Source organism: Macrotis lagotis, chromosome X, assembly GCF_037893015.1.
Source record: "Macrotis lagotis isolate mMagLag1 chromosome X, bilby.v1.9.chrom.fasta, whole genome shotgun sequence".
Lineage (NCBI taxonomy): Eukaryota > Metazoa > Chordata > Mammalia > Peramelemorphia > Peramelidae > Macrotis > Macrotis lagotis.
This window is the reverse complement of record NC_133666.1, coordinates 145,025,489-145,158,290: the sequence shown is the minus strand read 5'-3', so window position 1 is coordinate 145,158,290 and position 132,802 is coordinate 145,025,489. Positions and strand designations below refer to the sequence as shown.

Sequence of the window (132,802 nt, the reverse complement as noted above, 5' to 3'; positions counted from 1 at the left end):
TTGATAAACCGGCCTTCTGAAGTTTATATATTCTGTATTGTAAAATCAGTAAAAGTTTATGGCTGTGGGGTACAAATTTTTCATTATAAAAAAATTAAGCATATTCACACCAACAAAAATGTTTAACAAACTTGGAAAAACTTGAGAAAATAAGCCTCTACACAAAGTAGTCATGGGAATAATTAGATACAAGTGCCCTTTTTTGACAACTAATCTTGTCTGACATTAGATGATCCCTACACCACACACACTCATACACAAATACACACATCCCACATTCAAGGTCCCTGTTTCATATGAAGATTACTTCATAGTTAAAAAACAACTCCTTTGCACAATCCCAGAACCTTGACTCAAATGAACTTTCTTGTCCTGGAGCTGATCTGGTTGTATGAGTTAAAGATTGTCTTATCTTTTACTTAAATTATATAGAGAGAGGTATATACCTGTATGAGATTTCCATCGGACCTGTGATTTCATAATATAGGGGACTTTTTCAAGAAATTCCTAAAGATTGTGATCAACTCCAAAATTTGCAGTCTTTAAGAGAGTTACGGGAGACATGGAGGCAAAGTGACTTTCCTTAGGGTCACATAGCTAGGCCTGGCAAAGGTAGGACTAGGATCCAGGTATCTCTGGCTGTTGCCCCCTCCTTCCTGTGCTATTCCCCAATCTTGCACTTTTTGTTCAAGAGATGGGTCTCCAAAGGAGTCAGCTACACTCAGTTCAAGTAATAACCCTGTGGGATTTATAATACTGTAGCTCCTGAATCCCTCTCAGTATATTTCATATTAACAATCTCAACCAACAGACTCAACATACTTTTAGTCAAGTTGCTTATTAAGATGATAGTCAAGACAGCCAGGTGGTGCTGTGGATAGAGCACTGGTCCTGGAGACAGGAGGACCTGAGTTCAAATCCAGCCTCAGACAATAATTCCCTAGCTGGATGACCTCGGGCAAGTCACTGAACCCCATTGCTTTAAATAAAATATTTTTTAAAAGCTGCTGGTATCATTCAAATTACAAAGCTGATTGACAAAAGAAAAAAAAAGCTGTTAGTCAAAATAGTTGGTACTATGCATTTCCCCTATAAAATGGGCTCAATTTCTGATATATGCAGTATATTTGCCACAGTCAAACTAACCCGGGAAAGACAGCTTTAAAAAGCCAAGGTCTCTCACTGCATCCAGGGCTATAGCCTCTGGACCTAGAGGGCTCTGGAGGAGAAAGTGAGGTTGGGACCTAGCACAGCATCCTCTCACTCAAATCCAATTCAAGTGCTTGTCAGAGCATCACCTCTCTGATGTTGTGTTCTTCCTTGAGAATGAACAACAAACAACACATGCAGCATATGTGCGTGAGGGGTTGGGGGTGGGAAAAGGGGCTGATAATGGGCTCAAACCCAGGCATACAAAGCAAGTAAGGCAAAGGAGCTACTCAAAACCCCTCAGGTCAGTTCTTTCTAGCTTTGTAGTTATCTTGTAGCTTCCCTAGGGTGAGCTGTTCACCTTAGTTCCAGCAAGCTTTCTTTAGTCTGTTGTTTGTGCTTCTTTCTGAAAAGAGGAGTCACACTCTAAAGCTACCTTCCCTAGAGCAACCATCTCTGCTCTCCCCTTTTGATGGAGATGCTTCCTTCTCTACCTGACAAAGCCTCTCCAGGAACACTGAAACAACCGTCTTTTCAGGCCTCCCAGGATCTTCTCTGTCCTTTCAGAACTCCAGTCCCTTGAACACTTCAGACTCAGGACACTGACACATCTATGATCAGGAAAAAACAAACACAAGAAGAGAGAGACAGCCATATATGTATATATATATATATATATTTGTATATACATATGTATGTGTATATATATTTAGATATTATACAGTGCTGCTCTGGCTGGTTGGTGGAAGGGACCAACTGCCCCTCCCTTACCTTCCTTCCAGGAAGCGATTCAAAACAGTCTTGTTTTACTTGCTGCCAGGAAATAAAAAGTAACAGAGGGCTATGTTACCCTTTTGTATATTTTCGGAGTTTCAGTCCAGTAGCCAATTAAGTATCTCTTCATTTCCCATTGCAAAATCCTGAGTCATAGGTTTTTCTGGCTCAACAACTGATCTGAGGACTCTCCATCAGTGAATGCATGTATGCCCTTTGGACATTATTATCTTAAAGTAGGCTCCCCCAAGTTTTATATGACCAATTGGAACCAGGCAGAGAATATCTGTAGATGCTGTAAGAAAGGCCCCTCTAGACAAGTTCATACACATTACTTAAGGGTGTAGAAAAGACACTTAGGAAGATGAAGCCAGGAAGAGCCTCACCAAAATCATTTAGAGAAGATCCAGGCGGAAGCCAAGAAAAATTTAAAGGCTTCTTGGGGATCAGTTTTTAAAATCCAGAAGGGGAAAATTCCAAAATGGGAAGAAAAGATGGTAACTAACAATTCGCATGCCTATTAAAAATATATATATATCTATAAGACTGCTTCATGTATGCATTGAGGATAAATATGAAATGGAAACAGGTTTTCATAGATCCTTCTCTATTGAAGACAATATCTTGACAAGATACAGGATTGACTGAAAGCATTCAACTCAGCCTCTATAATCAGGTTATCTACCATGCATATTTTAAGATTATAACAAATTCGGGGGCGGCTAGGTCGTGCAATGGATAGAGCATGGAACCAACCTGGAGTCAGGAGTACCTGAGTTCAAATGTGAACTCAGACAATAATTACCTAGCTGTGTGGCCTTGGGCAAGCCACTTAACCCCATTTGCCTTGCAAAAACCTTAAAAAAAAAAGATTATAACAAATTCATTGATGTGTATATAATGATTGTCACTATTATTGGACCCTGGAGATTCTAATCCCCTCTCTAATAAAGGGACCATCTCAGCTTAGAACCAGGTTAGGAAAACTGAATTCAACCAAAAGAAATGTCAGAATCTTTTTTTCTCATACTCTTTGGGGTTTTACATCTTCACCCCCAGAATCCTAGGTGAGGAAGGGTCCTCCAAAGATGAAGAGGGATCTTCATTACTTTTTGGCCCTAAAAAATAGATAATTTTTTAAAATATGTGTTAATAAGCCATCACCCAATTGATAAATGATCAAATGATATGAATAATTAGTTTTCAAATGAAAAAAATTTAAACTATATAGGAAAAATGCTCCAAATCATTTTTGAATAGAGAAATACAAATTAAAACAACTATGACATAACACCTCACACCTATCAGATTGGCTAAAATGAGATAAAGAAAAATGATCAATGTTGGAGAGATTGTGGAAGGACTGGGATCTTAATGTGGAGTGGTGGAGTTGTGAAGTGACCCAACCGTTCTGTAGAGCAATATGGAACTATGCCCAAAATACAATAAGACAGTTCATACCCTTTAACCCAGCAATTCCAATTCTAGGCCTACATCCAAAGAAATCATAAAAAAATGGGAAATGTTCTACATGTTCCAAAATGTTCTTAGCAGTTCTTTTTGCAATGGCAAAGACTTGGAAATCAAGGGGATGCCACTCAGTTGGGGAATGGCTGAACAAGTTATGATATATGAATATTATGGAATATTATTGTTCTGTAAGAAACCATAAGTGATATGATCAGACTCTAGAGAAGCATGGAATGAATTACAGAAACTGATGTTGGGAGAAGGGAGCAGAACCAAGAGAACATTGTACACATTAACATCAACATTGTGAGATGATCAAACCCTGATGGAAGCAGCTCCTCTCAGCGGTTCAGAGAGCTAGGAGAACCCTTTTAGACTGGCTATAGACAATGTTATCGCCATCCCGAGGAAGAAAAACCAAACCAAACCAAAGAAAAAAACCAAACACCTTCAGAATCTGATGAACACTACATAAACTTTGTAAAAAATTTCTGTTATGTATTTTTCCCCTTAACCCTAATTCTTCATTCTGAAAATGACTAATCTGTAAACATGTTTAACACAAAATATTAACTTGACTGAGGGGAGGGGGCGAAGGGAGGGTAGAAGGATATTTTGTAATTTAAAAATATATATGTGCATAGGGATGAAAATAAATAAACAAATAAATATGTATTAACCCTGAGAGTTGTTTTAGTAAGTCTCTATGATGAATGAAAGGAATAAAATATTTCAAACAACCTACAACCAAGCATAATTTACCCTTCCTAAAAGGAAAAAAATTGATTTTTTTTTTTTTGGTTTTTGCAAGGCAATGGGGTTGAGTGGCTTTCCCAAGGCCACACAGCTAGGTAATTATTAAGTGTCTGAGGTCAGATTTGAACTCAGGTACTCCTGACTCCAGGGCCGGTGTTTTATCTACTATGCCACCTAGCTGCCCCCACTGTGCCACCTAGCCGCCCCAAAAATTGAATTTTTAATGAATGCTGGGGTAAGCTAGGTGGTTCAGTGGATAGAGCATCAGTTCTGGATTTTGAAGGACTTCTCTTCCTGAATTCAAATCTGACCTAAGACACTTACTAGTTGTGTGACCCTGGGCAAGTCACTTAAACTTGTTTACCTCATTTTCTTCATTTGTAAAATGAGTTATGGTCAAACCATTCTAGTATCCTTGGTAAGAAAATCCCACTAAGATCCCAGATGTGGTCAGGAGAAATCAATCATGACTAAACAAAGCATTTCTTTTAAGCATTTCTCATGAAAAGATCAGAGCTAAGTAGGAACTTTGAAATAGAAACACCAGTTTAAAGAAATATAAGAAAGATTAATTTATTTGATCACTGTATGCTGTATGATGTAGTGCTAACATTTTAGTAAGGAGAGAAGATACAAGTGTCCTTTCAGAATCTTATCTCCTTTGAATGGAATTTAAGGAGTTAAAAACAAAGAAAATTCATTTTCTTCTCAGGGCTGGGGGAGGTAAAAGGAAGAATATACTAATGTAGAAAGGAAGGAAGGAGTGGAACTTGCTATTTCTAGTCATAGGGATACATAAGAAGAAGAAAATACAAATGCCAAGTAAGGGGTGATTGGTGTGGCATCAGACAAACCTCACTCTTAACCGCCAAAGGAAGATTGAACCTTTTAAAATACTATTGCAATAATTAGCTCCCTCCCAGTTGCGTAGGGCGGGGCTCCCTGGACAGCGGTCTCCATAGGAACCACAGATTCAGTTCTATCTCTATCAATTCCGCTCTAGCCTCCAACCCTTGTCGTCATAGCAACGGAGATTCTCGCGTCAACTGGGGCGCCAGAAGTGTGTGAATTCTAGCAAAAGTAAGGGCGAACCGAGAAAACGGACAGAGATGAGGAGAGATGGATAGAGAGGGGAGCACAATTTCTTAGAGACGCGAGCTGGTGAAAGGGGCAAAGAAGGTGAAGAAAGTCCACCAAAACACTGAATTTTTGTAACTTGGGAACTTGATAGACTTTATAATGAATATGCAGCAATTGAGGTTTTTTCGCAAATACATGTTATGAAAGTTTTTTAAACATTCATATATGTATATTAAGTTAGAAAATTTCCTTCCATCCTCCCTTCCCACCCCCCTCCCCTCAGCTGTAAACAGTCAGGTTAACATTTTACATACATATTTTTGATAAACATGTTTACAGATTGGTCACTTTTGGTATGAGGAATTAGGATTAAGGAGAAAAGATATATAAGAGATAATTTTTAAAAAGTGAATGTGGGGGCAGTTAGGTGGCAGAAGTGGATAAAGCACCGGCCCTGGATAAAGCACTAGCCCTGGAGTCAGGAGTACCTGGGTTCAAATCTGGTCTCAGACACTTAATAATTACCTAGGTGTGTGGCCTTGGGCAAGCCATTTAACTCCATTTGTCTTGCAAAAAAAAAAAACTAAAAAAAATGAATTTAATGTTCATCAGGTTCTGAAAGGACTTTTTCATTTTGTTTTTTTTTTGTTTTTCTTCCTCTGGATGAGGGTTAGCATTTTCCATAGCTGGTCCAATAGGGTTGTCCTAGCTCTCTGAACTGAGAGGACCTGCTTCCATCAATCTTACAATGATCATCTTACAATGTTGATGCTAATGTGTACATTGTTCTCTTGGTTCTCTCAGAATCAGATCCTGTAACTCATTCCATGCTTCTCTAGAGTCCGATCATTTATGGTTTCTTATAAAACAATAGTACTCCATAACATTCATATCCTATAATTTGTTTAGCCCTTGTACAATTGATGGACATCCCCATTGATTCTCAATTCTTTGCCATTACAAAAAGAGCTGCTATGAATATTTTGTAATATTTCTTTTCCTTTTTTTATGATTTCTTCTGGGTGTAGCCCTAGAATTAGAATAGTTGGGTCAAAGGGCATGAACAGTTTTACTGCTCTTTGGGCATAGTTCCATATTGCTCTCCAGAATGATTGACAACTCTACCAGCACTATATCAACCTCTCCAACACTGATCATTTTCCCTTTTTCTTGTCTTAGTCACTCTGATAGGTATGAGGTGATACCTCATAGTTGTTTTAATTTGCATTTCTCTAATCAGTGATAATTTGGAGCATTTTTTCATTTGGTTATATATAGCTTTAATTACTTCATTTGAAAACTGTATATTCATAATTTTTGACTATTTATCAAATGGGGAATGACTTTCAACTTTATAAATTTGATGCAATTCTCTATATATTTTAGAAATGAGACCTTTATCAGAATTCCTAGTTGTGAAGATCATTTCCCATCTTTCTGCTTTCCTCCTAACTTTGGCAGGATTGATTTCATTAGTGCAAAACTTTTTTAATTTGATATAGTCAAAATCATTCATTTTGTGGTTTATTATCTACTCTGATTCTTCTTTGATCATAAATTTGTCCCTTTTCCTGCAATTGAATTTGTAGGGGACAAATCTAAGGACAAAAACCCTTGAGCAGGCAGCATACCACATTAAAAGCATTTAGGAATATGACAGAGCTAAAGTTCATTGATAATCCAGTCTGGGGTGGTGAAAAAGGAAATATGAATATGATAAATATGATGATCTCCATTCTGCTAGATTTATATATGAAAGCCTGGAGATGAATGGTTGGCACAGGTTTGTTCTTGGGCCACTGTGATTGTGTATTTTGCTTAAATTTTATTAATTTTTTCCAATTATTTGTAAAGACAATATTTAATATTCATTTTTGTAAAGTTTTCTCTCTTACATATTTCCATATTAGTCACATTGTGAAAGAAGAATCAGAACAAAAGGGAAAAGCCAAAAGGAAAGGAGAAAAACAAATATAAAAAAGTGAAAATAGTATACTTTGATCTGTATTCAGATTTCATGACTTTTTTTTCCTGGATGTGGATGATATTTTTCATCACACATGGATGTCTTTGATCACTCTTTTGCTAAAAAGAGCTATCATTATACAATATTTCTGTTAACATGTATAATGTTCTTCTGGTTCTGCTTACTTCACTCAACATCAATTCATGTAAATCTTTCCAGGTTTTTCTGAAATCTGTCAGGTTATCAGGTTTCTTACAGAACAATAATATTTCATTATATTAATATACCACAACTTGTTCATCCATTCCCCAATGATGAGTATCCCCTCAATTTCCAATTCTTTACCACTACAAAAAGAGCTGTCATGAATATTCTTCTATATGTGAATCTACCCCCCCCCCTTTTCTGCGATTTCTTTGGGATATAGACCTAGTGAAATTGCTGGAGCAAGTTGTGTATTTTCTGAAACAAACCTTGAAAAAAAGCTGATGTTTGTCACAGGAGTGGAGTCCTTTTTCTCTTTTTTTGTTTGTTTTTGCAAGGCAATGGGGTTAAGTGACTTGTCCAAGGTCACACAGCTAGGTAATCATTAAGTGTCTGAGGCTGCATTTGAACTCAGATCCTCCTGACTCTGGTCAGTGTTCTATCCACTGCACCACCTGGTTGCCCCTGGTGTCCTTTTTCTTTCCCATAGTTTTTTATCCTTTAGTTCTGATTTTTCTTTCACAACATAACTAATATGGTAATAAGTTAAACATGATTGTACATATGTAGGGGAGAGAAAGGAGGGTGACAGAAAAATATGGAATTCAAAAGCTTTCAAAAAGATCAAGACTGAAAATTGTCTTCACATGTAACTGAAAAATAACAATAAAAAAGTGAAAAAGGAAAAAAATACTTTTATTTTGAAGTCACTATTGGTAAAAACAATTTAGATTATAATAATAATTCAATTAATAGTTAAAATTAATAATTTAAAAAAGCAGATGTCATTTTGCTGAATGGTAATAAAAAGGATGTGGATGTGTTAAACCAGTAGGAAAGACTTATATTCACAATTTTTTTTTATTTTTTTTGCAAGGCAAATGGTTTAAGTGGCTTGCCCAAAGCCACACAGCTAGGTAATTATTAAGTATCTGAGACCGGATTTGAGCTCAGGTACTCCTGACTCCAAGGTCGGTGCTTTATCCACTGCGCCACCTAGCTGCCCCTATATTTAAATTTAATTATTAGACACTGTGTGACTGTGGGCAAGTCACTTAGCCCTGTTTGCTTCAGTTTACTCATCTGTAAAATGAGCTGGAGAAGGAAATGGCAAACCACTCTCTTTCCTTGCCAAGAAAACACCAAATGCAGTCACAAAGAGTTGAATAGAGCTCAATAACAATAACAACAGTGTCTTTTAAAAGAGAGAAAGAGGGGCAGCTAGGTGGCACAGTGGATAAAGCACCGACCTTGGAGTCAGGAGTACCTGGGTTCAAATCCGGTCTCAGACACTTAATAATTACCTAGCTGTGTGGCTTTGGGCAAGCCACTTAACCCCATTTGCCTTGCAAAAAACCTAAAAAAAGAGAGAGAGAAAGAAAAACATGACTCAATGAAACTGGAAAAATAAATCGAAGGAGTAAAATCAACTTCTAAGCCAGATGTTACTTGAAGAATCCCCAGAGCCATCAAAGGTTAAGGGAGGGAAAAAGGAAAAGAAAAAGGAAAGAAACAAGCCTTAATTCTAAAGAGAGAAAATTCTACTTCCATTGATTAGCAATAACACTACTAGGTTGTATCCCAAAGAGGTAGCAAAAAAGGGGAAAAGACCCACATGTACAAAAATATTCATAGCACCTTTTTAGAAAGGAATGGTAAAGAAATGGAAATTGAGGAGATGCTCATCAACTGAGGAAATGATTGAACAAATTCTGTTATATGGTTGTGAGAGAATGCTATTGTGCTATATGAGCAGGATGCTGTCTGATTAAGGGTTTTAGTTCAGATTCCCATCTACAGTAAGACACACTCCAGAAGGGGAAAAATATGAGGTAGTTTATTATTATTGTTATTATTATTATTGTTGTTGTTGTTGTTAATAAAGGCAGTCACAGAAAACTTACAACAATAACTAATGATTCCTCCTAAGAAGATTGTAAGTATAGCAATTACAATTAAGATAATTAAAAGACATAGAAAACAATACCAGAAATAATCAAGGTAGAAAGTATTACCAAAGATAATCAATCGATCAGGGGAGCATGTAATCTCAAGCTGGGAAACCCAGCTGGGAATTCAGCCTTTCACAATATTGTACTGATGAGAAGGGTACGAAGCAGAGCATTCTCTCCATGGGTGAGATTCCAAAGGGGTCCAAGCAAGGCTTGTGTAATTATAAGATTCTGAACAAAAAAGATATGGTACCAAGTATCTATTTGATTCTGGATCCAGAAGATCCATCTTGAAATTGGCCAAGTTTCAGGAAGAATGTTCGTGCTCCACGTAATTGAGGAAAAGGGCTGTGCTTTACAGGAATGGCCAAGTTCCCAGTAAACACTTCCCTTCTCACTGGGGACTGGCTAGGTTCCCAGTTATGCAAGTGTTTTATTACAAGGTCACCATGACCATTACTTGTTCTACTATTTTTGTTCAGGTCATTCTAGAGACATGGAAGAGTTTCATTGATTAATCATTCAGATGCTCTCAGAAAAACCAGGAAAGATTTACATGAGCTGATGCAAAATGAAAAATGTAGTGTACAAAGTAAGAGTACTATTGTAGGAGATCAACTGTGAATGACTTTATTTTTCTCAACAATAAAACGATCCAAGACCACTCTGTAGGAATTAGGATGAAGAAAAAAATACAACCCTGGAAAAAGAACAGATAGATTCTGAATACAGATTGAAGTATACTTTTTTGGTGGGGGAGGGGCCTATTTTTTTTTGTTTTTTTTCACAACATCTCTACCATGGAAATGTTTTGTATGACTACATATTTATAATCTACATAAAATTGCTTGCTTTTTCAATGGGGGGTAGGGGGGGTGGGAAGAAGGGAGCGAATTTGATACTCAAAGTTTTAAAAACATGTTAAAAATTATTTTTAAGGGGCAGCTAGAGCACCAATCCTGGAGTCAGGAGTAGCTGAGTTCAAATCTGGCCTCAGACACTTAATAATTTCCTAGCTGTGTGACCTTGGGCAAGCCACTCAACCCCATTGCCTAGCAAAAACTAAAAAAGAAAAATTTAAAACTGATGCTGAGGGAGATGAGCAGAACCAGAAGAACACTGTACACCCTAACAGCAACATGGGGGTGATGATCAACCTTGATGGACTTGCTCATTCCATCAGTGCAAAAATCAGGCACAATATTGGGATATCTGTGATGGAGAATACCATCTATATCCAGAGAAAGAACTGTAGAATTTGAACAAAGGCCAAAGACCATAATAAAAAAAAAATCAACCCTTATCGTTATCTTATGTAATTTTGCTCTCTTAGACTTTATGTTTTTTTCCTTAAGGATATGATTTCTCTAGGGGCCGCTAGGTGGAGTAGTGGATAAAGCACCGGCCCTGGAGTCAGGAGGACCTGAGTTCAAATCTGATCTCAGACATTTAGTAATTACCTAGCTGTGTGGCCTTGGGCAAGTCACTTAACCCTATTTGCCTTGCAAAAACCTAAAAAAAAAAAAGATAGGATTTCTCTCTCATCACATCATCACATCCAACTTAGATCAATGCATACCATGGAAAAAATGTAAAGACTAACAGACTACCTTCTCTGGGGGGTGGGAGGAGGAAAGCAAGATTAGGGAGAAAATTGTAAATTCAAAATAAATAAAATCTTTCTTTTAAAAAGTTATTTTTACATGTAACTGGGGGGGGGGAATGAAATACTAAATAAATTTTTAAAAAAATGAAACTGGAAGGAGGCAGCTAGATGACACAGTGGATAGATCACTGACCCTAGAGTGAGGAAGACCTGATTTAAATCCACCCTCAGACACTTAATATTTAGTAGCTGTGTGAGCTTGGGCAAGTCACTTAACCTTATTGCCTGAACAACAACAAAAAATGAAACTGGAAAAGAAATCCAAGGCTAAAGAATCAGTTTCTAAGTCAAATGTCATTTGAAGAATCTCCAAGGTTAAGGGTAGAAAATGGGACAAAAACAAGCCTTTAATTAAAGAAGAAGTTGTACTTAGAAAAGTGCAAGAACAAATGAAAGTTCTTCAAGGAAAATCAGTAAGGCTTCTTTTGGAACCATCAAGAAATCCATAACAGCCAGTGAAGAATCAGAGGCCTATGAATCTATTTTTTACCACACAGCTCAGTCAAATGCTCTGAGGAGTTCTCCAACTGGATTATTCATATCACATTGTTTCTAAAGTGTTCTTCTGTATAAATTGTAACTTGTCTTAAGGAAGAATAGTTTTTATGTACATAGTTTTCATTACATGCAATATTATCTAATTTGCTTTATTTTGAAGTTTTTATAAACTTATCCTTGCCCGTATGAAGTATAATAGTTATATCTATTGAATGGATAGGAAAGATAGCAGATACTCAGATAATTGCAAAATTCAGAATTTCTAAGACTCTGTCCTGGAGAATATTAAACTGTTAAGACATCAGATGCTTAAACTTGTATTTCCTCTTGACTTTAGAAATTTTTATTACTTTAACCATGAAATAATTAAAATCTGACAATAGCCTTTTTCATCTTAACTGTTAGATACAGTTTAAGGAATGCATATTCTAAGAACAAAAAAAATCCATAAATAGTTTATTTTAAACCTAAGAGGTAAGCAGCATAATGGCCCCTTAGGTTCTATCAATTTTCTTCAACATTTGGGATTTATTTTAGATGAAAAGGTCTCAGTTCAACCAAATTTCCTAATAATTCTCCAAATTCTTAACACCTGGACAAAGGTTGAGTTCTTTGTCTAACTTTACATTTATATCTATTTCTAGTAAAATGTTGGTCTCTGCAGTTCAAACAAAGTTCATTTTACTGGAAATATCTGGGTAATAGAACAGCAGATTATAGTATAGTGTAAATAGATAAATAAGCATCAGGAGGGTTGAGAAAGAATTTTTTTTTTTGGAACTTCCCTTATCTTAGATGTGCCTCTCATTTGTCTATCAGTTTAGAGAGGACCTTTGCTCCTTGCTTGCTCCAGCCTCTCACATCCAGAAGCTTAGAATCTCTTCTCCCAATTCTAAAGTAGTTTCTTTTACATAAAATATTAGGCTGTGATACTCCCTATATGCCATCAAATTGTTGCAGAAATACTTCAAATGCAACATGTATACAAGCATGGATAGGGAGAGTAAAAAAAAAGGATAATATTGGAGAAAGAATAATCACAATCAAAATAAATTTCTTTAACCTGAAAGGAAAATTAAAAGGGGAAGGGGAAAAAGCCCTATAATTTAAGAATTAATTTAGATTGTAATCTTAGGCAATTGGAGAATGGCTAAAAAGTTATGTTAATGTATTGGAATATTATTATGCTGATAGAGATTATGAAAGCAATAGTGATGTGGGGGTTAAGGCTATTGAAATATATTTTTTTAATGCATGGAAGAGAGTAGAAAGAAATCAGAAGCACAGACAAGTTGGAAAATCTTCAATCTGTAAAAAATTTTAAGTAAGCAATAGAAAATAGAGATTCACAGTTCAGAATAGAATTATTTTTGCATGTGTTCTGCTAAGTACATTGAAATACTACCTTTTGGGGTGTTTAAATTCAAAATAAATAAATGTTAAAAATTTTAAAATAGGTACTAAGGAAAAAGAAAAATCTAACAAGTAAGGAAAAGAACAAGAACAAAGGTCTGGAGAGGTTAGTGTTGATGAAGGTTAGATGAAATCAGTTAGAGGACAGATCTAAGCTAAAGTATTTTTCTATCATCCTAGCTAAATTAGAAAATTCTTTCCACTTGGATTTGAAGACTGTATGCTTTTATCAAAAACTTTGTCTTTTTTGTAATGGAAAATATCATTCACATCCAGAGAACTATAGTCTGAATGTAGATCAAATGAAACTATTTTCATATTTATAAAGATTTTTTTATTTTTTCTTTCTTGTGGTTTTCCCCTTTTTTCTGATTCTTCTTTCACAATATGAATAATATGGAAATGTATTTAACATGATTGTGCTTATGTAACTAATTTCAGTTTACTTGCTTGGGGAGCAGGGAGGAAAGGGATGGAGGGAGAAAATTTTACAAAAAGACTGCTTAAAACTATCTCTACATGTAGGGGAAATATGCTATTAAGATTTAAAAAAAAATAAAATCTTTGCTTCTTGATTCCTAGATTTTATCAGCTTTCTAAACACAAAAGTTCAGCCCCTCTCAGCAACAGGTCTGTAGACATATGAAAGAGCCAAGCCTAATCTCTTTCTCTATTCTTTGTATATGCAAATATTTGTTTGTTGACACTTGTGAAGTTAAGAATCACACAATAAATTTAAATAAAAAAGGAATTCTAAATTTTCCCGGGAGGCAATCCAGTTATTTTCTTCTCTTTAATTCTGGGCCCAAGTTAATTTTCCCTTTATGCTATCAAGTCCCAGATAGATTTTGATGATTAGTTCTTTGCCTTGTTTATCTAATGAAACTCTTTAAATTAGTAAAAAATCTTAGGTTAATATAACTTATATTTGGGATTTGTTTGGCCTGACTATACATTTTGTTTCATCTTGGAGGAAAAGTGTGGAAGGATAGTGGAGACAAAAGGAAGAAAGGAAAAGAAAAGAATTAAAAGTTATTGAACAATTTTACATAAATACACAAAAAGGATCAGAATACCTGAAAGAATCACAAACAGGATAGCTTGAAAGTTACATGCTGATTAATGTTTGATTATGAACATAATATAAATATTTTATAATATATCTTAACAGAAATGCTGTACATAATAGAAATTTATGGTTTTATGTTATACTTTTTCTTTTGTACCATGTTCATAGGGTGCCCATTTGGCTTTCATTCAGAATACCTTTTTAAAAATATAACTTACATTTGCCTCCTGTATTTTTTAAGCAATGCATCAGAGTAGGAATTTTATACCAGAAAACAAGCATAAAAATGCTAAAGACTCTGGAGCCCACAAATAAAAACAAGTCACACCCAAAAGCACCTAAACAGATATTGAATCATTTAAAATACACAGATAGCTAGTCATCCCCTCCCCTCTCCCATTGTGTGAGTTAGGTTTAGATTTCTTCCCAGAAGGCAAATACATTTTAGGACTCCCAACAAACAATTCCATTCCCATCAGACCTGCTTTATGTAAACAATTTAGTGGTTTTTCTCTCTAAGGAGTCAGCTTCTCTGGAAATTGGTGGTCAATCCTGTCCTTTAAGGAACAAACCTCATAAGACTTCTGTCCAATAATTTCATCTTGTTTTTGAAGAATACTTCAAACTAAATGAGACTCCAAGCCCCCCCCACCCACACCCAATACGCCCATACACACTCACCCCATTGCCCTTTAGGATGATAAGCAAACTTCTTAGGATCCTAATTAAATTTATTTTCAAATTTACTCTTAAGATAGTGTAGAAGAAAGATCTATTGGCTAAGTCTTAAGGATTTGGGTTCTGCCTCAGAACCTTTAAACAAATTGCTGGATTTCAGTTTCTACATAAGTCCTAACTCACTAATAAAAATGTGAAGCTGCTTTGGTTTTTTATTGTCTATAGTTTATATCTCATGCATCCAGTAGAAGACATGACAGGTGCTTAATAAAAACTTTTTGGACATAGTGAATTTTAAAATAACTTTAAAGTTATATTCAAAATGCTATGTAGTTACAAACTATCATTTTATGCTTTCAAAGGAGAAAGAAGTTTTGAGATGGAGGAATGTGAAAAGAATAGAGAATGGTATCATTAAAGGAGAAGAAAAAATATATCTAATGCTATAGAGTAGCAACCAGAATCAGCCCCTCAAAATTGATATCTTTCCCATCTATCTCAGACCCTGGTAGGCTGAGGCCACAAGGGGCTGTTGACCCTCACCTACCTCAGTCCTTTATCCTTGAGGTTTGCTCCGGGCTTGTCTGTCTCCCAGATAGGAGACCTAACATTTCTCCCTGCTTTTATTCTAATCTTACCTCAGATTCCTGAGGAACAATTCTGCCTTTTGTCTATAGTCTAGAGAGAGGTAACAAAGTTACCCACTCTACAAATATGTACGAGATGTGAAAGTTTTATTTCTACATAGGAAGGGCAATGTAAGCAATACTAGTGAAATGATTGGAACTAGTTGAGAGGCTAATATTTAAGCCTCATAGGGACACTTGCAACATTGGCTAGTTTACATTTCACCTCAAATGAATGCAAATCTTAGCCAAATAAGGCTTTTTTTTTCTCTCCACTCCTACCAGCTTTCTCTGGGTGACTCTCTCTCTTCCTGACAGTCTGCCACTGCCAGTTTTTCCACTGCAACTGCTCCAATGGCTGATAGTCCACTGCTCTGGTGCCCAGAAGGAAGATGCCAGTTGCTATTTGAGATCTCACAAGGGCTTGTAGTAAAAGCATACCTAAACAGGAGGTGACCCCATCCCAAACACACTCAACCAGAATATGTGCTTAAAGGACAGGGTCTGGTAGTAGGGAAATGCCACCCTCACCAGTAATCCTCCTGAGCTCAGAGAATTCTTATGGTCAGGAAATCATGAGCATGAAGGGAAAACAAAGGTGTAAAAAAAGAAAAAGAAAGAGGACAAAAAGTGTGAATTAGAAGAGAAAAAGAGGTGAATTTGAAAAAAAAAAGATATGAATGGTAAAAAAAAAAAAGGGACTGGAGAGGAGAGAGGTCACCAACCAGTGCAGACTGGACAATCCTCCCCTAACAGGGGCTGGGTACCTAAACCTCTAGACCTATTGCTCAACCTTCTTGCCTTTGATATTCTATCCCAGCTATCTCTATTCTTTGTAATCTGTACTCTCTGACATAGAAGGGCTTTAGCTTCCAGATATAAGGGTGTGGTGGATCTTTAGTATGTATCAAAGTAATTATGGGAAGCGTGCTTTTGAGTGGAGGGGGGAAGAGAAGGACAGAACAGATTAGAGAAAACTTAGTAAGGGTGGTCATTAAGGAAGAGAAGAGTTAACAATCAACAAACCTTCCATTATTCCATCAACATCAAGAATTTATTAAGTATTATTAAGTATATTATTAAGTATTATGTGGCAAATACCAGTGATGGGGCTCCAAAGAAAAGTAAAACACATGGTCCCTACTTTTAATGAACTCCCATTCTATTGGGGATGACAAACATGCAAATTACTATATGAGGAGTATAATTTTGAATCTACTATATAATGTATATAAAAGATTTAATAAAGTAAAAATGCACTAAGACTTTTATATACCACAGAGGACTACCAAAATAAAAAATGGGGGTTAGCTTGGGGGGGAGTAGAGAAGTGAGAAGACAAAGCAAGGAAGGAGAATGAAGGGAAAGAAAAAAGGGGGAAAAATGGAAAGAAAAAGTATTCAGGGAAGAGAAGGAAGAGGGAGAGGAAGCTTACTAGACACAATAGTAATAAAAAAAGTGTAAGTAAATATATACAAATTAAATAAATATACACTAGCGCAATCTTCATATTTAAAGGAAACTTGGAAGGGATCAAATTATTTTGTAAAGTGAAGGGATTTCTCCTCCCACTTTGCTCTGATTTTTTTCTTTTCCTTTTTGTTTTTGCAAAGCAATTGGGTAACTTACCCAAGGTTTGCATTGATTTTTAAAAGATTATATAGTTAGTCTAAAGCTGGGGTTGGGAGTTGTGGAGAGGAAAGGGATCTATGGGAAACAGAGGCCCAAAGTAGGGGGGTATGTGTGCCTGATCAGTTGTGTAAGCCAAGGAACTTCAATGTCAAAAAAAGGTTCAAGCAGCCTCCATGCTTCTTTGCTTACACTGAAAATTTGGAGGTGCCTCCAAGAGACTTTTTAAAGATTTTTCTTTATAAGTCTTTCCAAGTTCAAAACAACTGATCCAGGATAGAATCTGATGATCTAGAAACACATACACACACATATAGTTTTTGGAAAATTATAATAAAATATTGTAAGAATTTTTAAGTTCCTTGCAATAAGTTCACTGCACAAATAAACCAGCACAGTATACAGACATTTGTACCACATGATTGTACAGATGAGTAAGATCAGGCAGGGTGAACAGGCAAGCTAACAAAAAGTATTTTGGGATGAGAGTAAACAAGTCAAAAGTTTTTTAGGAAAAGATAAAAGATACTTAACTATTACAAAGACCTTTAGCATAACTATTCAAACAAGGCTAAAGAAAACTGTACCTTCTTTATCTGTTAGCTAGTTAATTTGCATTTGTTATAATAATAATAAACAATAATCATTGGTTAATTAGCATTTGTTAAACTACTCCAACATGCCTTATTAAATAGGATAAAGAGATGGGAAAGAGTTCTGGGGACTATGCAAAGTCCTCTGTGGTTTAACTTTTTTGTTGTAGGGGTTTTTTTAGTTGACTGGGGGAAGGGAGATATTAAAAGAGACAATCTGTACATTCTGTGTTTCATAGAAAAAGAAAGAAATATAACCACAGCAAGTTTAACAGGACAACAAATATTTTCTTTCTCACCAGCTGTTTCCACCCAGGCTGTGCTAAGAGGTGGAGGGGGGAAGCATCCCCTCTTTCAGTACCATCATAGTTAGACAAATTCTGTTTAGATGACTGTCTAGTTGTATCAATGAGAGATAAAGCTTCTGAATGTCAGCTGCTTTGGTTTGCATCAATGGGGGAGAAGAATACAGTCTTCCGACTGGAAATAAATGATGGTTCCCCACTTTAGGGATGAAGGGAGGAAGAAAGGAACTATGGACTAGCTGGTCAGCATACCTCACTCTGCACCCAGTCTCTGAAACTGTCCTTGGGTCAAAGCTGTCAGCATTTCTGCTGTAGTCCTAGATTTCTCATCTCCATGATCCTTTGCTTCCACCCACCCACATGGCCTGGCAAGCAAAAAGGGGCTCCAGCCAACATGAATGCTAGCCAATATTAAGTCTCCAAGTAACATTCCTTCTCCCTTCTCAGTGTGTCCTTCTGACTGATAAGACTTCTTTATAAAAGTCCCTCTCAGATCAAAAGTCACAGAAACTTGGGGAACCGCCAGCAGGAAAACACTTGTGATCCATCAAGATTGTAGAGGAGATTCATCCTGCATTGAGATTAAGAGTTACAGGGGCCAGCTAGGTGAAGCAGGGGGTAGAGCACAGACCTTGGGCAAGTCACTTAACCCCATTGTCTTAAATAAATAAATTTTTAAAAAAGAGAGAGAGAGAGAGATTGAGAGTTACACACATGGTATGCCTCCAGTAGGGAGATGTGCTTCGGGAGATTGGAGCCAAGCAGAGCAATTAAAAGATGACCTTTGTTGGGGTGTCTTGATTGACTCTAATGGAGTGGACCATTGGCGATAAGCAATGGGAATCATTAGATATACTTAGGTGTGACTCAAAGAGTAACCTCTCTAAGAGAAGAGACATCTTCTGTGGATGCTAAACAGAAGAGATGATGATGATGTAGGGAGGTAGTTTCCATACCCCACTCCACACCTTACTCCTTTAATCACTTTATGTATTCTCTTTCTGCATTCACACCATCTCAGAAGAACTCTCTGGAACCCTTTGATCTAATTCTCTGCTGACACTAAGAACAAAACTAAGTTTCCATAGGGACAGCTGAAAATGAGAGTGACTAGCCTTCTGACCTCAAGCAAGACACTGGAGGCCCTTAATGGGCCTCCATTTCCTTCCATGCAAAATGAGGAGGGGGTTGAACTAGCCAGTCTCTAAAGGCCCCTTCCAGCTCTGACATTCTAGGATCTCAAGCCAGAACTTGATAAGGAAAGTGAGCGAAGGGGCATGAGCACAAGGGGGAGAATGAGATGCTGGCTGTCTATGTTGCCTGGTAAGTCTGGGTGGAAGCTAGGCCTTGGACCCCAGCCCAGCCCTCTTCCCTCCCATAGGGCAAGCATCCTGCCTGGCTGCTCTGGGATATGGGATCTGTGATCACATTGTTCAGTATTGGATCAAATTCCCTAGGCTCCTCTCTGGGGCTGGCAGGCAGCATAGGTAACTGGAGCAGTGTGAGAATAAAAAAAATAAAAAAACAAAACACAATCCATTAGGCCACCCTACCCCACCCAAAGCAGAAGTGACCAGCTCTGAAGTGCCCTCCTCCCTCACTCACCCAAAATCCCAGAGGTACCAAACAGAGAGTAATCTTCCTCTATCAAATTCACAAAGAATCTAGGATTCTCATCTGGCAATTCCCAAGAGACCCCCCCAAGCCCCACTTTCTGCTTGGAACATTGTGTGTGGTCCTGGGCCTCTAGGTCTCATCTCTTAGATTCTTGTCCGACAGGCTACATTCTACCCACCCCCATATTCAGAAAGCAGATGTCTTGCCTTCCAGCCTTAGTGACCTGGTTGGCCTGGCCCTGTTCTACCCACCCAACCCCTTTGAGATGCATCCGATCCTGGGGTGGGGCACCCAAACTCCCCACTCCCCACTCTCCACCTCCAGCCCTAGGACCTCTCCAGTTCCCTGGGATGGGCTAACTTCTGGGAGGGTGGGGCTGTTCTGGAGGCCGGTAGGAACTGCCTGGGGCAGTTTTCCTCCTGTTAAAGGGGAGAGGTCGCCTGCCTTTCCCCCAGAGCTCTGGCAATCCCAAACTCCATGGGACCATGTCCTCCACTCTGCTTATTCTTTTGTTACTGGGTAACTATTGGTGTTGGTGGAGGTGGAGGTGGGAGCAGTCTCCAGGACTAGAGAGGATAGTCATGGGCAAATAACCTGACTCCCAGGAAGAAATAATCTCTGAATTTCTGGGAATATAGTAGGCTTCTAGGAGGGAATTGGGATGCTAATGGGCTAAAGGGACCAGGATGCCTCCAGAAAGGCATAATTGTAAAGTTGGGAAATGGGGGAAAAGTTAGTAATACTCTTTGAAATTCATGGGAGAGAATTTGAACTCTACCCTGAAGATGGAAATGAGATGGGGGAGAGGGAACAGCTATTAGTGGGAAAGAGATAAATTTATTCAGTCAGATTTCTCTTTCATTCCATGTTTTACCAGTCTTCCTGGAAACCCCAGGGAAAACACAGGATTCAGGTAAGAGAGGGTCTGGGTGATAGGATACTCAAAAGTCTGTAAAGGAGGTCAGAGGTAAGGGATGGTTGGAGATTGGTCTTGGGTGAAGGAAACCTTGGGGAGAACAGGCAGGAGGATAGCAGGGGGACTCTGAACTGCTGTAGGAGTTGGAATGTCATTCTTCTTTTGATTCTTATCTTTCCAGCCTTCAGCTCTGCCCTAGAAAATCTCCAAGAACTAGGTAAAGAAAAGATAGAAAGGATACTCATGGCCTAGGCACCAAGATTCTGAGAATTGCAGGGGGTGTGATTCTCTGCAGGTTGCTCGTTGGGGAGGTGGTAATAGTGTGAAATGGGAGGCTGAAGGAGGGAGGGGATTGAAGTGTTGGGATCGAGGGGAGGGATGGATGGGGCGGGGGGGGGGGGGGGGGGGGGACAAGGGATGGGCAAACTTTAATTTCCTTTTCAGGAGATATCCCAGAGTGTGGTCGAACCCAACCTCGGCCCCGTATTGTGGGTGGCTCTGATGCCACCCATGGTGACTGGCCATGGCAAGTGAGTCTGCACAGAGGTGGTGGCCACATCTGTGGTGGCACCCTCATCTCTGAATCCTGGGTCCTCTCTGCTGCTCACTGTGTGGTAGAGTAAGTTTGTATGTACACCCTGTACCTTCCTCGCCTGTCCTTTTCTCTAGGCTACTGACAGATTGACCCTTGCTCCCCTTAAGGGTCCCAATTCATAGCATGCCAGAACATTTGACTCCTTTAGAGAGTTTCTCCTTTTCCCCAAGGTTCTGATCCCTAGATTTTTTTTTCCAGTCAGGTTTAAGACTTTTAAGTGTCTGAGGTCAATCTTCTGGGCCAATGCTTTATCCACTGCACCACCAAGCTGCCCTTCCTTTATTCCCCTTTGTGGACCTTCAGTGGAGATAGAAAAGTAGCCCTGCCTTCCTAGGTAGGTCTAAGCACTTGGGTCCCACCTTCTCATCAACTTTCCTCTTTCCCAGCAATCTCACTGTGGTTCCTGCAGAAGAGTTTACAGTGTTCCTCGGTTTGTACACTCAGTTGTCTTTGCTGGAATACGGAGAGCTTCGCAATGTCACAGAAATTCTGGTTCCGGACAATTATACCTCTGCAGAAATAGGGCTAGACCTTTCCCTGTTGCGTCTGGGTCAACCTGCCAACTTCTCAGACTATGTGCAGCCCATCTGCCTGCCCCGGGCCAATCATCACTTTGCCCACGGAACCTCCTGCTGGGCCACAGGCTGGGGAAATGTGCAAGAAATGGGTGAGTCTTTGAAAGAGGATGGGGTATCCTTGTTCATTCCTTCTCATCCCCCCCATCTTATATTCCTATTAACTCAAATCCTCTTCTTTCTACCCTGAATTCTTTCCATCTGTGAAGTGATTGGAGCAAAAGATCTGTTCCTCAAATTTCTTCAGTGTTAAATATGGATGTCTCAATGTACTTGGAAAAAATAGTTTATGAGTTTATGAAATTCAAAAGCAAAAACAAGCTATTCTTAGTCTTAAGAATATCTTCCTTGAATGCCACTTTTCCTTCCCTTCCCCCTTCCCGGAGCCTCTCCCATTATCTTGCTCTATTGTCTAGAGAATATTAGGAAGACATTAGGAAGTGATAAGTGAGTACACTAGAGCAATAGAATGTCAGAAGAAAACTTCCCAGGTGTCTGTCTTTCAAGACCAGCAATCTACTAATTTATCCTGCAGTACATATGGACAGGTTTAAAGAATATAGGGAAAGAAGTCAGTCCCACCTCTCCCCCAGGTCCCTTCAGCTACCAATCCTCCTTGTTAATCCCCAACTTGCCCCACAGAATATCTTCGTCCACCAGAGTTCCTCCAAGAGGTAGAGCTAAAGATTGTGGGAATGACAACCTGTCAGTGTCTCTACAACAGTGCTGGCCCCTTCAATTTTACTGAACAGTTATATCCAGGGATGCTTTGTGCTGGCTTCAAGGAAGGCAAAAAGGATACCTGCCAGGTAAGGGGTGCACATTTTCAAGTACTTAACCTAAGATGTAGTCTGACCTGGAGTGGTGTGCAATGAACCTCTTAATGTAGCTTAGTACCATAGTTTCCTTAACATTTTTCTGATATAGGAACTTGAGCTCTTGTATGTTCATTGGACTTTTGAAAGTGTGATTTTGCCAAGAATTGGCCAGACTCAACTAACTTCATTTCTGCTTTTAAACATGACAAGGCCTTGGAGTCAGTCATCCAGCCTCAGACACTTATTAATTACCTAGCTGTGTGGACTTGGGCAAGCCATTTAACCCTATTTGCCTTGCAAAAAGAGAAAAATTTATGACAGTTTTGAGGCCTCCCCCCCACAATCTCCAGCACAATCTGCCAAAGAAAGGTGCACTGACATATCTGCCAGTGAATTAAACCCTTTAAGCAAGGTAGACATTCAACTCCTTCCTGGGTTTGAACCAATTTTTTAATATTTTTTTCTTATTTTAAGGTTAGCAGTAAAAGTCAATAGGCCTAGAGATGAGGTCCTACAGCTAGTAGGAACACAGCTCTTCTAACAGCCACCTTTTATCTTTTTTGTTCTTCCTTAAGATCAGATCCCTCTAACTAGTTCAATTTTCCCAGGGTGACTCTGGGGGTCCATTGGTCTGTGAGGAGCAAGGCCAGTGGTTCCAGGCTGGAATTACCAGCTTTGGCCATGGCTGTGCAAGGAGAAATCGCCCTGGAATCTTCACAGCAGTGTCCTACTATGAAAACTGGATCCGGGAGCGAGTTCCTGAAGCTTTCTTCCCTGAACAACCCAAGCCTATCCCAACAGATATGCCAGAGGAGAGTCTTGACAACTGTACCCTTGCCTTGCCAGGTAAGCAATGAATACAGGATGATGAGGAAAAGGAGACCTGATTGTGATTTGGGGATTGGGAATGCTTGAGTCTTACCATTGTCTCTTGACCACTCAGAATGTGGGATTGCCCCCGATCCTGATCATTGGCCCTGGAAGGCTGTGGTAGTTACCCCAAATTTCAAGCCTTGCCATGGAGTGATGATATCAAAAAAGTGGGTTCTCACACCAGCCAGCTGCTTTCCATAGTAAGTAATATTAAAGGTGTAGAAAAATCTCATCTCAAGTTTGATATGGTTCTTATTTATTTGTAACACAAGGGATTATTTCTTGGGCATAGTGCAACAACCACTTCTGTGTCTGAGGGAGTCTTCTGAATAAATGGCTTTCTTTCTTCCCCAGCCTTGAAGGCTTAATCGACACTAGTGAATGGCAAGTGGTCTTCCCACCCAAAGGAAGAAGGGTGCCTGTCAGCCAAATTATTTTCAATAGAAACTACACGCAAGATTATGTCTATGACTTGGCCCTCTTGCTGCTAGATGTGTCTGTAAACATGACGGAAGATACAAGCCCTGTGTGCTTGCCCCGCTTATATCACTACTTTGTGCCAAGGGGTCGCTGCCGCCTGGCCCAGTGGGGTCCTGGAGGTGAGACCTGACCACAACTGCCCCCCACAGACCCAGCTAAAGGAAGCAAGGGAGCATGGCAAATCAACACCACTCTCACTTCTTTCTCCTTTGCCCTCCCCAGAACCACCCCAGGTCTCCAATTCTCTACTGGAAGCTGAAATGATGTCTAGTTGGTGGTGTTATTGCCTCCATGGCCAGAAGGGGGAGAACGTGTCCTTGCCTGGAATGAATCCTAGAATCCTATGTGCTGACTACCAGGAGGAGGAGACAAGAAGCTGTTGGGTGATGGAGGGTTTTCAGTTGGATACTTTAGGGGAGCAGAAGACCAATTGGGGGATCCATTTCAGGGTTCCTGGGAGAAGGAATTAAAGGTTGTGCCCTAGGATATCAAATTTTTTTTTAATTCTTGGGAGAAGAGGCATGTCTGTGGTAGCCCTGGGCTGGAGAACTGCTAAGGTCCCAGAGATGGACCGCCCTTCCATTTTGGACTCATTTCACAGATTGACAGCCGCTGGAGCCTCCTATGTGAGGAATCAGGACATTGGTTCCTGGCAGGTGTTTCAGAGCCCTCAGAAAGCTGTCTCCGGCCTCGGGTCTTCTCCCCATTGCAACTTCATGAGCGTTGGATCAGGCATATTGCCCTTGAGGCCAAACTGGAGGATCAACTGGTCTGGAATTGGGAACTTGAAGCACAGGTCAAGTTACCGACCTGTCCTCCCAAGACCAGAAATGGAGGTGAGGAGACTCAAGACTCTAGGACCTTAGGAAAACAGTTCAGGATCCAGTCCTTAAAAGATTTGTTGGGAGGGGGACCTGGTAATTATCTGGTTTAGTGAGAGCATTATCCTAGGAGTGGGGAGTCAGTCATTATTCATTAGGTTTTGATTCCATGAGGGAAAGGCAAGAGGAGGGATCAGTAGGATCTAAGTAAAGCAATTCAGTAGGATCTAAGTAAAGCAATTGAGAGGTTCTCTGTGGTGAGGGTAGACATGAAATGAGTCAGGTGGTTGGGGGGGGGTTATGCACTCAGGTATTCCATTGGAAGGGAGAGCAGAAATAGATTTTCATTTGTTCCATGGAGGGAAAGTGGATCATTATTGTTAGTTTTTTGGGGTGTGAGGTATGATGAGTAGGGAAGTAGGGAATTATTTCAAAAATAAGTTGGGAGAGGGGAGGAGGGAGGAATACTTACTTAGAGCTGTGTCTAGAGAGATGCTCAGCAATTCCAGAAGATATAGGGTGAGAGGACTCAAAGGCTGTGTAACAATCCTTGTTCATTCTCTTGCCAGCTTGTGGTATTAAACCAGTGATCTGGTCAAATAGTAATCCATGGCCTTGGATGGCAGAGGTGCATGGGAACATGGGTCCAGTTTGTATAGGCACTCTGGTGAGCCCTGGTTGGGTCCTAGCAGCTACTCAATGTGTCACAAGGTAGGTCTAATCCAGTCAGGAATTTCAGTGGTGGGACTTTTTTTGAGGGGGGAGGAGGAGAATTGTAGTGATTCCATATAATGGGGAGGATGGGGATTCAGATTTGTCACTGGAGAACAAAACTATGCCACTGGGGAACAAAACTATTCTTAATAGGAATTCATTGGAGAGTTCTATGGGGACATGATTTGAGAAGGGGAATTCAGACAGTCCTGGATATGTTTAATTTTTTGCAAGGCAATGGAGTAACTTGCCCAAGGTCATAGCTAGTTAAGAGGTTTGATTTGAATTCAGGTCCTCTAGACCTCCAGGACTGGTGCTCTATCCATTATGCCACCTAGCTGCCCCTAGACATCCTTTTGTAAAAATTATGAAGCCAGTAGGGAGCCCTAGAAAGGGCTAATAAAGGGGGTAGTAAGTTGATTTGAGTGGATAGCAGAAATAAGACTCCTGCCCCATTTCCATTGAGGGTGATGGAACTCATGGGAAACTGGTCTCATTCCTATAGACAGGCCTCCACAGTAGCCAGTCTTCAAGTATACTTGGGTAGAACAGGGCCCAGACCTGTTGCCCAGGGTCAACAGATATCAAGATCAGTCAACAGCATTCGATTTCCTTATGGTATGGGATCCAAAGCACCCCTAGTTCTCTTAGAGCTAGACACCAGAGTGGAGCCCTCCCCTGCTATCCTGCCTGTCTGCCTACATTCTGGACCTACCCCAATTGAGACAAGCTGCTGGGTCCTAGGCTGGAAAGATTCTGCAAACCGAGGTGAGCAATACCAAAGTGATCTTTAGGGGAAAAATGGGATAGACTTCTTGGGAGGGAAAATGGCTCTCAGAGGATAAGAGCTGTGTTGGGGTTGGAGAAGTGGGCTCAGGACATTTTGTTTGGGGAAGGGTTTGGAAGATTCAGCTTGTTGCCCTTACCCATGTCTCAATCCCCCTTTGTTCAATGAGGGGGTTTGAGATGACCCTTGCCAAGTCTGATTGTCTGGTTCTATTACCCTCAGTCCCCTTAGCTGTTCCAGTCACCATCTTGTCCCCTGGTCATTGCCACTGCCTCTATCGACGTGCACTGCCTTCTGGAACTATCTGTGTCCAGTATCCCAAAGGAAAGGAAGACACAAATGAGGTATGAATAGAGAGAAGGGAGGAAGACAAGACAGACCCTGGGATCACAAAAGAACAGAGTTCCTGGGAAGGAAGGGCAAAGGGAAAGAGCAACCAGAATTGGAGTAGATTTTTAACAGTGCTTTGGTTTCAAAAGGGACAGATCCTGAGAAGATGGGTTTTTTTTTTAAAGTTTGCAAGGCTTGCCCAAGGCCACACAGCTACATCATTAAGTGTCTGAGGCCAGATTTGAACTCAGTTACTCCTGACCCTAGGGCTGGTGCTCTATCCACTGCACCACCTAGCTACCCCAAAGGTAGATATTCTAATGGAGCACATTACTGAGGGTCAGAAACCTTAACTGTGACTTGCTTCCTCATCTCTAAAATAGAGATAAATAGAAGTTTTGATAAATGCTTTAAATGACTTGTAATAGGGATAATAAGGGCAACTAGATGGGTAGAATGCCCGCTCTGGGGCGGCTAGGTGGTGCAGTGGATAAAGCACCAGCCCTGGAGTCAGGAAAACCTGGGTTCAAATCCGGTCTCAGACACTAAAATAATTACCTAGCTGTGTGGCCTTGGGCAAGCCACTTAATCCCCTTTGCCTTGCAAAAACCAAAAAAAAGGGGGGGGCGTTGTTTTTCAATTGTGTCTGACTATTGTTGCCAGGGATTGGGGTCTCCAATTTAAGATTGAGAGGCCTTGAATGGTGAAAGAATTCACATTATAGCCCTGAGTAACCTTGCAAAAGAAAAAAGCCAAAAAGTGATTCCAAACTCTCTCCTCCCAGATGGACTCAGGGTCAACTCTCCTCTGTGAAGAACAACGTGGCTCCTGGGTCTTGGTTGGTGTATCCCTAAGAGGAAGCAAAGAGCTATTTGCCCCAGTGGGGACTCAGGAGTCCTGGATCTCCCATACTGTCGGGGAGGCATCCTTTTTGGGAAACCCCCAGTTCAGTCGAGTCTTTGAGGAGTTCAGTGACAGTGAACTTTGCCCTCCAGACCTGAGCAGCGCCTCAAGACTTCCAAGAGCTGCCCTCATACTCTTAGTTCCTCTCTTTCTCCTACTTGGACTCTGAGGACTAGGGCAGAAGATGCAAATGCCTCTGCTGGAATGTGCCCATACTGGTTCCCAGGCTAGGAACCTCGAAAGCTTCCCCCCCCCCAATATATACACACACACCTCCTTCAAGGAGGGTGACTGTGATGACGGAACTATTCAACCCTGGGTGTCTTAATTGGACTTGCGTTCCAACCACTGCTAATTTGAGCCAAAGAATCCTGGGGGTGGAATGAATACTTGGGTAATAAACACAATGCCAACATTGCCAGGGGCTGCTTCATCTCTGATTCTTGGGGAGAGTGGGGGAAGCACCCAACGGCTAAGACTATTAACCAAGGTGGGGGGGCGTTTGATTTGGGGGAAACGCTAGAAAAATCATTTGTACCTTGAAGATTACAGTGAACACGAGCTAATCTTGGAGGCAACATGGTAAAGTTTTTGAAGTGGCTAATTCTGAGGCCCTGGAGGATGTTTGTACCTAGAACTGGTCACCTCCATACAGAGGTTCCAGAGGTTTGAGTCAGGACCAAGGCTGGAAGAGAAATTTGTAGCTGATAACGTGGCAGCTGCCACTCATTCCTGCCTTCCTGGGCAGGGTGTGCCCAAGGTCAGCTGGGTATTTGTCAGCAGCAGCAAAGGAGCGCCAGTCACCATTCCCTTCCTCCCAGGTGTCCTATCTCTACAAGTCCTCAAATTAGAAATATCTTTGAAAACAGGACCAGAGCTTGAGATTTCAAGAGACTAGAGCTGAGAAATTCTAGTGCTTGGTTTCATAACTGTATTACCTCTTCCTAGTGTATGGTCCCTTCCCCTATATAACTCAGGATCAAATGTGCCTCATCCCCTGAGATAAATTGCAGAATAGATGACAATGATGTCCTTGCTGAAGCACATAACATAAATATCCAACACCTGCTTCCCAGTATCCTTTATAGGTCAAGCTCTCACAAGAATTTCCCTTCTGGGGAAGGCTAGGAATGGGGGTGAGCAGCTGGGAAGGCTATAAGGGAGGGTTCTGGAATGGCTGAGTAGAACTCAATCTGATCCCTATCACAGGAAAGGCAATCTGGCTCCCATCCAGAAAACTAAAAACCACATTCATAGGCACAAATAGAATGTATACATTCACACCTTGGTCTTGAAAATGGGGTTTGTAACTGCTGGGCAGTTTCCTCTCTCTCTTCTTCAGACCATGGTTTGTTGTACCAAAGGACATCTTATAAAGGCAATGGTGGGTCATAGGACCTCAGGTATAACATTTAGATTTAGAACTAGGTTCTTCAGGGAAAGACAATAGGGCAACAGGTGTGGGGAAAAAAAGTGTCTTAAAAAATAAACCACTTCCTGATACCTGGGAAAGAAGAGGAAGATTTCAATCTTTCAACTGAGTTGAGACTCCTGTAAAAAACAGACCATTTCTGTGAAATAGAAATTATGGGTACAGGTACTGACCCCAACCCAAATTTCTGATAGAGGAAAGGAGGTGGGGCTTAGGGGGGGTAGGTGTTACTGTTCATGGAGTTCCCATTGGGTTAACCTGGCCAGTGAACAAGCCACAGGAGGTTGGACTGACTGACAGGTAGGGGCGGGATAGGGCGGGAACAGGTGACACCGGTTACCAGCTCAGCCATTCCAGACCCCTCCCTGAGAACCTTCCCAGCTCACCTCCATTTCTACCCTTAGATCGGGCAGCCAGCTGGAAGTTCTCTTACTGCGGACATTCTTCCCTGCTTCCCTGCCCCTAGGACACACCTGTCTGAACCGGGGGAAGGCAAGTGTGTCCCAGACTGGGGCCATGAACTGGAGGATGGGCCTGGGGTCCCAGTGGCCCCTAGCATTGCTGTCAATGCTAAGCTTGTTGAATCTGCTATCGCTGGGAAGGGGTGAGTGAAGGCATCAGGGTCTGTAGGTGGCCAGTTTTTCCCCCCTTCCCCCCATCCCATTCTGTTTCCTAATCTCTGTTTGCCATTTCCCTAGTTTGTCTCTATCCCCCCCCCCCCATGATGGTTGACTAGTCCTCCCAATCATTTCAATCTTCCAAATTTTCTAACTTAATCCCATCTAAATATCCCAGACCCCAGCCCTGGCCACCTCCCTTTTCCCGCCATGCTCATTTTCTCTTCTCTTTGCTTTCAGGGGCTGATGGGAAAGAAGGTGAGACCCTGGGGAAAGGAGGGAAAGGGTGGGACAAAGGGGGAAGGGGAGGAGAAAAAGAATTGGGAAAGAAGGACATTCTGTTGTAAATGAAGGGGAATGGGGAGGTAGAAGAAAAGAGAAAAGAGGAAGAGGGAAATAGAAAAGGGCACCAGAGAGATGGGGGAAGGGGGATCTGAAAGGTAGGAAAAAAGGAAAGGAGTAGGAAAGGAAATAGTTAAAGAGTGAGAGGGGGAGGGCATACTGAGCAGAATTGAAAGATTGTATATGGTTAGGAAAGGGGCCAGTCCCCACCACCACCACAAAAGTCCCTAAACAGCATGCCTTCTTCACACTCCTTTGCCCTCTTCCAGAAGTTTCCTGTGGTGTGGCTTCTCAGACACGAATCATGGGAGGTAGCAATGCCTCTCCAGGTCAGTGGCCATGGCAGGTCAGCATCACCTACAATGGCATCCACGTATGTGGTGGCTCTCTCGTATCCAAACAGTGGGTGCTGACTGCAGCTCACTGTTTCCCAAGGTTAGACCAAGGGTTGGGAGGGATAAATACAGGGAGGCATGGAGCTGGGAACTCTTGGGGAGGATTTTTGGGAGAGGAACAGAAAGAGAAAGGATGCTGATTGAATTTGGAAATGGAAGCAAAGGAAGGGATGAGGGACCCCTTGATCCCAGTTCTCTTCACTTTCCCTCTTTTCAGTGAGCACAGGCTGGAAGACTATGAGGTGAAGCTGGGGGCTCATCAGCTCAGCACCTATAACCCTGATGCAGTAGTTCAGAGAGTTATCAAGGTCTTCTCCCATCATGACTATATTATGGAAGGCTCCCAGGGGGACATTGCTCTCCTTCAATTGAAATCTCCCGTGAACTTCTCGAGGTCCATCCGTCCTGTTTGCCTACCAGCAGCCAATGCCTCCTTCCCCAATGGACTCCAGTGTACTGTCACAGGCTGGGGTAATATACACAGCTCAGGTAAGCTTCCTTCTTGCTAGTTAACAATAGTCACCAGAGATGAAGAGGATGGGAAGATGAAGGGTTTGATTTATAACCTTATTTCTCCTTTTGCTTCAGTGAGTCTCCCGAACCCCAAGATCTTACAGCAGCTGGATGTGCCTTTGATTAGCCGGGAGACATGCAACTGTCTTTATAATATAAATCCTGATCCTAATGAGCCACATGTCATCCAGCCGGACATGATGTGTGCTGGCTTTGTACAAGGTGGCAAGGATGCCTGCCAGGTAAAGACCTAATCTTGGGCAGGGAAATATGAAGGTTATGAGGAAGGGAATGGGACATTGAATCGTAAGAAGAAGGAGGGGCTGAGATACTAGATTTCACCTGGGTCCCGAAGGGGAGACCTGAGAGAGAGCTAAGATGCCAGCGTCTTTTAAGGGCTTATAATAGCTCTGAAGGGAGTTGAAAATTTGATTGTTCAGCTTGTCAGATTTACCAATTGTGTGACCTTAGGGAAGTTATTTCCTGCCTCAGTTTACTCATCTATAAAGTGATGAGGTTGGACTAGATCTCCAAGGGCTGTCTTATTCTAATCTTTTGAGGCTTTTTCCTATCTCCAGGGAGATTCTGGAGGGCCACTCTCTTGCTCTGTGGAAGGCCGTTGGTTTCAGGCTGGTGTTGTGAGCTGGGGAGATGCCTGTGGGGCTCCCAACAGGCCTGGAGTCTATACTCTGACCTCCAAGTATGCTTCATGGATCCACCAGAAAGTCTCAGAGATCCAGACCCATCATGTGCCCCTGACTCAAGAGTCCCATTTGGATATGCATCTCTGTAGGAAGGATCTCAGCAAGATTACCTCAGCCTCAGCCCTCCCAGCCCCAAGCCTGCTACTGCCCTTCAGTGTGTCAGTCATCATTTATCATCTCCTGCTCTAAAAGAGTATAAACTCTGTAGACTTTGCCTGGTTTTGCTGGAGGGTTTGGTCCCTTATCCACTCACTGCCTCCTGGACAAAAGACACTTTACAGATTCCCCCCAACCTTAGAGGACTGAGACACTCCCTTCTCACTGGGACCTGAAGCTACAGACTGTGGAAGTGTGGTCCACCTTTAAACTAACCATCAACAGCCTCACTTATTATCTGTGTAACTTGGGGATCAAGATTTCAAGACTCAGGATGGCTTCTGAGGAATTCTTCCAGTAGCACTGAGGAGGGACTGAGGGTACTTCCTGATCTTTGAGCCAGATTCTTCTTTACCATGATCAGCAATGGCTTGTTGTTTGGTATGAGTCTTTACTATCACGATTTGTGGCTGTTTGTTGGTAGAGGTCTCTTAACAGACCTTTCTGTGACTTTTCTGTCTGATGGACTGGACCAGGTACTTCTGACCTACCAATGGAGAATTCTGCTGCTCTTCTTCTCTGACTGGACCCTTTCAACCAACCCAAGCCAACCCCCAGAGATCTAGTGGAGTCTGGACATCACCACAAAAACCAATCTCAAACTGGCTCGTATTCCAGACAAGTACCCCCCTCCAGCAGAGAGCAACTGCATGCCCAAAAAACTTGTCTCTTCATGAAGGATCAACCTCCTCTACAACTGGCTGACCTCTCTCCCCACCCCCATCCCTGAGGGTCTAATAACTGGTCCTTCCTACTTAGGACCCTATGCCATTGCCACCTGTTGGACTCACCCTCTACTGCACCCTGGAGAACTGAGCCACCCTGGGAAAGGGTTGAGGGGTGAGGGTGTGTGTGTGTGTGTGTGTGTGTGTGTATGACAGGGGAAGGCTTAATAATAAATCATTTGTATAAGAAATAGGGTGGTCTGTGAAATCTCATTAGGGTGTTGCTCCTACAATCCCAGGTACCATTCTTTCCCTTTTTCCCTCCAAATAATCAATTTTGCAACTAAAGTCAAGTTAAGTCTCTTTATTAAAAAAATATTTTCGGGTTTGAAGGTGGGCAAACAAGTCTATACATATTTACAAACTGGGAAAAGAGGCATGCCACTGGGCGGGGGGGGGGACTGGTTTGAGCATCACTTCTTGGACAACTTTACTTGTTTATGCTTGGGTGGTGCCCACTTGAGACAGACGGAGTCCACTGTAGGGAAAAAGAAGAAAAAGTCAAAAATGGTTTTGGCTGGAACATGAAGAGATGGACTGGGAAAGCAAGCAATGATATCAACTCTGACAGAAAAGTGACAGGTTCAGGGTAAAGAATGAGGTGTGTGTGTCTGTGTTTTTTAAAATGGTCAATAGGAAGCTTGTTTTGTCTGACTATGTATATCTGTTACAAGGACCTCGTTCTCCTATGGTGGAGGGATACAAAAGAGAAAACAGATTTTTTTGCTCATTGAAAAAGAAAGAGACTGGGGTTCTAGTTTAAGTTGCTTACCATTTCTGATATTCATGGAAAGTTTCCATGAGAGGGAGCCCACGTTTGAAACTTGGCCCAGGGCCTAATGAAATGAGCCGAGGTGAGAACAAAAGGGCACATTGAGGAGTCCCTGAGGGGGAGGGAGAACCAGCCTCCTCTAGAGAGCCTGGTATTGCTTGCCACTGGTAGACAGGAGCAGGTAGGACTGGTTTTACAATCATAAGACAGGGGCCAGCTCAGTTAAAGGGGACACAGGAAGCCTTGTGTGGCCAACAGACTGAAGCCTGGAATCCCCCAGGAAATATGGGTCTGTCTAATTCCTACCTGTTATGGGTGGCTTCTTATACTGGGCACTCTTAAGGTGTTCTTCTACTAGCTTGGGGGTGACACAGATGACATGCTGCCCTTTCCAGTACTTGACCATGTTGAGTGACTGCAGAGTGCTGATGATGTCATTTTGTGTGATGCTGGTCATCTGGCTGTGGGGAGAAACAATGAGAATGTAGGGACTTCTCCACCAGCCCCAGGCACTTTCCATGTCCTTAAAAGGTATAATGGAGGGGGGGTGCTAGTGAGGGGGGGAGTTAGAGAGCATGATACTCACCCTACCTGCCTCCCTCACCCTCTGGTGGTGCTACGGTGGTAGGAAAGAACAAGAACATGGTCATCCTCACCTGAGGTCTTTGATGGACAGTGTGCCCCTGAAATCCCTCAGGATCTCCAGCAGGACCCAGGACCAGTAACTACGATAGCTCAGTTTGCCCAGGTCTGACAAAGGCTTCTCTGGAGAACCCACTGTACTCTCCAACTTTGACAATTCATAACCTTAGAGAGAGGTGGAGATGAGGACCCTGGCACTCCCCACCCCATCCCTCCAAGCACCTCCCTTTCCTAATCACAAGTGATTCAACTCACTGAAAGCAATGAGGAACTTGCCATAACCTCGGCGCTGATATGGGGGGAGGGTCAGGATACAGGCCACATTATTCCCATCAGGGGACTCCTTCTCCTTCAGGGGCAGGCGGGTAGAGAACTAGTCAGGAAATAGATACTGGACCATCCCAACCTAACACCCATCCCTTCTGTGCCCCAGCTGGCACCTTAGAGAAGTAGCCCACGATATGGGCCCCCTGTCTGTCCACCTCAGTCAAGATGTAGAAGACAAATGGTTCCACATCAAAGTACAGGGTCTTGTGGTCCAGGAAGAGTTTGGCCAATAGACACAGGTTCTGGCAATAAATCTTAAGGGTGGGAGGAAAGGAAGGAATGGGATTAGAGGTTTCCCCCAGGATACTTCCCTTTTTAATAGATAACTTTGGTCTTTCTGGAATTACAAAGAGTGGGAGATGTCCTTAAAACCTCCCCATCACCCACTTCCACTCCAAATAAATGCCCTCAGAGAAAGGAAAGTAGTCTCTCCTTTGGGATGCTGGTAAAAATAACAGCTATTCAGATTTAGAACACCAGTAGATTCTAAGTAAGTTTCTTGAGGGTAGGAAATGCTTTTGTCTTTACACAGTACCTGGAACAAAGTAAGCCTAAATATTTGTTAAATTGAATTTGACTAGTTCTGAGGGAAAACCTCTATTTCTCAAGGACACAGCCTCTCATTTTGAGGGAGAGTGTACCTTATGATCCTTGCCATCCACCTCATATACTGAGATGTTGTTCTTTCGGTAGATTTCCTTGCCGGGTGGCTGTCTCCACTGGCACTGCCCCTGGGTAGAAGAACAGATGAGGTTCTCATCAGGGGATTAGCTGTGAAGGTAGAGGAGCACCCCAGCATACATGTGGAAGAGCCTGATAACCATTATTCCCACAGCAGACTATAGGTGCAAAGAATTCCGGAACAGAAATCAGAAGAACTAGGATAACTTTAGTTTGGGCTTTGCTACTGATTCAATATGTGACTTTAGGCAAGTTGTCTCCTTTTCTGGGACTCAGGGTTGTCCATCTAGCAAATGAAAGATAATAGTTTGGACAGGGGTTCCTAACTTGAAGTTAGAAGCTGAAGGAAGAACCTCTAACTCAAATTTAGCATTTTCTTCAATTATTTAAAGACATTATCCTAAGAAGGGGTCCATGAGTTACACCAGGTTAAATCTTTGACTCACAAAAAGGTGAAGAACCTCTGATGATGCAGCTCTCTAGGCTGCATTTCAACTCAGATGTTCTAGCCTATCTTCACTAGTCTATCTGCCACATTTCAGGGAGAACTGTCAAAGACTTGGGTTATGCTCCCTGCTGTCACTAAGGAGACTGGAATAAACTGAACCCTAAGATGACTTTCTAAATCTGATGTCTTGTAATGTATTTTTTCTATCTTACACACTCCTCCAGGGAGAGCCAAGGGGTTCTCCACCTATTCCAACTCCAAAGGAACTGCATGTGCCCTCAAAAAACTGATTAAGTGGGTCTTAATCAGGTCTTACCAAATGGAAACGGTAGCTCTTCTCAAATTTCATGTACTTTAGGCAGTATTCACAGAGCCAAAGTTTGGGCTGTTTTCCATAATCTTCTGGGAATGGGGAGAAGTACCAGGCATCAATTTCATAGTTTCCAATGTGAATCTTGTCTACATACTTCACCTTGGTAATCTGTGGGCAAAGATGCTAAAAAGCTAAGGAGAGAAAACTGAGCAGCAGCTTTTCATGATAAACTTAGGAGGGGACATATTCAAATGGTAGGGGAGTGAAGAGACTGACTCAAAAGGGATTTAGTGAGAACCCTGATTTCCCTCCCCTGCCTGCTTACCGCCTCATGTTCCTTTTCTAGTGCTGCTGTTGTAGGATCCATTTCTGCATAGGTCTGGTGTGGAGAGGAAGAGGAGAGAGAGAATTAAAAAAAACAAGTTTATCCTATCATACCCCCACCAAACAACAGATTCCCTTTAAATATCACCACGTGGACACAAATTTCCAAACTACTACTACTACTACTACTACTACTACTACTACTACTACTACTACTACTACTACTACTACTACTACTACTACTACTACTACTACTACTACTACTACTACTACTACTACTGTTCTCCAGTATCCAAGAAAGGCCATTCCTATCCTTCTCTATTCTACCCCATTCCACTTCATAGGATATACCTCTACTCAAGGTGTGCCTTTCTCCCTTTTTTGTTTTTTGGTTTTTTTTTGGCAAGGCAATGGGGTTAAGTGGCTTGTCCAAGGCCACACAGCTATTTAATTATTATTAAGTGTCTAGGGTCAGTTTTGAACTCAGGTACTCCTGACACCAGGGCCATTGCTCTATCCACTACTCCACCTAGCCACCCCCCCCCCCCCCTTCTCCCTTTTGATCCTAAGCTAATTCTGACAGGTTTTCAAGATTTAAGACACTCTTTCTCCTTTCCCTTTTCTAATATGCAACTGCAAAATGAATCTGGCATCTATTTAATGGAACATTCTCCCACCAACATTAACTGGACCGATTTGTTATTGACCATTTGTCATTTACAGCATATATTTTTTTCTTAGACATAAGAAAAACCTTGGTCTTTCCAACTAGACAGAGTTCTTTCAAAGCAGAAGGTCTACTTTAAGCATCTTTGTCTCCCACATGGAGATGGGTTACATGGTAGATATTTGAGACAAACTTGCTGAAGGACTGAGAATTCAGGCCTGGAGCAGAAGGAAGAGAAAATTGGACCTTGCCCTCAAGCAGGTTCTGAGAAATGTGAGTCCTTAGCATTAGTACAGAATGCCCATTCCAAACTATATGACTTACAATTCATGATCTCATCTTATCCTCTATGAAACTAGCAAACACTATTTCCTTGGCCCCAAAATAACTACTTTCTCCTTCCACCATTGAAATGTTTCTTCTCCATGAAGTTTCCTGAACTCTTCTAGCTGGAAGTGGTCCCTCCTACCTTAAATATCTCATGTCCCTGAATTTTCTCATTCACTTAATCAATTAATTAATCTAAACTGTATAGAGGTCTCAAAAGGTCTACCATCCTATAAACACCAGAAGGGAACTCTTTGTATTTCCATCTAAGTTACCTAGCATGAGGCCAAAAACTAATAACCAACTGTTGAAGTTATCTGTTCAACTTCAGAAAAAAGAGTTTAAGAAGGCTAACTTGGTCACCCTCTTTGTGTTACATAGGAATCTGATGCATAAAGTTTTTACTGATCCCCCCCCCCAGTGACCCAATTAATCAATCAGTGGAAAAGTTTATCAAAGAGCTCCCATATCCTGGTTTTCCCTCAGGCTTTCCAAAGCTGGCTTCAGACCTTCTGCACATGGTTGATCTCATCATGCTTCCGTTTCTGGTTTCGGGTGATCTTGCGCTCAGGCTGCTCTGCCAGTTCACTTAGGTACTTCTCAGAGTTCTTCTGGACAGCTTCTTTCACTGTCTTGGTCAAGGCTAGCCGATTCTTGTCCACCCATTCATCCAGCCTCCGGTTAACTGAGAAAGGGGAGGGGTTTAGAGAAGAAAATTCAAACTGCCCCACCCATCTCCCCATTCCAGGTCCTGTTCACCCAGGCACTAGTTGGGTTCTGTCATCCAAAAAATCCAGGTACTTACAGCCCACATAATGTACATAGAATTCCTCTCGTCCTTCTTGGTCATTCACCCGGGACTGAATCACCTCTGCTGAGTCTACAGAACAAGATAGCAAGATACCAAGTTGCCAGGAGGTTGAAACAAGAATAAGAGTGAGAGCCCTTGAAGAGTAAGGACCCATTTCTCTCATCTTTCCCTGGGGCACACTCTTCTACTTTTTAAGTTATGGATGCTTGAAAGTAAAATTTTCTTCCAAACCTGCCCACAGCTCTAAATTCTGCCCTCTTAGGCTAAAAAGGAACAAGTTTAATCCTTCCTTTCATATAACTGCTCTTCAAATGCTGGTAGAGAACCCATCATTCCTCTAAGTCTTCTTTCCTCCAGCTCTTTCAACCCAACATCTTTATAGCACAATCTCCAGTTCTCTTACTTCTTGCTCTGAACAAACTCCATTGTCAATTCCTTTCATAAAGCAAGGAAAAGTGAACATTTATACAATAAATATGACAAGGCATAGTAGTTATTCAAATACTGTATATACTAAGCACCCATTCAGGTTAAGAAATAGGGGAAATGATACTGATATACAAAAAAATTGAGATAAACCACTGAAAAATAGGACAGATTCAAAGTGCTTTAGAAAAATGTGTGAAAGAAGAGAATACTTTTAGTTGAAGGTGGTTAAGAGGGGAGATAAGGTTTCAGAAAGATAATGGCATCTGAACTGAGCTTTGAAGGTACTGATATTAAGAATATATTTGAGGGGTGGCTAGGTAGCGCAGTGAATAGAGCACTGGCCTTGGTACCCTCAGACACTTTACATAAAGTCAAAAACATTACACCTTTTAGTAAGGCAAGAGAAGGTTGAAAAAATATGTGGGAATCAAATTACAGAAGGCAAGATACTTTATATTCAGCTAGAGCCACAGGTTACAACTGACAAGTTTTTTGTTATTCTTTTCAAAGCAGGGGAGTGACATATGTGATTAAGTAAGCTTATTTTGGCAGTTGTGTGAAGGATAAAAGGAAGGGCAATATGGCATAATGGAAAGCTGGCTGGCCTTGAAGCTTGGAACAAATCACTTAATTGCAATACTGAAAGGCTATTTTCAAGAATATAAAAGAAAATGAGCTAAGGTTCTTAGAATAGCATAGATTAAATGACAGCTCTCTTCCTCCCCACACCAAAAAGAAAAGTGAAAGGGAAAGATTGCAGACAAATAGGAAATTATCCTGCAACTGATGTCAGGAAGATCTGAACTCTGACTGTCTAACCTAGGCAAGTTGCTTAATCTCTGTCTCAGATTCTTTGTGGGAATAACAACAATAAATTAATAAAATGAAGATAATACTAGCACTGATATCCCAGAGTTGTTGTGAAGACCAAATGAAGTCATAGCACTATGTAAATAACAACTACTATAGTCCAGATAGTTGGTCTTCCCACCCCTTCCTCAAGGGCAGGTCTAAACATACTACAATGTTACATACATACTACAGGAACTCAATAAGATCTCCAGGATAAACAATAAAACTCTTTGTTTGGCACAAATTGGTTGCTTTCTACCTTTGCAGTTTCACACTCTGCTCCACATTTTCTACAAGTTCGTTGCTGTTCTTCCCACAAAAGACCCCAACCTTGACTACGTTCCTTTTAACCATCCCCCATCACTGGAACTCTCTCCCTCTTTCCTTCTATGTCATTTTTTAAAAATTTTTGGAAGGCAATGGGGGTGGTTAAGTGCCAACGGCTAGGTTCTTATTAGGTGTCTGAGTTGGATTTGAACTCGGGCACTGCTGACTGCAGGGCCGGTGCAACCACCGAGCCACTCCTCTCTTTCCTTCTGCCTCACTACTTTTCTGCAAAAGGCCTTTCCTCCTTTTCTTCTGAAGCTGGTCCTCCTTTATGTTGTGCATCTCTCGTGCACAGAAGTTAGAACGCTGACCGTTCCCAGTACAAGTGAAGCACTTTCAGATCAGTGCCGAGGGAGCTGGGGCAGGAATGGATCAAGGTGTCTGCAGGGGCTAGGAAGAGGATGATGCCGCCTGGCTGGCAACTCGGGGCGAGTTGGGAAGGGCAGCAGTACCCCTTAATTCTCTGAGACTGAAGGCTCAACGAAATTCAGTGATTCTGTCGGGGCCCAACTGGGAAGTTGGTACTGAAACTCGGGGCTTTGGACGCTAAATTCGCTCTTCCCACCGCATGGCCAGGCCTGCAACACTCGCCCGTTAATCTGAAGTCAGCTGACTGCTGGGCAGGGCGCCGGGGGCCGAGTGGGCTCGGGGCAGCCGACCCCGGGGTGACCACGCCACCCTTCAGCCGCGCCGCGACCCCCGGCGGCTGCCCGTCCCGCGGGGCTCCTCCCGCACGCCCAGCCCCAGCCCCCCGCCCCGCCCTTACGCCAAGTGCTGTCCGGCCGGCGGCAGAGGTAGGTTTCTCCGATCTCCACCGTGACCTCGGGCTCGCCGCGGGCCGGGGCCGGAGGGGAGGCGCGGCCCGGGGGCGGGGAAGTCCCTTCAGCCACCGCTCTCTCCACGCCCCCGGCCTCGCCCTCCCCCGGGGCTCCGACCGTGGCGGCCGCCGCAGAGCTGGCGGTCGCCATCGACTCGGGCGGAAATGACGTTAGAATCAGGCGCCCCGGCGCCCTCAGACTTCCGGGTGCCGCGCGGGGCAGACCGGAGCCCTCGGGAAGCAGGGGAGGCGGCTGCGCGTGACGCGGCCGGGAGCGCGCACGGCCCGGCAGGGGCGCGGCCCCGCGGCGGCTGGCTCGGCTCCCTGCCCGCCCCCGCCTCCCTTGGGTCGCCCCCAGCTGCGTCACGAGGACGCCGCGGCTTCACCCGGGCCCCGCCTCCGGGGCCGCCCGAAGTCCCCGATGTTTTTATTGAAACAGGAAGCAGGAATTGGGTGTGCCGAGCTGCATTTCCCGTTGCCGGGCAACGGCAGGTGGTGGCGCCGGCCTTCCTCCTCTTCCAGAGGCGCCCCCCCCCCCGCCCTTGGCTCGGATTTAGGGTTCGCTAGCCGCCCCGAGTGCAGAGGCGAAGCCCGGGGCTGGCGCAGCGCCACAGCTGGGCGCGCAGCCCCTGTGCCCGCCCCCGCCGCTCCAGAAGCCCTGTCTCTGGACTCCCGGGGCCCCTCTGACCGGCCCCGCCAGGATCTGAGGCCTTTGGAGGGAGGGCCCGCGTGCCCGGACCGTGATTGCCGGAGGAGCCAGCGAGCCCACTTAGTCTGAGCAGCCAGAGGAAAACTTAACGTGCCCCGTTTGGGGGGAGCCCAGGACAGACACTGGGGGGGGGGGGAGGCATTGAATGCCCTTCTGGAGCTCAGGACTCCCTCGGAGCCGCCTCCTGAGAGAGAGAAAGACACAGCAGTTATGAGAGGGAGGGCCGAGCAGGGCCAGGCAAGGAGCCCTCGGCCATGAGTCAGGATTCCACAGCTGTCTAGACTTGCAACAGGAAGGAGAGAATAACACTCGGTTCGCAGTGCCTCCTACCTTACAGGTGTCTCACGTGCTTCGTCTAAAATCCAGCTGCTCCTATGCTAACTGTCCCCTCTCCCCTGGGCCTCCCTATCTTCTGAGCCTGGCCCAAGTACCCTGCGGCCAGCAGCCTGCTCGCCAGGCCTCATGAGGACGGGCAGGAGGCCAGCCTGGGTGTCATAACCCAGCTGAGAGTATTTTTAACAGTCACCTGGGATCAGAATGTCAATCAAGCCCCTGTGACCTCATTAACCTTGGAGGGTGAAAAGAAAATAGAAAAAAGGAGCTTGAGGATATGTCATAATTGACAAGTATTCCTATTCTGGAAGAGCTAAACTGGAGATCTGGGCAGACATTCCTCTTCCCAACAAGTTTCAAAGGAACTAACAAAAACCCCAGGTTTAGAACTCAGGGAGCACTTCCTACTTGTGACAGGAGAGAGGCTTTTGTAGAACTGAATTTCAAATCAGAGTTCTAATCCCTGTTACTGGGCTTCAATCTTGTCATCTGTAAAATGAGGATGGTCTAGATCTTAAAGGTCCTCCCCCCCCCCCCCCCCGTTCTAAATCTTACAAAATGGATGGTTGCCATCCCCCAAGATCCCCAAAAGGTAAAGCGTGCCTCACACCCAGCCAGGCATACCTGTCTGTGGACAAGGGGCAAGAGACAAGGTGACCCCCAGCTTTGTCCTGGAAAAAGGCAGACAGGAAAGTCTGGCTGTCCCCTAGGCAGCCAGGACACACACACCGTGCCCTGGGGGAGGGGCTTTCAAAATATGTACTTTAATATTACAAACAGCAGTAGATGGGGAGGGGAAAGGGGGCTCATGGACCCCCAAACCCACTTCCCCAGCAACATGTATGATGGAGGCCTCTGGGGCCCCCAAATTCTCCCCCCAATCCCCATCATCCCCAGCTCTGGGCCAAAAAGCCAGAGAAAGAGAAGACAGGAAAAAGGAGGAAAAGTATGAAAGGAAGGACTGCAGTAAATTGGTGGGTGGAAATTCTGAGTTAGCAACCCTGATCTGGTGGGCTCAGGAGAGCAGGGAGTCTTAAGTCCTGACTGCCCAGAGTCCAAGGTGCAACAGCAGATCCCAGGCAGAGCTATTAGCAAAGGTCCTGAGGGAAGTTCCTGGCTCCCAATCCTTCAGACCAAGCCACAAGACCTGGAAAGGGGGGAGGGGGGGCAGGGGAGTACTGTTATGGTGAGGAGAGAAAGAGGCAGGAGCTGGCCCAGGCAAGGCCAGACTAGATGGGTCAGATCCTGAAGCTCTCTTCCTTGCCATCAATGTGCCGAAGTCGCAGGTAGACATCTGTGCCAATCCCCTGCAAGGACTGGAGCCGGAGGGAGCCACCTAAGTATTCTGCATAGGCCCGGGATGTAGGCAGACCAAAACCAAACCTGGAGGGATGGAATCAAGGAGAATGATGTCCTGAAACATTGTAGCCCTTTGTTCCCCTTTTCTCCACAAAGACCACTGAAATTTGGGAAGGGGGAAGCCTCACCCATGCATAGGTCCTGACTGGCCATTGCTGTTTGTATCCAGGTGACCAAACAGTGGACTGATTCGAGGGTCCTGTGTACTGGCCTCGGCCGTGGTGAAGTGGTAGTCCATCACTTTCTCCAAGTGGTGGTGAGCGATGCCCCCACCCCGATCTGAAATTCTAACAGAAGCCAGCCACACCATGCTAAGGCCATCTGCTGGAGTCATTTCTACCAGAAGACCTTCCCTATTAAACCACCCAATTCAAAGTCCCCAGGATTTTCTAGGCTTGGAGTTAAGTTTCCGTTAGTGTGCAAATAAAACTGTTCTAGTACAGGTTATTCCTTGTCTGATCCTTTATCTTCCCTGCAAGATCCCCCCCCACCAGAGGCTTGGAATCCTGCCCTTTGCCAATCTGGCCTCAGCTTCCCATCACCCAAAAACTGTGTACAACTACTCAGTGGGCTCCTAAAACCCATTCCCATCCAAACCTGATTATGAGGTCAATGTCGTTGTTGGCAATGGTGATGACGATATCAGGGACATTGTATGGAGTGTCTAGATGGCTTTCCATTGTGGCCCTGGGGTGGGGGAACAAACCCAGTTGTGATTGTGGTTAGCAATCCTCCCTCCCCACAACTCTTCTCTGATGACCAAGCCCCACCTCATGGCATTCTTGAGCAGTTCAGGAAGAATGTAGTCCAGAGGCATTGGGATGAAAGGAAACCGGGCAGCCACATGGCCATTAATTCGAACTCGAGGGGCATTCCCATATTTGTGTTCACACAGCCTCCTGGGAAACAAGACAAGAGGATGGGGGACTTTAGCCTGTTCAGCCAGTCCCCTTCAGTTACCTTTTCCTTGTCCTCTGCTCACCTGGCAAAGTCCACCCACTTTTCAATGATCTTCTTTGGGGAAAGTCGAGTACAGATGATCCCCACAAAGTCAGGCTGGAAGAGGGAGAAGGTACATGGAGGTTGAGGCAGAGGGTCTCCTAGCCAAGAAGCCCGCCCCCAGCAGACTAGGCTGTCTCTAGGTCAATCTCAAGCCTTAAACTCAAAAGGAAGTTCTGACCTAAGAGATGCTTATCCTGCTACCCGCCCCCATCCTGTCCCCCAAGCATTGGCACCTTATCTTCATGCAGGGCCAGATGATGGGTGGCCAACATACGGATTCCCAGCCGTGATGTCAGTGTCTTATCCAAGAAATATCGGACCAGCTTCTCATCCTGAGAGGGAAGAAGAGGCCAAAGGATATAGGCCTCTTTCCCTCTTTCTCTTCAACCCAGTCCTGGGCTTTCTTGGTCAGACCTTTCATAGGGTCCTACCTGGATATGCTTCCGACATTCACGAAGTCCCTCTGCCAGAAGAGTTACCACATCTTTGTGATCATCCAGAAGTTGACGGACCAATTGGCAATACTGGGCCTCGGATGCCTGGTCCTTTATCTGGGGGTCACCAAGGTCACCAGATAGTCTATGCATGAATGATGCCTCTCTCCCCTTCTTTGAAGTTCTTACCCTTCTAATATATCCTCAAAACCCCACAGGCTGTTCCAGAATTCCTATACATGCATCCTCTATGCCTTCAGTTCCCACTTCCCCCAGGATTCCCCAACTCACCGGGGCAAACTCGCTTAGTTTCTGGAAGGCTCGGATATAAAGTTCATGCTGATAGGAAGAGAAATCATAAAGGAAGAGAATTACTGGGCTTCCTCATTCAGCTGCCTCCTCCTCCCCCTTAAAGGCACTCAGTGCTTCAGATCTCCAGCAGCTAAAGAGGTAATTTATAACTTGATGCTTGGTGTGAAAGGGCCCAAGATGGGAATTAGAACTAAAGTTCTAGCTCTCTCTTACTGGTCATGTGACCTTGGGCTGATCTCAGCTCTTTGGACCTGAGTGTTCTCAGCTAGAAAACAAGAAGGAACAGGGAACATTACCAAAGTCCCTTCTAGTTGTGAGATTTTAAGGTGCTTTAGCTACCTCTTCACTTCCTTCCCTGTATTTATTTCCCAGCGAAGTCCATTTCACCTTTTCTCCATAGCTGGTTATATTGGTTTCTACTTCTCCAGAAATTGAAGTTTCTCCCTTCCCTTGGGAAGGTTGAGCCTGTGTTTTTTTTTGTTTGTTTTTTTTACCACATGGAGGATGGTAGGATTGCAGCCAATGATGAAAGGCAGACTTCGGAAGCCCTTGATCCTGTGAGCTATGCGAACTGGGAGCTCATGGTGTAGGTAACGAGCACTTTTCTGGAAGGCAAGGATGTACATGTGTAGGGCAGGATGTAAAATGGGAGTAATGGTAGAAGGGTGAATGACTGGGGACTTCAAGAAGAAACACAGGACCCTTACCAGCAGATGGCTGCCATCCTGGGAACGGCCTGAGTACAACATCATGGTTGGAGTGAGGCGAACAGAAGGCTGAAAATATGGAAAGATGGCTGAAAGCTTCCCAACATAAGCCTTGGTACTTCCTCCCAATGTTCCCTACCCTGGAATATGCCCTCTTCCTCTACCATAGCCCACCTTCTCAGCTGCAGCATCAATGGCTGACTGGTTGTAGAAAGAGGTGACTGTCTTAGAGCGTTCTCTGGCCATCTCCACATGATGTGTGTCAGTGGCAGAAGTAGACAAGAATCGGAGAGCCGGGGATGCAAGTGTCCAGAGCTGAGAGCCCCCACGGGGGCCACTGCCCAACACTGAAGCTAAGAGCATTGTCCTGTTTCTACCTGTTTATCTTTCCTGATGGGCCTCCAAGGGAACCCAGGAAATGGGCAGAACAGGTTGAGTATGCAGGTGAGGTTGGAGGAAAGGAGCTTACCTCAGGCTTAGGTGGGGAGGACAGGAAACAGAGGCCAGGCTTGGTAGACCCACTCCCATCTGTAGGAAGAAGGTAGAGAAGGTTGTGTCCATGAGAACAGAACCATCATGGTTCTACCTCCAGGGATTTTCCTGAAACCGTTCTATGGGCATCCTTACAAATTTAGAGAGGGGTTTCTCTAGTAGAGGTATCTCTTGGCCCCAGCCCCAAGGAGGCAAGCAGTCTCTAATACTGGGGGAGGGTGGGGAGAGGAGGAGAGCAGGAGCTGACCCTTCTTTCCCCTTCTGCAGGAAACAAAGTTCAGCAGCCTGGGGACAGGCAGCCTCCTGAGGGCAGCTAGTTGGACCCTGGTAGGAAAGCACCCAGCACGCTGGCAGTCCCCAGAGGATCTCTGTTCAAAAGAGCAGGCACAAAGATGACCCACACCAGGTGGTGGTGGGGCATGGCCATCCATGAACAGCCAAACCTGGGGGGTTCCCCGAGGGCTGCCCAACCCAGGGACACCTTGTGCGGCCTTCTGCCCCTTCCTTCTCCTGCACACCATCCTTAAGCATATGGAGCACCCCGGTCACCTCCACTGCCCTCCCTTCCTCCCCCCACGGCGCGCAGTGGTAGATCCCTCCTCGGGCCTGCAGTGTTAAGCCCCGCAATGGTAGGGTCCGCGCGGGGGGGAGCCCATGTGAGGCCCGCACTTACCTCCTAGGTCAGAAGGGGAGGAGGGCGAGGAGCAGAGCGGATCCGACCCAGGTGCCAACGTGAGACCAAGAAGCCGAACCGAGCAGCCTGCGCCCTCTGCTGCTGCCTCCCCTGCTTCTCTTCCCTCCTCCTCCTCCTCCTCCTTTTACTCCTCCGGGTCCCTCCTCCCTCCTCCCGTCTCCAGTTCCTGCGTGATGACGTAACTAGAAGACGCCTGCGCCGCCGGGGCCTCCTGGGAATTGTAGTTTCCGCGGCAGGCTCTGGCCGAGGCCCCGGGGGAGTGGCCGGGTTGGGGGGCGGGATGGAGCCCCGAGCTTTGCTCACGGTGTTCCCCAATACTCCCGGCGCTGTCTTCACCTGTCGAATGACTGGCCGCCCCTCAAGGCCCGGCTCAGCCCTGGGTGGTTGCGGGGACCGCGGACGGCCCGGGTTAGGAGATGCGCCCCCTCCCTCCTCGGGGCCTGAGGGCGATCCGGGCCGCCCCGGACGCCCGCTTCGCCGTTGCCCGGCTCCATTTGGTTGAATCGCTTTCGTCCCCTTCGTCGGGAAGAGTTGCTCCTCGGTAGGGGAAGGACACATTCCGAAATTAACTTGATGGGGGAAATTTGCCATTTAGACTTTGCCCAACCAATCAGAACCTGGTTACAGGGGAAAGAGCAATGTCATTGGCCCCTGGGGACCTGGCTTCAAATGATAGCTCTGCTACTTAAAAAAAAATCCCTCAAGCTCTCTGAGCCTCAGTTTCCCCATTTATAAAATGAAGGAGTTGGAGTAGATGTTTGGACTATGACCCCTTCCGGGGCTACATTAATGATACTGGGAAGAAGCATTTATTAGACACCTATTATATGCCAAGATACAAAAATCCCTGGCAGGCCTGGTCCCCTGAACTCCCTCCCTCTTCAGCTGCACCTCAAGGCTGCCCAGGTTTCCTTCGGAACTCAGAGCAAATCCCCACCTTCGACAAGAAGCACTGCCCAGGGCCTGCGATGCTAATACCTACCCTCTGCCATTACCTCCAGCTTGTCCTTTCTTGTCTGGTTTTTACTTCATTTGCCTGGTGACTCCCCAAGAGAAGGGGCACCCCATAACCGAGGACTGGGCTGGCCTTTCTTTGTAGCCCAAGCACTTAGACAGTCCCTGGTCCAAGGAGGTAGGACTGGATTTAGTAAGAATCAGCTGGGCCAGGCTCAGCAGCTTTTCTGAAGGCTGCAGCAGGTCGAGGGGTTTCTCTCCTCCCTTTACTGCCAGCCAAGACCTACCCAATAGGGACTCCCCCATCCATCAGCGACCAGTGCACCAGTTTGAGAGAAGCAGAGTCGCATTCTCCAAGCCAACCAGACCAGAGAAAGCAGGCACAGTTTGGCAGCCTGGCAACAGAAAAGAGAATTCAATAGAATTCATTGACCAAAGGGTGTTGAACTGCAGAGATCAGACTGTGGGAGCACAGCCCCAGCAGGTGAGCTTTCTCCCCAGGGAAACTGAGTGAAAAATTCTGAAGAGAGAAGGAATATCAAGATCCTGAAGTTATCTACAAAATGTGTGCCTACTCTTCTTACATACTGGTGGGATTGCATACCCTAGATTGAAGCTGTTCTGTGGCTATTCTCCCTATGATACAAGCTTAGTCTTTGCTATGAGACAGTTGCTAAGGGAAAATTTCAGTGAGGCTGAAGAGGGATGCTAAGAGTGGAAGGGATGTTATTAAATTCTAATGGTAGCAACTTGGCTCCAAAACTTATCCCTTACAAGAATAACTTATGTAGTACCTCCTATCACTACTGGGATGGGGGTGTCACATAGGTATTTCTTTGGTATATTTTGTGGATTTCTTTTGTACCTGATTTATTTGGTAACATTAAGTCCCTATCTCCATTTTTGAGAAATTGAAGTCATTAAACAAGTTTTCCCCAAGTGATTTTTTTCTGACACCCCAGGATAAGGGAATAAAGAATCACAATAAGGCTTGTGAAACAATAAATGTTGCCCTTTTAAAATATAGGTGTGGATGTGGGTGTGTGGAAGAGGGTCTGGGTGTGTATTTTAATTATTTTTCTGTGGTTGAGAGATCACTTTTCACAGAAAGATTAAATCATACATCCTGGTAAACAGATCAAATTAGCAATTGTAAAGATGAAACTTCTTTAAGTAAGCCTCCTCTATCCAATGGCTTCAAGATAAGACCTATCCTCATGCTTTTTGAAGGTCTTTTAGCATTCCTGAACTTAATTAAATTATTGATAATGGTGACTGAAAACACATCAGAGAACTCCTTTGATGGACAAGTATGGAAAATCCTACCTACTGAAGACCTTGCCTTCTGACTGTGCCAATGTATTAATGATCCCCCAAACAAGCCTTTTTGAGCTAACTTCTACTGAGCTCACTTTCATGAATGATTAATTGCAGGCCTGGATGAACAGTATATGCTTGGCTATTACCCTGTTTATCTTTTGTTAAAGCCAAACTCTAGCTAACTTTTTCAGGTTAAGACCTTGCCTTTGATGACCCCTCTAGATTGTCCTTGAAGCTGGATCCAATCTTTGGTGAACCAGAGCTGAGGCTTAGCAGAAGGGAATACACCAGCTCCCTTCAACCCAAGTAAATACAAATTTGTTGTTTGACATTCATTCTCTAAGAAGATCCTGACATCAGGGAGGTGATGCCAAAGCAAACACATGAACTGGATTTGAGTGAGGAGGTGCTGTTCACTTTCTCCTTTGGAGTCCAGTGGCCAAATACGAATCAGGACCACTGGAAATGGCCCTGGATGTGAAGTAGTTAAGATCAAGTGACTTGCCCAAGGTCACACAACTACTATGTGTCTAGCTCATCTAGTTTCCTAAATACAAAATGCTTAGTAATTTCTAGGGGAATGCGAGTAGCTTGGCAAGGCAAAAAAAAGGAGAGCGATAGAATTTGGGCAGAACTTTGAGGGCAGCTAGGCATTCTTTTTTATATTTATTTCAATTAATATTTAATTAAGGGGTAGCTAGGTGGCATAGTGGATAAAGCACTGGCCCTGGAGTCAGGAGTACCTGGGTTCAAATCCAGTCTCAGACACTTAATAATGACCTAGCTGTGTGGCCTAGGGCAAGCCACTTAACCCCATTTGCCTTGAAAAAATCCTAAAAAAAAATTAATTAAAAAGGATTTGACCATGGCATCAGAAAGAGTGAGACTCAACTGAAAAAATGAACAACAAACAGTCTGTTTTCTGTCATTAGCATCTGGCTCTGTCATTCTGCTTAATCTTCATTCCTCTCCAGGATATACTTCTGACTCTACAGACTTTATCAAGCCATAGGAAGCTCCTCTCACTGGAAGTTCATTCTATCTCTAGACTTCTCACTTTGGAAATACACTTCATATGACCTTTGGCTCTGTTTGGCTGGTTCCTTCCAGAACTTCTATTTTAAGATGGATTCCCAGATTAACACATTCTTCATTCCTCTCCAGGCTACACTTTAAGATTCTTGCTCCTACCCACCAACTGTAGTCTTTCCCTAGTAGAATGTAAGTCCCCTCAGGGCAGGACCTTTCTTAATGCTTGTATTTGTTTTTCCAACACTTATCACAGAGCCTGGAACTTTGTAAGCCCTTATTAAATGCTTGCTGACTTGACTTTTTGACTAGGCAAATGTAGAATTAATAAGCTTCAGCAATCAATTAGATTGAGAAATAACATGTAGAATAATAATAGCTAACATGTATCTAGTGCTTACAATTATCTCATTTAATCCTTACAACCCTGGGAAGTAAGGTATTCTAATTTTCCACATTTTACAGAAGAGGTAACTGAGGCAAACACCAGTTAAGTGACTTACCCAGGCTTACACAACTAACAAGTATCTGAAGTTACATGGCTAGTAAGGGTCTAAGAGAGCCTGGTTCTTGATTGCACTAGTTAATTGCTTTCAATAGTATCTATTCCCTCTAACTTTTAAGTTCTTTCCAAGCCATCACCCCTGCATTGACTCCACTCTCCTTTCCCTATCCTGAGCCTTTTGTAAGCCAATTTCACACTACACTTTCCTCTCATCTTGAATTCCTTATCTCCTTGGTCTACTGCCAATCACACCTTGTCAAACCCCATCTCTGAATCACTTCTTCCAGTCACATGTGGAAGGAAACTAGAGGAAATTTTTTTGGGGGGGGGTTTGCAAGGCTTATCCAAGGCCACACAGCTAGGTAATTGAGTATCTGAGACCGAATTTGAATCCAGGTACTCCTGATTCCAGGGCCAGTGCTTTATCCACTGCGCCACCTAGTTGCTCCAAGAGGAAATCTTGATATGCTTTCTGGGTCTACTACAAAATCTGTTATCTAATCTCAAGGGGGTTCTAAATGGAGCATATCAATCACTCTATTCCTCCCTAACTGATTCTGTATCTAGCTCCCCACCACTACAGTTCCAAGCTTCCTCTCACATTAAACTTCCCAATAGCATTCCTTGTAGGAACCCTCATCTGATAACATTACCATATTTCACTCCTCAAATTGAGGTCATTTCCCTAGAGCTCTGCTTTCATCCCTTCTCCTCAGATCATTTATATATAAAAAAGAAGATATTTGGAATATAGTATTCTAAAAGATGAGAGACACAAAACAAAGAATATCTTACCCTGGAGAGTTCAAAATAACCTGGGGGGGCGGGAATGGATCTTTGAAGAAATAAAAGATTTTCAAGCATTTCTGATTTAACAATCAGCTTAGAAATACAAAGCAGTTCACTTAAAGAATCAAATTTATTTAAACAATTAGACAAGGACAGAGTTTTGGGGTGTTCCTTCAGTAAGTGCACATAATATGAATTTAGAACCAGCAAAAGAGACCTAGGTGCTAACTGGTTGTATGATTCAGAGAAATATTCAGTTAGGAGATTCAGACAGTTTTTTAAAATTTTTATTTATTTTCAAAAAATAATTTTTGCTAATTTTTTCTCTTTTAATTTAATATTTATTCTCATTTTATGCAATTTTTTATACATTAATAAAATATTCTTGTTTAAGAGTAAACAAAAGACCCCTCCCCAAAAAAAATATAGACTCGCTTGAGCGATAAAGTAAAGGGGAGAAAAAAAATTAAAATGAAAAAAAATAGTAATAATTGTAGGTATGGTCAGGTGGCGCAATGGATGGAGTACCAGCCCTGGAGCCAGGAGCACCTGAGCCCATATCCGGCCCCATATACCCAACAATCACCCAGCCGTGTGACATGCAAGTCACCCTAACCCCAACTGCTCTGCAAAACCCCCCAAAAGAAAAAAAGACCTAAAATAAAATAGTAATAATAATAGGGGTGGCTGGGTGGTGGACAGAACATTGGCCCTTGAGCCAGGAGCACCTAGGTCCAAATCTGGCCTCAGGCACCCAAATATCACCCTGCTATGCCGCCCCAGGCAGGCCACCCAGCCCCATTTGCCCTGCACCCCCCCAAAAAAAATAATAATGATAAATGGGCTTCAATCTGTGTTCCAACACCACCAACTCTGTCACGGGTAGAACACATTCTTTATGATAAGTCCATCACAAAAGTTACTTCCATATTTTTCTCCACTGTTGACATTGCTGATCGCAACTCCCTCCTTTTGTATTTCTCCACTACCATGTACTCTATTTTCTCTCTTCTTTCACTCTGACTCTGCTGTAGGGTAGCTGAGTGGTGAAGCAGACAGATCCCTGGTCCTGGGGCCAAGAAGCCCTGAGCCCCCATACCACCCCTTAGGCCCAGAATCCACCTGGCCCTGTGGTCCTGGGCAGGTCTTCCATTCCCAGCCCCTTGCAAGAAGTAAGAAAGAAAATGTGTTATATCTAGCCACTCTCCCCCCATGGTCCATCCTCTCCTCCTTTATTCACATCCCCACCCCTTCCCCCTGCTCCCCCCTCCTTCTTACTCTAGATGTCTATATCCCATTGAGTATATATGCTGTTTCCTCTCCTAGCCACCTCTGATGAAAGCGAAGATTCCCTCATTCCCCCTTGCCTTCCCCCTTCCATATCATTGCAATAGCTCATTGTAATAAAGAAAAATCTTATATGAAATATCTTGGCCTATTCCCCCCTCTCCTTTTTCTTTCTCCCATTACATTTCCCTTTTTTCTATTGACTCCATTTTTACATCATATTTTATCTTCAAATTCAGCTTTCTCCTGTGCTTCATCTATAAAAGCTCCTTCTACCTGCTCCATTAACTGAGAAGGTTCATATGAGTATTGTCAGTGTCATTTTTCTATGCAGGAATACATGCAGTTCATCATCATTAAGTCCCTCATATTTTCCCCTTCTCCTCCAATCTCTATGCTTCACCTCAGTCCTGTATCTGAAGATCAAACCTTCTGTTCAGCTTTGGCCATTCCAACAGGAACATTTGAAATTCCCCTGGTTCATTGAAAGTCCATCTTTTTCCCTGGAAGAGGACATTCAGCCTTGCTGGGTAGTTGATTCTCGGTTGCATTCTAAGCTCTTTTGCCTTCCGGTATATTATATTCCAAGCCCTATGAGATTTTAATGTAGTTGCTGCTAAGTCCTGTGAGAATCTAATTACAGCTCCACAATATTTGAATTGTGTCCTTCTGGCTGCTTGTAATATTTTCTTTTTGACTTGGGAGTTCTGGAACTTGGCTATAATACTCCTGGGGGTTGGTTTTTTGGGATCTCTTTCTCAGGGGGATCTGTGGATTCTCTCCATTTCTATTTTGCCCTCTGCTTCTAGGATATCAGGGCAATTTTCCTGTAGTAATTCTTTGAAAATTATCTCAAGGCTCTTTTCCTGATCATGACTTTCAGGTATTCCAATAATTTTTAAATTATCTTTCCTAAATCTGTTTTCCATATCAGTTGTTTTTTCAATGAGATGTTTCACATTTTCTTCTAATTTTTCATTCTTTTGGTTTTGAAGTAATGAGTCCTGATTTCTTGTAAATTCATCACTTTCCCTGAGTTCTGTTCTTTGTATGAAGGATTTGTTTTCCTCAGAGTTTTCTTATCTCTTTTTCCATCTGTCCAATTTTGCTTTTTAAAGCATTCTTCTCCTCAATAACTTTTTGAACTGTTTTATCCATTTGACCTAAGCTGTTTTTTAGCATGCTATTTTCTTCAGCATTTTTTTGGATTTCCTTGACTAAGCTGCTGACTTCATTTTCATGTTTTTCCTGCATCTCTCTCATTTCTTTTCCCAGTTTTTCTTCTAACTCCCTTATTTGATTTTCAAAGTCTTTTTTTGAGCTCTGTCATAGCCTGAGCCCAATTTCTGTTTTTCTTGTAGTCTTTAGATGCAGGAGCTTGTGCTTCCTCATCTTCAGGCTGAGTATATTGATCCTTCTTGGGATCATAGATAATGTATTTCTCAATGCTGTTCCTCTTTTTTCCTCTGCTTGCTCATTTTCCCAGCCTAAGCCTGTTTTTGGGGTGTTTCCTGAGCTTTTGGGACCCTCCCACAAGGGTCTCAGTGTGTGAGGCTCTGACCTCCCTCCTGGTCTGTGAATGAACATAAGCGCCCCCCTCTGCCATGGGGCTGAGGTGGGGGGGGGCCCTGCTGTTCTATGGCGGGGCCTACACTGTGATCAGGATCTGAATGTGTTCAGAGCCCCAGAGTCCTGTTCCAGGGACAGAGCTTGGCAGTCTCTCTTCACTCCCCTCCCTAGGTTCATTGGGCTCATGCCCTGGGGGCTCCTGCTTACCAGCTCCCCCTGCTTCTGTTTTCTGGATCAGGCCAAGCTGCTGCTCCCTGCTGGCTGTGTGCCCTGAGGGCTGGGCTTCATGCGCTCGCTCTGGCAGAGGTCCCCCTGCTGTTCCCCCAATTTGTGCCCGGTGCTCCCTGGAGCATAGATCAGGAAACTCCCCCATTGTTGTGAACCATGTCTCCTAGAGCCCTGGAGCTGTCTCCGAGAGGCTGAAGTTCTTTTGCTCTGGCGGGCCACCCCTCTGGCAGGCTGCCCCTCCAACCCAGGGAGCAGAGCCTTTCTGCTCTTTTCCAGGTTACCTTGAGTAGAACCACCTCACTGGGTCCCTCTGTGGGTTCTGTCCCTCGAAAATTTAGTTAGTGTCCTTAGTTTAGAAATTTTATGAGAGAGCGCCCAAGACACGATCTGCTCTTGTCACCATCTTGGCTGCGCCCCCCCCAAAATTTTTATTTAAGGCAGTGGGGTTATGTGACTTGCCCAAAGCCACCTAGCTAATTAATAAATGTATAAGATCAAATTTGAACTCAGGTCCTCTTGACTCTACAGTGCTCTATCCACTGTACCACCTAGCTGCCCCAGGCACAGTGTTTTTAAAATGTTTTTATGCATCTGCCAAAATATATATTTTTTCTTGTTGTTATTGTTTTTGTTTTTGCAAGGCAATGGGATTAAGGTCACACAGCTAAATAATTATTAAGTGTCTGATACAACATTTGAAATCAGGTTCTTCAGACTCCAGGGCTGGTGCTCTATCCACTTCCCCATCTAGCTGCTCCTAACAAAAATAATTACTGTCCCTTTTTACAACTATATTCCTGGTCGAAGATTGATTTTCTCAGCTATTGTGAAGAATAGAACGAATCCTCCTTTAGACTAGAAAAGGAAGACTTGTCCTGCCCTCCTGGAACTTGAACTCATTATAAAAAATATTACCTCCCTTAGGCAAGAAAGCATTGTAAAAGCATGGTTCTCTTTGATATCAAATAATGGAATGGTCTCAGGGAAGTTTAGGCTTTTGTTTACTCTTATGTATATTCTGTTCCCCTCCCCTTGCTGCTGTTGTAGAGAACATGGGAAAATTAAGACATTAATGCATTGTTGGTGGAGTTGTGAACTGATCCAATTATTTTGGAGAACAATTTGGAACAATACCCAAAGGGCTATAAAACTGTGCATGCTCTTTTTCCTCTTTGATACCACTATTAGCTCTGTATCACAAAGAGACCGTGAAAAATGGGGAAAAGACAAGTATAAAAATATTTAGAGTAGTTCTTTTTTGTAGTAGCAAATAATTGAAAATTGAGGGGATTGGGTGGCTAGGTGCCACAGTGGATAGAGCACAGGCCCTGGAGTCAGGAGTACCTGAGTTCAAATCTAACCTCAGACACTTAATAATTACCTAGCTGTGTGGCCTGAAACAACAAAAACTATAAAAAAAAAAGAAATTTGAGGGGATGGCCATCAATTGGGAAATAGCTGAATTAAGTTTCTAATCTCCCTCACTTTGGTGTGGTCTTTACTAGAATGGTCTCCACCTATTGGTTAATGGTAAATTTGGGAGAAAACTTCATGCCTAACTTACTATGAGAAAGAAAAACATAAAGTTTAAAAAAGTGAACATGTTTTGCTCTGCATTCAAACTCCTAAGTTTTTTCTCTGTAGATAGCATTGTTGATCACGTCTCATTGATCACTTCTCTTTTTAAACTATGCATATATATCATGTTAATATTGTTTTAAAATGTTTTTTAATATATTTATTATTTTCCCAACAACATGTAAAGAGGGTTTTCAACAATCATTTTTTCCTAAGGTTGTGATTTCTACATTTTTCTCCCTCTTTTCCCCAATACAATATAGATTATACATGTTTAGCTACCATTATGTTAAACATATTCCCATATTTATCATGTTGTGAAAGAAGAATCAGAAAAGGAAAAAAAGAAGCAAAAAACCCTAATAAAGCATAAAAACAAATTTAAAGAATTGAAAATAGTAAAAATAGTAAACCTTGGTTGATATAGTTCCTTTTCTGGATGTGAATGTTATTTTCCATCACAAGCCCTTTAGAATTGTCATTGATTATTATACTGCTGTGAAGAACAAGTTCATCATAGTTCTCTTCTGTTCATGCAAGTCTTTCCAGGCTTTTCTGAAGTCTTGGTGGCTCATGATTTCTGACAAAAACTATAGTACTCCATCCCACTCATATGCCACAGTTTATTTAGCTATTTCTCAATTGATGGCCATTCCTTCAATTTTCAATTCTTTGCCCCTACAAAAACGAGCTACCCTAAATGTTTTTATATTAGTCTTTCCCCCTTTTTTTTTTTTGCAAGGCAAATGGGGTTAAGTGGCTTGCCCAAGGCCACACAGCTAGGTAATTATTAAGTGTCTGAAACCGGATTTGAACCCAGGTACTCCTGACTCCAGGGCTGGTGTTTTATCCACTGGGCCACCTAGCCGCCCCCCCCCCTTATTTTTTAATGATCTCTTTGTGATACAGACCTAATTGGTGGTATTGATGCAGAGAAACCTGGGCATGGGAATGATGAGATCAATTGGAGACAAAATTAGTAAATCTTTTGTTTGCACTGTGAAGGGAATCTTCCTTGTCCTTTCACACCTGAGGGCCTGACTTTTTTTCTTTTTTTTTTAATATTATTTTTTTTAAGATTTTATTTATTTTGAGTTTTACAATTTTCCTCTCCATCTTCCTTTCCTCCTCCTCCCCCCAGAGGGCAGTCTGTTAGTCTTTACAATGTTTGCATGGTATACATTGATCTAAGCTGAATGTGATAAGAGAAAAATATAGTATAAGGGATAGCAGAATTACATAATAAGATAACAGGGTTTTTTTTCCCCTAAATTAAAGGAAATTAAATGCCTTTTGGTCTTTGTTCAAACTCCACAATTCTCTCTCTGGATACAGATGGTATTCTCCATCACAGATACCCCCCAAATTGTCCCTGATTGTTGTACTGATGGAATGAGCAAGTCCATCAAGGTTGGTCATCACTCTCATATTGCTGTTAGGGTGTACAGTGTTTTTCTGGTTCTGCTCATCTCATTCAGCATCAGTTCATGCAAATCCCTCCAGGCTTCCCTGAATTCTCATCCCTCCTGGTTTCTAATGGAACAATAGTGTTCCATGACATACATATATCACAGTTTGCTAAGCCATTCCCCAGTAGGACATTTATTTGATTTCTAATTCTTTGTCACCACAAACAGGACTGCTATGAATATTTTTGTACAAGTGATGTTTTTACCCTTTTTCATCATCTCTTCAGGATATAGACCCAGTAGTGGTATTGTTGCACATTTTTGTTGCCCTTTGGGTGTAATTCCAAATTTCTCTTCAGAAAGGTTGGATGAGTTCACAGCTCCAGCAACAATGCATTAGTGTTTCAGATTTCCCACATCCCTTCCAATAGTGATCATTGTCCTTTCTAGGGCCTGACTTTCAACTTGGATTTGGATTGAATGGTTTTTTTTGGGGGGGCAGCCAGGGAAGGTCCTGGAAGACCACCCAAAAGAGACCCCTCCCCAAGATGCGAAATCTCCAATGAGGGATTTGGGTGACTCCCAGGTCACCACCCCCTGCCATGGACTCTGGGAGAGAATTTAAGGAGATCGAGGGAGGGCTTCCTTCTGTTTTATCTTCCAGTCTCCTGCTGAACCCCTGCCAGCTGGCCTGGCTAATTCAATCACAAAGTAGGTAGTCTTTTCTGTTACTTTTTTCCTCTAATAAAATCTCTATTTTCTTTCCAAAACCTGCATTCCCGAGTCTGAGTCTTCATGGGGCAGAACCTGGAACCGAACCCAAGAAACTAATCAGCTACAACAGTGTTAAAGAAGAATAAGAGTACCCGCAGTTTTGTAGCCCTTTGGGTATTGCTCCAAATCGATCTCCAGAATGACTGGATCAGTTCACAGCTCCACCACCAAGGCATTAGTGGTCTCGTTTCCCCACATCCTCTCCAACATTAGTCATTTTAACCCACCTGACCTAAATTTTAATTTGCATTTGTCTTGCCAAGAAAAATGCCATTGCACACACGACTGAATGATTCCAATGCCGGCTTTGCACAACTACTCAATAAAGGCAGTATTTCCCTGCTCAGGACCAAATCCGGGGCTGTGTTTGGGTTAGAGCTCTTCGTGCAGCGTGCGGCCTCCCTCTGCGCCCTCCAGCGGGCAGGCTCTCCGGCGGGATGCCTCTGCCACCCCGCCGCTAGGTGTCCCGGCGGGCCCGGGTGCCGGGGCCTCAGCCCTCCAGCGCGGGGGCTGGAGCCTGAGGCGGGCGCGCCCCCTCTTCGCGGCTCGGCCCGAGCGTGGGCGGCCACATCGGACAGCGCGCCTCGGCCGGGCCCACGCGGGGCACTTCGGTCCCGGGCTCTGCCCATCAAAGTAAGTGATAGAAAGCGGACTTGGAGGCGGGCTAGTAGGGCCGGCGGAGGCGGGGCTGCGGGGGCCGGCGCCCGCCCCGGGGCTCCAGGCGGCTCCGTTAGGGGGAGGCGGGGGCGGGGCCGGGGACCCCGAGCGGAGCTGCCAGCCACCAGGGTCGGCGCTGCCCCCTTGTGACCGCGCCCGGGAGCGCAGGCCCGCCGACTCCGAGACCGCGCCCCGGCCCGCGCCCCCGCCCTTCCCTCCGGGTCCCGGCGGCCTTTGCGCGGTTTTCCGCTCCCAGCCCCCGGCGGCTCGGCCCCCCGGCCGCGGGCCAATCGGCTCGCAGAGCGGGGGGGCGTGACGCGGCCGGCCCCGCCCGCCGCTGCCCGCGGCCGTGGGGCTCGGCGCGGCCGGAGCCTCGGGTGCCAGCATGGCACATTGGGGCGGCTGGGGCAGCCCCGGGCAGGCGCGGCTCATGCTCTGCCTGGCTGGGCTGGCGCTCTCGGCCTACACGCTGCACGTGAAGACAGAGCGCGCCCGGAGCCGGGACTACCGTGCCTACTGCAACCTAGGAGAGGCCGTCAGCTGCTCCCGCGTGTTCTCCTCCCGGTGAGCGCCGAAGGGGCCCGGGGGCGGCGCGGCGGGGGCGGGGGCGGGGGCCTCGCCTCCCCGGCGCCCAGGCTGCGGCCCCGCTTGGGAGTGTGACGGGGCTCGCGCCCGCGGAGGCCCTGGGGCGGGAGCACCTTGACCCCGCTTTGCCCCCCCCCCCCGGCTGGGCCCCCTCCACGGGGAGCTCTGGGGGATGCGGCCCGCGGGCTCAGACTGCGCGGCGTGACGGCAGTACCAATACCTACTTGGTCCTCCCGGGGACCTGTGCGGGCCCACACGGGCAGGAAGGAAGCCCCCCCAGGCCTGGAGTTCTGTCCATTGCTACTTGGGCAGCTCAACCCACCCCCTTCCGCAGCCCCCGTAAACTGGGGCGAGCCTGGCACCAGCCAGTCTTCTTGACTGCTCCTTTCTCTCTTCTTCTACCCTAAAGATGGGGTAAGGGCTTCGGGCTGGTGGAGCCCTTCCTGGGTCCCGACAGCATCCTGAACCAGTCCAACAGCATCTTCGGTCTTATCTTTTATAGCCAGCAGCTCCTTCTCGGTAAGTGGGAACCCCCGTGGCCCCACGGACCCAACCCACTTCCCCAAAGTCCCTGCCTTTTCTGCCTTAGCCCCACCCATTCTTCTCTAGGATCCTCTCTTTCTTTATGACCACCTCCCTCCCCCTTCCCCCATTCCCAGTTAGAATGAACCAAGTAACCCCAGTAGATTCCAGTCAAGAGTTAGTTATGACCTTTCCTTCCTGCCTCCTCCCCAAAAGTAGGAAAGAGGTTGAAGATGTGTTGATAGAGCCATTTACCAGTTATCAGTATAGATCAGCATCCTGCCTTGCTGGAAGATGACTAAAAGTCAAGTCAAAGTGGGACTGCTGCAATCTCACAAGGCCTCCTGGAAGAAAATGCTTATTCCCCTGCTAATGCCTTTTCTCCCTCCCCAGGCTGCTCCAGTGCTCCATGGGCTTCCACACTATTGATATTCAGCTCCATGCTTTCTCTTTTGGGTTCAGTTTACCTGGCATGGATTTTATTTTTTGTGCTCCATGACTTTTGCCTGGTTTGTGTCACCACCTATGCCATCAATTTGGGTCTAGCTATACTCAATTACCAGAAGGCACCGAGGCCCTTCAAACTTCAAGACCAAAATAAAAAGGGACACTGACTTCCATGTTCCTAGCAGTGACAAGCCCTAAATGAACTCTGATCTCAACCAGGAGCCCACACCATCAACTACCAGAGTTTGGGTGAAGACTGAAGTATGATGGCACATGCTTACAATGTAATCTATGTTTGACTGTATTCCATTAACTTTCTCTTCTTGAATCTCTATCACATCTCCTTGCTTTCCATATGCAAAGACAGGAGGGTTGCTTTCAGGATGCCTAGGCAGGCCTCTGCTCCTCTGTGCTAGAGTCACCTGCTAATTCCACCCTTTCCTCCTAAGTTCTAGAAGCTGGGATAAAAATTGCTGGGAACAACCTAATCAATACTATTCAATAAAAAAAAAAATTAAGACATACTGGGTATATGGACTCTTTTTTTCTGCCTTAAGTCAAGCTGAGCATTCAAAGCCATATAGTCCGCACCTCAGGACGCCTAGGGGTTGGTGAGGATGTGAGTCAGTGTTGGGACTTTAGGCCTGTTCCCCACTATGCAGAGTCATGAAGGCTCCTGGAAGTACCAGCCTCAAGCATGGGGAGTAATTCCCCCAAGCCTTTAACTCATTGCCCTTGTGTGGTGTGTGTGTGGTAGGGTGATTTCTCATTTTGTCTTGGTGAGGAATCAATCCCTTTACCCAGACAGGAAAGACTCTTGGGAATATTTTCTATTTTTTTTTGTACTTTATAGAGCTCTCCATTGGGGAATATCATCTCTCCTGTGGACTTGAAATTCACCTCTTAACCTAATTCTGCTGTTTTATCCCATAATCTGGTCTGATTTTGCTGGGAAGAGAGGCATTGTTTGAGAGGGAAATTACAGCATTTGAACCAAGGTTAGGATTTGGGTTGGGAATAAGGTCGGACTGAGGTTTGTTGGAAGCACAAGAACTAGGAGTATGTAGAACATTTTAGATGCTTCAGGAGTTAGTTACTCTAGGATTGGGCCTCTTTTTAAGTCTGGGCTACTAAGGCCAACAGATTTTGCAAAGCTAGGTTTAGAAATGTGATGGAAACTGCTTATGTTTTGGTTGACTAAAGCATAAAGAAGAGACCAAAAGAATGAGAGAGGGGAATTGGAAGTGAGAAGAGTGAAAATGAGAGAAGAAAAGAGACGGGGGGAAAAAAGCCAAAGGACATTCAAATAAGATTGTGAGTCAGGGTGTTGAGCCACCTTCTCAAGAATGGGAGAGGAAGGGAATAAGCATTTATTAAGGATGATCTCATTTGACCCTCAGCCATTGGAGAAACTGAGGCAGGTAGGTTACATGACTTACCTAGAGGCACAGATCCTATCTCAGGCTGGATTTGAATATAGGTCTTCCTGATTCCAGGTCTAGTACTCTAACCAATTCACCACCAGCTGCTTTGAAGGGTCTTGGCCTTGTCTATTATAAGCTAGAGCTATTTCAAAGACCAAAAAGAGGTTAGAGGCACTATTGCCTATTATGTTGAATTAAAATTTTGAAGGACTTTGAGATGGAGGCAGTAGAGAATATGCCTATTTGATCAGCAAGTAATCAACTCTGCTCCAAAGACACACCACTAGGGACAGCAATCCTCCTAATGAGAGAGCACCCTTTGAGTTTCAGGTTAAGATGAGATGAGCCAACCTGGTCATATTCTGGGGAGTGAGGGATTCTTTGAGGAAACAAAGTTCCCTCCATAGTTAACCCCCTGGGTCAGGTTAGTTTGCACTAACCTGGGATTATGTCAGGGTGGAGGAATTCTTTTGGTGAGTGAAGCAGGATGGGGGTGGGACTTGACTGGAGGTGGGGCTCTTCAAGGCAAAGGAGACTTGGTGGCCTCCCTGAGGGCAGCACCAGACCAAAGCTGGGAGTAGCATGAAGTGGAACTGGGGACCAAGACTACTCATATTGGAAGCACTGGTTCTTTCAAGGGGTGAGAGATCTGGAGGGAAGGAAGGAGGGTAGGCTGTGGGACCTTGGGAGAACTATTTCCAAGGTTGAGTGTGTGAACAGCAGGGACTTTTTAGAGATTCTCTTGCCAAGCAACTTCTGCAGTTTATAGGATGCCTTCTCACCGAAGAGAAGATGTTGGGCTTGGGGGAGAGGGAGGAGGGCATGAACTTTAAGTTACTTCTGAAAGTTCATTGGTGTGAGTGACTCTACACAATTAGACCTAACACTTAATAATTGTAGAACTATCTGTGTCTGTGACATTTGTGTGAGTTCATATCTATGCAACTGTGACTGACTCCTTGTCAATCTGTGACTTCACTAATGGGTTACACTCTAGATTTGTGATCTTCATAGTTCAGTTTTTTCTTTGTGATTGTCAATCATTTATTTGTCTTTGTGTGTATCAAGGTGTGGGCTTATGTTTTTGGAATGCCTAGCTGGGGACCTCTCCCTGAAAGAAGGGGAAAGAAGATGGGTTTTTTAGCTCCTGCTAGCCTCCTGTAGCAGATAGTTGAATTGGAGACCTCAATGGGTTCCCTCTTTCCTCATGTAAACAAGCCCAGAATTGCCTTTTACTATCCTTCAGAACTATGGGGCAATTAGGTTAATGACCCCATCCATTCCAAAAATCAACTTTGACTCCTCTATTAGGAGGCAGACTAGGGAATGGGATGCCTGAGGTCTAGAAGGGAAATGAAAGGGGAGGAAAGGACACAGGTTCAGAGTGCTGCTCCTCAGCCCCAAAGGAGAGACCTAAGGCTTTCTCCTTGCCCCTTGGATTGCTGAGCACAAAACTATGGGAGGAGAAGCAATTACCTCAGTGTTGCCTGACGCTCTGAATCTGTTCCAGTAAAAGCTGCTTCTTGATCTCATAAATATTTTCTTTCTGGGAGGTGGTGGTGTTGAAGTCATGGAGTCTCTGAGGGGGAGGAGCTAAGCCCATACCCCCTCATACTTGCTCCTTTCTGGGGACCCAATCTCAGTCCACTATTCTCTCTGATGCCAACAGAACAGACTCACCAGTATCTCTGTCTCTTTTCAGGACTTCATGCAGCTCAACAAGGTAAAGTCTAGGAAATGGGGTGAGGGCCAAAAATGCTTGGATCTAACTACGGGGGTGGGAATGGGGCCTTAGAACTTGAATATGACCCTCTTATTTGGGGGTGATGGTGTCTGACTGACCCAAAGGGGGACAGGGACACCTATGTCCAAACTTCCTCTTATCTCTAGCCTGTGGGCAACGTGGTCCTGACCCTCCCACACCTCAAGAGGCTAATGCCATGCCAGGAGAATGGCCATGGCAGGCAAGTGTGAGACGACAGGGGGTCCACATCTGCAGCGGCTCCCTAGTCTCGGATACTTGGGTCCTCACTGCTGCCCACTGTTTTGACAGGTCAGTCTGAACAGGCTCACTCATCCACCATGGGGTTGGGGCTCTTTTCTTTAACCACCCTGATGCAATTCTCCAAAGAGGACAATTAAAAAACAAATTTTCTTAGGCTTAGAAATCTTCCAAGCCCAGGAACTTCTAACTACTCTGTCTTACCCTTGTAGGACCTCTGTAACAAATCTGAGTTCCTGGTCAGTGGTCCTGGGCTCTCTGCAACTGAAGGGGATTGGTTTAGGGGCAGAGGAAGTGGGGGTGGCCTTCATCCACATCCCTCAGACATATAACCACTATACTGAAGGCTCTGACTTGGCCCTCCTCCAGCTGACCCAAAGCTTGCCTCAGTCTCCCATCTGCCTGCCCCAAACTGGTCACCGATTTCCTTTTGGAGCCTTATGTTGGGCCACCGGGTGGGGCCAAGGCACTGAGAGGGGTAAGTGTCATTCCTGGGAAATTGTTTGGCTTTGTCTGTCTCTTCCCCAAATCAAGACCGCTAGCCTCTTTGGCTCCATCTCCCCCAGCTCCTGGGATCCTCAGGAACCTGCCGCTGCGTCTCATCAGCCGACCCACCTGTAACTGCCTTTATAATCGGCTACATCTGAGGGAGCTCTCCAGTCCAGCTCGGTCTGGGATGCTATGTGCTGGGGCCCAGCCTGGAGCTCAAGGTCCCTGCCAGGTACTCCAAGAGATAGGAGAGGCTGGTGGGTTGTAAGGGAGTGGGGTGGGGGACAGGTATTGACAGAGGGCTTGAGAGGCTCAGGCTAGACACTGGAATTCAGGAAGCAGGGATCTGTGGGCTCACCAGAACAGCAAATTACCAAGTTATATTTTGGGGTAAAAGGGTGAACACATGAAGACGAAGGACTGAAAGAATGAGAGAAGTTAATGTGTCAAATTATATCTTCATTAGGTATATTTAGAGGCATTCATGGAGATTTTGGAGATTCCACACCATGTCTCTTCTGTTCATTCTAGGGAGATTCTGGAGGTCCAATGCTATGTCAAGAGCCAGATGGGCACTGGGTTCAGGTTGGAATCATCAGCTTCTCTTCAAACTGTGCCCAAGAGGACACCCCAGTGCTGCTGACTGATCTTGCCACCTATGCCCCCTGGCTACAATCTCAAGCCTCTGGTGCTGTCTTTTTCCACCAGAACTCTGAAGTCCTGGAGAGCAGTGATGAGGACAGTTGCATCTGTATGAGATAGGGATGGCTGGGTCTGAATTCAAGGGGAGCTGGGGAGGCAACTTGTACCTTCTCCAGGTTGGAAAACAACCTAATGATACAAAAGGCAGCTCTTTTTAGACAGGGAAAATAAGGACTAAAGGCTCCCACCCCCATCTTCCAACAGCAGAAAGGATAGAAACATCATCTTACATTTCTGCATTAAACACGTGTCCGAGGTGGAAACTTTAGTCAGAAACTAGATTAACTCAGGCTGGGGAGGACTCAAAACTCAAAGGGAGCTTAGAAACCATTAACTCAAATTCTTGGGGCTGTCAATAGTAAGGATTCAGTCCAGGTATTCAAGGCTGTCTTCTTTCTTGTAGCCTGTGGTTCATTCAAAGATAAGGGTCCCCATCCTGGCACTCCTTCCCCATGGCCCTGGGATGTACAACTGAGGCACCTTGGGCAGTTTGTATGTGGAGGGGCCCTAGTGTCGGAGGAAGTGGTACTGACAGCTGCCCATTGCTTCATTGGGTAAGCTGGCCCCTCAGATTCAAGACTCCATATTCTCTACCCCCCCCCCAAGTTCCTATTTTTACAAATCCTTTCCCCTTCTCTTTCCACAGGCGCCAGACCTTGGAAGAGTGGAGCATAGGGTTGGGTAGGGGTAAGGAGGAGCGAGGGCTTCGCCAACTCACCCTTCATGGTGCTTACACACACCCAGAGGGTGGTTATGATATTGCATTGCTGCTCTTGTCCCAGCCTGTCATCTTGGGTCCCAGTCTTCGACCCCTCTGTCTGCCCTATGCTTCCCATGACTTGCCAGAAGGGACACGTGGTTGGGCACAGGGGAAAGCCCAAAAGGGAACAGGTAGGTAGAAATGTGACCTGGGTCCATTTATTGAAGAAATGGGTTTGATGGAGAGGCCCTTGTACCCAAGCTGGAATTAGGGAATTCAATGCAACAAAAGCAATTTGGACAATCCAATATATGGGTAAAATTAAAAAACCCGACTAGGACCTGGGAGTCTCCTCTCTTCACAGATCTTGGCTCTTCTGTGACAGTTCCAGTGACTCTTCTTGGCCCCAGAGCTTGCAGCAGACTCCACACTACTCCCAGGGGTGAGGGTATCCCTATCCTCTCAGGGATGCTCTGTGGCAGTGCTGTGGGGGAACCCCTTCAGTGTGAGGTGAGGGTGCTTGAGGTAACCCTGAAACTGCATTGATAAACTAGGACCTCCAAATGCTGGCTTTCCCCAAATTTAACTCCAAAACAAATGCTTGTCCCATCTTTTATGTTTCAGGCTCTATTTCCTTGAGAAGGCTAAAAGAGGGTTCAAAGTCAGCTTTTAACCTTAGGTTTTTATGCCTAATGTTGCCTCCCACTAACAAACTTCACACCAAATAGCTCCTAATCAAACAAGTCAACACCTGTTAACATCTATTTCCCCCCCCCCCCCCAACCTCAAACCAACATCCTTTAGCCTGGATCTACCAAATTTATTGTGGCTACCATAATGGTAAGGTTGGAAGCTGTCTCCAGATAAACAGTCCATATGACCTAGTGTCAGGGCCACTCCTAGAATATGCCTTTCAAGGATTCTATTCAGACTGATAGGTTTTAGTTCAGAAAAGGGCTTGCACTAAAGACTAAAGATCATTACAACTATAATTTCATCAATCTCCACCAAAAGTCAGGTGTTATAGAAAGGTCTACAAACTCTTCAACATACTTAGAATTTAACTGTAGCAAATGTTTGGGGAAAGGGAGCACACAGTTGTCTTTTGCCACAGGCCCTGAATCTTTAGAAAGCTTAGTGCCAAAGGGTGACAAGTCTTTTCTCCCATGCCAGGGTTTGTCAGGATCACCACTGGTGCAGGATGTGATGGGTACATGGTTCCTGGCAGGGCTGCACAGCTTCAGTGATGCCTGTAGGGGCCCAGTCCATCCTGGAGTCTTTACTGCACTTCCTGCCTATGAAGATTGGATTAGCAGTGTCAAATGGCAAGTCTATTTTGCTGAAAAACCTGAACCGGAGCAAGAGAACTGCCCTGCTACCCTAAGTATGAAACCCAGCAAATCGCCCCCACTTTTCCAATTACCTGATTAGTCCTTTCCTATTCAAACCCTGGCTTTATTTTCCTCCAAAGATTCAGGAGTCTTTTTCCAACTTTTTGCACTGCTCCCCCCCTTATCTTTGTCCCCAGGATCTAGGAAAACTGTTTTTTTCCAATTCCTCTCTTTACTCCCAATGAAACTGATACTTTGTCAACAGAATTTCCTATTTTCTTCCCTCTATCCTCATTTTCACCTCAGGAAGTGGTCCTTCCAGCTGGTGACTGAGCTTCTCTAAGATGCCTACATCATGCAAGGACAGTCAAGAGGTAACTCCCAATTCACTCTTCACCACCTGACCCCTTTTCTCCTTCCTCAAACCTAGTTTGTTTTTTTTTCTGATTACCAAGGGCTTCAAGATGCGATAGCCTTGGAGAGAGATCAGGACATTCATTCCCTCTTCACAAAGACAGGCCTCCTGGAAAGACAGACCACTATCTTGGATGCCTGGTTCTGGAAGAATGCAGGAACCCAGCTGGATCTGGGAAGAACTGTGAGCTCCGCAGAGCTAGGAAGAGGCAGAAGACAAAACCATCCTGAGCCACCCCCCCCATCCTCCCTTGCAGGATATGGAGACTTTAGCAAAACCTTCTCAGAATCTTGGTCGTCCATACCCAAACCCTACTCATGCATGTCCCATCACACAGGAAAGCCCCAGGAAAAGATTTGATTTTTCTCCCTTCTCCAACTGTCAGATATGAAATACATACTATAGAAGTCAACTTTTTCGTAAAATTTCCTTTTTTTTTTTTGGAGCAAATTTTCCCTTTTTTAAAACTTAAATAAAACCTTACAAAATAGACTTTAGAAAATAAGTTACAAATTGTAGCAAAAGGCTTCCCCCTCCAAGGGAGAAATCTCTTTCTCTTCTCCCTCTTTGGGAGTCTAGATATCTCCCCTGAACCTATGCTGTCCCTCCCCTTCATTCTTAAGACTCCAAGGTTTCTTTGTCCTATATCCCTCTTTCTATGACCCACTCAGTAGATCTAGGATTCTTAATGCTGAGGGAGAGGGGGAAAAAAAGAACTCAGTACAGCTCTAATTAGCCCCATACACCAGAAAATGGGAGCCAGAAATGGCAAAAGGGCAGAAACATCTTCTCCAGGGTTGGGGCTTTCCCTGACCCTGGATCTTTCATTGGAAGGGGAAAAAAGCATCCCTAACCGTGTTCTATCCTGTCAAGTCTCCTGAGTTCTTCCCAAGAGGATGACAGGAGAGATCAGGATATCCAAACTCTCCTGAGTTAAAAGCAGAAATAAGAACCCCAATGTCTCAGTCTTTGGGACAAACAGGTCAGAGGGTGAAGCCGAGGTCTGGAGGCCACTGAAGCAAAGGGTCTAGGACCAGAATCATGGAGGTGGATGGAGGGAAGATGAGAGAGGCCCATCTGCTGTAGGTAACTGTGTATCTCCTGAAGAGAGAAAGAAAAAGACAAACTTCAGATCACTGGCTAATTTTCTAAATATCAGGCAACTGTTAGATTTTCTGTTAACCTAGAAGCCTGACTTTTGCTTCCAGATATTCTATCCTTCTGATTTTTCTTAAGGTCACAAAACGCTTTTGCCCTTGAAAGGAACATCTTTCTGTCTCCATCTTTCTCTTCTGTCACTCCCCCCCTCCCCCAGGCAGTGGGGTTTTAAGTGACTTGCCCCTCAAGGTCACACAGCTGGGCCCTCCTGACTTCAGAGCCAGTGCTGTCACTTTTCTTTTTTAGAATCTCAATCTTCCCCACCTTCCTAAGAACCATTCTAGTTTGAGGAGCCAGTTTGCTAGAGATGCCTTGGAGTGTAAAAAGGAGATAGGGTCTGTGGTGGATCAGCTAAGATCTAGGGAGAATACTACTTAAATCTGACTTGGAACAGACATCAAAGCAAGACAAAGCTAGAAGAGAACTAGATCTTTTGGGAATAAAAGCAGGCTGGAAGAAAAAGTTGTTCAACTATTCCTGCCCTCAGTATAAAAAAGGCTGCTTTCTAGAAGCAGTGTGTGGACTCCATTCCTGCTTCAGTTTTCTCAGTGGCGAATAGAAGAGGCTCATCCTATAAGCCATGGTGGGTGGAGGTACTTTATAGTTTGATCCCCTTTGATAGAAGATGCAAAATAGGGGCTAATTATTATTATTGCTTCAGTCAGGGCCAGCTTCAAAGAAATAATTAACTATGACTCAGCCCTGAAACAAGAGGCAAGCATGAGATTCAGAGGAGGAAGGATGAGTGGGACCTGGAAACTGAGAGACCTGAAGTAAAACAAAACCAAACCACCTGATAGATTTGTTTCTAAGAAAAAGGATGCCTATATTTTATGAGACCTGCAGGTTTGAAGAGAAAGGAAAAAAATAAGCTGCAGAGGTGACATGGGAATTGAGGGCAAAAAATATGACAAAACAGCCAGTGGCTGTGATGCAGGGGGCTTAATATGATGTAGAAGGGTGGGACATCAGGTTTTCCTAGGCTCCAGGAGGGAAGTAAGATAAAGATATAAGGAGAAACCTAAGTGCAAGATAAGTGACCCACTTCAATCAGCCAAGCTGTTTCAACAGTGAGGAATGGATGCCTCTTCACTTATTCCTCTTCTTGATTGCCTACTCTTGGGACAGGAAAACAATTTTGGAACTTTCCAAAGAAAAGTAGAAAGAGATACCAAGATTTGGTTAACTAAGGGGTACAGGGCAGCTAGGTGGCACCAGCCTGAGTTCAAATCCAGCCTCAGACACTTAATGATTACTTAGCTGTGTGGCCTTGGGCAAGCCACTTAACCCTGTTTGCCTTGCAAAAACCTAAAAAAAAAAAACAAAATAAAAACAAAAACTAAGGGGTACAAAGCAGACTCCCAGAAAAAAGAGGAAACTTTCAACAGCAAAGAAAGAACTATAGAACACTGGTAATTGGGCACCCAGACCCTAACCCCTCCACCAATTCCTCTGCACTTCCCAGAATGCAAGGATTTCATAGGTTTTCTTAGCTATATTCAAAAATCTGAATACCACTCATAATCTAAGTATGCTACTCCTTGGTCCTTGTTCTCTTAGAATTTCTGGTCTCCGACTTTCAAAGTTCTGTCCCACTTTGCCTCCCAAGACTATTCACTTTTTCTCACAAGACTTCCTCCCTTACCCCCCTCCCCAATTCATGTTCTCATACCAATGCCAGTCATTGTCCACTCCTCCTTGTGTTGTTGCTGGTGCTGCAAGAAGCTGATTTGACGACGGAAGTGGCGAGGGCAATGCGAACAAGAGAAGGGTCCCTCCCGTGGTGCATGGACCCTCCTGTGCCCTTCCAGTCGGGCTGCTGTCCGAAAGGCTTTGCCACAGACTCCACAGCGATGACGTTTAGGGTCTGTGTGTGTCCTTCCATGATTCTTGAGGGCCAACAGGTTAGGCAGTAGCTTGGGGCAGAGGGAGCAAGGATAAAGACCTGTGGCATGAGCTTTTTGGTGGTTTAACAGGCTGCCAGCATGACGATAAGAGCGTCCACATTGGGTACAACAAAAAGGACGCTCTTCTTCTGTGGCTTGTTTTAGCCCTACTTCTTTTGCCTCCTTCACAGCTGACTGAGACCCTATTATTTCTTTGGTGCCTCTATGGGTCTCCTCTTGTCCTGACATGTACTTATCTTCCAAATCCCTTTTAGTTTCAACCTCTTGCCTATCAGCTTCCTCCAACTGAGGTGGGGCTTGGCCTTGTCCCATAACATGGGCTCGCTGATGGCTGGTCAGCTCACGGGAGGCACGAAAAGCTTTTCCACAGTGAGGGCACTTGAAACGACGGGTTGCTGTATGGATACGACCATGATTTTTGGCAGCCATGGGATTTGAAAATTCCTTAGAGCAGAGCTGACAGTGGTAACGGCCTGTTTTGTGAGTATTGCGGTGGTTTAGAAGGCTGCCTGCATGCCGGTAGGTCTTGCCACACTGTCCACAGCAGAAAGGGCGGAGTTCTAGCTGGGACTGAGAACTGCTGCCTTGGTCCTGGATTTGCCCATTATCCCAGTCTTCTAAATTACTTAGCTCTGGGTCATTAGGTTGACTCTCTTCCTGACTGCATAGACTCCCAAACCCACAGTCACCAGAGCTAGAATGCTTTTGGCTACCTGGTTTACTCATTGGTGTCTCATTAATATGCCACCCATCTGTTTTCCCAGTGACCCAGGATAATGGCTCTCCATTGCCTTCCTGACCTCCTGATAACCCACTGGGGCCCTGATCCAATTCTGTACCCTTAGTCTGGTTAGCAACCTGAGTTCCAAGTTCATACTCACATGATCTTCCTTCTAGTTCACTGATATCTGCTTGACTCTCATCTTTGACAGTTGTTTGGTTTAGTACTTTTATTACATCTAGCTCCTTCTTACTTGCTTCTTCATGCTCCCTCAGATGTTTCTCCAGAGATGCCCGCCTAGGAAAACTGTGACTACAAAGGGCACAGCGCACAGCTACTCGAGGTCCACACCCACGCCTTGCCCTTCCTGTCCGTCGCCTCCGACTCTCTGAGTGTAGGCGCTGGTGGTTCTTTAGTGCCATACGATTTGAATAGGTTTTAGGGCAGGTTGGACAGCTGTATTGCCCTATCTCATGGCTCCGGCGATGGTTCAGGAGGCTTCCAGCATGCCGGTAAGTCCTACCACATTGCCCACAACGGAAAGGTCGTTCATCTCGTGGTAGTGAGGATGATTTTGACAGCAGCTTTCGAGTGCCTCCAGAATTGCCATTTCGTTGCTCCACATGGACACGCTGATGGTTAGCCAGCTGTTTACGCAACCGGAAGGCTTTGCCACATTCTCCACAATGGAACCGACGGGGTTCAGCATGGATACGCCGGTGGTTCTTAAGAGCCATGAGATTAGAGAAACCCTTGGAGCAGGCCTGGCAGCCAAAGTGTCCTGTTTGATGGCTCTGCCGATGGTTGATGAGACTACCAGCATGTTTATATGTCCGACCACACAATTCACAGCCAAAGGGACGATCTATATTGGCCTCCTTCTCTGAATTTCCCTCTTCTGTGCCATTGTCTTTTAGTGGCACTTCCTCCTGCTTCACAGTGGTCTCCTCTGGCTCTTTCTTAATAATTATTTCTTCCACTACCTTCTCCTTAAGTTCTTTCTGCAGTTCTTCTGATGGCATAAGCAATGGCCCTACCTCTGCTGGCATCTGTGTTTCCTTGTTTTCTACCACAGGGATGACCCCTACCTGGGGCTCTGCTCCTTTGCATCGGGGATGATTACGCAAGTGATTTCGGTAGGCAGCCAAGTTGGGATATCTTCGAGCACAGATGGGACAGGCAAAATCCCCTGTCTGGTGAGTTTTACGATGGTTTACAAGGCTCCCACCATGACGATAGGTTTTACCACACTGACTACACTGAAAGGGACGAGGCTGGGCAGGGGAGAGAGCAACAGGAACAGCTTCTACGCTGGTGCCTTCTATCTCTAAAACAGAGATTGTGTCCACAGTCCCTGCTTCCATGCTGTCTCTGGACATAGTATCTAGACACTCCCCAGAATTATTGCCTGTGTCATCTGGAGAGACAGAGTTCACAGTGCTCTCAGAAATATCACCCATAGTTGTCTCTGAGATCCCATTCTTCTCTTCCATATCTACAGGAGTTACATCCATTCCATCTACAGAAATACTCCCTAGACTCTGATGATGGCGCTCTAGACTTCCTAAGTCATCATATGTCTGGCCGCAGCAGGCACAGATGTGCCCATAGCCAGCCCCATCCAGACCCTCTACCTCCCGTTGTAGTTGGTTTAGTAGTTCTGCTTCTGAGAGCTGCAAAGGAGTTGAGTTAGAGGTCAATGCCTCTTCCTCTTCATCCTCTGAAGAACTAGGGCTCTCACCAGGGGAATCATGGGCCTGACTTCTATGCTGTCTATAATCTGCTCGCCCAGGGAAAATCATGCCACAGAGGCAACAAAGAAAAGGCTGTGCTGATGTGGCCTCTCCTGGTCCATGGTTCTGAAAATGGCTACGTAGGGCAGGGAGCGAGTCAAATTCCTTAGGGCAGAGTGAACACTGGTAGATGCCTGGTGGATGGCAAGGTCGATGGTTCAGTAAGCCAGCTCTATGGTGGAAAGATCGTCCACAATCATGACATGTGTGGTGGCCAGAGGTCCGCCAACCATTAAGAGCCTCAGGGCCACGGGAAGTGACATCACACACACTCTCCTGCTTATGTTCCCCTTCTACCAAAGTTGGAGTGTCCCCATCATCTCCTTTATTGCCTGTTGCTACTAGATTCCTAACGAAACAGGACTCCTTCCCTTCCAGTCCTCTGTCATTGGTTTTGCCTTCTTCATTACTCTGGAAGCAAGCCTCATTTCTTTCTAGCTTACATTTGTCTCTCTCAATATCATCATGAAAAGAGTTCTCATTGTTTTCCAATTTTCCATTGGCCACATTAACTCCATTCACTTTCATATCTTTCTGAAAGTCAATTTTCTCGTTTTCTTCCTCTTTCACAACCAAATCCTTGTCCTGGTGGTCCTCTGGTGAGGACTCATTTCTATCTGTTATCACTTCTCCACTGCTGCTCCCAGTGATCCCAGCACTCTGTCGCTGGTGCCTCTTGCTTCGTCTCCGGCTATGACGTCTTAAGTGGCTCTTCATGGCTGCCACAGTATGGAAATGCTTGGCACATGTCCCACAACCAAAGTCACCTGTCTGGTGAGTCTGCCTGTGATTGATGAGACTTCCTGAATGTCGATAAGTCTTCCCACAGTCTCTACAGGAATAGGTCCTTGGGGGAGACTCAGCTCTATTTCCCTCCCCTTCTTGATGAGTTTGGCCATGTTGTTTTAAGCTCTGTACATCATCAAAAAGCATCCCACAAATACCACATATTTGTGCCACTGCCATGTCAACTTCTGGATGGCTGTTCATTGTTCCTTCTTCAGTAGGATCTTCTTCCCCTTGGGTTGTCAGTTGTTCTTTCTCCTCTTCAGGGCATTCCTCCTCTTGACTAGGGGTAGACTCCTCTCTTTCTAGGCCAAGTGTGATGCCCTCTCCATCATGATTCTGTGATTCCTCTCTCCCTTGACTCCCATTGCGTCGTGCTGCCTTAAAATGTACCCTCACATGATTACGGAGAGCCATGAGATTTGGATACTGGCGGGGGCAAAGGGAGCACTGAAATTCACCAGTCTGATGACTATGTCTGTGGTTTACCAGGCTTCCTCGGTGACGGTAAGCCCGTCCACACTCATTACATTTGTAGGGGCGATGGTCTGTGGCAGTAGTTGGAGTAGAAGGATTCTCTTCCTCCTCTGGGTCAACCTCTGGTAGCGGTGCCATCAGGGAAGGCAGAGGTGTGGGAGGTGGTGGTTGATGCTGTTCCTCTTCCCCAACACTACGACGAGTTTTAAGATGAGCCCGCAAATGATTTTTGAGGGCTGCAGCATTGAATAGCTGCTTTGGGCAGACTGGGCAAGGATAGACACCAGTCTCGTGACTTTTCCGATGATTGATAAGGCTTCCAGCATGTCGGTAAGTGCGGCCACAATCAGCACAACGGAAAGGCCTATATTCTTCTACTCCACCCTCATTAAGCTCCCCAGCATCAAGCTCTCCAGAAGTGTTGAATTCCCCAGAGGTATTAAGTTCCTTGGTACTATGAAGCGGATCTCTCTCGTGACCACTTTCTCCATGACCATTGGCAGATGACTCTCCTTTTTCCTCCCATGTTGGTTCCTTCCCTTCTCCCTCATGGGCTTGTTGGTGCCCCAGCAATTCACTGGGCAGCCGGAAAGCCCGGGGGCATCGAGGACACTGGTAAGGCCTATACTGAGCATGTAACCTAGAATGATTCTTTAGGGCCATAAGGTTAGAAAACTCCTTGAAGCATACTGCACAAGGGTAGATACCTAAGGCATGACTCTGCCGGTGATTGGTTAGACTTCCAGCATGTTTATATGTTTTGCCACATTGTCCACACTTGTATCGACGTTCATCCTCTGCAGGGGGAGACTGAGGTGCTCTCTCATTCCCTGTGAAATCTACCATGGACTCAGCTAAGTACTGCTCTAAATTGCTAAGAAGGCTATTGGCTGGAGCAGGAAGAGTAGGGGCCTCTGTGGGACCTGATGTATTTCCCCATCCCTCTGTACTCTCCTTAGAATCTGTCCTGTTCTCCCAGCCATCCTTGGGTCCAGGTGGCTTTTCCCAGGTACTAGAGGTTTCTCTAGGATCAGGTCCTGCCTCCCACTCATGAGCACTTTGTCCATGATTTGCCTGGTTGTTCCAGTTTTCCCCAGGACCAGGCACAGCCCCCCAAATATCAGTGGCAGCCATCTGACCCTGGCTATATGATGTAGCTTCTTTGTGACGGGGAGGCCTGTGCTTCCTTCGGCCCTCAGGGGTATGAGTCCTCAGGTGACTCTTGAGGGCCATAGGATTGGAGAAGTCCTTGTTGCATGTAGTACAAGGAAAGCGGCCAATCTCATGGGTCCGTCGATGATTGACCAGACTACCTGCATGACGGTAACCCCTCCCACACTGTACACATCGGTATGGCCGAGGAATCCCATCAGCCTCATCACCATTCCTGCCTGGAGGTGAATGATGGAGCAGCTCTCGGTGACGTGCCAGTTCTGGAAGGCTGGGGAAATGACGCTGACAATCAGGGCAGCTGATCAAAGCAGGGGTATCCTCCATGAGGTGTCAAGGCAAACTGCAACGTTCTCAGGAAACAGAGGCAGGTGGCAATAACATCTTCTTGTTCTGGAAAGGCAGCAAAGGGAACTGTAATTAAAAAAAAAGAAAAAAGAAAACATATTAAGAAATTGAAAATTTAATTTACTTGTCCGTTAAGTAATTATCTGGTACTCCATTTAAATCTTAATTCTATCCCCAAGTGAAAACAAAGATGGGGCAAACAAGCAATGAAATACTGCAATATTTAAATATTAGGTACTCCATTTAAATCTTAATTCTATCCCCAGATGAAAACAGAGATAAGTAATGAGATACTGCCCTAAAACCAAATGCTTCCCTTGATTCCAATTACCTTTTATTTTTATCTCTTCTGATTCTTCAAGTTCAGCACTGAAAGCCCATAACTGTATATCACAATCCAAAGAACTCTTTCCTTCTTTCTAATCTAAGTGTCCTTGGTGCCCTATCCACCTATCCCTTTATAGGATCTAAAATGAGAAATGATTTCTCTTGACACAAAGAAATGGTTTTAATTTCTCTCAAGTCTTTGGATAAGAATAAAGCTCGCTTTTTTACCACCCAAGCTAAAATTATTATTTGAGAATTAGCCACACTAATACTGTATAGGGGATGGGATCCAAGTCAGAGTCTCTATCACTATTCTCTAGTTAAAGATGTTAGGTATAAACACACACACACACACACACACACACACACACACACACACACACACAGGACTTACTGTTTAGGTAAAGATCAGCCTTTATAAGTTACTATACCTATTTAATTTTTTTCTCCACTATTTTACTATTCTGCTATTTTATTCTCCATTCCCTCCCCTACTACTTTCTTCTTTAACTTTTGATCTTTTGCTAATCATATATTCCCACTCAGTTTCTAATCTAATAAACACCTTATAGGTATTTTAAATAGTTTTTGAGTTCACATATCTGTTTCCATACGATTCTCATAGTAACCCCATCAAGTAGGATCCACAAATGTTACCATCCCCCCCCATATTACAGATGAAGAAACTAAGACCCAAAAAAAGGAAGTAATGTGGGTTTAAGGACCTACATTTGAATAAGTGGCAGTTAGGGAGTCTTATACTCAGGCCCCCTGATTCTTACTATTACTCACTTTTCACTATATCCCAGGCAGTTCTCAACTTCCCTTCTTCCCTTCTCCTGGTCTATCCCTTCTCTTCAAATTTTATTTTCCTGGACTTTCTCCCCCCCCCCCCCCCAGCCCCAATGAGGCTACTCCTTTCCTTTTTTCTTCATCCCTCTCAGGACCTGTCTCTCCCATACTTCAACTCTTGGTCTTCACCAAACCTTCCACATGTACAGGCATATACACGACCCCCCCCCCCACACTTCAGCCCTGCCTCTGCTTTGGGGCGGCCCGACCCCACAGTCCCGCTCCGCTCTTTGAGCCATCTCAGCCCTCATCTCCCCAGCTTCTCCAGGGCAGCAATGTCTCACTTTCTGGGGCCACCCCCCCCACCGGCACCTCCCCTGCCCCTCACCCTCCCACTATCCCCCCTCCCTTCCTGTCACCCCCCCCCCCAGCCCAGCCCTTCAAGGCCTCGGATCCCTTCCCCTCCCTCACCTCTCCTCCCTGGGGGAGGTCCCTCTCTGAGCTCCCTGCCTCCAGCTCGCCAGTTGATTGGGAGGGGCCCAAAGTCCTTCGTTTCCCTAGGGACTAAGAATTAAATTGGGGGTGGGTGGGGTGGGAAGGGGGGTCGGAGGGTATGGAAGGCGACAAGGTTGCGTTCGTTCCTACAGGGCAACGGTCGAACGGGACCGGGGTGGGGGGGGTCCGAGTCTCACGGAGGCCAGTGGGCCCTCCGCGCGTGCGCACAATGAAGACCACTACTTCACCTCCGCCTCCCCCAGAACCCCCCTCCCAACCGCCCTCCGAGCCCGGCGAGGTAGGGAGGGGGTGGGGAGGGGGAGGACAACAGGCAGTCGCCCGATGCCCGCACAAGTTCCCCCCCCAGGAGGGGGGGGGAGAAGGGTCTGCCGCCCACGCGCAAGCGCGCTTGGGCCGGGAAGCCGAGGAAAGGGAGGAAGGAAAAGTGGGGAGGGAAAAGGGAAGGGGAAGAAGGGGAAAGGAAAGGGAGCCCAGCTGGCACGAGCCCGAGGTCTCCCCCGGCTCCGCGGACACTTCCTATTGTTACTAGGAAACAGGAAGTGTTCGCTCCGCAAAGGCTTCCCTACTAACCTCCGCCAAACCCGCCCCGGTAGCACTTTCCCTTCTTTCCGGCCTGCCCAATGGGACTGCTCCGATTCTGGTGTCAGGGAGCGGTATCCAAGGCACAATATTAGCCCCGCCCACGTCACTAGGCATACTTCCGTTTGTCCAAGGACTGTTAAAACTACACATCCGGTGGGGTACGGCTCAAGTAATTCCCGCCATTCATTTCTCTAGGAAGGGCAATCAAATGATCACCCCCGCCCCCCCCGTTACACGCTCCAAGTCAGGTGGCTCCTGGACAAATGGCTCCAGGAATAATCCGTGACACTTCTCCTAGGATTCCCCCTCCCCCGTTACTTTTCCTCTTCCGGTGACGTGACCGTTTAGGAGTAACAAAACAGAAGTAGTCACCGGAAGTGCGGCTTGCTTCAAGTCCTTATGGGTGCTTCGCTAAAATCTCTCCCCACGGAATGAGAGCCGCGGGGCTCCGCTCGGTCTTCGACTCACTTCCGAGTTGTACCCGCAAATGAACACATCTTCTAACGTCGAGTAGTAGCTTCTCCCGCTGTAGCTCCCCAATCCTGCCCCGGGTTCCCGCCTACCCGGACTCACGTTTCCCCTCCTCTCTTTCTCTGGGGCCCCGCCTAAACCCTTCCCCCTCTGTCTTCGCGGGAGAATCCCCCACTTCCGGTGCCTGGCTCTCCACCCACCTCCCCCGCTGGGTCCTAGCGCCCGCCCAGTTTCTAGCGGGAGCCCCGGCTCTGTCCTCTGGAGCTACTGCAGCCGAGAGAGCGACCAGCTCCCCCAGGTAAGACCCGCGAGCGCGGCCCCGGCGCCCCCCGCGCCCCGGGAGTCGCGGGAGCCCCGCGCTTCGGGCCGCCGCGGATGGCCTCAGTGTTCCCATCCGCAGAATGGGAGGGGGCGTGCGTGCGTGTGTGCCTGCGTGTGCGGACCGGGTGGTGCTTCTCCCGGCCGGGCCGGGTCTGGCGTTCTGTGGAGGCGGCTCCCTCGGCCCGGCCTGGCCCCGGCCGCCCCCGCCGCCTCCATTCATTCCCACGCTCCGGGGCGGCGTCCCGGGGTTACCATCGCTCCGGCCGCCGAGCCCCGGCCCAGCACGGTCCTAGAGCCCGCCGTGTGGCACGCCTTTGTGCGGCTCCGGGGCGCGGGGCTCCGGGGCGGCCCCCGCCGTGGCCGGGCCCGGCTGCAGGAAGCGGCGGTCGCCGCGGCCCCGGGGGAGCCGGGGCGGCGTGGTCTGCCCCTGCCCGGCCCTAAGGCCCGCCATCTTAGGCCTCTCTTTTGTCCCAGGATCGCGGCCGCCGGGGGCCCCGGGCCGCTCCCCGGCGCCCCCCTCCCGGCGGCCTCGGGGGGGCGTTGGAAGCGCCCCCCGCCGCCGCCCCTCCCCGGTCCTAAAGACCGCCATCTTGCGGCCTTTGTCCCCGGGCCTGCCGGGGGGAGGGGAGGCCGCGGGCCGGGACCCGCGCCACTCCCACGGCCCCTCGGCCACGGAGGAGCAAAGTGGGGCCCCCGGCCCGGGGAAGGGACTCCAGCAAGGTCTCGCGGCCGGGCAGCGACTCCGTGGCGTGTGCCCAGTCGGAAGGTCTGCGTTCGAATTCCGCCTGGGATTGTAAAACGAGGGGCCCGGGCTCCCCTGGCGGCTGTAGACATTAAAGGAGAACCCCCCCCCAGCCCCCCGCGGCGCCGCTCCCCGGGGCCCGGCCCGGCCCGCCCGGCCCAGGATGCGCCCCCGGAGTCCTAGAGCCGCCCCGCGGCCCGGCCCGGCCCGGCCCGGCCTTTGTTAGACCGCGGCCCCCGGAGGATGCTTGGCGAGGGCTCCCTGGGTCCTAGAGCCCGACGGGCGGGCCGGGGGCCGGGCCGGGCCGGGCCGGGGGATGCCGCTTCTCTGTGGACAGCTCCAGCCTGGCCAGGACAGGCCCAGTCCGGAGCCAGGACCGGCCCCGGGGTTTGGGGACAGATTGCGCCCTCCCAGTCAGAGGCTGGTACAAGATGTACAAGACATTTGGAATTTCTGGGCGCTGCTCTGCTGGAAACTGCCAGAAGAGAATTGTTCACAGATGATTCTTGATGAGAAGATTCGTTTTCATTAATAAAAAAAAAATCATGCCTGTGGTTTCCTTGCAGGGCTATTGACTCACAACAAGTCCATGCTTATCATTTGCTTACTCTTATTTGCTTATTCCTCTCTTCAGAAGAAATTGCCAGATATTGTAGGCAACAAATCACCCCTTCCTTGACTAAAGGTGTGATCTTTGGTGAAGTCACTGAACCCATCAAGGCCTGTTTTCTCATCTGTAAAGTGAAAAAGGATGGATTAGATTATTTTGAAAGTCCCATGTGGAGCTAAATTATATAAACCTTCTATTCGAGATAGAAAAAAACAAAAGTGCTCATCATTTCTCCAATACCCAATGCCCTAGAGTTCTAAAGGACAAACTTGGCACCAGCTCTCATCCTCATTTGATTTTTCATCCACTCATTCCAGCATTGCTAAAATTGTCCCTGAGTGAATCATCGAATTTTAATTGGATTAGGGAAGAGATAGTTTAGTCCAAATTCATTATTTTATAGATGAGTTAAGTGAGGCCCAGAGAAAGAGGTCTTGCTTTGCTATCATCTACATGTTTGAATCAACCAATCTTTTTTTTTTTTTAGATTTTTCAAGGCAATGGGGTTAAGTGGTTTGCCCAAGGCCACACAGTAGGTAATTATGAAGTGTCTGAGGGGATTTGAACCCAGGTACTCCTGACTCCCAGACCAGTGCTCTATCCACTTCACCACCTGGGCCACCCCTGAATCAACCAGTCATTGAGAACCTGGGGGACTAGGCACTATTTTTGGGTTTACAAGAGAAAAAAGTCCTAGCCTTCAGTAGTCTTAGTCTGATGAAGTACACTAGAAACATAAACCTTGAACAAAATAGTGCTAACAATGCAGGTTCTTAAAACATCTCAATGCTTAATAAAGCTTTGTCTTTATAAGTACTGCTGTTAAATAGTAGAAGTGTCGTCTTCAGTTTTATAAGAAAGGAAACAGAGTCTCAGAGAAGTCAAAGGACCATCGCATGACTTTTTTAAGTGGCTGAGCCAGCATTTAAATCCAGGATTCCTAACAGAAAGTCCACCCACTTTTATGTTGAATGATCACTACACCGAGCTGGATTTGAACTCAGGTCTTCCTGACTCCAGGGCCCTGTGCTGCCTAGCTGCCCCCAAGGCACCTATTACTAATACTAGAAAGTCCATGAAATGTTTAAGGACTTAAAGTCTCAGGGTTGGACAGGATGAATTTAGGCCTTCCATTCTTGGTCTGGCTGGAAAGTTTTGGAATTAGAAAGTACTGAGAGAGTCCTGGGAATTAAATGTGAAAATTTGATTTAGACTAAATTGAGGCAGGGGTGACCAAGGATGATAATTAAACTTTATCTTGTAAAGCAGTGAAGTATTGTTGAAAGACTTTTGAGCAGAGAAGTGATATGATGAGGCTGGTGTTTAGGAATATAAATTTGGTAGGAATGGAGAAGGGAAGGATTGACTTGAGAGGTTGAATATGATTTAAAGGACTTGGATTCTCTTGTAGTTGAAAATCGTCTTAAGGGTGTAGGTGCCTTTAGAAAACAGTTGGCTGAAGAAATCCCACTCATAGTGTTTGAAAAAAGAGGATTTAGACAGGGTGATTAGATTCTTCCAATCCTTTTCCTCTTCCTGCTGCAAAACCTGCTACCCAAAAGCTCTAAATGGGATCTACTGTAATCCCATCCCAAGGCCTTCTCATTCCTCAATCCTCTTCCTCTCATCCCAGCTAAGCTGATAATAAAATAAACTGGGTTTGTTGGTCAATCTCATTTGTTTATCCTTTGATCCCATGTCAGCTCAGCTTCCTGGCTGGATCCTGAGGAAGATCCAGGACTTATGGGGGAAGAGGGGATGGGAGGGAACAGGACCTATGAAGATTCTTATGCTACCAAATTCCCCTTTTCCCATTCATGTCTACTCTTTCTGCAGTCAGTGATTCATTTAAATAACAAACCTGTAGGGGATGGAACCCCTACTATATATGCCCACCTGCGTGTTATAGAAGGATATAAAGAAATGTGAGGAAAACCTATAGGAATATTGGGTATGTTGTCCTGTAAAAAATGTAGACCATTATATGGTCATTGTCTTCCAAAATCTGTCAAACTATTGTGTGAAAAAGAACAAGGACAAACCTGTTCTATATAACTCTGGAGGGCAGAACAAGAATCAGTGAAGAGAGTTTCAAGGAGGCAAAGACTGACTTGGGCTATAGCAACTGAAGAACTTTGAAGAGAGGAAATTGGACTTGAATTCGGCCTTCTAGGAAGCTTTTGACGTAGTTCCTTATACTGTGCCTGTCACACACTGATACTCAATAAATACTTTTTGATAGAATTGAATGGAGGGGAGGAGGAAAAAGCATAAGAGAATACATTTCAAACAAAAGCCTAGAGGCAGGCAGGCAGGCATGATATTTTTCAGAGGAGTACAGATCAGGATGAGAAAGCTGTTTACAGGGGGCTATGAATCCTAGACCAAGCCATAGGGTGCCATGGGAAATTTTGATCAGAGGAGCAACACTAAGTATGTTAGCATGTTTAAGAAGTTTTAGGTTTTATTTCAGAGTACTCATATCTCTTAAGAATTCTTTTACTGCTTCTGTAAAATTTAACTATACTACCTTTCTAATTCCTATTTCCCACCTGACTTCCCAGGGAGCAATCTTGATTCCTCTCCCTCTTCTGTTCTGCTCCTTGGTAGAAGATAGCTCTTTCTATATCCACAGACAAATATTGCCCTACCTGAAACTTCCTATCTCTGATTCCCCCTGCCTGAAAAGACACTTTTACCACAATTTTGCCAAAGGAAGGAAAGGGGCCAGGGGCTATTTCACCAATGGTCTCACACCATTAGGTTCAGTAGATTTTGACCTGATTTATGGAATAGAAAGAGAATCATAGAGTGTTAGAGAAGGGAGAGTTCAACTAATCTGTTTCTTTCCTTTTACTGAAAAGGAAATTGAGGCTTAGAGGGGAATTAAAGAATTTAAATGCCACACTGCAAACAAGCAGCAAAATTACAGATCTCTTCATCCTTCACTGAGTCTAATGACCATCTACTGTATGTCTCTCTCATACACACATACCTCCGAGGGGTATTGAGGTGACCAACTGTAAATCTGCCACAAATGTAAGAGACAACTATGGTATAATAAAGAGGACTAGCCATCCGGGTCCCAGCTTGCCCTTTCTTAGCTGTATTACACTGGGTAAATCACTTAAACCCTCTGAATCTATTTCTTCATTTGGAAAAAGGATTAATACCTTTTCTTCAGGGGGAGGGGGGGTCTGTACAAGGATCAAATTGTGTGTGTGTGTGTGTGTGTGTGTGTGTGAGAGAGAGAGAGAGAGAGAGAGACAGACAGACAGACAGACAGACACTATGGAAGCCACAAAGCCACAAAGTACTTAGTTGTTATGATAACAATAGTGTTCTATCAGGAACACAGCTGGGACCCTTTGGAGACTGTTCAAACCTGATGACTACTTTCTACTTCTGGTTATCCATATGAGGACAAACAGTACCATCAGAAGGAACCCTGTAGCCTGGCTAGGGCTAGGAATCCAAAGATCTTTTTTGGGTACAGATACTATAGATTGCAAGTTGATACTTCAGTTGGGGGGAAAAAAAGGGTAGTTTTGAGTAAGCAGCTAGTTAGAGAAGTAGTGTTTGAAAAAAGGCTTGGTTTTCTCTCTCCAGGATTAAGATAGAAAAATGGTGCTTTCTTGTTAGGAATGGAGGATATATTGAAAGCACCAGTGAAAATATTTTCCTAGAGTTTTCCAGATTGTGAAAAATAATTCATGTGGATCCCTAATCTATTCCAATCAGTGTTAAAGCAATGAATTGCAGATTCTAAATTCACTTGGTTAATCATAGGAAGCAAACTAAAGGCCTTCCACCTTTTTTTTTTCCCCCTTGTCATGGTGACCAAGCCCAAGATGGTGAAGTGACTCAATTACCTGGAAAAATCCCCCAAACTTACTTTGTAATTCTGGACCATTTTCTTTTTCCAACATAAGAAAATGACCATCTTATGACTACCTAGGGAGTGGTGATGCTCTTAGGATCTCCCCACTCTTCTACTGATATACCATTTCTAGCTGATGAGTCAGTTTTGACTCTTGAAGCAGTCCATCAACTAATAGGACTTTAGTTTGTATAGCCCCTTTAGAGTGAGCAGGTATTAAATCTGGTAACAAACCTTATGAAAATAAAGCCCTGGAAGAAAGGGGCTTTCTCAGTTCATAAGGAAGATCTAAGAACCACTTCATTAGAGGAGACCATGGACCCTTTAATAAAATGCTTTTTGGGGGGCTGCTAGGTGGTTGATAAAGCACCAGTCCTGGAGTCAGGAGTACCTGGGTTCAAATCCAGTCTCAGGTACTTAATATATTACCTAGCTGTGTGGCCTTGGGCAAGCCACTTAACCCCATTTGCTTGCAAAAACCTAAAAAAAAAATGCTTTTGCCTCAGAGTTCTGCCTCAGTCTCTTTATTGTAGTTGGATAATTTTAATTCTCACAAGATTTTATTAGGAAGATCTTGAAAATGGAGGAGAGAGGACTGCTTTACCTACCTACAGCCACTAGGGCTGGTACCACATAGATTAGCAGTGGAAATAAGTTGGACCATAATAGTAGTTAAGGTCTTAAGTATATACACAATGTATATTGGATAATAATAAACTCTGAGACCAGACAAATTTGACATCAGGAGATATCAATATATTTGTTAGAATTATAATTTCTAGATGCCAAAAGAAAATATGTAATATGTGGAAAAATAAACCAGAAATGACAGAGACAATTTGGTTGAGAATTAATGGAAAGAGAAACAAAAGATAATTTGGTGAATGGCTATTACCAGCCATGAAGCAATGCTTGGCTTTCATCCTTAGTCACCCCTGCTTCAATTTGGTCTAAATAAAATTTTCCACATTTAATTTCATGACTCCCTTAGTACTTTCTAATTCCAAACTTTTCCAGCCCAGAACAAAGATGGAAGGTCTAAGTTCATCCTGTCCCACCCTGAGCTCAGACTTTAAACAGTCATTTACAAAAATTGGAAGCAGAGGTAAAGAAGTGAAAATGAGTGAAAAAGGTGATAGATTTTATGGAAAGGACAGGGACTCATGTTAATGACAATGGTCTTTTGTTTTTTGGGAGAAGCATAGCTAGACAACAGGTCACATGAAAAGAACCTGGATGGTTCTCCTTATAGTCACCTGCAAAGTTTTCCAGGAGTTATTGCTGTGACATGGTTTAAAAATAAAATTGTCGTATCTTCCCTAAGAGAAGCATATTGTCATAAAGAGAGAAGTGACAAATCCTCTGAACAATGCTTAGACCACATCAGTAGTATTGTGTTCAGTTTTGGGTCCCACATTCTAGGAAGGATAGGAGACTCAGTTGAAGAAACTAAAGAGGGCATAGTAACTTTTCAAGTGTTTTTCCTGCTTTGCCTCCAAAGAGATCAACTAGGGAAGAAGTTGCACCTGAGAAGATTTTAATTCAATATACAGAACAATGTCCTAATCATTAGATTTATCCTAAGGTAGTGAGTTCACCATGCTTAGCAGTTTTCAAGTGGAAGCTAGAAGTGGGGGATGTTGTAGATAGAACTTCTTTTTCAGTTAGATTAGATGACTTTGAAGATCCTTTCAACTGAGATCTCTGTGGATATATGAACTAATTTAAAATAAAATCAAGAGTAGACCCTTGGTGTGCCCATCATTCCAGGTGTCTTTGCTTTCCAAGATCTCTCTGCAATCAATGACTTTTTCTGTCAAATCCATTGTCCTTTTCTTAGACCTTATTCTCCTCCTCCATATTCCTGCATCAAAGGACATTTGGCTAATCCTTCCTTTTGGAAACTTCCCTCAGCTTCTTTGACTTTGTATAATCCTTTGACTTGGATGGTCTCTTTATGGGTCTTCAGTATGTATATTGTCAAGGCTCAGTCTTTAATCCCCTGCTCATCTCTTGACATCATGCCTGGTGATCTCATCCCTTCATTGGTCATTTCTTTTCAGATGACTATAGAGTCATAGGTTTTGCTGGTCATTTCTGTGTAGATGACTCCCACTCAAATATATGTCTATAGCCTGAAGTCAGTCCCCAGGTCCAGTCTTGCATTTCCAACTTCCTCATGGATGAAATAATATAAGTAACATGTTTTGTAAGTCTTAAAAGCATGATATGAAATCAGTTTTCATTATAATTATGTGTTCATTTTCTTGAAGAAGACTGTTGTCCCCAAACAAACTCTTGTGATCCACCACCTTCAGATTATTTTTCAGGTTCCCTAAACCTTGAATATTTTCCCCTCTTTTCAAAATTTGAATTCCTACCCATCCCTTAAAACCCAATTCAAAAGCTATGAATACTTTTCTGATTCTCAACTCCCCCCCCCCCCAAGCTGGTAATGATTTTAGCCCTTCAGTACTCAAAAGGTTGTTGATAGCTCTCTAATGCAATAGTTATGTAATTTAGTGATTTATAATTAGTTGTGTCTGTATAGCCTCCACCCTCTGCTAGACTGTGAACTACAGGAGAACAGGCACCTTTTCTTAATCCAGCATTGTGCTTTGGGCACAGTGAGTATTTTAATGAATGACTGAATGTTTCTGAAATTGAGCATGTCTAAAAAGGAATTAGGCTCTTGCCTACTGGGTCCTAATTTTTCTCATTTCTGTCTGGGGTACAGCAGTTTCCTCTTCTATTCTTTTTTTTTTTTTTGCAAGGCAAATGGGGTTAAGTGGCTTGCCCAAGGCCACACAGCTAGGTAATTATCAAGTGTCTGAGACCGGGTTTGAACCCAGGTACTCCTAACTCCAGGGCCAGTGTTTTATCCACTATGCCACCTAGCCACCCCCCTCCACTATGCCACCTAGTCCCATTCCTCTTCTATTCTTGTAGATAGTCAAGAAACCTGGGAGTTGACTCTTACTCATTCCCCTTCCTAATCCCTATATCCAGTCTGTCACTAACTGTTAATTCTGTCTTCAAAGTGATTTTTCCTTCTTTTCCATTACCATTATTTTTCCAGTGTCTCATCACTTCACACCTTGATTACTGCAACAGCCTCTTAACTGGTCCTCCTGCCTTTGGTTTCTACCAGACTAGTGCCCCTGCATTTCTATTTTGACTATGTCACTTCTCTGTCCAGAAAGCTCCTCCCTTATCAAGATCATAGAATCCAAAGATGGTAGGGAGGGAAGAGAATGTAGAGGTATCTAGATTTAATAACTGGGGAAACTGAGACCCAAAGAGGGGATGTCACTTACCCAGGTCACACCAAATTAAGAGATGAAAACCAGGAAGACTAAAACATAAGGAGGAGAAAAATCTGAAACTAGCCCTGATTGCCTGGAATTAACAAACCTTTTCCTATTTACTTTTGCTTCTCTTCCTAAATGTTTATTCTTTTTACCTTTGATAGTATTACCCAGCCTCACTTATTTAGACTTTAAAAAAAAATCTGTAACTTCTCTGTGATTCACTATCATGTCTATTTTAGTTATATTTAAAATTAAATTGTGTTCCTAGGGAATGAGCATTATGACTTGCTTATTAAATTTTGCCCAAAATGATCTTAGGTCTCCTATCCTAACATAGTGCAAATGAAAAGAGTGTATGATGTTTAATATTTAGTGTGCAGAAGATCTGAATTTCAACTCAGATTCCATCTATTGCTACTGATGGGACCTTAGTCAGGTTATTTCCCATATTTAAGTGTCTATTTCCCTGTCTGTTGAATTGGGGGGGGGTAATTAAAGGGTCTCTGGAGGCCTTTCCCTTTCCAGATCATATGATCTTACTACACACATACAGACTGCATGGATTTGAACTGATCCTGAAAAGGAGGGGTTGAGTTTGAAATTTGGCAATTCTAGTTACCCTTGTTGAACTTTCTGCTTGCTTCTCCTCAGTGGAAGCTGCTAACTTTTGGTCAGCTTTTCCTCTTCTGGATGGAATGGGATAAAATATTCCCACTGACTAATTGCTTCATTAAACAAAACTTCACCTGGCCTCTGAGGGAACCCAGTGACTTCCTTAAGGGAGCAGGTAGGCTTAAGTGGCGTCTTGAAGATTTAGGCCTACATTAATAAAGGAAGTAATTATTGATAATTGAATTAATGACTACTAATGAAGACTCTCTTGGTGGTGAGGGAGAAAGCGAAAAGTCCAATGCCCCACATTCAAGGTCCTAAACAATGTGGTGGCACTTTTCCTACCAGACCTGAGCTACACACTTAGTGCCTCTTCTGTAGAGACGCTGCTGATTCAAGACCTCGACCAGCGCCCAGTTTTGCACCTTCATAATGCAGTGTTGAAGTGTGTCATTAAATATCATTATCATGGTATAATTCTTTACCTGCATGTCATCCCCTTACCAAGGAACTGTCAGTTCCTTGAGGGCAGTGCCCAGTGCAGTGTGGTTGCTTAATGTTTGTGGGGGCAGCTGGGTGGTGCAGGGGGTCATGCAGGAGGACCTGAGTTCAAATAGGTCCTCAGACACCCCCCCAACAAATACAAAATAATAAAAAAAAAAGTTGATGATCATAAATGTGTGCTCTCCTTAATGCAGCAAAATGTGGTTCTGAAGGAATTGTGGCTTTGCTTGGGAGCAGAATTCCTCCTGGGATGGTTCCCCCAAGGGGAAGGGTACAGGTGTTGGGGTGCGGCTCTAATCTCTCTACACTCTCTCCATTCTAGGGGAGGCTCATCCTAAGCCCCCATGGAAGCTGAGCAGGTGGACGCTCTGCCTCCCCAGCCAGGCTATACCCGAGCCGGTCGAAGATTCAAGTGCCTCTCTTGCTCCAAGACTTTCCCTAACGCCCCTCGGGCTGCCCGGCATGCCTCCACCCACGCTCCCAGTCCCAGACCCAGTCCTGAGGAGAATGCAGCAGGTGGTGGGGACCCGGGACCCCCCTCAGGGAACCCCGAGGGTGCAGGCAGTGGGGAGGATGGGGAGCCGGCCCCCAAGCCCCGGCCCTTTGCCTGCTCACTGTGCCCCAAAGCCTACAAGACAGCCCCCGAGCTGCGCAGCCACGGGCGCAGCCACACCGGGGAGAAGCCCTTCCCATGCCCCGAGTGCGGGCGGCGCTTCATGCAGCCTGTGTGCCTGCGGGTGCATCTGGCCTCCCACACGGGTGAGCTGCCCTTCCGCTGCCCCCAGTGTCCCAAGGCCTATGGCACCCTGTCCAAGCTGAAGATCCACCAGCGCTGCCACACAGGCGAGCGGCCCTACTCCTGCGCAGACTGTGGCAAGTGCTTCGCTGACCCCTCAGTATTCCGCAAGCACCGGCGCACTCACGCGGGGCTGCGGCCCTACGGCTGCCCGCGCTGTGGAAAGGCCTATGCAGAGCTCAAGGACCTGCGCAATCATGAGAGGTGGGCCAGTGGGGCTGGGGCTGTGCAAGGAGGGGGCAGGCAGAGGGAGAGGAGAGGCTGCTTCACTGCTAGCCCTCTGGGGGCTTTGGTTGCCATTCCAGCCCAGGATCCCTCACAGGGCCTTTCTACCCTAAGAGTCCAGAAGTCAGTAAAAGACTATAGAGCAGGGGCTTTTCATTTGGGGCCCCCGAACAATAGGGGACCATTTCAACATCTTTAGTGGCATGGGGTCCTGTTTTATGCATTTAAAAACATTTTCCCCCAGAGGACTGAATAAGGTTCATGACCAAAAAAATAAATTCCTACCCTAAAATTTGGGTTATAGAAACTTGGGCCTAAACTTTCTGGTCAGGACTGTATCCCTCTTGATAGGTGCCAAGGAGAGCCTTGGGGTGCAGAACCCCTGGGCTCCAGAAAGGGGCAGGGAGGCCAGAATCTCTGGGTTCTGCTAATAGAGAAGAAAATGAGACAAGGTGGCATGTTGTGACTGAAGGAGATGTGGCCTCTGAAGTGGAACATTGCTGGTAGAGAAAGACTGAGGCTAACATAGGTTGCCTTCCTCCCCCTTCCCCCAGGTCTCATACAGGAGAGCGCCCATTCCTCTGTTCTGAGTGTGGCAAGAGCTTCTCCCGGTCTTCTTCACTCACCTGCCACCAGCGCATCCACGCTGCCCAGAAGCCCTACCGCTGCCCTGCCTGTGGGAAGGGCTTTACCCAGCTCAGTTCCTACCAGAGCCATGAGCGTACCCACTCGGGGGAGAAGCCTTTCTTATGCCCGCGCTGTGGCCGGATGTTCTCCGACCCATCTAGCTTTCGTCGCCACCAGCGGGCCCATGAGGGAGTCAAGCCCTATCGATGTGACAAGTGCAACAAGGACTTCCGTCAGCCGGCTGACTTAGCCATGCATCGACGTGTACACACTGGTGACCGGCCCTTCAAGTGCCCACAATGTGATAAGACTTTTGTGGCCTCCTGGGACTTGAAGAGGCATGCCTTGGTCCACTCAGGCCAGCGGCCTTTTCGCTGTGAGGAATGTGGACGGGCTTTTGCAGAGAGGGCCAGCCTTACCAAGCATGGTCGTGTTCATTCAGGTGAACGGCCCTTCCACTGTGCTGCTTGTGGCAAGTCCTTCGTGGTGTCCTCCAGCCTGAGGAAGCATGAGCGGACCCACCGAGGGGAGATGGTGGGAGGCCTGGCCAGTCAGGAGCTGGTGGTGGGGGTCGCCCTGCCTGCAGGTACCTCTGTGGAAGGGCCAGCCCCACCGGGCACAGTGGCTCCTGGAGTGGGTGTGGAACTTGGGGAGTCCCAGGCTGGGCTCATCAGCCTCCCCACAGAGTCAGGCAGAGTGGTAGCCTCCCAGTGGCAAGTAGTAGGCATGACTCTGGAGCAGGTGGAATTTAGGGAGTCCGGGGCTGGGGCAGGAGAGGCCCCAGGAACAGAGGGTGAGAGTGAGGCTGGACCCCCTGCCCAGGAACAGCACCCGGGTCCTGGAGAAATACCCCAGAATGTCTGCCGGGAGTGCAAAGAATCTTTCCCCACAGCAGTGGCTCTTCGGCGTCATGAGCGATCCCACCCAGCCCTACGTCCATTTCCCTGCCCACAGTGTGGTAAGGGCTTCCTGGACAGAGCAGGGTTACGAAAACACAGCCGTACCCACAGTGCTGTCCGTCCCCATGCTTGTCCCCACTGTCCCAAGGCCTTCCTTAGTGCCAGTGACCTCCGTAAACATGAGCGCACTCATTCTACCCCCCAGCTTCCTCTCGAGCCATTGGTTGCCCTTTTGGGGATGCCAGAGGAAGGAGCAGTGTGAAAGCCCCTGGCAAACCTGCTTTCCACCCCTCCTGGCACACCCCTCTCAGCTTCCTTCCTTCCCTGAATCCCAGCAGCCACTCCCTCCCATCTGGGGTTTCCTTCCTGATTCTTCGGATGTTTTCCCTTCTCATTCTCCTCTTAATACTGCAGTTTGCTACCTTAAATTGAGAAGAGGCCTTATTCTCAGAAGATGGGAAGACTGGAAGAAAGGGATGTATGTGGTGGTGGAAAGGGCAGATAGCCTAAGAGGCCAGCTCCAACATCGTGGCACTTATTAAAAGCTTTGGCTCTGAAGATTGTGCTACTGTCTGTTCTATGGAGAGTAATTCTCCTCTAATATGCTCCTGCAGCCTCAAGCTTCATCCCCCTTCTCAAATTTTCTCATAGCTCCCTCTCCCTCCATGTCCCAATAGACCCTCAAAGACAGCAGAAGCAGAACTTAACTCCTCTCTAAACCAACTTCTCTTCCTGATTTCCTATTTATATTAAAAACAGTATCTGTCACCCAGGCTTAGCACATCATTCCCCTTTGATGCTTCTTTCTATAGCTAACTAGCCTAGCTATTAAGTTCTATTAATTTTGTCTTAGCAATATTTCTTTTCTATGGCCAGTCGACTGATCTCAGGACCAGTTGTTACAATATCTTAAGTCTCGGATCTCAATGCTGTACATAGTTGCTAGATTAATCTTCTGATTGCACAGTTCAGATCATATACCCCCACACTCAAAAGGGCAGCTAAGGTGGCACAATAGATACCGTCAGGGCAGAAGTCAAGAAGTCAGGAGGAACCCTTCCTGAGTTAAAATCTAGCCTTAGGCTCTTACTAACTGCATGAGCCTGGGCAAGTCACTTAACCCTGGTTGCCTCAGTTTCCTTATCTGTAAAATAAGCTGGAGAAAAAAATGTTAAATCACTCCAGTATTTCTGCCAAGAAAACCTCCAAAAGGGATTGTGAAGAGTTGGACTCAACTAAAATGACTGAACAACAAGAACAAACACTCAAAAGCTTCCGGTGGTTCCCTATTTCATTAAAAAAAATGCTACTCATGGAATTTTAGAACTAGAAGGGTCCTTGTATTATCTTGTCTAATCATCCTATTTTAAATAAAAAGGAGATTCAGAAATTTCCTCAGTCGGACATCCAGAAAATGAAAAGGACCTGTCATAGTGATACATTCTTATAATCTGCTACAGAAGAGGCTGAAGCTCATGGATTACCCAATCCAGGAGTAGAATTAAACTGGTGTCAACATGAAATATGGTGAGCCGCCTGGAAGGGGAGTGGAAGGCCACCAGGCTGCTTAAGAATTGGCTAACAGGCTCAGGTTCAAAACAGGAGCTTCTATGTTTTGATAGTGGAAAATTGACCTGAGAGTGGCTGCAGCTCTTCAACCTGGTTGATATAGGGAGACCCAAGTTTGAGAGAGAGAGAGAGAGGAAATTATAGGGGCTTTACCTTTTGTTTTTGTGTGTTATTGTGTCTGACTGTGACCCTAATTGACGTTTTTTGGGGCAAAGATACTGGAGTGGTTTGCCATTTCCCTCTCCAGCTCATTTTACAGATGAAGAAACTGAGGCCATATTGAAGGGTGAAGTGACTTGCCAGGGTCACACATTAAGTAAGTGTCTGAGGCTAGAATTGAACTCTGGAAGAGAAGTCTTTCTGGTTCCAAGCCCAGCCCTCCATCCACTGACACCTTTGTTTGAGATACAATGTCCACAATTTGTTCCCATGCTACCTTTCCAATCTTATGCTTTACTATTAAGCATAAGATTACTATTACACTTTGTGTGCCATTTATCCAGTTGTTAAAATTTTATTTATTTGTTATGTCTGAATGGGCTATGTCCCAAGTTTGTCCATGATTTGCTGCCTCTCTGCCTCAGCTCCTACTGCTCTGATTCTTTGAATTTGTCTCATTTTCTACAACCATGAAATGAATGGGTTGGATCTGGGCATTTTCCTTTCCAGCTTCAAGTCCGTGAAACTTAAATATCAAATGACTTAGCTGTCAGTTTTCTTCAGTGCTCAGCCACCTCTTGCACAAAGCATTCTGTGATTTCTTGTAACTAGTTTTCTCCCATTCTAAACCCCTTGGTACTTTTTTCCTCTTTATACACACTTTGATGTTCTGCTACATTCTACAGGAATTTTTGTGCATGACTTATCTTCCCTGCTGGACTGGCAGGTCCTCAAGCATATAATTGACATGCTTATAAATATGGAATGCATGAACAATAGTCAAGGGAACCTGATGCTGGCTCCAGGGAAGTCCATCTTTTTTGACCACTATAACAAACTTATAATTGTATTGTATTTTATAGTTTTCTTTCTTTTTTTTGTTTTTTTGTTTTTTGCAAGGCAGTGGGGTTAAAGTGACCTGCCCAAGGTCACACAGCTAGGTAATTGTGTCTGAGGCTGGATTTGAACTCAGGTACTCCAGACTCCAAGGCCAGTGCTCTTTTTTTTAAAAAAAATTATTTTTCCAACTACATGCAAAGATAATTTTCATTCACTACTTTTTTTTTTTTTTTTTTTTTTTTTTTAGTTTTTGCAAGGTAAATGGAGTTAAGTGGCTTGCCCAAGGCCACACAGCTAGGTAATTATTAAGTATCTGAGGCTAGATTTGAACTCAGGAACTCCTGACTCCAGGGTCAGTGCCATATCCACTGCACCACCTAGCCGCCCCAATAATTTTCAACAATAGTTTTTTGTGAGGTTTTGAGTTTCACATTTTTCTTGGAACAATCTAATATAGATTATATGTGACTTACAGTTTTCTTGCTGATTTTATACTTTTTGTTGAGTTGTTTGTTGATCAGACTCTCTGTGACCCTATTTGGGTTTGGATTTTTGTTGTTTTGTTTTGCAAAGATACTGGAGTGGTTTGCCATTTCCTTCTCCAGCTCATTTGACAGATGAGGAAACTTGAGGCAAACAGGGTAAAGTGACTTGCCCAGGGTCACACAGCTAGTTATAGCTTCAAAGACATTTCACATCCCTCTCTTTTGAACTTGACAAAAACTCCATGAGGTAAGCAGGACACTATTACCATTGAGGAAATGGGCTGATTTGCCCAAGCCACCAGAACCTAAATCTCATGTTCTTTTCACTGTTCAATGTCCAGGAAAACCTTCCCGGGGAAACAGAGCCCCTTTGTCTGCAGTCTTAAAAATGTGTGGTTTACCACACCAGACTGCAGTGACTCCCAAATGACTAGCCTTCCAGTGGACCCCAGAGTGCATACCCTAAGCAGAGATATTCCTGCAAGTGGGATTGGCACAGGACCACTTGGTGGAAAGTAAGATTACTGTGGCTCAGCATATTTCTATCCATCACCTGGAAACTGGCTTTACTTGGCGAGAGCCCAGTAGATTACCATCATTAGCAATGTCCCACATCTGCTGCAAAGGGTCTCTAGCAATTAGCAAGCCCCCTCGAAATCTAGCATGGCCTGCGGCTGCTGGTTGTCCATGTTCCATACTGTGGGTATTGAGCTTCCCCTCTTCCCAGAAAACGCACACAGGGACATTAGTCTGGCTCTTCCAGTGTCCCCAGACCTTGCCCCACTCCACAGTAACTACCAGCGTGGCCAGGCTGAGCTCTTGGCTCCATAGCCCGGGAACCTTAGCATACAAAGGTAGGGGTCATGGACACGCTCCGGCTGCAAATACATGAGCTGGCATGGCCCAGAACGTTCTCACTGAGTGCCAGCCGAAGACTCCTCGGGCCTGTAGCTCACGAAGTGGGGCCACGGAGCCGGCGACCTGGACCAGCACAGAGCCCAGGGCCATCAGGTAGCCCTCTCTAAGCGTCCAGGTTGGAGTACACCTGGAAAGAGATCTGCGGCGCTGGCAGAGCTCTGGCCGGATACCTGGCCCTCCAGCTCTACATAGCACAGGTGGAAAACCCGCGGCTGGGACTCGGAAGGGCAGTCTAGGCCGGCCAGTCTCGACCGTCAAGCTGGAGGCAGCTTCGCCTGCAGGGGCTCAGTCGAGAGCCAAGCAGCGGGTGCACGGGGGCCTGCAATCGAGGGCGCGGTCCCCAACTCTTGCGGAACGTTCGGGAAGGTTGCCACTAGGCGGAGGACTTCTCGGCGGAGGCTGGAGTGAACTTTCGGCCAAGGGCCCCCGAAACTAGGAGGGAGTAGGGCTGGGGTTGGGGGGTGGAGTTGGCGCTAGAGAAGCCTGAAGGAGTGACGGGGGCGGGGGGGGGTCCTCAAGGGAAGTGGCTGGGAAAGTGGCCTAGGAAAGGGTGAGGCTTGCAGTGGGTGGGAGTTCAGAACTTGAGCAGGGGAAGAGCTTTGGCTAGAGAGAAGCAAGTCGGGGGGCAGAGTCCAAGGGGGAGGGGCGAGGAAAGGCTGGAGAGGAGATAGGGCGGAGGGGGGGAATAGGAGTGTTTATGGTTATGGTGGAGCTGTGCTTCCTTTCCTTTAAGTTGGCAGCAAAGAAGAGTCTGTCTCTCGTTGACAGAGCCCCTATAGCCCCCCTCACCCTCTGCAGCTCTCCTGGATAGAGCCTGCCAAGAAAACGTAGTATATATTTTGTTTGTTTGTCTTTAGGTTTTTGTAAGACAAACGGGGTTAAGTGTCTTGCCCAAGGCCACACAGCTAGGTCATTATTAAGTGTCTGAGACCGGATTTGAACCCAGGTACTCCTGACTCCAGGAGTGCTCCATCTGCTGCACCACCTGGCTGCCCCCCAAAACGTAGTATATTAAAAAGACCAGGGAACAGAAGTGTCTCAGATCTTTGCCCCATCTGAGGAGACCTCATTGCAGGTGAAGCTGGACCACACGGTCTGGCCTCTCTTGAGTCCCAAGGCACTCATCTTTGGTAGAGCAATCCACTGGCTCAGAGGTGAAGTTTTATATTCATCTTCCTCAGACTTCTCTGCTGAGGAAGTTGGCAGCCTCTGAATGGGAGCCAGTCAGGGCACCTGAGGAGGGAGCTCCACACCCACCTGCCAGTCATTTTGAATGCTGTGACACTAGAAGTTGCCGCTCCTATTACAGAACTGGCAGAGACCTCTAACCAAGAGGCCAGGACCAAGTACAGGTGCAGAGGCTGTCCACTCTGCCAGGTATTCACGTGGAGGGTAGAAATGCTTTCAGATTAAAAGGGGAGGTATCCTTAGACTTCATTTGTGGTAATGCCAATGCTGTCAGCCACCATTTCAGAAAAGAAGGTTATACTACAAAGAGAACTGGGATAGGGAGGGAGTGGGGAGCACCTGGGTCCTGTGAAGGTAAAACAACTTAGATATATGTCATAACCTGATTTAATGGAGAGATCACTGGCCAGGGAGTGAAGTCAGATTAATCCTGATACTCAGAAAGTGTTGTGCCACTTTGTATCTCTCAGCTTCCTCCTCTAATTTTTAAGAAGATAAATGATTGTTTTATGTCACCTAAAAACTGAGTTAAATATGAGGACCAGGGAAAGAAACAAATATTCATTAAACACTCTGTGCCAAGCAATGGACTGTGCTTTACACTTTTTTGTTATTCAGTCATTTCTAACTCTTCATGACCCCATCTGGAGTTTTTGTTTTCTTGGTAAGAGTGCAAAGATACCCAGGGTGATTTGATGTTTCCTTCTCCAGCTCATTTTACAGATGAGGAAATAGGGTTGTTACTAGCTTAGGGTCACAAAGCTAGTAAATGTCTGAGGTCAAATTTAAGCCAAGAAAGATTAATCTTTTGACTCCAGGCCCAGCACTCTTCCACTGTGCTAAATAGGCTACCCATAAATCTCTCATTAGGTCCTCAAAATACTGGGAGGTAGGTACTGTTATCCCCATTTTAGATTTGAAGAACCTGAAGAAGAGAAAGGTTAAAGTGACTTGCCCAAGGTCACACAGCCAGCAAGTATCTGAGAACAGATTTTAACTCAGGTCTTCCTCACTCCAAGCACAGCATTCCATCCAATTAACCACCTAGCTATACCTCAAAGGAAAGAGGAGATTATCAGGGGCACAGGATTCTAAGAGAGGGTTTGGAGTGGTTTTATGGTAGAGGCAAAGGAACAAAACCTGGATGTCTGGGTTGAGAGTACTGGTTTTGCTAGTTTGGAGTTCCAGTGGAAACATGAGCAAGTCTTTGTTCTTCTCCTATGGGGCAAGGTTGTATTTTGTGGCACCCCTCAGATTCCTCCATAGACACTTCCCTGCTCATTTATCTAAGAAACTTAAACAAGTTAAGAATGTACCCAGCCCTTATTCTCCTGCTGGATCGAAGTCCTGTCTCTCATCAGAACTTAGGCATCCTGTTATCCAGCCCTAGCTTCTCTCTTGGGACTTGGGCATCCTGTCCCACAGACCAGCCTCATCATGCCAAGAATCCTGTTGCTCAGTCATTTTTCAGTCATGTCTGACTCTTCATGACCTAATGTGGGGACAGAAATCAGCATGAATGACCAAAAGACAAATTGAGGCAGAGCTCTGAGCCAAAGCATTTTATTAAAGGAACTTGACATTCTCAGACCTTCCTCATGAGCTGAGATACCTTCTCTTTCCAGGGCCCTAATTTTATAGAGAATGATACCTAGACACTCCAGAACAGATATAAAAAATGCAGCATAAGTCCAATACTTGACATATGACACAAATGTTAAAACTGGCAACATCAATATGTCAGCAGGGTCACAGGTTGGATAAAACAATATCTCCAATGGCTAGACTGGATGGATAGTCTAGATGGATAGCAAGATGAGACGGTACAAGCTTTATACATCTTCTCTAAGAACCTATTGGGGGAGGGGACTTTCCATACCAATCCATCACCCATATATGTATGGTTTGATTCGTGTAGAGGGCCAGCTCCTGGGAGTGATTTTCACATATCCTTGGTGACCTTTTCCATCAGGGATATGTATGTATTATTACTCATTATATGAATTTGTTGTCTCTCCAGTGAACCCTGACCTGGATAATCTGTGACTCCGGAGGTGGTTGTAAAGGCTTTTCTGATAGAGAAGTAGGCAGATTTCTAAGAGAAAATATTGGAATTTACCCAGGAAATTGTGAAAACTGGGTCTCCTTTAACCGGTCATTCCTGAGACAAGTTTTTGTTATAAAACGTCTGAGTTTACAAAAATAAATTTAGTAGATTCTTGAAACTCAACCTTGCATGTGTGAGTATATCTCTACTCGACCTGACTCTCCTTTAATGTCCAGACCCACACCAGAGCTATCTTGGGGGGGTAAATTAGGGAATTTGATAAAAAATTTGAGGTCTATTATAGGGTCTTCCTATTAGAATCTCTATTTCTTTGTAATCCACATAAAATATGGATTAATACTTTGCTTTATTCTTATACCCATTATTAGATGACTGACCAAATATGTATTATTAAATGAACATGTATTTCCAATTGCTAATAATCATTACCCCTTATAAAATCATGAAGAATTGACTAATGTTTATTAGAATTTCTTTTTTTTGTTTGTTTGTTTTGTTGTTCTTTTTTGTTGTTGTTTTGCAAGGCAGTGGGGTTATGTAGCTTACCCAAGGTCACACAGCTAGGTAATTAGTAAATATCTGAGGTTGCATTTGAACTCAGGTCCTCCTGACTCCAGGTAGGTGCTCTATCCATTGCACCACCTAGTTGCCCCTAATAGTGATTAGAATTTGAGTAAAGGGCCCTCACTCATTGTTACTTGGAGGGTAGCTGTTTCCTTCTCCAGCTCATTTGACAGATGAGGAAACTGAAACAAAACAGGATTAAGTGACTTGTCCTATATCAGACAGAACACAGTTGAAACTATAGTGGAAAGGATAAACTAGATTTATTGTCAGAAGAAATGTAACCTACTGTTCATTTGAGCAAGTTTAACCTCCCTGAGTTTCAGTGTCCCTATCTAAAAATGAAGAAATTGGACAAGATGATCCTGGAGGTTCTTTCCATTTATGGTCCTGTGGTCCCTTCATCTTTACTTTCTTGGCCTGAAACCTGAACCTGTCTTTGGTTTTCTTTACTTACCCCATATTCTCTAAAGAGTCTTCCCTGGTTTCATGTAGAGTGTTAGGATTATGGGAGAGTCCTTTAGGTGTGAAACCTCAGGGCTCAGTAACTAGAGTAATTACTTGCTTCATTTTTCTACAAGGCTGAGGTCACTGCCACACTATTGAAGGGAATGGAGAAAGTGAGGCATAGTGTAGAAAAGAGATAAAGTGGGGTGGCTAGGTGGCACAGTGGATAAAGTACCAGCCCTGGAGTCAGGAGTACCTGGGTTCAAATCCGGTCTCAGACACTGACTAATTACCTAGCTGTGTGGCCTTGGGCAAGCCACTTAACCCCATTGCCTTGCAAAAAACTAAAAAAAGGGGGGGGTAGAGTGATGAATCCAGAAGGGACCTGACATATGAACTCCTTCATGTTCTAACTGTTATAATAGACATGTGTTGTATAAATGATTTGGGGTTTAGTCACTTCTATTATGTGGCTTGAGGACTTTTTCAAGGTACAGAGCTTTAACTTTAATGTGGCTAAGGGTGTTCTGCCTCAGGTCACTAATTTTCTTTTTTTTTTTAAGGGTTTTTTTTTTTAGGTTTTTGCAAGGCAAATGGGGTTAAGTGGCTTGCCCAAGGCCACACAGCTAGGTAATTAGTCAGTGTCTGAGACCGGATTTGAACCCAGGTACTCCTGACTCCAGGGCTGGTACTTTATCCACTGTGCCACCTAGCTGCCCCTTGGGTAACTCATTTTCAAGAATGCCGGCTCCAGGAAGCCATGTTTTCCCTGGGCAGCCACCATCCATCTTCTATAGCGCCATCTTCAACCACTCTGTTAACAAGGGCTCCAACATTCAGAGGATGCTCTATCCAGAGACAGGGTCCTTCTTCCTCTGGATAGCCATCATTCTCTCAATGCCAAAATGTCATATTTTCTGTCAACCCCAGACCCAGAGTCATCTAGCCTTGTCCCCTCTCAATGCTGTGGGGGGAGGAGGGAAGACTACATCAATAATTTTTCCTGCACAATTGTATCCAAAGTCATATTCTCCTTTGTGCTGCTACTATATCCTATTTGTTCTTGTCCCAGGTGGAAAAAAATGGCCATAATGTCTCCATTAGGATATGTAAAAGAAAGGCTGCTGCTAGTCATGGACTTTGCCCAGAATGGGATTTCAATGAATCCTAATGGAAGTTTAAAATGTATGTTAGAAAAATATATCTTTAGTCTATGAGTCTCATAATTGCTTTTTTGAGAAAAGATTCTTTTCTAAAACACTGTACACCCTAACAGCAACATGGGAGTCATGTTCAACCTTGAAGGACTTGCTCATTCCATCAGAGCAACAATCGGGAACAATTTTGGGCTGTCCGCAAAGGAGAGTGCCTTCTGTATCCAGATAAGGAGCTACAGAGTTTGAACAAAGTGCAAGGACTATTCCCTTTAATTTAGAAAAAAACATATCTTATTGTCTGATCTTGTTACCTCTTAGACTTCTTTTCTCTTCTTTAAGGATATGATTTCTCTCTCATCACACCCAATTTAGATCAAGGTACAACTTGGAAACAAAGGAAAGACTGACAGTGCTTTCCATGGTGGGGTGGGGGGAGGGAAGCAAGATTGGGGGGAAAATTGTAAAACTCAAATAATATCTTTTATCTTTAATAAAAATAAATTTAAAAAAAGATTCTTTTCTACAGGATACACAGGTCCCTTTCTGTTCCTTAGGGTCTCAGCTCTCTATCAGAACAGAACATAAGAAAGAGAATACTTGAAGTTTTATAACTTCATTAAATTTAGTTGAAACTACTTAGGAAGAGAGCAGCTAGGTGGCTCAATGGATAGAGCACTAGTCCTACAGTCAGAAGGACCTGAGTTCAAATTTGACTTCAGACACTTAACAGCAACTTAGTTGTACCACCTTGGGCAAGTCACTTAACCCCATTGCCTTGTAAAAACAAAAAAAAAACAGAAAAAAAAAGAAACTACTTAGAAATACTTGCAAGGGTGTGTCACTATCCTAGGTAAAACATCTGGTTCCCCCCAAAATGGCTCCCTCCCATCTTCTTTCATTCATCCTGGCAATTTTGGGCCCAGATAACTCAGTGAGTGTAAATTAACAGTAGTTTATATTTTGGCCAGAAATTCTGAGGGTCTTCCTCTTCCAGAATTATTTTTTTTTAACTGAGTAAAAGAGACCATTCATTTGCCATTTTGAGTCAAACCGAAAATTGCATCTGGGAACATCTACAGTTATCCTATTCAATATCTTGCCACTGAACCCGGATGATTCTGGAGGGGAAAGTAAAGTTGGCAACTCTGCACAGCCCTGCCTCACTTAAATCCAATTCACTTGCAAATCATGGCATTCCCTTCCTAAAGTCCTGGTCCTCTTTGAGAAAGGATGAACAGCAATCTCTTTACCTAGAATACATTCCCATCCATCTTCCACTAGATGAAAAGTCTTTTTTTTCTTTCAGTTGCTCATGTTACTTCTACCAGGAAGTTTTCTCTGATTCCAACCCAAACTCAGGATGAAAGTTATTGGGGCAGCCAGGTAGTGCAGTGGATAGAACACCAACACTGGAGTCAGAAGAGCCTGACTTCAAATCTGACCTCAGATACTTAATAATTACCTAGCTGTGTGTCCTTGGGCAAATCACCCAAGCCCACTGCCTTGCAAAAACAAAAGAAGATGAAAGTTATCTTGTTCTCATATTATTCTACAGTACTTTGGCTCTCTCTGTTTTTTAGCATGATCACATTCTTCCTCATATTCATACTTATGTGTATATGTTTTATTCTTCATTCCCTGTCCACCACTATATTCTCTTTGATGACACAAGCTATATAATTAAAAAATGTTTGTATCCCAATTCCAGCAGAGATGTACACATGAATGCTTAATAGAGGTTTACTGAATTTAAGATAAAACTAGAGCGTAGCCCTTGTTTTTACTTGGTGAGTTCTGTCATCATCTCATCTCTTTTTCATTCCATGCTAGCTTTTCTTTCTTCTCTATTCCCAAATCCACCAAGCCCTGAAAATTCATCTCTCTTTTCCATGATATAAACTTGCCACCTCAGTCAAGCTAATTTTCTCACTGGCTCAGCACATACACATTTTTGATCAGGATATTCCTAATATCTACAAGACCCTCCTTCCACCTCTTGGCCTATATAAATCTTGCCCATTCTTCAAGATCCAGCACAAAGTGCATTGATTGCAGGAAACCTCTCCTAATTCTGGCTCATGCTGAGCCTCTCTTATTCTGAATTCCCTCAGTGCTCCTGTGCATTCTCCTTTGCAGTAGCCTGTGATTGTTGATCTATTTATTGCTTTGGAATTGTTCTCTTGTCATCCTCAGCTTACTCTAATCTATTTTGGGGTGGATAGCAGATGCTTTCCTCTTCAGAGGCAGGGTAGTGGAGTAAAAAGAGTGATAGACTTAAAATGAGGAGAATTGTCTTGGGATTCCAGCTTCAACACTTCCTAGCTGTGTTGACTATGAGCAAGTCATGCAACCTGCCCAAGTCTCAGCTCCTTCACCTCTAAAATGGGCATGCAGGGGTGGGGGGGGGGAAGCTGAGAATATTTGTGTTACTCATGTTATAAGAAAAGTATTTTGTCAACCTTAAAATGTTATAGAACACGTATACCAATCATTTACTTTGTGCAAAAGCACTTTAAGAATGGCAGAAAAATAAGATATGGTCCCTGCCTCAAAGAGTTTAGAGTCAAATTAAGGACCTCCACTCATGTGGCTAGCATGGTAGGTCAAGTTCTATCCTCATCACATGTAACCTGAGCTATTGCATTTAGTCTCCTAATTGTTCTACCTGCTTCCAGTCTACATTTCCAATCCATTCTCTACATACCTGTCAAAATTGTCTTCCTAAAGCACAGATATGACCATGTCATCCCCTCACTCAATCTTTGATGGCTCTTTGTTGCTTCTAAAATAATTACAATTTAATCTTGGCAATTAAAGTCTTTTACTTTCTGGCTCCTGCTTACCTTTCCAGGCTTATTTCACATTTTTTCCCTTAACAAATGCTACATTCCAAACTAACTCCACAATATTTCCCCAGTTCAGCATCATAAGTCTTTTTTTTCAAGTATCACAATGTTTATTGACAGATACAAGTATATAAAATCAGGGCATGAATATGACTTGATAAATTAAGTAGACTTAATTTCAATACTATAATAAGAGGGACCAATTCAAATTCTCACCAATTTTTGTTTCACACCCACAAAAACCACTTCTCTTCAAGGGCATTAACGATCTCTCAAAACTGATCAGTTTTGTGCAAGTAAACCATGTTTTATGCACTTGCCCAGGCTCAAGGATATTAAAATCTAGCACATAAAGCCCATTATTAGAGGTATAAATACAAGTAATATACTATTACGGCAACAACCATCGATTACAGTTAAGAATCCTCTGTAACAACCAAATGGATAATCAAATATTGCAATGACTCAAGTATTACACTGAGCAAAGTGCATCTCTACAGTATTCAGTGTTGCTATTCAGTTTTCTAACTTAAAACAGCCTATGATAACTGGCAGCCAAGAAGGTCCTTGCAACAGACTGCCTCTGCTTGAGAACACAGGATGTAATTATTGCATGCTGCTAATACACTATCTAAACATTAAGGATACTCTATAAGATATTTGATGGTAGACTATGATTAAGACGTTGCACTACAAAAAACCTTAGGCAGAAGAACATCCTATTGACATGCTTCTGCTTTAGATATTTTGAAAACATGACAGCAGAATGAATTTTCACAGTGGTTAGGTCAAACGCAGTTACATCCTAGCAACAGTATGTTTGCACAATTTTAAGGCTTTGGCTGGTCTTTAGTCAGCTTCTTCCTCTGATTCTTCTTCTTCTTCAGCAGTTTCCAGCCAGGTGAGCCATTGGTTGACCTGGAATAAAGCCTTACCCTTCCCTGGAAACTCTTGGGTTATATCCTCTTTCCATGCTAGGAAAACTTCCTCTTCAATTATTTCCATATCATAGAAATGAACAAAGAAGTGCAGTAACATGCCTTTTGGAAAGTTGTTATTGTAGCAGTGCACCTGAAGAGCATACAGGGCACTAACTAGTAGGTCAATGTGATCATGAAGGAACTTCCAGCATCATGAGTCTTAAAGGTCCTATGATCTTTGTACTTTGTCCCCCATGCCTAGAAGCCATGTTTTCTCACACATACTTCTTAGAAACTATTGCTTCCTTCAAATATCAATTCAGGGGGCGGCTAGGTGGTGCAGTGGATAGAGCACTGGCCTTGGAGTCAGGAGTACCTGAGTTCAAATCTGGCCTTGGACACTTAATAATTACCTAGCTGTGTGGCCTTGGGCAAGCCACTTAACCCCATTTGCCTTGAAAAAAATCTAAAATATATATATATCAATTCTTAGAATGAGCTTTTCTCAGTTTTCAGTATTCTCTTTCTCCTCAATTTACCTTGTCCTTAGTTATCTTTACAAATATTGTATCCATTGGTAGAATAAAACTCCTTTCAAGGCAAGGATTGGATTGTGTCTTTTCTCTGTAACCCTACCATCTTACCACAGTGCCTTGCACACAGCAGGCACTTAATGAGTGCTTGTCAAATTGAATTAAATGGCATAAGCATACCAGACATGTGATAAGTGGGGAATCTAAGAGTAGGAAGCTATGCATGGCTGTAGTTCATGGTGAACTAAAGTTAAGTCAGCTGTGTGATGTGACAATCACAAAAATGTATTCCATATTGGGCTACACTAATAGGGCTATAGTGTCTCTAATTTTTCCTTATATCTCCTTGGCTGGCTTCTTATGTTTCCTCACATGCACCCACTTACCTCAACTCCCCAAAGGCTGTGGGTGCATGTAAGGAAATATGAGAAGCCAACAATTGCTTGCCTTCTCAAAGGTTTGCAATGGCTTACTAATCACCAAATCCAAGACATTTTTCTTTTAAGTCTTCCTTATTATTGATCTTTTTATAATATGTGGCACTACTAACCTCTCTCCATGCTGTATTCTCTCTACTCCTTTGGCTTCAAAGAAAGCATATTGCCTGGTTATCTTCAGGTTATACCCCGAACCTTCCTACCTCCATAGATTAGTTTATGTTGTTCTCTCTGACAATAGGGGTCTCTTCCTCAACCTTACCTATTCAACTCTTAAAGCCCAATTCAGAATGTCAGCTCCTCTCTAAAGCCTTCCTTGTTCAATTCAGTCTATCATGACCCCCAGGATCTCACAAAGTATTTTATTTTTGTAACTTGTTGTGGAGTTATTTTTCAGTTATTCAGTCATGTCTGACTTTTTATGACCCTGTAGATCAAACTGTCCACAGGGTGTTCTTGGTTATTTCCTTCTCAGTGGCAAATAGAGGTTAAATGACTTGCCAGTCACACAGCTAGTGTCTAAAGCTAGATTTGAACTTAGGTCTTCCTGACTTCAGCACTCTATTCACTGTCACCAAATTTGTTACAATACTTAGCACATATTATATTAACATTTTTATTATGGACCAAAACTCTGATTTTATCATTTTAGGGAACTTCCAGTGAGGAAACTCCCTCATATTCACAACTTTATGGTGTTGGGAATTTCATGGGGGCACTGTGAATTTAAGTAACTTGTCTTGGGTCACAGTACCAGTATGTGTCTGTAACAGAATGTGAACTTTCTGACCTGACAGACTGAAGACCTGATCTCTAGAACTGCTTCTCCTTTACATGAATAGCAATAATATAACATATCTCTTTTAACCTTGAATTTAATCTTCCACACTCAGTGGGAAGAGTGAATCTTTACAGGAATTATGTGTGCGTGATCCACACAGGGTACAAATATCACCAGGTCAAATGTGTTAAGATATATATTCCAGGAACAAGATGACTAGGAGAGACAGCTCAACTGTGGGATGGCTTGACTGATGTCAACTTGCTGTTCTCTACCAGATCCATTCCCATCCACATTGCTCTCCAGTCCTGCTGACCATCAAGTCTGGCATCTTTTCAGGGTCACCTGTCTAAAATTCATTATGGATTTTGTAGTTGTACCTCTTTTACGGATCTTTTAGGCACTTCTACTGCAGAGTGGTATTATCATTGTACATTATAGTTTTCCCAGATGTGAATCATATCTCACCCTTGTTATATTGCAAACTGGATGAGAAGGCAGAAAATGATGTATATTCATTCTATATATTGCCTCATCATCTTTTAAAATTCTGCATACAGCAAATAATGTTTGTTAAATGAAAACAAAATATGAGGGTTTATCCATAGAAGTGAGTTTAGCTTTAGCCTGGTATATAAAGTTTTGTTGAAGTCAGAAATAAATGACTTCAAATCTCAACTTTGAAATTTGTGACTGGGAAAATCAACTGACTACTCAGAAGCTTTGTTTTTTCATCTGTAAAAATTATGTTATTAATGATAATAGCTAGCATTCAAATAGTGTTTTAAGGTTTGCAGAGAACTTTACAATTATTATCTCATCTGAGTCTCAAAACAAATCTGGGATATTGATGCTACTATCCCCATTACATATGAGGAACTTAGACTGAGAGAGGATAAATTACTTCTGATAGCTATGTCTGAGGCAAAATACAAACTGAGGTCTTCCTGACTGTTAAGCTCACTGCTTTATCCACTGGGTCACCTAGTACATACCTCAGAGGGTTGCTATAAAACTCAAATGGAATAATGTTTGCATTCTTAAGAGTTGCAAAATACTTTATGTGCTATATAAATTATTTGCACCAAAAAATTGGGGAAGACAAATAATAGGAAGCAATCAATAATCAAAAAGTAATTGCTTACCACATATCTCAAGAAAGGATAAAAGACTCATATATACAAAAACATTTATAATAGCTCTTTTGTAGTGGCAAAGAATTAGAAATCATGGGAATTCACCTATCAATTGGGGAAATGGCTCAACAAGTTGTATATGAATGTGATTTCACTGTTCTGTAAGAAGTCATGAGGGATAGAACTTCAGAAAAACCTAGAAAGGCTTGCATGAGCTGATGTTCAGAGAGAACACATATACTACAACATTGTGAGATGATCACAGTCTCTCAGCATTTCAGTGATTAAGAACAATCCTGAGAGACCTGTTAAAGAAAATGCCATCTACATTCAGAGGGAAAAAATTATGAATTCTAAATGCAAAGCAAAGCATACTATGTTCACTTTTTAAAAACTTTTGTGTTTTTCTTTCTTTCTCGTGTCCCCCCCCCCCCCTTCTTCTAGGATGGTAGAATTCTGATTCTAGTTCTAATTGGGGTGGCAGAAAAATGTGAAATTCATAAACTTGCAAATGGATGAATGCTGAAAACTACCTTTGCATTTAATTGGGAAAGTTAAATAAAATTTCATTTGAAAGACTTGTATGAACTGATGCTACATGAAGTGAGCAAAATATAAATTGAGGTCTTCCTGACTGTTAAGTTCACTGCTCTATCTACTGGGCTACTTAGTAGCTACCTCAGAGGGTAGGTGCACATTAATCACTATGTAATTGAACACATTAACAACAACATTGTGTGATAATTAAGTACAATGGATTTGCTCATTTCAGTACAATAATCAAAGACAATTCTAAAGGACTTGTGATGGAAAATATCATCCACATCCAGAGAAGGAACTGTGGAGGCTGAATGCAGACCAAAGTTTACTATTTTCAATTTATAAAATTTATTTTATGTTTTTTCCCTCTCTTTTTTCTTTTTGTTTTGATTCTCCTTTTATAACATGATTAATATAAAAATGTTTAACATAGTTATAAATGTATAACCTACACTATAACTTTCAGGAGGAAGGGGGAAGGGAAAGGAGAGAAGGAGAAAAATGTGAAACTCAAAACCTTACAAAAATGATTGCTGAAAACTAGCTTTGCATGTAGTTGGAAAAAAATAAATTAATCAATTTTTAAAAAAGTAATTGCTATACCTTTGGAATACAGAGTAAGACACTAGACAGAAGCACAGTGGAGGCTATTCTCTCCCATCTATGTGGGGATAACACCATGAACCCTAAGTAAGGCCTACAAGTCAGCAAATAGTTATGTTCTAGTCAGCTGATAGGGTGGCTTCCTTTTGGGTCCAAGTCATTGCTACAGCTACTTAGAAGGTCATCACTGACCTGAAGCCCTAGTTTCATACCTTCAAATCCAACTATATCTTCCCATTCTGGCCCAGACTCATATGACCAAAGTCAAGGGTGTGGTTCCAGGTAGGAGAGTTCTCTGGTCTAGTATCATGATAGTGGTCCTCCCAGGTCTCAAAAGTTACAAGCACAGTGGGCATCAGTGACATTGAAAAGCATTCCTGTGAGCTCCTTGGCTCTGTTTCTAAATCTGAATCATTTCCTGAAGTGGAGGCCCTGATGGCAAGACTTTGTGTTTTATGAATTCAGGTGATAAGAATGATTAAGCAAACTATAATGCCATACTATGCTTGGCTGCAAAACTTTTAAAAATGGCTTACTTCTGTATAACTGGCATTATATAGTTATGCATTCCAAAGTATATCACAATTTTATCTAAAATTCTTACTTGCAATGCTTTTGCTGTATGTTTGAGACCTTGTGCAAAACTCTAATGGGCTTACTGCCTTTTTGTAGACAATCTGTTCTACTATAGTTGGAAAGAGATATTGAATTTATGTGTGTGTGTGAGTATACATATAATATTTTAATGAACAGGTGTGTAACTATTCTATTCAACAATGTTTTCTATTTTTTTATTTAATATTCTCATTGTGTACAAATAATGTTTTTTTATACATTAATAAAATATTCTTGTTTAAGAGTAAACAAAATACCCCCTCCCCCAAAAAAGATATAGACTCGCTTGAGCGATAAAGTAAAGGGGAGAGAAAAAAATTAAAATTAAAAAAATAATAGTAATAATTGTAGGTATGGCCAGGTGGTACAGTGGACAGAGCACCAGCCCTGGAGCCAGGAGCACCTGAGCCCATATCTGGCCCTGGATGACCAACAATCACCCAGCTGTGTGACATGCAAGCTACCCCAACCCCACTGCCCTGCAAAAACCAAAAAAAGAAAAAAAAAGACCTAAAATAAAATAGTAATAATAGTAGGGGCAGCTGGGTGGCGGACAGGACACCAGCCCTTGAGCCAGGAGCACCCGGGTCCAAATCCAGCCTCAGACACCCAACGATCATCCTGCTATGCGGCCCCAGGCAGACCACCCAGCCCCATTTTCCCTGCACCCCCCCCCAAAAATAATAATAATAAAAAAAATGTGCTTCAGTCTATGTTCCAACACCACCAACTCTGTTGTGGGTGGATCACATTCTTTATAAGTCCATCGCAAAAGTTACTTCCATATTTTTCCACTGTTGCCATTGCTGATCACAACTCCCTCCTTTTGTATTTCTCCACTACCATGTACTATATTTTCTCTCTCCTTTCACTTTGACTCTGTTGTAGGGCAGCTGAGTGGCGCAGCAGACAGATCCCTGATCCTGGGGCCAAAGAGGCCCCGAGCCCCCCACCCCCACCCCTTAGGCCCAGCATCCACCTGGCCCTATGGTCCTGGACAGACCATCCAATCTCAGCCCCTTGCAAGAAATAAAAAAGAAAATGTTCAACAATGTTTTCTTAAAGAAAATATATGATATGCTTACAGGTCTAAATAATTGGTTGGCTATCAATGAATCAAAAATCTCAGAATTCAACTCTTGCTGTATAGATGCATGTATGTTTGTATTTATATGTTCTTTCTTTAGTTATGATTTGCATTCTATCATTATAACATCAGAAATATGAAACAGACGTGTAAAATGACAAGTCAACATATTATAATCACTGCTAAATTGATTCTTCAAAACATGAGGCATATTAAAAGTCATTTCAAATATATAATGAAGACTATGCCTTAAGCTTGTACACAATGAAGATGCATTTATATAAAATGAACATATCTTACACCAAATTTTTGCTGCTGAAATTTTATATTGTTTGTGGAAGACTTTTTTTTAGCTTTAAATCATGGCTATGGTACAAAATTATCATTTTGTAATTTCCTAACTGTGCATTTTTTAATGTCATGAGCAGGATTATAAACTGCATGACTATCAATAACTTTTATAGGCAGGTTTTAATAAATATTCTTTTTAAAATATTTTACATAAAAAAATAGAGGCACTGCTGCTCTGTTAATTTCTCATCTAAGAAAATAAACTTCTTCCTCTAAAGGAAAAAAAAAACAAAACAAAAGCATTCCTGTTCAACTCAAGGGCCTGAAATTTTGTTATCCTCTATAAGTGGCCTCTCTTCTTCCTTCCCCCTTATCCTTTAAGGAGCACCACTTTATATCCCCTACCTGAAGGCAGCTACATCCTTTCCAATCCCATAGGCCACTAGACCCGTCAGTTCCCAAGCCAGAGAAGCACTCTTTGTTCAGATGTGATCTCCAGCTTGGTGCAGTACTCCCTCTCTATGAGTCTTTGGAACTCAGCCGAGGTAAAGTAGGTCCACAGTTAAGATAATCACATCTAGCATGGTTCATTGACTCTGGAAGGGAAAAGGAGAATGTTCCCACTTCCACAATTCCCCCCTCCCCTAGTTCTCACAGTATGCCCTATAGGAGGGATGCCAGAAACTAAAGGAAGATAAGGAGGTGCTGGAGGAGTCTACAGAACCATGGGCCACTCACCAGCTTTCCCGGTTCTCCAAAGAAAGGTAGATACATAGTGTGTGAGGCATGACTCCATCCAGTGTAGCCAAGCAGAGGTTCAGTGCAATGCCATTCCCGCACAAGTCATGGCCGCCATGAAGTTGCAGGCAGGTGACATAGCAGGTCCCAAAGTCCTGTATCAAAGCCCAGTAGGTGTCCTTGTGGAATTGCAGGGGAAGAGAGGAGAAATCCCGGACCAAAGTGGTGGAGGGAAAAGGCTGCACGAGGTAGAAAAGTCTGAATGCTCAGCTGCTCTCAATCCCTAAGCCCTCCAGTAGGTCGCTCACACATCTTGTCCTCTATTTCCCGGTACCTAGGCCTATCCTATTATACATATAGTTCCAAACAGTTTGATTCCAATTCCCTCCTCAGATGGGGAAATAGAGGAAAAGATCCAGATCCTGCTCCTGACAGTGTCTAGGGCACAGTAGACATTTAATAAATGTAATTTATTATTCTGAAGCCTTCTCAGCCTGGTCCAATCTGTTACAACCAACATCCCCATCAAATTCCCAGCTGGGTGACTTCAGTGTCTCTTTTGCAGAAGCATCCTGAGCCCCGAGCGCCTTCCCCTGCTTCCTGCTCTCCTCCCCGAGCTCCCTACGTGAGACCCTTTCCCTGAAGCCTGTCCCCGCCCCCCATCCCGAGCCCTCTCCCGGGAGACCCAGGTGCTGCTCACCTACCTGTACACGCCATATGAAAGCTCAAGCGGCACAGAGGTAGAGCTACTGTAATGCCGGGCAAAGCCTGCTGAGAACTAGGTAGAGGCGGACTGGAGGGTGGACTAGAGGCGGCTCTCCGCCCGCTCACCCGCAGTGGGTTTCTGTCTAAATCCCGGGTCCTTTGATCTCTGATCCCGCCTCCTATTCGCTGCCAGCCAATCAGACTGTCTTTCTCGTCACCGCTCGGTCCCCATCCTTTCCTGAATGGACTCCGACCCAGAGGCCCCGCCCCTCCGCGCCCCGGGCCCAATCCTCCCGCAGCCGCTCCGTGGCCACGCCCTCCCGGCTCCGGGGCCGCCTCCAGGCGCGGAGCCCACCGGCTCCCGGGGCTCCGGTCCGCGGCGGCTCTCCCCTCGCCTTGGCGATCAGGCCCCTTCGGTCCCCGGCTTCTCTTTCAGGGCTCACCTCCCGGTCCGGGGCCAGGGCCAGGGCCAGGGAGCCGCTCAGCTCAGACCGACCTCCGGGGCTTGCCAGTGGCCGGCGCGGTCCGCTGCGGTGGCTGGTGGCCCTGCGGCTGGGCCCGGGCAGCGGCCAGGGTCAGCGGCAGGGATGGCCTGAAGGTGGGGAGACGAGACGGGATCCAGGTAGCCTGGCCAAAATCCACCTGTCTCCTGGGAACTTTGCCCTCTGAAAACCCTGACCTGCCGGTTCAGGCTTCCCCTACCCTGACCAAAAGAAATAAAGGTCATGCCCACTCATCTTACACAGCCCCTTCGGGAAATCTGAACCTCCTCCTGCCAGGGCTCAGGTTGTGAGTCCCTGCACAGCTACATTCACATTGCCTCCATCTGGCCCTCCCCAGCCCTCTCACCTGTGCAGCCCAAACCACAGAACGGGTCCCTGGACTAAGCTCCAATGCAGCAGAGAATATGGGGCTCCCTCCAGCATGGGCCTAGCTCCTTTTAACCCTCTACTGAAGTCCCACCTTCATTCATCTAGGGAGCAAAAGGGACCTGGGGGAAATCACTGTGACCAAGTCAGGTTGAGCTCTGGTTATATCTGGATGTGGGGTGTTTGTGTGTGTGTGTGTGTGTGTATGTAAGACCTGTGGAGTCTGATCTAATATTGCTTTGAAGGTGAAAAGGGTAAAAGAAGGGGATACTGACAGTGGAAAAGTGTCATTTTGGTTCTAAGAGTTTCAGGGGAACTACAAAAATCAAACACATACAGACATAAAATACTGTTTTAACTTTATTTCTTACAAAATTTTGTCCCAGATGATCCCAGGACCTCCTGTTCTCACTCTGAGGCTTTCCCACCCCCATTTAACCACCTGGTAGTCACCCTGAAGGCTGGGAGTAGGGGATAGAATGGGTTGGAATAGGATCCTAGGGATGGGGTTAGTGAGGTTCAGGTGAATGAAGGGGAAAACAAAATGAGGGTGGAGAGGGCAGGGCAGGGGACCTCTGGAGGAGAGAACCAGGGTTAAAAATGGGCTCTAGGTGCCACCCATCTTCCTCCCACTCCACTTCTCCCCTCCAAGGAAAATCATCTGCCTCCATTGTCAGTTGGGCCTCCTAACTGTGCTCCTGGGGGGGCATTAATGAGAAGGAAGTGCTGTTGACCTCCTTCCTAGGTTCCATGTATCCCCCAAAGCCAGGTCTCCCCCCTCACCTGTAAGGGAAAGGAGGGAGAGGAAGGTCAGAGGGGAAAAAATGGCAGGGGGAGAACTAGGTCTCTAGAAACTGAAGGAATAAGGGGAGCAAGAGCTGCTAAGCAAGGGACTCCAAAAAAAAAAAAAGACTTGGTTTCAGGATAAAGAGCTGTTTTAGGTTAGAAGTCCTGAATAGGATGCCTGGTTCTAAAGGGGGTAAGATAGGGGCAGGAGATTTTGGGGGGGGGGGGAAAGGAGAGGACAGTTCACCAGTTCTCAAGGATGAGGAAGCTGCTCACCTCAGCTGATGAAGGATGCTATTAGGTTCCTAGGCTGAGACCGATGATTAAAGCAAGGATGAGGACAGCAATAATAATACAAATAGCGATGCCAACTTTTTTCTACAGGAGAGGAGAGGGAGTTTAGATCATGGTCTGAGGTCAACAGGTATGGGAGGAGATTCTTGGTAGGAACACCTTCCCTCACCTTCCTCGCCTTCTTCTGACTCTCCAGTGCAGATTTGACATGCTCCTGACCTCGCTCCACAAAATCTGCTGAACTGAGAATGTTCTTCTCAATTCTGTCAATCATCTCCCCCTAGTGAGGAAACAGGAAGAAGGTCAAGGTTTAAGAAGGAACTGGGGTGAGAAGAGACAAAAGCAGACTGAAATCAAATCTGGCATTCAAGGTCTTCAACATTCTAGGCTTAAATCACCTCATCTCTGATAATATAACTAGATTGATGACCTCAAACTGTTTTTCTCTTATCCCCTAATGCCACCTCCAAATCTGCATCCCATTCATTCTTTTCAGTTCAGCCCCAATGCTATCCTTTTTCATGAAGTCTTCTCTGATTTCCCCCACCCACACACTACTCCCCCCAAAGCCAGAAGTCACAGATTTAGAGCTGGAAGGGAAGTGAGAGGAAGTTGAATGCTCTCTTTTTAGAGAGAAGAAACTGAAGCCTAGAGAAGTTGTCACTCATAGTCACAAGTAGTTGCAGAACCAGAATATGAACCCAGGTCACATGATTCTAAATTAAGAGATCTTTTCATTATATTACACTTTTGTTCCTCCTAGAAGACCCACCCGAAATGTTAAATATCATTATGTTAACGTACTTTCTGCAATGGACACTTTGGACCACCTCTTCCTTGTGCTTCTGTGACACTGCATCGGTAGGTTATCTATCCCTCCACTGTCTTGTTAGTTCTCTGAACTATTTTACTTCTAACTTCTAAGTGTAGCTCTCTTTATTTATTTTTATTTTTTTGCTAGGCAAAACTAACTTGCCCAAGGTCACACAGCTAGGTAATTATTAAGTGTCTGAGGCTAGATTTGAATTCATGTCCTCCTGACTCCAGGGCAGGTGCTCTATCCATTGTGCCACCTAGTTGCCCTGTAGCTTTCTTTATAAAGGTTCAGTTTTCAGCTGTCTTCCTTTTTCTCTTTATGTTCTCTTGACTGGTGATCTCAATCACTCCCTCTTTGTGAATGACTCCCACATTTATATTTATATCTCCAGTCTCTCCTCAGAGTTCCAGTCTCACTGGGAACCTCAAATTTGATGTATCTAAAATTGAACATATTTTCCCTGCTAGACTTGACCTAACCTTATAATCCTGGAGTTATCTCTATTGCTCCACACAGCCAATCAACAGCCAAGTCCTTTCCACTTAATTTTTTTGTGTGTGTGTGTGTGTTTCTGCAAGGCAAACAGGGTTAAGTGGCTTGCCCAAGGCCACACAGCTAGGTAATTATTAAGTGTCTGAGACCAGATTTGAACCCAGGTACTCCTGACTCCAGGGCTGGTGCTTTATCTACTATGACACCTAGCTGCCCCCACTTAATTTCAAAATATCTCTTGCACCAATCCATTCCTTCTCCACTCCTAAGGTTACCACTCTATCTACTGGTCCTCAGCTCTTCACTGGTAAACTATGGTTATCACCTCCTAACAGTATCTTCCATTCTCCAATTCAGCTCCAATCTATTGAGTAATCTTCCTAATACATCAATACAGTTACACTATTGCTCTAATCACAAAAATCTTCAATGGCTCCCCATCCACTGCCCACAAAATAAATTATAAAAATCTTGACTCTGGTATCCTCATCTAGATTCAACTGACCAAAACCAGTCTTATCTCATTCCAGATAAACAGATCTATACCCTTTCCAGGCTGGCTCTCATCTGTCTTCTCAACTTCCTTCATCCCATCTTCTAATTTCAAAAATACCTTCCCTTCCTTTCCTCCAATCTCCAATAGTTGAGACTTCCATTTAGGTCCAATTTAATGGTGCTTCTTCCAAAAAGCTTCTCTAACCACTCCCCCATTCCCATGAAATGTCCTCTCCCTATTCACATTTCTACTTGGCAGAAGGACTTGTACCCCACTTTCTAACTCAATGTAGTTATTTCTGTACAAGTCCTTCTGCCAAGTAGATTGAGAGCAGGGTATTCTCCAGATTCATCTTTGTATCTATAGCACTCAGCTCACAGCCTCCCTCTTAGTTGGTCCTTAATGTTTGTCAGATTTCTGAGTCCCTAAGGGGAGACAGGAAGTGAAAAGAAAACTTCTCTAACCCCCTAGACAACCATTCACATACTTGACTATTCACCTGAATAGGAGACTTAAAGATGGGCAGATGGGGGGAAAGAGTTTTAAAAGATGGCAGGGCTCTGAAAAAGGAAAAGTTATGATGAGGTAAGACCATGGTAAGGAGGAGTCTTAGCTCTACTAAGGGCTAACAGAAAACTGGCAATGTCCCACCTGCATCTCCACTTCAGTAGCCAGAAAGGTGAAGATTTCATGGAGTTCCCGGATGCTTCGTTCAAGCTGTTGGATTTCCCCATGTCGGGTGGAGATTTCATTCAGTGCTTGTCGAGTCATTTGTGTGTCCTTCAGGATCTGGGTCAGGGAAGAATGGAGGCATGCTGATAAATATCACTCCGTGCCCTAAAGAGCTCCATCCTTGGCCAAAATTCTCAGAGTTCTAGAGGTCAGTGAAATAGAGAACAGACACTACCTTGGCTGCCCATACTCTAACCTTTGGTGCTATGTGAATGAGTGGACTAAGATAAGGGAGGGGTTAAAGCCAGGAAGGAGTAGAAAGACTCAAGCAGATGACCCTCAGGGGTACAGGATACAACTAAACCATAAGAATCAGAAGAGATTTGGGTTGAAGGTCAAAGTTTCAGTGTCTGACAAGACTCACATTGGACACAAACACTTCACTTTGTCCGCTTTCCAGCATCTGTTCCAGGTCTTCTTCTGACACCATTCCAGCATTGGCTGGAAAGGGAATTGAGAAGGGGAGGGAAAAGATCATGTTCTTACTTAAATGCTCAGCATTCTGAATGACCATTTTAGGTCCAAGACTTGCTGGGTTGTTCCCCTCTAAATCTGGGTTTCCCCCAACCCTGCCCCTTTACATCCCTCATAGTTCATTGTCCCTTACCCATTTCCCCTTACACCCTCTCCCCCAGTGCTCACTGATCTTTAGCTGCCTCTGGATCCGTTCTACGTTCTTTTCCCGATATTCTGACTGCATTGTATTACACTTGTTGATGAGCTCAACAAATTGTTGGGATAAGATTCCATGCTGTGGGTAGAAGAGTACAGGGAGAATAGAGTATAGAATGACATGTAAGGAAGACCCAGGTGGGAATCAGAAGACTGATGTTTGTGCTCTGGTCAAACTAGTATCACTGTCCTCTAAATAAGGCAGCTCACTTCATACCTAAACTTATGAGACCATTTTCTAAAGAGTACTTTTGTTTTCAATCTTACCCTTTCCACCAGTAAATCCTATACAAGCAGTCAGATTAATCCTTCCCCAAAGTCTCACTATCCTCATTTGATTCCATAGCTCAAGAATTTTTTTCAATGACTGTTCATTGCTTTCAAGATAAAGTAAAAAGTCATCAGCTTAGAATTTAAATCCTTCCATGATTTGGGCCCAACTGACTTTTTCAGCTTTATCTTCTACTCATTCCCAAAAACCTTTCAGAGCAAGTGTTCAACTTGTTTCCTGAACAAGGTAAAGATATTCCTGAGAGCACATTTATAAATTTTGTTCCCTGGACTAGTTTGCCATCCATCCTATAATACCTTGATTGTCTAAATCAAATCTATTTTTCCTGCTCTAACTCAAGTTCTCCTTTTCTACCCTGATAACAAGACCAACAAAGAACTTTTTAAGGCATTCAACCACTTAGACAATCAGCACAACCAATTATTCCCTTTGAGACTCATCATTTAATATTGCAAGCACCCTAAGGAAAAGGACAAAGCATTAAGAATCCCTTCCCCTATGAAACTACACCCCTTCCCCCCCTTTAGTAAACATAAATGGACATTTTCTGAAACGTCAAGGTTCTGCAGAGAACAATTTACACAATAACAACAGGGTAAAGAAAATCAATTTTGTCTTTTAACTCTGATACATGCAAAGACCCACGAAGAAGCAAGCTACACAACTCCTGAGAGATGATGGACTCAAGGTGCCGAATGAGACTTTTTTTAAAAACATGGCCAATGTGAGAATATCTTTCCTCTTGTTCCCTCCTCCCCCATGGAGGAAAATGGAAGAGAAAATTCGTTTTTGTTCATTGAAAAAAAAATTTAAAAATTAATGCTAAGGTTCTGGAAAGGACCGACGCACCTGGGTCTTTCTCATCCTTATGTTGACAGAATTACAGTTTTCATCTGCTTCCTCCTTCTGGGGATCAATGGCTGTTAAAGGACAAAGGAGGGACAGGGCAATGGGCTTAGGGGACCTGCCTTGAGCCTCAGGTTTCTTCCCAGAACCCTGGCAGAATAGCCAACCAACACTTACCCTTCAGCTGAGTTCGAATCTCCTTCCCCAATTGTTTTATCTCTTCTCTCAGGTTCTGGAGATCTTGTTTCATACCTGAAATGGAGGCAAGGGTGGAAGTGGGAGACAAGCATGACTTCGAGAGGGCTCCAGTAACAGGGGCCCACCAGGGCAGGTGGGGGTACTACAAAGCCCATAATCCCTAGGGGTAGGGAGTGAGCATGCGCCCTTGGCACTCACTCTCCTCAGGAAGAGGCGTGGCGAGGATGGTTATCTGTTGCTTCTCCAATTCCTTGACTTTGTTCTCTAGTCTCGACATGGTCTGTCGGATGTTCCGGACCTGGGGAGAGGGAGCGGGCAAGGAACGAGGGGCCCCCGCCCAGCCCCCTCGCCGAGGGCTCTGCGGCCAGTCCCTCCAGCCCATGCCAGGCGTCGCACCTCCCGGCCCCCCTCCCCACCTTTACCTTCTGGAAGAATTCCTCGTCGGGGTTCCCCAGCTTGGCGGTGCCCGGATGCACGACCAGGGCCACTCGCTCTTCGCCCTCATCGTCGGAGCTGTCATCTCCCTGTGGGGGCCGGGGGGGGCTGATGGGAGCCGCTGCCCGGCCTGCTGACCCCCGGGAGCCCTGGCACCCCCGAGGCGTGGCCGCCGCCCCCGGCCCCCCAAGCCCCAGCGCTCGAGCGCGCGCCTCGGCCTTACCTGCCTCAGCTCGTGGGTCCGGTCCCGCATGCTGGCCCGGTTTGCTCCCACGCCACCCCCCCGTCCTGGTGGGGGTCCTGCGGTTCGGCCCAAACCCCAAGGCCTCTAAAGTATCCAACATGAAACCCCGGCCCCCCTCCCCACCGGGACCCCTCCGAAAGCCACACAAGCCCGGCTCCGCCCGCTCCCACCCTCCGTAGCCAATGGGAAGCACCCGGCCTCCGGGACCCCTCGGGCTGCCACAGGTTGTAATTCCCTCCTCCTTTTCCCAATCCGACAACTTTAGCTCCTCCCCCTCCCCCCCGGGCCGGGAGGGATCTGCGCGTGCGCACAGAGGAAGCTCTTTCCCCGCCCTTAGGAAAGACGGAAACGGGAAGCTGCCGCTGCAGCCTGGACGGAAGTGGGGCTGCCAGGACTCAAGGATGCTTCGCCCCTACCGGAAGCCAGGCGGAAAGGACTCACCGCGGGACGCCAAGTTCCAGCCCGGGGGTGGGAAGGGGACAATGGACGTCACGCAAACGTCACCCGCCAGTCTTCACCCCGCTCACATCACCCCATGCCCCCCCCCCGCCACCTTAAATGACCTAATCCGAGCGCCCCTCCAGCATCTCCTTACTCCCGTGAAACCCCAGGTCACGTGTTCCGAATAACTCCTCACTCCTTATTAGTCACCCCTGTCAGCCGTGACCCGAGAGACTTGGCTGGATTTCAGGTGAAATGACCTTCCTTAAGAACGGGCTCCCCCACCCCGGACCGTCTAATGGATTAGCCCAAACCTCCGGGACGCCCGCGTTCTAAATCTGGAAATCAGCCGCACGTGACCTCCACGGCCCACCCCTTCCCCCTCTGCCCCGCCCCCGAGCTCTCCCCCAATCGCTGCCCTCTTCTTCTGGTGAAGCCCGGGAAAGTGGGAGGTGTCCCGGCCGCCCGCGCGCCCGCACCGAGCCGGACTCCCTCGGCTGCGCTCCGGCGCCTTCCCGGCCCCCATCCGTGCTGCTTTATGACCCTGCTAACGGGGAAACCACTGACGTTGCTGTCTGGAAGCTATCAGAGGGCTGCCTTCCTCAGGATGCCCTGCCCAGGGCCACAAAGAACATGGAGATTTCTCATGTGTATATATATTTTTAATTTGACTTGTGAGTAAATAAAATGCAATCTTGAAAGTTTTCCTTCATCCTTCTTTTTATGGTTTTTTCCAAGGCAATGGAGTTAAGTGACTTGCCCGAGGTCACACAGCTTCATCAGTATTAAGTGTCTGAGGTCGGATTAGAACTCAGGTCTACCTGTCTTGCAGGGCCGGTGCTCTATCCACCGCGCCACCGAGTTGCCCCACTCCATCCTTCTTGCCCCTTCTCTGGCACATCCCTCCATTCATGCTAGTGCCTTCCCTTTGCGATTATTATTTTTTTATTTTTAAGGCAAACGGGATGAAGTGGCTTGCCCAAGGCCACACGGCTAGGTAATTATTGTCTGAGGCCGAATTTGAACTCAGGTCCTCCTGACTCCAGGGCCGGTGCTCTAGCCACTGCGCCACCTAGTCGCCCCTGGTAGAATTATTTTAAAAGTCACTAGGTAGAAAAAGTTAACTCAGTAATCAAATCTGCCAATCTTAGCTAATCTTGCCTCTGGTATTTCTATGTATTTCTAAAGACTTTGTCAGGGGTGACTAGGTGGCGCAGTGGATAGAGCACGGGCCCTGGAGTCAGGAGGACCTGAGTTCAAATCCGGCCTCAGACACTTAATAATTACCTAGCCGTGTGGCCTTGGGCAAGTTACTTAACCCCCATTGCCTTGAAAAAAAAAAACTGTCAGCAGAGGGCAAAGGCTATGGCTATATTTCATTACTGTGGAAAGCATCTGAGTTTGGGCTTGGCAAGCAACACTATCCAATGCCTGTTGGGTCAGGATTGTTGATTGTCCTTCCATTTGGAGGAGGACCAAAATAATATCCCTAAAGTGCAGTGTGTCCTATTGTGGAATTCTGATCCTTCTACCACAGGTCAGGCATTTTGACAGGCATTTTGAATATTTGGATTGGACATGTCTCTAAATTTGCTCATCTCATGTTTCTTCTGAGCTATTGCAATTCTGCTTTGCTCATAGCATGGTCATTGATAAACACATCATATTGGATGGTCCTGTGCTAATGTTTCCCACATATCACAATCGATTCCAAAGTTCTTCAAAGAGTTGTCCTTGTTTCAGTTTTTCTGACCTCCATTTGAGTCCTTACGTTGTATGAGTTCTCCATAAAATAGCCTTTTAGGTAAATGTAAGTTTGTCATTCTAACAACTTGGTCAGCCTAGCCTATCAGAGTTGCACTCTGCAATAGAGATTGAATATCTGGTTATTCAGCTTGAGAAAGGACCTTAATATCTGGTACCTTATCTTGCAGGTGATCTTCAGAATCTTCCCAAGACAATTAAAATGGAATTGATTCAGTTTCCTAGTATAGTACTGGTAAATTGTCTAGGTTTTGCAAGTGTAAAACAATTAGGTAGCACCATGACTCTATAGACAGTCAGGTAGGAGGTCTGTTATTCTTTCTCACATGTTCCTTTCGAGGCTCCCTCGAAAGTGTCCACCTAAGGTAAGTATACTGCCAAGATAAGTGAGCTTATCCACAGCATTCAAAAATTCTCCATTTCCTGTAAATAATGGTTGCATGTATGAATGGTACAGTGCTGACTGGCAGAGAACCTCTGTTTTCTTGGTGTTGTCAGGACAAAACTAGAGGCAAAGAACTGATCCATACAGGATTCCATCTCAGCTTCAGAGGCAGCATTGAATGCCCAATCATCTGCAAACAAAAAGTCTCACATCAACTCTCCCTTCACATTAGACTAAGTTTATTATAGCTTTTTCATCTTTAATAACAACATCAGTGCATCAGTTGATGCTATTTTTTTCATCCTTGTTGAAGGTATCTGACAACATCAAGGAAAATATTATGCTAAAAAGCATGGGAGCAAGCACATAGCCCTGTTTATTCCATTGATGACTAGAAAACTGTGAGAGCATCATCCAATTTCCAGAACCTGTGCAAGCATGACAACATGAAACTAACATACAATACTAATGAACTTCTCTGGACTGCCATAATTTCCCAAGACCTTCCACAAACCCATCAAAGATCTTGATCAGATTGATGAACATTGTGTATAGACCTCTGTTCTGATTCTGGTATTTCTCCTGGAGTTGTTGGGCAGCAAACACATCAACTATTCTTAAACCCTTTCTGAAGCCACAGTGGCTATTGATTAGATGACCATCTTCCAGACTAAGGATTAGCCTATGAAGGAGGACTCTGGCAAGAATCTTGCAGTCAGGGGCAGCTAGGTGGCTTAGTGGATAAAGCACCGGCCCTGGAGTCAGGAGTACCTGGGTTCAAATCCGGTCTCAGACACTTCATAATTACCTAGCTGTGTGGCCTTGGGCAAGCCACTTCACCCCGTTTGCCTTACAAAAAAAAAAACCTTAGGAAAAAAAGAGAATCTTGCAGTCAAAGACTAAGAGAGAGATCCCCTTGTGATTGTCACAGGACCACCTATTTCCTTTTCCTCCTCTTAATACATGACCCAGAAGATTTCAGTCAGCTTTTTCATGAGCAGTGGACCCCCTTGCCTTATAAATCTCTGGTAAAATGAAATCAACACTGGGTTGATGTGCCACATAAGAGTAGTCTAATGGAATTCAACATCTCTTTTTCAGTTTAGCTAGAGAAAGTGACTTCAACCTAAGGTATATGATCAATAACTTCAGCACTGGCTGATGACAGTTTGTTGGGAACAGCATGGAAATGTCCAAGTCATCTCTTTAGGATCACATCCATTTTACTTTATCAAAGTGGCTCCATCAGCTCTGAGTAGTCGAGATGTAACAAAGGTCTTTGGCACTTAAATAGCTTTCATGACAGCATAGAAATGCTGCAAATTGTTACTATTATCCCTAAGAGTAACTTCTGCCTTTTACAGATTCAAGAATCATACATCTCTCTCTAAGCTTAACTTGATTTTTACTTTTGATGGAGTTAAATATTGCTTTCTTAGAGATGAATGAATTGTCCTGTTGATAAACCCTGTGGAGCTCTCATCTTTCATTTAGTAGTTTCTGAATTTCTCCTTTATTTTCATTAAACCAATCCTGATGTTTGCAATGTTCTGTCCCAGATGAGGAAATGAGGTGCTGTTTGTCAAATCTTGAAAGTTGCCCACTCCTTCTCTGCTCCATTGTTGCCAACTATGGATACGGGAAAAGAGACTAAACCTGTGATTTTTTTTGCTATAGGAAAATTCTTGGTGAAAGAATGCCCTTAACAATTCCGGTCTGCACCTTCATTGTGGTGTTGTACCCCAGAAGAGAATGTGAGATGGAGACCAATTGAATTTAGGTGGAATTTATTAAACTGGGGTGCTGCAAGGAGTCAGAGTCCAAATCAGGCAGCACAGAAAACAGAATGAGCAGGGTTTTTAGAGTGCGCAGGGTCTGTTTGTTTTAGGTTGATTTTTTGTCACTTTGTTCTTGGCAAGGAAATGGGGTTAAGTGGCTTGCCCAAGGCCACACAGCTAGGTAATTATTAAGTGTCTGAGACCGGATATGAACCCAGGTACTCCTGACTCCAGGGCCGGTGCTTTATCCACTGCACAACCTAGCTACCCCTCAGAGTATGTTTGAATAAGTCTTGTGCAAGCAGGGGATTACAGAAGCCATGATAGTGGTTAGATATATTTCCTTGTCAGACTGTTGCACAGTATAGATAGGAGACCAACAAAAGATGGAAGACAGGTAAAAAGGTCAGGGTGTGCCTTTATATCTATCATGTTTCTTGAGGTATAGGGTAGTCATGTACCCTGGTTCTGAGGTTGAGTGAAGTTAACCATCTCATGGTTCCAGCTGCATCTGGGGAAGAGAGTTTTGGGGGAAGCATAAATTTGCAGATACAGCAAAAGGATTAGGTTAACAAGAACATCAGATAAAATTTATGGTATATCTCATAACCCCCATGGTCAACTATTTGAGTCCTGTCAGGATGTTTCCAGACTCAGAGGTGTCAGCCAAACTGTATATCTTTTCTGGCTGAGGAGTTTCTTGGGACCCCAGAAGTGTCAAGAACTCCCCTCAGCTTTGTTTGCACAGGGGTAATACAAATGTTGTACTTCAGTGGTAGACAGGTGACTAGAGTATTGGGAGATTAAATAATTTGCCCAGAGTGACAAAGCTAGTATGTGTGTGTCACAGATGAAATTTAAACTCAGGTCTTCCTGGTTGGAAATGCCAGTTCTCTATTCACATCCTTCCATCTCTCACACTTGTGCACAAAATCAGAGCTAGAAGGAACTTCAAAGATCACCTAAGTAAAATCTCTTATTTTGCAAAAAAAAAAAAAAAAAAACTTTCAAATTTCTTTCCCCAAACAACATAACTAGGGAGTAACTAAACCAGAACTTACTTTGATTACAGGTTCACTTTTTTTTTTATCAATACACCATATTGAAAAGAAAATATATGTGTATTACATTTATATATATATATATATATATATATATATACACATATGTGTGTATATGTAAGTATGTATATGCCAGGCAATGCTCAGTCCAGATGATATTTGAGTATACCCCAAATGCTCACTACTTTAAAAGATAATCTCTTAGGGGTGGCTAGATGGCACAGTGGATAGAGCCCTGGAGTCAGGAGTACCTAACTTCAAATGTGACCTCAGACACTTAATAATTACCTAGCTGTGTGGCCTTGGGCAAGCCACTTAACTCCATTTGCCTTGCAAAAACTTAAAAAAAAAGGTAATCTCTATAATACCAATATTCTTGGGGTGGTGCTATGTATTTGTGAACCACAATCTCAGAATCAATATTGAAAATGTGCATATAAGTAGCACGTTGAGTGAAGATTGTAGTATGTTATCAAAAACAATATATATTATAAAAGACATCAGGGGAATGAGGCTAATTAAATGTCACCTATCATAATTGCCATCTGTCCCAGTGTTTACTCTCATTTTTCTATTAAAAAGGAAGTAGCAGCAACAATATATACCTAGCATCAAAATGTCATTAAACCATTTCAAAACACTTTTGTAATAGAGCTTGATTAGGTTTCTTATTAATAACAACAATATTAATAGAGAATGCTGAAGATTAATGGAGAAAACCAAACTGACTTAAACTACTATAAATTTATATTATATAATCTCAACTGGGCACTCATTGCTACTTAGTTTTTTCTCTCTTGATTCCTACGTTTGTACAAAAACTATCTTCTCCCTCCAGATCTCAGATCTACCTTCCCCACTTAGCAGATGACCACTAAAGAAGCTGAATCATATCAATCTTGAAAGTTCTGGTATAAAGGAAACTAGAAGAAAGAGGAAGTTGTGGCTAAATGAAATCCCAGTACACCTTGAAGAGGCAAAGAAAGGAGTTGGTTATGATATAGCCAAAGGCAGCAACATTGTTATTGTCATCATGTCTGATTCTTTGTGTTCCAATTTGGGATTTTCTTGACAAAGATATAGGAGTGGTTTGCCATTTCCTTCTGCTCATTTCAAAGATGAGGAAAGTGAGGCAAACAGGGTTATGTGACTTGCCCAGGATTACACAGCTAGTAAGTGTCTGAGGCCAGCTTTGAGCTCAGGAAGATGGGTATTCCTGACTTCAGATCCAGTATTCCATCCATTTTGCCACCTAGATTCACTCTATCACATCTAAGAAACTTTATTTCCTGGGATATAGTCATCTAGTATTATAGTAATGAGAATTTTTGCAAAAGACTATCATGACAATAATTGCAGCTTTTGGACCAATACTGATAACTAAAGTTGAAGAGGTAGGCAAAGAAATTCTACCAAGACTCTGATAGGGTTTTTCAAAGTAAAGCAACATGTATTCTCATAATCAGTAACTTCAATAAAAGTGAAAAAAAGTGAAGATATGTATGAGAGAAAACCTACTTCAAGAAAAAATAAAGAGAGAAGCTAAAGATTTCACAGAAACCTCATGCCTTTATACCAAAAGCACATTCTTCAAGCAAAAGTGTAGTAAGGTTTTTACACATGGTGAGCAACAAATATATTGTGAAAAATAAGATAGTTTTATGTTAACATACATAAAAAGACATTAGTAGTGTGAAAGTTGTCTTGGATTAGTTATTTGTATACAGACTTTTGATTTGTTAAGCAAAGACCAAAATTATCAAAAAACAAAGAATAAAAACCTTTTAAAAAGTATGACATCCTATTTAAGTAACTCAGTCCTGGATTATTTAAACAAACTATCAGCAATGAAAAATGGGAAATGGGGATCCAGAATGATATTGATACCAATGAAAATTTCTTTTCTGCAGAAGACTACGGATTCTGACTATTGCCACAACAAGAAAACCAAAAGAGTGCAGAAAATGCCTAATTTAGAAAATGTCAAGTTGACAAAGACGGTGGGGGGCAAAGGCAACTTCTTTACTTGCCAAAGGCAATTTAGAAAGGAATTTTTTTTACAAATATTTTATAAAGGATGGTGTATAATTAGTAGTAATGCAGAAAGAAATAGTAGAAGGTGAAGCTAGATTAATGAAGTTTTTGCAAGAATTTAGTTCAGGTAAGTTATCCAAAAGGCATTTGATGACTAAAATAAAAGAACAACAAATAGAAGAAAAAATGGAAATGATCTTTAAAGAATAATATATAATAATATTTCATCAGTAAGGGCACCTTATAGAGCTGGAGTGAATGTACAAGATTTCTGAGTTAGGCGATAATACCAAAAGCATGTTTTAAAATTTTTACTAAGAAAACATCAACAATTTTCAACCATTAATATCTACTTTCCTACCTATACAAAATCTTATTTCAATTCACTTATGAAGAATTCAAGAGAATCCTCAATTTTCAGATTTGTTGGGAATAGAGTTTCATAAGTGATATTAAAAAATGAATATATTAGCCATTCCAAAATTGCCTGAAAAATATAAGGAATATAAGATTCTGCTATGTTCTTTGTTGATTATTAAAAGTATTTGAATCATTATAGCAAAGCGCCACCTTAAAGGCTCTTTTCCAACCAGATGCTTAATTACATAAAAACGCATTTCACATTTCTTATAAGATATGAGTAGAAAACATAATCATCATAAAATGTAGGTATAAAACAAGAAGGTATGTATTTCCCAGATATATTTGCCACTTTACCAATAAAGAAAGTGAATAGGGATTTTTTTGTGGATGGTGAGGTCCTCTATTTCTTATTGTTTTGGGAGGATGTGTTGTCAAACAGCAAGCCATGGTTCATGAAGAGCATTTGAAAGAGATCTGTAACTGTTCAAGTGTTTGAACTGGTCATTCATATGAGAAAAACTATGAAGAATGTTTGTGTATTGGATTATGACATGTATTTACATGGAAAATCTACAGAGCTTGTCTCTCAGTATATGGAACCAGCATGAAGAATATAAATGGATAATAAGTTGAGGTAGGAGTTGAACCAAAGGGGGAGAATGGACTGAATAGTTTTCAGGGATTTATAAAATTTGAATGATTTCAAGTTTTCTATGGACACAAAAGACCATTTTAAAAAGCCAACTTTCTTTTTTTTATTAAAGATTTTATTTATTTTGAGTTTTACAATTTTCTCCCTAATCTTACTTCCCTCCTCCCCACACAGAAGGAAATTTGTCAGTCTTTATATTGTTTCCATGTTATACATTGATCCTAATTGAGTGTAATGAGAGAGAAATTATATCCTTAAGGAAGAAACAAAGTATAAGAGATGGCAAGATCAGACAATAAGATATCAGGTTTTTTCCCCCTAAATTTAAGGTAATAGTCCTTGGTCTTTCTTAAAACTCCACAGTTGTTTCTCTGGATATAGATGGTATGCTACATTACTGAGAGCCCCAAATTGTCCCTGATTGTTGCACTGATGGAATGAGTCCATTAAGGTTGATCATTGCCCCCATGTTGCTGTTAGGATGTAAAATGCTTTTCTGGTTCTGCTCATCTCACTCAGCATCAGTTCATGCAAATTCCTCCAGGCTTCCCTGAATTCCCATCTCTCCTGGTTTCTAATAGAACAATAGTTTGCTAAGCCATTCCCCAATTGGAGGACATTTACTTAATTTCCAATTCGTTGCCACCACAAACAGGGCTGCTATGGATATTTTTGTACAAGTGATGCTTTTACCCTTTTTCATCATCTCTTCATCTATACTGGGTATAGACTAAATAGTGGTATTGCTGGATCAAAGGGTATGCACATTTTTGTTGCCCTTTGCCCATAGTTCCAAATATCTCTCCAGAAAGGTTAGATGAGTTCACAGCTCCACCAATAATGTAATACTGTCTCAGATTTCCCACAACCCTTCCAACAATGATCATTATCCTTTCTGGTCATATTGGCCAGTCTAAGAGGTGTGAGGTGATACCTCAGAGAAGCTTTAATTTGCATTTCTTTAGTAAGTAATGATTTAGAGCAATTTTTTATATGACTATGGATTACTTTGATCTCCTCATCTGTAAATTGTCTTTGCATATCCTTTGACCATTTGTCAATTGGGGAATGGCTCTTTTTTTTAAAATAAAATGACTCAGTTCTCTGTATATTTTAGAAATGAGTCTTTTGTCAGAAACATTAGTGGTAAAAATTGTTTCCCAGTTTACTACATTTCTTTTGATCTTGGTTACAGTGGTTTTGTCTGTGCAAAAGCTTTTTAATTTAATGTAATCAAAATCATCTAGTTTGTTTTTAGTGATGTTCTCCAACTCTTCCTTAGTCATAAACTGCTCCCCTTTCCATAGATCTGACAGGTAAACTAGTCCTTGGTCTTCTACTTTGCTTATAGTATTTTTTTTTATGTCTAAATCCTGTATCCATTTGGATCTCATCTTGGTATAGGGTGTGAGGTGTTGGTCTAATCTAAGTTTCTTCCATATTAATGTCCAATTTTCCCAGCAGTTTTTAAGAATCTTTTTTTTTTTTTTGCAAGGCAAATGGGGTTAAGTGGCTTGCCCAAGGCCACACAGCTAGGTAATTATTAAGCGCCTGAGGCTGGATTTGAACTCAGGTACTCCTGACTCCAGGGACAGTGCTCTATCCACTGTACCACCTAGATGCCCCCCCCCCAGCAGTTTTTATCAAAGAGTTTTTATCCCAATAGCTGGACTCTTTGGGTTTATCAAGTAGCAGATTACTATAATCATTTCCTGCTATTGCACCTAGTTTATTCCACTGGTCCACCACTCTATTTCTTAGCCACTACCAGACAATTTTGATGATTGATGCTTTATAATATAATTTTAGCTCAGGTAGGGCTAAGCCACCTTCTTTTGTACTTTTTTTTTCATTAAATCCCTGGAAATTCTTGACTTTTTATTTCTCCATATGAATTTACTTACAACTTTTTCTAACTCATTAAAGTAATTTTTTGGAATTTTGATTGATATGGCACTAAACAGGTAGTTTAGTTTTGGTAGAATTGTCGTTTTTATTATATTAGCTCTACCTATCCATGAGCAGTTGATGTTTGCCCAGTTATTTAAAATCTGATTTAATTTGTGTGAGAAGTGTTTTATAATTGTTTTCAAAAAGTTTCTGAGTCTGCCTTGGCAAATAGACTCCCAGGTACTTTTATTGTCTGAGGTAAAAGCCAACTTTCTATTGGAGTTCCTTTATGACAAGATATGAAATAGAACAATCTCTGAAGTGCTGAAATAGATTTGCAAGTTAATTTTATGAAACATTTTTAAAACAATTAATTCTAATACTGCATAAATTGATGTTCTATTGGGATTGCAGTGTTGGTTCATTATTGTTGTTGTTAAGCCATTTATTAGTCATGTCCAACTCTTTGTAACTCCATTTGGGGTCTTCTTGGCAAAGATAATGAAGTGCTTTGCCATTTCCTTCTCCAAATAATTTTATAAATGAGGAAACTAAAGCAAACAAGGTTAAATAATTTGCCAGTTAGTAAGTGTCTGAGTCTGGATTTGAAAACAGGAAGATGAGCTTTCTAACTCCAGGCCTGTTACTCTATCCACAATATCACTTAACTGCCATTAGTTCAATTTTAGGAACACTATAATCATTGTAGACCATGTTAATAACAAAATACTTACATTCACATCATTATATCACATCATAGAAAAAAAACTTTTGGAAACAAACCCACAATATTCATTTATGCTAAAAAATGAAAAGAATAGGAATAAACAGACTTTTCCTTAATAGCAATTATTTAAATGGTACCTATAGCAATAAGAAAATAAAAATAAGTTCAGTGAATAACCACATGCTTTCTACAAATGACACGATGGTTTACTTAAAGAACTTAGGGAGTCAAAAAAATTAATTGAAATTAATAGCATATAAAATAAACTCACAAAAATTATTATCCTTTTTATATATTATCAACAAAACCCACCAGGATGAGATAGAAAAAGGCAATCCATTCAAAAATAACTAAAGAGTATATAAAATACTTAGGACTTCAAAAGTTAAAACACAATAGAATTAAATGAATTTGAATATAAAATATTCTTTATAGAAATAAAGGCAAAGATAGAAAAATATCTACTAGAGGTTGGACTATGCCAAAATATTAAATTATTTTTCAAATTCTCTCATGAATTACTTTATAGAACTAGAACTAGAACCGGAAAAATAAGAAAATATTTCGTGAATAATCAAAGGTTGCTTTTCAGAGAAATAATGAAAAAGAATGGGAAGAAGGATATACTACAAAGTTGTAATTATTAAAACAATTTGCTCCTGGTTTGAAAATAGAAAAGTTGATCAATAGAACAGATTAACTTCATAAGACACAGGAGCAAACAAATCTATTAGAATAGTATTCAATAAACTACCAGCACAAGAATTTAGCAAAAGTTGCTAAAGAAGCTGCTAGAAAGCAGTCTAGCAGAAATTAAGTTTAGACCAACATATTATGCTGTGTATCACAATTAGCTTCAAAAGGCTTAATTATAAAAAGTCAAGTCATTAACAAATTAGAAGAACAAATAAAGAGATAACCTTTACAACTCTGAGTAGGGTAATTTCTTCATCAAATTAGAAATAGAAAGAATCATAGCAGATAAAATGGAGAGTTTTGATTATATATTATTGAAAAGTTTCTATCAAAAAAAGAAAAAACCTAATGTAATTAGAAATAGAAGGAAAAAGTTATTTAGGGAAAGTATTTGCAGCAAGATTCCAGCAGAAATGTTTGCTATCCAAGAAATGTATAGGGAATTCATATTACTAAATAATGACAGCTATTTTAAAATAGATATATAATCAAAAATATCAATAGACAATTCTCAAAAGATGAAATCCAAGCTATCAATATTTATATTAAAAATGCTTCAAATCACTAATGAAAAATTAAAATAACACTAAAATTCCATCTCATCCACTAGATTGACAAAGATGACAAATAATAGAAATGATACTTGTTGCAAGAGTTAGGCACTAATGCTCTTTTGTCTGATATTTTTTGATGTAACCATTTAGAAAAATAGGTACTGTAATCAAAAGGTCACTAAACTGTGTATATGCTTGATCCAGAGATATTACTACTTGATTTATATTGAAGAAAGAAGAAAATAACTTATGCATACAACTATATATTAATAGGATACTTTTTGCTTTAGCAAAGAACGGTAAACAAGATGGGTGTTCATTAGTTGAGGAATGAAGGAACAAATTATGATATACGAATGTAATTAAATATTTTATACTATCAGAAATGACAAAAGGGACAGATGTAGAAAAACCTGTATGAATTGATGCAGAATAAAATGAAAAGAAAAATATATTCATTGATAACATTGTTAAGAAAAATAACTTTGAAAGACTAAAGAATCATGATCAATGAAACAACCAATTGCAACTCCCAAAGAGTGATGTTAAATCATGCTTCACCCTTCCTGGCAGTGAGGTGATAAACTAAAGGTACAGGATGAACCAAAATAGGTCAATGTTTATTTTGGTTTTGCATGTCTATGCATGTTGTTTACATGTTTACATGTTTATTTTGGTGGAAAGAATTGTGTAGTAGTGATAATAAGGAGGAAAAAGACATTAGGTAATCATTTAAAAAAATAAAGGTGGGGCAGCTGGTTGGCTCAGTGGATGAAGTGACTAGGTGGTGCAGTAGATAGAGCACTGGCCCTGAAGTCAGGAGTACCTAAGTTCAAATCTGGTCTATTACCTAGCTGTGTGGCCTTAGGCAAGCCACTTAACCCCATTGCCTTGCAAAAACTAAAAGAAACATTGATGAGTCATAAAAACATAAACAGAAGAGAGCAGAAGGAAGTTCAGGATGGAACATGATTAAACAGGGTAGTACTGGAACTACTTTTAAATTTGTATTATACAAAAAGTCCTTAAACTATAGGTAGTAAGGGAAAAGAGCAACTGGCAATAATAGAAGTTCATGGGTTCATATAAAATCTCTGTTGTCATATTTCTGTGCATATTGAAATTAATGTTGATATTTATTAAAAAGAAAATTTTCAAATTAAAAAAAGTTATTCAAAGGCTAATGGAGAGGGGCATGGTAGGTGTGAGCAAGATGCAACATATACCCAATGAATAATTTCAAAGAAAATAGTCATAAAATATATCATTTAGGAAAATGTGATATATTTGTTCTTCATTCTTTTTTTTTCTTTTTTAGGTTTTTGCAAGGCAATGGGGTTAAGTGGCTTGCCCAAGGCCACACAGCTAGGGAATTACTAAGTGTCTGAGGCCAGATTTGAACTCAGGTACTCCTGACTCCAGGGCTGGTGCTCTATCTACTGCACCACCTAACCATCCCTTGTCCTTCATTCTTGAAGAAGATCACAACATCAGGGAGGTGATGCCATGACAAGCATATGACTTAGATTTGAGTGAGGGAGTGCTATGTTAAGTCACCAGTCTCACTTTTTCCTCCAGAGCCCTCTGAGTCCAGTGGCCAGTTATGAATCAGGATGACTCGAGATGGCCCCAGATGTGAGGCAATCAGGTTTAAGTAACTTGCCCAAAGTCACACAGCTAGTCAGAAGCTGGATGAATTTGAACTCCTGTCCTCCTGATTCCAAGAACAGTACTCTACACACTGTGCCATCTAACAACCCATATGATATGAAGAGAAGATGGTCTCATCAAATTCAGAGGGTAAGGAATAATAACCTGAATGCTCCATTGGTACCCTCCTAAAACCAGAAGAAAGACTTTCAAGTGGGCAGCTGGGTGGAAGGTGAGGTGGGTAGAGCACTGGTCCTGGAGTCAGGAGGACCTGAGTTCAAATCCAACCTCAGACACTTAATACTTACTTAGCTGTGTGAACTTGAGGAAGTCTCTTAACCTCCTTGCCTTGCAAAAACCGGAAAAAAAAGACTTTCAATATGTTAAGTAGGTCTCCTGTAGTAAAGTTATGAAATCAAGAAGATAAGAACTGCACAGGTGGTCAGGCACAAACAGATTTTAATCCATACTTTTGGAGGGAACTCCCAAATCAATAAGATTATAGATCTATTTGAGTAAATTAAGTTTCCTAATTAGAGATGTCCAAACACGAATTGGTTTTCCTCAAGAGATAGTTCCCTATTCTTGGAGGTTATCTGGTAAAAGTTGGATGATGACTAATGGGTTTTATGTAGAGGGGATTTTTTGATAGAACTAAGGGTTCTTCTGAAGATCCTTTTGACTTTGAGAAGCTATGAAATATCAAATCCTCTGTTATGCATACCTGAAAACTCTTTGTGTTTGTTTCTTTGTGTACTTTATGCAGGCAGTTACTAAATGTTTTTTGAGTGAAAAG

At 43.9% G+C, this 132,802-nt stretch overlaps 9 protein-coding genes and 2 long non-coding RNA genes across 22 annotated transcripts; 6 read left to right on the top strand and 5 right to left on the bottom strand.

Moving 5' to 3' along the window:
• Positions 1 to 19,832: 19,832 nt before the first annotated feature.
• On the top strand, positions 19,833 to 27,676 carry PRSS36 (serine protease 36). The gene is made up of 15 exons (XM_074207213.1): positions 19,833 to 19,964; positions 20,323 to 20,358; positions 20,543 to 20,578; positions 20,806 to 20,980; positions 21,343 to 21,623; positions 22,174 to 22,340; positions 22,958 to 23,195; positions 23,293 to 23,422; positions 23,577 to 23,821; positions 23,925 to 24,085; positions 24,304 to 24,538; positions 25,093 to 25,234; positions 25,743 to 26,005; positions 26,247 to 26,368; positions 27,139 to 27,676. The coding sequence occupies exons 1-15, from the start codon at positions 19,931 to 19,933 to the stop codon at positions 27,424 to 27,426; spliced, it is 2,553 nt and encodes an 850-aa protein (XP_074063314.1). The 5' UTR covers positions 19,833 to 19,930; the 3' UTR covers positions 27,427 to 27,676.
• A 1,362-nt stretch (positions 27,677 to 29,038) lies between these two features.
• PRSS8 (serine protease 8) lies at positions 29,039 to 32,455 on the top strand. Its single transcript, XM_074208401.1, has 6 exons — positions 29,039 to 29,293; positions 29,547 to 29,564; positions 29,918 to 30,083; positions 30,261 to 30,532; positions 30,632 to 30,798; positions 31,135 to 32,455. Exons 1-6 carry the CDS (start codon positions 29,206 to 29,208, stop codon positions 31,447 to 31,449), a joined length of 1,026 nt encoding a protein of 341 aa, XP_074064502.1. The 5' UTR covers positions 29,039 to 29,205; the 3' UTR covers positions 31,450 to 32,455.
• KAT8 (lysine acetyltransferase 8) lies at positions 32,416 to 40,067 on the bottom strand. Its single transcript, XM_074208396.1, has 11 exons — positions 39,828 to 40,067; positions 37,448 to 37,522; positions 37,152 to 37,327; positions 35,650 to 35,703; positions 35,328 to 35,492; positions 34,524 to 34,613; positions 33,996 to 34,136; positions 33,811 to 33,904; positions 33,570 to 33,720; positions 33,220 to 33,374; positions 32,416 to 32,619 (listed from the first exon to the last, which is right to left on the bottom strand). Exons 1-11 carry the CDS (start codon positions 40,027 to 40,029, stop codon positions 32,555 to 32,557), a joined length of 1,368 nt encoding a protein of 455 aa, XP_074064497.1. The 5' UTR covers positions 40,030 to 40,067; the 3' UTR covers positions 32,416 to 32,554.
• BCKDK (branched chain keto acid dehydrogenase kinase) lies at positions 37,451 to 46,046 on the bottom strand. 4 transcript variants are annotated; one of them, XR_012472783.1, is made up of 13 exons: positions 45,900 to 46,046; positions 44,909 to 45,262; positions 44,735 to 44,803; positions 44,522 to 44,632; positions 44,007 to 44,054; positions 43,713 to 43,832; positions 43,515 to 43,613; positions 43,262 to 43,335; positions 43,050 to 43,178; positions 42,877 to 42,966; positions 42,408 to 42,566; positions 40,918 to 42,303; positions 37,451 to 37,522 (listed from the first exon to the last, which is right to left on the bottom strand). XR_012472783.1 is itself a non-coding variant. In XM_074208397.1 (12 exons), the coding sequence occupies exons 2-12, from the start codon at positions 45,095 to 45,097 to the stop codon at positions 42,159 to 42,161; spliced, it is 1,233 nt and encodes a 410-aa protein (XP_074064498.1). In that variant the 5' UTR covers positions 45,098 to 45,262; positions 45,900 to 46,046; the 3' UTR covers positions 40,490 to 42,158. The 4 variants fall into 4 exon arrangements, 3 of the variants coding, with proteins under 3 accessions (XP_074064498.1, XP_074064500.1, XP_074064501.1); XM_074208397.1 differs by lacking the exon at positions 37,451 to 37,522 and having other exon boundaries at positions 40,490 to 42,303; XM_074208399.1 differs by lacking the exons at positions 37,451 to 37,522; positions 45,900 to 46,046 and adding an exon at positions 45,474 to 45,696 and having other exon boundaries at positions 40,490 to 42,303.
• Positions 40,380 to 42,726, top strand: LOC141503200 (uncharacterized). The gene is made up of 2 exons (XR_012472784.1): positions 40,380 to 40,924; positions 42,449 to 42,726. It is a non-coding gene; the product is annotated as an uncharacterized LOC141503200 (long non-coding RNA).
• Positions 46,047 to 58,404: 12,358 nt separating the features above from the next.
• Positions 58,405 to 60,095, top strand: VKORC1 (vitamin K epoxide reductase complex subunit 1). The gene is made up of 3 exons (XM_074201925.1): positions 58,405 to 58,583; positions 59,014 to 59,123; positions 59,520 to 60,095. Exons 1-3 carry the CDS (start codon positions 58,405 to 58,407, stop codon positions 59,738 to 59,740), a joined length of 510 nt encoding a protein of 169 aa, XP_074058026.1. The 3' UTR covers positions 59,741 to 60,095.
• Positions 60,096 to 62,202: 2,107 nt separating this feature from the next.
• Positions 62,203 to 67,477, top strand: PRSS53 (serine protease 53). The gene is made up of 9 exons (XM_074207620.1): positions 62,203 to 62,720; positions 62,888 to 63,050; positions 63,212 to 63,477; positions 63,566 to 63,720; positions 64,020 to 64,239; positions 64,594 to 64,744; positions 64,837 to 65,081; positions 65,255 to 65,400; positions 66,064 to 67,477. The coding sequence occupies exons 1-9, from the start codon at positions 62,657 to 62,659 to the stop codon at positions 66,319 to 66,321; spliced, it is 1,668 nt and encodes a 555-aa protein (XP_074063721.1). The 5' UTR covers positions 62,203 to 62,656; the 3' UTR covers positions 66,322 to 67,477.
• On the bottom strand, positions 65,862 to 77,839 carry ZNF646 (zinc finger protein 646). Of its 9 annotated transcripts, XR_012472626.1 has the most exons (5): positions 77,586 to 77,839; positions 76,587 to 76,679; positions 69,467 to 75,062; positions 66,673 to 67,737; positions 65,862 to 66,185 (listed from the first exon to the last, which is right to left on the bottom strand). XR_012472626.1 is itself a non-coding variant. In XM_074207611.1 (4 exons), the coding sequence occupies exons 3-4, from the start codon at positions 74,973 to 74,975 to the stop codon at positions 67,676 to 67,678; spliced, it is 5,571 nt and encodes a 1,856-aa protein (XP_074063712.1). In that variant the 5' UTR covers positions 74,976 to 75,062; positions 76,587 to 76,679; positions 77,586 to 77,839; the 3' UTR covers positions 65,862 to 67,675. The 9 variants fall into 9 exon arrangements, 8 of the variants coding, with proteins under 8 accessions (XP_074063712.1, XP_074063717.1, XP_074063714.1 ...); XM_074207611.1 differs by having other exon boundaries at positions 65,862 to 67,737; XM_074207616.1 differs by having other exon boundaries at positions 65,862 to 67,737; positions 69,467 to 75,041.
• ZNF668 (zinc finger protein 668) lies at positions 77,337 to 90,719 on the top strand. The gene is made up of 3 exons (XM_074207619.1): positions 77,337 to 77,982; positions 87,987 to 88,664; positions 89,240 to 90,719. The coding sequence occupies exons 2-3, from the start codon at positions 88,009 to 88,011 to the stop codon at positions 90,471 to 90,473; spliced, it is 1,890 nt and encodes a 629-aa protein (XP_074063720.1). The 5' UTR covers positions 77,337 to 77,982; positions 87,987 to 88,008; the 3' UTR covers positions 90,474 to 90,719.
• Positions 90,720 to 100,247: 9,528 nt separating this feature from the next.
• On the bottom strand, positions 100,248 to 111,086 carry LOC141498510 (uncharacterized). Its single transcript, XR_012471665.1, has 3 exons — positions 110,838 to 111,086; positions 110,134 to 110,372; positions 100,248 to 105,472 (listed from the first exon to the last, which is right to left on the bottom strand). It is a non-coding gene; the product is annotated as an uncharacterized LOC141498510 (long non-coding RNA).
• Positions 111,087 to 112,054: 968 nt separating this feature from the next.
• STX4 (syntaxin 4) lies at positions 112,055 to 118,130 on the bottom strand. Its single transcript, XM_074201063.1, has 11 exons — positions 117,991 to 118,130; positions 117,755 to 117,856; positions 117,531 to 117,630; positions 117,312 to 117,386; positions 117,138 to 117,208; positions 115,967 to 116,075; positions 115,689 to 115,765; positions 115,244 to 115,381; positions 112,957 to 113,067; positions 112,770 to 112,871; positions 112,055 to 112,490 (listed from the first exon to the last, which is right to left on the bottom strand). The coding sequence occupies exons 1-10, from the start codon at positions 118,018 to 118,020 to the stop codon at positions 112,791 to 112,793; spliced, it is 894 nt and encodes a 297-aa protein (XP_074057164.1). The 5' UTR covers positions 118,021 to 118,130; the 3' UTR covers positions 112,055 to 112,490; positions 112,770 to 112,790.
• Positions 118,131 to 132,802: the final 14,672 nt, after the last annotated feature.

Excerpts from the sequence above, each read along its gene's own strand:
- PRSS36 (XM_074207213.1), top strand. The coding sequence starts at position 19,931 with ATGTCCTCCACTCTGCTTATTCTTTTGTTACTGG. Across the intron at positions 21,624-22,173 it reads GGGAAATGTGCAAGAAATGG|AATATCTTCGTCCACCAGAG; the intron begins GTGAGTCTTTGA and ends CTTGCCCCACAG. Across the intron at positions 26,006-26,246 it reads GAAAGATTCTGCAAACCGAG|TCCCCTTAGCTGTTCCAGTC; the intron begins GTGAGCAATACC and ends TATTACCCTCAG.
- PRSS8 (XM_074208401.1), top strand. The coding sequence starts at position 29,206 with ATGAACTGGAGGATGGGCCTGGGGTCCCAGTGGCCCCTAGCATTGCTG. Across the intron at positions 30,533-30,631 it reads GGGTAATATACACAGCTCAG|TGAGTCTCCCGAACCCCAAG; the intron begins GTAAGCTTCCTT and ends CTTTTGCTTCAG. Across the intron at positions 30,799-31,134 it reads GTGGCAAGGATGCCTGCCAG|GGAGATTCTGGAGGGCCACT; the intron begins GTAAAGACCTAA and ends TCCTATCTCCAG.
- KAT8 (XM_074208396.1), bottom strand. The coding sequence starts at position 40,029 with ATGGCGACCGCCAGCTCTGCGGCGGCCGCCACGGTCGGAGCCCCGGGG. Across the intron at positions 37,328-37,447 it reads CTATGTACATTATGTGGGCT|TTAACCGGAGGCTGGATGAA; the intron begins GTAAGTACCTGG and ends CCCCTTTCTCAG. Across the intron at positions 32,620-33,219 it reads TAAGAAGCCACCCATAACAG|TGGACTCCGTCTGTCTCAAG; the intron begins GTAGGAATTAGA and ends TTTTCCCTACAG.
- BCKDK (XM_074208397.1), bottom strand. The coding sequence starts at position 45,097 with ATGCTCTTAGCTTCAGTGTTGGGCAGTGGCCCCCGTGGGGGCTCTCAG. Across the intron at positions 43,833-44,006 it reads AACTAAGCGAGTTTGCCCCG|ATAAAGGACCAGGCATCCGA; the intron begins GTGAGTTGGGGA and ends GGTGACCCCCAG. Across the intron at positions 43,614-43,712 it reads AATGTCGGAAGCATATCCAG|GATGAGAAGCTGGTCCGATA; the intron begins GTAGGACCCTAT and ends CTTCCCTCTCAG.
- VKORC1 (XM_074201925.1), top strand. The coding sequence starts at position 58,405 with ATGGCACATTGGGGCGGCTGGGGCAGCCCCGGGCAGGCGCGGCTCATG. Across the intron at positions 58,584-59,013 it reads TCCCGCGTGTTCTCCTCCCG|ATGGGGTAAGGGCTTCGGGC; the intron begins GTGAGCGCCGAA and ends TCTACCCTAAAG. Across the intron at positions 59,124-59,519 it reads TAGCCAGCAGCTCCTTCTCG|GCTGCTCCAGTGCTCCATGG; the intron begins GTAAGTGGGAAC and ends CTCCCTCCCCAG.
- PRSS53 (XM_074207620.1), top strand. The coding sequence starts at position 62,657 with ATGCCAACAGAACAGACTCACCAGTATCTCTGTCTCTTTTCAGGACTT. Across the intron at positions 63,721-64,019 it reads GAGCTCAAGGTCCCTGCCAG|GGAGATTCTGGAGGTCCAAT; the intron begins GTACTCCAAGAG and ends TGTTCATTCTAG. Across the intron at positions 65,082-65,254 it reads GAAAGCCCAAAAGGGAACAG|ATCTTGGCTCTTCTGTGACA; the intron begins GTAGGTAGAAAT and ends CTCTCTTCACAG.
- ZNF646 (XM_074207611.1), bottom strand. The coding sequence starts at position 74,975 with ATGGAGGATACCCCTGCTTTGATCAGCTGCCCTGATTGTCAGCGTCAT. Across the intron at positions 67,738-69,466 it reads GTGGACAATGACTGGCATTG|GAGATACACAGTTACCTACA; the intron begins GTATGAGAACAT and ends TTCTCTCTTCAG.
- ZNF668 (XM_074207619.1), top strand. The coding sequence starts at position 88,009 with ATGGAAGCTGAGCAGGTGGACGCTCTGCCTCCCCAGCCAGGCTATACC. Across the intron at positions 88,665-89,239 it reads GACCTGCGCAATCATGAGAG|GTCTCATACAGGAGAGCGCC; the intron begins GTGGGCCAGTGG and ends CCCTTCCCCCAG.
- STX4 (XM_074201063.1), bottom strand. The coding sequence starts at position 118,020 with ATGCGGGACCGGACCCACGAGCTGAGGCAG. Across the intron at positions 117,857-117,990 it reads GGACCCACGAGCTGAGGCAG|GGAGATGACAGCTCCGACGA; the intron begins GTAAGGCCGAGG and ends CGGCCCCCACAG. Across the intron at positions 112,872-112,956 it reads GTCAGAAGAAGGCGAGGAAG|AAAAAAGTTGGCATCGCTAT; the intron begins GTGAGGGAAGGT and ends CCTCTCCTGTAG.